The sequence below is a fragment of the Sceloporus undulatus genome, chromosome 2 (genome assembly GCF_019175285.1).
Source record: "Sceloporus undulatus isolate JIND9_A2432 ecotype Alabama chromosome 2, SceUnd_v1.1, whole genome shotgun sequence".
NCBI classification, from domain to species: domain Eukaryota; kingdom Metazoa; phylum Chordata; class Lepidosauria; order Squamata; family Phrynosomatidae; genus Sceloporus; species Sceloporus undulatus.
Window position 1 is genome coordinate 205,554,125 of NC_056523.1, and position 139,274 is coordinate 205,693,398.

The 139,274-nt window shown below is 39.9% G+C and overlaps 2 protein-coding genes across 5 annotated transcripts in view; one reads left to right on the forward strand and one right to left on the reverse strand.

The window, feature by feature from the left end:
- LPAR1 (lysophosphatidic acid receptor 1) overlaps positions 1–28,571 on the forward strand; it is a 44,040-nt gene extending 15,469 nt beyond the window's left edge. Inside the window, exons 2-3 of the mRNA XM_042447542.1 lie at positions 1,006–1,753; positions 27,488–28,571. Of these exons, the coding sequence (XP_042303476.1) occupies positions 1,006–1,753; positions 27,488–27,789 (1,050 nt within the window). The 3' untranslated portion in view covers positions 27,790–28,571. The remainder of the gene's footprint in view (positions 1–1,005; positions 1,754–27,487) is intronic.
- A 32,702-nt stretch (positions 28,572–61,273) lies between these two features.
- MUSK (muscle associated receptor tyrosine kinase) lies at positions 61,274–120,869 on the reverse strand. 4 transcript variants are annotated; one of them, XM_042454661.1, is made up of 18 exons: positions 120,580–120,869; positions 116,686–116,812; positions 114,842–114,993; positions 112,322–112,449; positions 112,047–112,188; positions 106,995–107,024; positions 97,361–97,485; positions 88,278–88,437; positions 86,525–86,531; positions 78,394–78,657; positions 75,967–76,142; positions 75,732–75,755; positions 74,059–74,147; positions 73,519–73,678; positions 72,569–72,752; positions 70,248–70,439; positions 66,176–66,324; positions 61,274–64,368 (listed from the first exon to the last, which is right to left on the reverse strand). In XM_042454661.1, exons 1-18 carry the CDS (start codon positions 120,656–120,658, stop codon positions 63,686–63,688), a joined length of 2,871 nt encoding a protein of 956 aa, XP_042310595.1. In that variant the 5' UTR covers positions 120,659–120,869; the 3' UTR covers positions 61,274–63,685. The 4 variants fall into 4 exon arrangements, with proteins under 4 accessions (XP_042310595.1, XP_042310593.1, XP_042310596.1 ...); XM_042454659.1 differs by having other exon boundaries at positions 78,394–78,660; XM_042454662.1 differs by lacking the exon at positions 106,995–107,024 and having other exon boundaries at positions 78,394–78,660.
- Positions 120,870–139,274: the final 18,405 nt, after the last annotated feature.

A 139,274-nucleotide genomic window follows, 5' to 3' on the forward strand; every position in this document is an offset into this window, starting at 1 on the left:
ACACCATCCTTTCCTCCCCCACCTAATTATGATCCCCCTCTTCCATTGAAAGAACACAAGCTTTAAACTTTAAACAATTCCACACACACACACGCATAAACTGCTTAACGTGTGTTCCGGCTCCCTAGAGAATGTAATTCCCAAAGGGGGGCTAGGGATCATTTAATAGATCATGCTTAGCAATGTTTCATACAATAACCCTCTGCATTGTTCTGGAAAAGGTTAGCATTTAAACTGGAATAAATGTGATCAAAGCAGGCACTCAAGTGAGTTAGACAGAGAGACAGTATTGGATTGACACTGCAATTACTGAATGTTACTTTTCTATGTTGTAATTCAATATATATATAATATATATATATAGTAGACTGCTCAAAAAGCAAAGTAGAATACGAGGTCTTTGTCTTGACATGTGTGTATGTGATCTCACTGGGCATGAGAGGAAGTAGAAGAAATTAATCTCACCTCTTGTGGCACCAATACTACTTCAGACCACTTTGAAAGGAATTGGAGGGAGGAAAGAAGCGGGGATTTTCTCTGGCTCATATTTTAACTGGGTGGACATAGTCATGTTTTCTTGAGAATAAAACATTGTGTGTGTATCTAGGGCTGAAATGAGTTTCACCAGCTTCCCTAATGGTTTCAAATACTTGCTATGGAAATATCTCAGTACCATGTGGAACAAATTTGATAATTTTCAGATGATTACCAGTGACTGCAGATTTGGTATATTCTCTGTGTGTGTGTCAAATGGACCAACTCAGCTTCCTCTAATGTGTCTAGCATGTACCACTGCATGGTCATTTTCCAGAGTTCTTATTTATAACCATACCTTTGATGCAGCTGTAGGATATAATTAGTGAGAGCAATCTCAGGCTTATTCCTTTCAATTTTTGTTTTTCTACTTTGAGCTGCCTTTTCCAAAGAGGGTGGGTTTTTTTTGTCTGCTATTGCAGGACATTCAAATTCTCAATGTTAATTTTTTTTTTCTCTTCTTCTTTTCAGTCCACAGCCATGAGTGAACCCCAGTGTTACTACAATGAGACCATTGCCTTCTTTTATAACAAAAGCGGGAAATACCTAGCCACTGAATGGAACACTGTGAGCAAGCTTGTGATGGGCCTTGGGATTACAGTATGCGTCTTCATCATGCTAGCCAACCTCTTAGTTATGGTGGCTATCTACGTCAACCGGCGTTTTCATTTTCCTATTTATTATCTAATGGCTAATTTAGCTGCTGCTGACTTCTTTGCAGGGCTGGCATATTTTTATCTAATGTTCAACACAGGACCCAACACTAGAAGATTGACTGTAAGCACCTGGCTTCTTCGTCAGGGTCTCATTGATACCAGCCTGACAGCCTCTGTTGCCAACCTGTTGGCCATTGCCATTGAGAGGCATATCACAGTGTTCCGTATGCAGCTACATACACGGATGAGTAATCGCCGAGTAGTAGTGGTAATTGTTGTCATTTGGACTATGGCTATTGTTATGGGTGCTATACCGAGTGTTGGCTGGAATTGCATCTGTGACCTCACTCACTGTTCCAACATGGCACCACTCTACAGTGACTCTTACTTGGTTTTCTGGGCTATTTTCAACCTGGTCACCTTTGTAGTCATGGTGGTCTTGTATGCTCATATCTTTGGATACGTGCGCCAGAGGACTATGAGAATGTCTCGGCATAGTTCTGGACCCCGTAGGAATCGGGACACCATGATGAGTCTTCTGAAGACTGTGGTCATTGTGCTTGGTGAGTACATATGACAATGTTTCACACAGCTGTCCTACTGAAATACCATTAAGACCTCTTTACTCATGCACTATTGTATTTTATGAAAATACTACATGCTGAAAGGATTTTATACTATAAAACATCCATCCAGAGGTATACATTGCCCTGTCCACAGAAATATTTCCCATTTTAGTAGTAATTTCATCTGTCACATCTTAGTATGAAATATTTCAAATCATACTCTGTTCTTTGAGATGAATAACTGAGTTGATATGCTGTTTTTATATCAGTGTCAAGCAAGATTCAGAGTAGAGGGTGGGCTATGCTTCTTACTGCAACCTACTAGGGACAGCACCACACCACTGCCATAGTGATGACAGAAAGAATAACATTAAACCTCTTGTGAGGGGATCTGGTGTTGCACAGTAGATCTCTGGGCCAACAAGAGACACCTGGACTATAAGACATTGACCATCCTGTTTATGTTACCACTTAGTCAAAATTTAACTTTTGCATGCTTTAGAGATATCTCTTCTTTTTTCCCTCTTGCTATATTATCAGCCATACCAGTTACACCCTATTTTATATACTTATACCACTAGATTGATGCTATTTTGGAACCACTTTTTGGTTATTCCTGCAATATCCCATAGAGGAGGAAACTGTTGTAGTGATGCATCTGTGGGCTGGGTACAGACCACCCCTTTTAGCACCAGATCAGGGCTGCGGCAACTACATGCCACAGCTCCAATCTCGCCTTTCCATGGCACAAAAAGGAGTGGCTCTTTTTTGCATTCTGGAAAGAGTGCCATAGCCGCTGGTGCCATGGCTTTTCAGTGCTCCTTTGGCGCTGCATCACATATACACAGTGCCAGAAGAGTGTCGTGACCCTATGTGCTGCATGGTGCAGCGCGCTGATTCATGCTGGCCTGGGGACAGAGGCAGGGCATGCATTGTGCAGATGCCCCACTCTGACTCCACCCCTAGGCTAGCCTTAATGGCCAGTCTGTACACCCCCTAAGTCATATAAGCCCAAATTTCTGTTAGTGCTAGAGAGTATGGAAAGGAGGTGCAATGTACAAACTTCATTCCTGATGGTGTCATACTTTTAGACATAAGATCTGTGTGTGTATATTGTTTCTTCTGTCTTGTTGTACCCAAACAACAGAAGTCCTAATAAATATATAAAAATCTTCTGTGAAAATATTTATTAGGACTTCTGTTGTTTGGGTACAAGACAGAAGAAACAAATTTTGCTTGGTACTTAATGCCTGGCGTGTGTAACTAAGAGTGTCTTGGCAGGTTGGCAGTTATTCAGTAATAATAATAATAATAATTATTATTATTATTATTATTATTATTCTGTTGACTTGGTTTTTTTAAAAAAGCAGCCACAGTTTGTACCCTGACTGTTTTCCAGAGCTTTTCTCAAAATAGGATGAAACATTCTTGGTTGCTTAGTGTTAGTCATATCTAATACCATTGTGAGCCTCACTGGTCAATAGTGGTAGCTTTTACTTTGTTTTGATAGTAGTTGTTAAGCTTGTAATTGGCATGTGGTAATACTTCCTAAATAATTAAACATCATGACTCATTACACAGTCTTTTCTTGATGAATTAAAATGTATATTATAATACTTCTATGCACACTGCTTTCGATTTCAATACATTAAAATATTCCCCCTTTTAAATAACATCATTGGGTTTCTGCAGAATAAAAGGAATTGATTTTGTTCTCTAGTACATAAAGTTCCCTATGACAAGTTGGCTTGGTAAGTTGGATGTGGAGTAGCAGGTGAGCACCCTGGCTAACATATCCAAAATATAATTTGATTAGAATATTCAGCAATCTGCTACATACAGAATATAAACCTAAAACATCATCTCTATAGAATATTATACATTATTATGTCACCAAATTCACTGCATTTTGGTGCATTTTCTGCTGCCTAGATATGAATGATGCCACTTACTTTACACACATGGTCTCTAAGTTCTCTTATATTCAAGTGGAAAACTGGCATGCAATTTTTGGACTTGTTCCGCTTGACTTAGTTAAATGAGCCTTTTGTCAGCAGCACCCATTGCAAGCAACATAGCAACCTGTCAAATTTAAATGCACCAAAACTGTTGAAATAGTTTCTTTGGCACAAGAGGGATGTGAAAACGTCCTTAGGTCCCTTCTTTAGCATATGTTCCAGAAGAAACTTGTTTGCAAGGGGAATGGGGAGAAGGGGAGAAGAAATATCTTCAGAAACAAACCCTACATTGATTTTCCAGCCAAAACCATTCCCATGACATTCCCCTTTTCATGGAACATCTATACACAATTCCCAGCACAAACAGAAACATTTCATTCCTTCCTTCTTGTTGTTTTTAATTCCAAGATATTTCAGCAAAAATATTTTTAAAAAACATGTGTTTGTCCAGCTTCAGTTAAAGAGCATACTTCTTTCTCTTTGCTGGATGGGAGGGCATACTGTTTATGCTAGAAGAACAGTAATATTTTTGGAATATTATACCTTTAAAGAAGGCATGCCCCTCCAAATCTCCAGAGCCAATACTGAGCATAAAACATCTGTGGTTGGCGACTTATCTATAGTGTTATGTTTATTGGCCGAATTGCCTACTGAGCACCCTTCATCCTCCTTTCCCTCCTTGCTGGCTGGAGAGGTCTCCGTAGAATGAAAATACTTTTTCAGTAATAAATGAGGCTTTCTATTGCATGAGATCTCCCTTTTTTGCAGTAGTTTCGGCAGGCCTAAAAAGAGAGAGGATGCAATCATTGTTCACCATCCTTTACTACATGAGTGGTCAGACCACATGCATCCCTTGGATCCACTTCTGTAGCTCTTGAAGCCCTCCAGTAGTCATCCAAGCACACCCATTTTAAAAAATTGTATGATTTTCAGCCAGAATTGACAGAAAAGACCAAAAACATATGAAAACATGCACACACACACACGCACAAATAAACACCAAAACACCCTACCCACACAGCACCCACAGCCTTGCACTACCTACAAATACATGTTTTCATCTGGAATCCCTCTCAAAAAGGTGTCAAGAAGTTAGCCAACATAACTCCTGGTAATCATTTTGAGAGGGGTTCCAGAGGAAAATGGTGGCATTTGGGCATATTGGTGGGGGTCCACAAGAAGTTTGGAGGGAAATTGTCCCTTGCACCTTGCACAGTTGCCTGCCCCTGCTTTATTGCTTATTGGCTATGACACTGAAATATATATAATGCTGTTCACAGCATCTTTGTAAAACAAAGAAAAATACTAAGAAATAAGAGTATTTTTGTTTCATTATTCTGGCTTTTCCCAATCTTGCAAACACACAGTGTTGTGGACTGCATTTACTATCATCCCTCACCATATATGTCTTGATAGTTGGGCTGATTGTAGTCCAACACAATTTGGAAAGGCGGCCTTGATTTATATTTCTGCAAACAATATGGCAAGGACTATTGGAAGTCAGAATTCAATTAATGCTTAAGCAGCTACTATTGCTAGTTGTATTAAAATGACTAATGTAAAACCTGAGGAAATAGCTAAGAGTTTCACCATTTGACATTTGACTGTGAGAGATGACAAATCTGAAGAAGAAACATTGAATATGGAATAAAAAGGCAGGATATAATTTTTTTTTCAAAAATTATTTTGGATAGTTATTAGAGGTCAGCCCTGTTGAGCTTGATGGGAAATTCGTTTGAATAAATATGTTTAGAATGCTAAATGCAATCTTGCAAAAGGAAGGCTGGTTTTTCACATGTGTTAACTGCTTTTAAATAAGAATACCCAAATACAGCAATATTATGTTTTTCTGAAGTCTGTAGCTTTTATTTGGACATACTTGACTTATGACCTCAGACAAATTGTTTCTTTTTGTATCAGAGCAAGGTGGTACGGAATCCATCACTAGATTAGCAAAAGAACGCAAGACATGCTGCACTTTCTTAAAACTAACACCTCCAAACGTGTTATTCTGCTATAGTTTATCAGTCACTTGGGTTCCTCCCAAATGAAACTTTTAATAGGGTTTCCCAAACAGTAGGTTAACCTGCCAATTATCCTTCATACTCAGAGGGTTGCCATGATTAAAAGAGCAAATGAATGGAAAATTCAGTATCCCACAGCTGGCATTGCTTTCTATATAGCACGAATGGCAACATTAGCAGTCTGTCTCTGCCAGAACTGTATTTCCTGGTCTTGGAAAAGCTAAATAGGCCTAATATATGCTCGCAGACATTCGTGTGGAAAAGATTACTGAATGTTTATCCACATGTTGCATGCATTTTTCCAAATCAACTTGGGGCTTTATGCATCGGTAAACCTTGCATACAATTCTCTGTAGAGGAAAAAAGCACAGAGACTGTTGTAGTGGTCTAGCACCAGGTTATTGCATTTGTGAATAAGACAATGAAGTCTCTCACTTTGAACTGGATGGAAAGCAGTAAGAAAATATTTGCATTCTTTTTGCAGTCTACGGTGAGGTCAACATCAAGGCTTGAAGTGCTCTAAATCATCCCTATGGAGAATTAGATTTCAGTAGCACAGGTCATACAGTTACACAGAAGAGTACTGAGTTTAATGTTGAAGATGCCTCATTTGCTAACTAATTGAATGAGGGCCGGTAGAAAAATAAAAGTGTCTCTTGGTTGGTAGTTGATTGATAGTGATAGCTCAGGTCCAGGCTATTTGTCAGACTGTATATTTCTGTTTGAGCCAGTTTGGGCTCTGTGATCATCAGGAGAGATTATCTCTCAGTTCTGACACCATGACACATGGTGGTGGCACAACAGAGCCTTCTCGATTGCTGCCACTAGACTCAGAACTCCCTTGCCAGGGAGGCCAGAATGGCCCCCTCCTTGTTGGCCTTCCGGTAGCAGGCTTTTTATTCAGACAGGCTTTTAAAACATAAATATGATCCGGTACAGATGGGCCTCGTGGCACGTCTTGATGATGTGCTAGGGCTGCCTCAGGGCATCACTTACAGACACCGCGCAACCCAAGCACATCTTCCGTACGTCAAATTGGTGATGCCCTGTATAGATGGGCGCCACCATTTTTATGTGACGGACGCCTAGCGTCCGCACGTCACAGTGCCATAATGACAAAATGCTGATTTTCCATGGTCCTAAAAAGGGGTCCTGAAAAGCGGTTGTCATGACGCCACTTCCTGTGTGCCACGTTTGGGTGCTTGGTAGCGGCACCAGCATCATGGCAGCTCCCATGTGGACAGGAGGCCACCATGATGCCGCCGCTGCCATGAACTAGGGTTAGAGAGCATGTGGATGGTGCACGCTCCCAAACCTAGTATTGCCACCACCATGCCCCATTTTGCCCTTCAGCATCGGGCCAAAGATATAGAACAGGTCGAATGCCATCATTTTTCAAGTACCTCTGAAGCCATTTAAACCCACATCGTAATTCAAGCAACTTCTCTTTTTCTCCATCTCTTTCTAATTTAGTTGGGGTGTGTGTGTGAGAGAGAGGGGGGTCTTTTGAATGAGCGGAATGTATTTTCCTCCCCTCAGCACTTGTACAAGGGCCAAACAAATGAATCTTGTTTATCTGCAGCAGTAAATGAATGACATTGTGTCTCCCATCTCCTTACAGTCTTTCATTGTGTGAATAGGATGGCTTTCCTTTCTCCAAAGGGGGCAGGGGACAGATCTCCTCCTGGTGGCATGGATGATGTGGAATTTGGCCACTTTTCACAAGAGGTTTCATTGTTTTGATTCATGACTAAGATGACTTGAACCTCTGGCTGGAACAGTTGGGAGCTGGCACAGTGCATCATCCCACAAGATTGTTGAATCTTAGGGCAAAACTGAAACAGAAGAGATTTCCCCTCCCCCATTATGCTCTTTCCCCCCTCCCTTGAGTACAATATTTTAAACAGAAGGAAATGATTTCATAGTTTGAGCCCTTTTCTCTTTTTAACAAGGCTGCTTTTGAAATTTCTAAAGTAACAGAAAACATAAAATTCTTTTTCCACCCTGTGCCTCTTTGCTCTGGCATTTACATAGAATTGATTTATATAGCATACATAGGCATGAAAATGGACCTTGGTCAGGCAGTGATTCAAATTATAATAAGAAAGTTTTATACTTGAAATTCTCTTTAGAAAAGAGAACTTGCTGGAACGTGGGTGCCACATACTTGTGCTTCAAGCAGACTGAAATCCTAAGCATAGTTTTCCGGAGCCAAGCCCCTCTAAAATCCCACTAAGTAAATTTGTTCAGGGCTGAGACACTGAAAGTCAGATGTTGCTAGTCTCTTGTATGGAAATTCCCAGACAAATAAAAAAATTGATGTGTATTATCTATGCTGCTTAGGAGCAGCTAACACATGGCTTTGCCACATGCTCCATTGGTTGAGAAGAACCCACTAAGGATACAGGAAAATGGCAATGTAATGAGGCAGGAGGGAGAAAGAATTGAAGGCCATGGAGAGGGTATTTTCTGTGGCATTGCTATGGCAAAAGTAATGGCTGCATTTAAAAGGCTGCATATCTTGATTCTGTACAGTCCTTTTGCACAAGTGAGTGATCAAACCAGGAAGTCATCCATTACATTTCTCATTTCACCCGAAATGGAAAACAGTGACTACTAGCTTCAGAACAAACCAGGATATTAAGCCATGGCTTGTTCTGAAAAGCTGTTAACCAAAATATCCTGGCTCAGATTAAATGGGAAACCATAGATAACTGAATAGCAATATTCAATTCTTATTGAGCTGCTATGTTTATTTCTGTTGCAAAGGGAGGAGCATAAGATGGAGTGGGACAGTAAAAACTTAAGTTATGTCTTGTCTTATCCAGATGAGAGATGGCTGAACTAGCCTTATCTCTTCTTATGCAGAATTAGAAATGATTTCACATCATTCACATAAAAATAAGTTTTTTGAGGACAGATATGAGTACTGCTTCAGTTTTAACCCACACAGATCCATTGGAGTACTGTCAGGTATAAAATAATAAATAAATATACTTGGTATTGTCCAGTCCATGGAGAGAGTACTAAGGACACTGGTGAGATGGTGTAGTTCCTTTGAACTCTACTGAATTTGACTCCTCAGTATGCTGTAATGCACCTAGAGATTTTGAAAGATAGATGGGTTCTGAGTGGTTTTGAATTACCGATAAAGCAGATCATTGTTTGCACAGCTGTAGCTAAAATTCCTCATACAGTGGTTATATCCAAGTACTTTACAGTGTGTTGGGGTGGGGACTGCACAGAAGCAGAGAGAGAAAAAGGGGTAGTTTTGCCCATGTGTAATGGTTTTTCATATTATACCCAAAGCTTCTGATCAAAATCTGTATGCTGGCCTGCTCAGTTTTGTAATCTCTCTTCCCTTATAGTTATCATAATTTCTAGTATTAATAATTATCTTGGTAGTATCCCTGTACCACCAAGGCCTTTTTTTCCCCTGACATCTACACTATAATGTGACTGCCATAGATCATAAAGTCACAAACTGATTCCTCTGTAAAAACAAAGCTTTATTTTTGAAGATCCTGGAGACCAGGGTTCGGATCCCTCCTTGGCCATGGAAACCCACTGGGCAACCTGGGGCAAGTTACAGTCTCTCAGTCCCAGAGGAAGGCAAAAGCAGATTCCTTCTAAACAAACAAGAAAATGCCATGGTAGATTCGCCTTAGGGTCACCATAAGTCAGATGTTACTTGAATGGACACAGTAGCTTCATAGGGATTGATGAAACGAGGGGTAGACAGCTGGCATTTTTTAAACTTATGACTGCAATAAGGTAGCTAGTTGAGGTCATGGAAACCTGTTTTGCAAATTGCTCTGATTAAATGAGTGAAGAAGTTCAAGGACTAGCACTGCAGCAACAGTCAGTGGAAAGTGCTAAAGTAGCATTTACGTTTGCAAGCTTTTCCTATTTTGCCAACCCTACCTGACCCCTGATTAACAGTGATGATGCTTGTATATTGATTCATTGCTAACAGTGAGGAAAAACAAGACTGTAAACTCAGGAGTTGGCTTTACCAATGTGTGCCTATCCATCAAAGACGCTCTGTCCTGACACAAGAGCAGTAGTATTTTAGTCCTTGAAAGTCTTCTTTTTTCCGTGAGTGTATTTTTAAAATGCATAGACTGGGGATTTCAGTCAGTACTCAAGTAAGCATTTCTGCTATCACTGATATTATCCTCTTTAAATTGGTCATATTTTATCATGATTATTAGTAATTTTATAGCAGTTTTATTCAATATAGAGTGGGAATAAACAGCGAATAGTTACGAGGCTATTTTTTTTGTTAGCGGTAAGGTGATATCATTCCAATAACCAGCAGTAAGCATACATACATCATCTGAAGCAAAATGTATCATATTATATATCTCACTCTTGTTTGTGTGTGTGTGTGTATACATACATACATATATACATACATATTTCATGTGCACATATACTGATACGTAATGGATTATCTTATTTTAAGTCCTGATAGGTTGCAGTCCTGACTGGCTGGCCTGTTGTGAGAATCATAAAGCTGCTACTCTTTCCCAGACTGGTTTTTCAAGGTTTAATTTTTAAGTTAAAAAGTCACATAAATATTTAATTAGACAAATTTGCAAGGGACATAGTTGTTGTTTTTAAGTGAAAAACATCTGAATAAATGGTAAGGGAGGAAAGGAAGAAAGAAAATCCATGTTGCAGCCAAGGCAAGTACATGTGCCATTTGTGGACTAGAGGGGAATCAGGCTCTCCCAACATTGGAACAACCCACAGTGACCCGTATTGGCAGGCAAAGAAGTATGCACCCTAAATTCAGTTCAGACTATACCTTTCCCTGGGAGAAAGATCAACATATTAGATAATGAGTTGGATAATGGATTGAATGACACTAGAATTTAGGGACTAATTAGTCTAGAATATCAGTATACAAAGGGATCTTGTAGCACCTTTGAGACTAACTGAATGAAAGATGTTGCAGTACAGTGACCCTTGTTATACGTTGGGGTTTGGTTCCAAGATCCTCCATGGATAACAAAATCCATGTACTATATGCTCAAGTCCCATTAAATATAATGACATAGCAAAATGCTGTCCCTTATTAAAAATGGAAAATCAAGGTTTGATATTTGAAATTTATACTTTTTTTGAACATTTTCAAACCGTGGATGCTTGTGCCAAATTCTTTGCTCATTGTCTGTTTAGGACAGTAGTCCATTTGGGGGGGGGGGGGTATTTCTCAGTCCAAAACAAACACACGCCATAGAACACTGTCATTTCAGAGTGACAATATGCAGAGTCATTGCATATTCAGGATTAATTTTTTCATATTATATATTCTTAGCATCTATGAGGTATGTGTGTATAGAATTGCAGACATACTTCTAGTCATCTCCATACAAACATTCCAATATGAGCATTAGACTGTATGGCTTCTAAATTGATGCTACAAGTTAAAATATAAGGATTAGGGGGCTTTGATGGATTAAGGCATCTGTGGTATTGGAGAGGCCTCTCTATAAGGATTCTGTTCCTCCCTTGCTTTCTGATTCCTTGAACAGTGGAATTCTCAGGGCCCAGTGAACCTAGGAAATATAGTTCTCCAGGGTGCCACTATTGATGATAGCATTCTGGGTGTGCTCATTGAACTCTGGGACATGTAGTGTCCAGGCATCTGAGCAACCATAGTAACAGAATCAGTTAGTCATGAACTAAGTCATGAACTTTTTAAATTCATGCAAGTCTAGTTTTATTTGGGGAGTGGAGATTTTTATGTTTTTAACTTTTGTGTGTCTTAAATTTTAACTTTGATGTTTTTAATTAGGTTATAATTGTTTTTAAATATTTTGTTTTAATGTGCTTTTATATTGTGATCGGCCTTGGGCCCCTTTTTGGGGAGAAAGGTAGTATTAAAATAAAATAAAAGAAGTTTCAGAGGTTTCCTGGCAAAAGAGACATAGGTGTTTCAGTCTCCAAGGCATTTTATTTTAGTATTTGAGGGTTGAGTATGAAGGTCACTTGGGCCTGAAACACACAGGCAAAATGGCGTGGCTTCAGATAGAATCTGCTTCTTCCGGTAGCTTAGTTCAGGTCCATGGCAGTGGCTCAGATTGGGACTGGGCATGTACGGTTGCTGTGGTCCTGGTGCAAACGGCACTGGCGTGACCTCGCACCACTCCACTGAGCCCCATCTGTTTTGTACCATAGAGATTTTTCTGTTCCTGCTGTTGCAACGTAAGTAAGAAGAAAAAGAAGATGACTGTGATAGCCTAGGAAAAACATTGAGCCAATTCTCAAGATCAGTGAGTTTTGGAATTGTTGTTTGTTTGCTTTGCCAAGTTTATGAAGAGATAGAAGTTTGCCTTTACATACCTCAACATTCTGCCTTTTGTGCCATTGTTGCTGTAGGCAGATTTATTCATTGGCACAGGGAGCTGTGTTATACATACTAGACTAGTACTGTGGTACTTTGGCCTTGATTTATGATACACTTGCCTAAGTGGCTGGTCAACACTGCTCTAATCTGCTCTTAGACACAGTTCTTGTATGATGTAGTACAGACCATGTAGAAACAGTGATGAATGCTAGAATAAATTTCACAGATTTTACCAATGCTTTGTTCTTCCCTAGGATATTAAATTGCCTAGTATTAAAAAGTTAGACTTATGGGTGTCTGTGGATATTGGAGGTGTTGTGGTTTAATGCAGATTTTTAGACTCAATAAGTTTTTTCCGCTCCCCAGTTTATACCTCTAGGACACAACAGTAATATGGTTTTTGCAGTCATCCTCATCATGAATGTATGAGTAATATACTCTTCCGGCAAGCCATCCCTGACTGACTGACCTCCCAAAATAATAAGACCACCCTGTCTGCCCATACCTATTTTTGTTGTCTGCCTATCCTTTAACTGTTTTAACTAATTTTAATGAACTTGTAACTTTATTGTTTTTGAATTGTAACTAAATGTTATATTTTATGTTGGTGGTGGGTTGGGAGGATTATTATATTTTATGATATACTATATTATGTATTTTACTATCTTTTACTGTAACCCACCTCAATCTGCAGGGAGAGGCGGGCTAAAAATAAATATTATTATTATATTGTTATTAATATTATTCTCTAGGGTGGGAGACACACCTCATTTTCAAAATTTCTACTTTGGAACCAATGAAAGATTGAAATGCAGATGATGATAATAATTACCTTTATTTTTACCATACCATTTCCCCAAAATTGAGACTCAAGGCAGTGTATGATATCAAACAAGTACAAGACTTGAATAATATTAAAACAACTTAAAGGATAAAATGATAAAACAAAAATTTAAAACAATTAAATTAAAGCAATACAGCACCCTTTAAAGCTCTTTCTTTAAAAAATTTCAGTTCTAAAAGCCTGTTGACAAAATTTCTCAGCAATTGCCAAAATGTTGCCATTCTCTCTTGCACCAAGCTCATCCATCCACTGTGAGGAAATATGTGTCTCTCCCCACCTCAGCTTCTCCAAGTTATAGCCATAGGAACCTTCTTGGGGTAATAGAAGTTGCATACTATTGTCAAGGAACAGGCAAGTAGATGCAGACATAAAACTGATGATATCATCAGAGTTGATATTTTATTTGCAATATATATGCAGTTAATTTTTAATATAGCTGAGTATATACGAGAGAATTCACATTATTTTCAAACACATTTGTCGTACATTTCTCTACATTTAATCCCAAAGTACATTTTGAGCTAAAATGTGGATTTTATTTACAATCTGGAACAATGTATCACAAACTGGAAGATGTGCAGAAACCAAAGATTGACAACATTTATTTCTGTGCATTACCCCAAAAAAAAAAAAAAATCAGATCAGTGCATTTTGAAATGGAGAGCAGACAACATTTTGATCTTAATTTACTTAACATACAAAGGCCAGAATATGACACCTTGTTACTAAGAGAAATGTTCTGCTTTTTATAGAAGAACTAGAGCTGCATGTGGTTCCATGATTTTTTAAATTTAATTTAATTTTTTAATTTAATTTTTGTAGACTCCATCATTTATACAATACAGCTGCTGAGGCCTCAGTTTGAAGTAGAAGACTGACATGGAGGATTAGGTCTTCCTAACACTTTCTCTCATTCTGCGTTCTTGCTTAAAATTCCCTTTCCCAAGTGCCTCCACCCATATTATGCAAATGATATGAGAATGAATATTCTTTTTCAAACTGTCGCCTCAATGGCTTCATTGTATATAGTGACAAGGGGTATCTAAAAAGAACCAAGGACTGAACACAATGTGTACTTCCACCCTTAATTATAGACTCCTTTGAACACAGCGTGGGAATGGACTTTCTTGGGTGAAAAAATGATTGTTTCCCCCTTTAATCTAAGAGCAGTACTGCTGTAAGAGCTACATCTGTGTTTGCCATAACATACTAAAATGCTACTTCTTTTGAAGCTGAGGTAGGTTTTATGATACTATTCCAGGAGACCTTTGCATGTAGAAAAGAACTGGCAGTCTCTGTAATCCCTACTGTAATGTCAAATTTGTAAACTATCCAGGCTGGATTTGATTATGTCCACACTGGAAGGGAATACTGCAGTTCCCCCAAAATTGTTGGACATCAGCTCCCAGCAGTCGTAGCCAGAGATGAAGAATGGGAACAGTTGCAGTAGAGTTGCATGATTCTTACCCTGATCTTCCCAAAAATGAATTTGTAAGCAAATATTTCATTTATCCCACCCTCCATTTGTACAGGTATATGTACAAATCTAGTTATAATCCTTATCATTTGAGTGTTATCCATTTGGTGATCATCATCATCCATCAGGAAGGATGATTTTCAGCTTTCCCTCTGCAGTTCTCTTCCTTATTCTGTTCTGGGGGGGGGGGGGGTGCTCCCAGGATATCCTCTCTGGTTTGCAGATGGATGCATTGCATCAGTGGTGAGACACTACCTGATACCACCCAGTGTATTTTCAGTTATATAACTTGGGATGTTGCCTTTCTTGGAATGTTTTACTGGAACTCCCAAAACAGCTTGTTTTTGCAAGTAAAAAAGTGAAATTGTTTTTTTAGATTTACAGGTTCTCCCCTCCTCTCAGTTGATGGTTACATGCTTTCCTATTGTGCCCTGCCCATATTAGGTTTAACTCTAAATAAGCCCCAGAATAATCACTGTCCCAAATAGCCATGCACCCAGGATTTCTCTCACCTTCCTCTGCTGCAGCCGATCCATTCAACATTTATTAACTAATCCTGAACTCCCGACATTTTTAAAATGTATTGTCTTATTGAAGGGGCAACAACAGAGGAAGTCTCTATCTGAATTGAAACAAGTTGAGGTCTCTCTTACCTCTATTCGGCACTGAACTGTTGGTCCTTATAACTGTTTCTTTTAAACACATACATACTTCAGATATCCTAGAAAGATTGTGTTACAGTGCATGTTTGACGGACAGCTAGTGTACATGTGATACCTGTTATCTGACATTATCTGATACATTGTCAGCTTTTAAAAACAGTGTTAATACTAAGTGCTAATCTCAGCACAGAAAGGCAAGCTGAGTATTCCTTATATGGAAATCCAAAATACTCCAAAATCCAGAATTGTCCACATGGGTGGCTGAGATAGTCACAACTTTGCTTTCTGATGGTTCAGTGTGCACAAAACAAAATATTGTGTATAAAATTACAGTATCTTCAGGCTATGTGTATAAGGTGTATGTGAAACAAATGAATGCCATGTTTAGCTTTTTATCCCATTTGCAAGATATGCATATGCAAATATTCCAAGATCTGAAAAAAATCCAAAATGCAAAACACTTCTGGTCCCTAGCGTTTCAGATAAGGGATCCTCAACCTGTATCTTGCTGTAGTGATGAAGGCTGGGCAGAGTTGACTGCCATTTTTCTTTTTAAAAAACAATTTTAAAATAAGATGTGGTGTAAAGCCCTGCAACAAAATAAAACCGAAAGGTCAACAAAATAATCCTGCAAAATTTGGATGTCCACACCAGCTTATTTTTATATCACCTGTCATTGAAAATGGTGCAAAGAATTGGTGCAGTTGACACCTCAGCTTGTGGTCTGTCACTATTGAGGGTCCCCACATCATTACAAAAGAACAAATCTTGTTGCATTTATCTAGACAAATACCCACAATATTCTCCCTTTTCCTTTCTGGTTATTCTATTTCTCAAGTTCACCATCCCATTATCAACAAAAAACATATAATCACGATATAAATTGATTCACTTCCTGTGCTGATTGTTTTTTGGGGATACTTTCCTTCACCTTCATAATTCCTTCTGAAAGTGTGTGCCATACTCACAGGTCTGGATCTGATTGCTAGTTCCAACTAGAAGATCCATTAAATCAATTGCTGAGTGGGAAGTCAATGTTTATGTAAATCTTGTTCGTTGTGTTTACTGTTGCTGAGACTAGCCAGTTAGATTTGGCCTCACACAAACCTAACACTTACAGAGGAATAAGCAAAAATCTAGAAATCCAGCGCGCAATGAGAGGACATAATTAATATTGAGTTCCAGGATAAGGCAGTACACTTATGCAGAAAAAGTAATATTAACATATAGTCAGAGATCAAACTGAAATGCAGAGGAACTATTGGTACTGGTGATGGTACTGAAAACACTCAAATTAAAATTGTTTCCTTAAATTATGTTGTAATATATGCAATTTCACTTGTTTAATTTTTTTTGACATGAATTAGAGATGTACTAAAATAGTCCTGCATCTGTTTTATTGTTGCTTGTTGTTGTTATTGTGTGCCTTCAAGTCATTTCCAACTTATGGCGAACCTATCACAGGGTTTTCTTGGCAAGATTTATTCAGAATAGGTTTGCCATTGCCTCCTCTGAGACTGAGAGCATGTGAATTCCCCAAGGTCACCCAGGTTTCATGGACAAGCGGGGAATCAAATCCCGGGTCCCAGAGTGATAGCCCAGTTCTCGAACCCAGTTCCAGCCTCATTTGGGGCGTAGCATTTAGATGATGCGGACTCCGAACACAGAGGATAACTGCACTGGACCCAAATCTTCTTCAAAGAACCAAGCTAAAAAGGTGTTTGCCAGCCCAGTTCAAAACCACAGTAGAGACCTGGATTGGGGCTGGGCATGTGCAGTTCTTTTGGACCATCTATTTCTGGTCAAAATTAACAAAAACAAGAGTATCATATTCAGGGGTAGCTGCATCATTGAACTTCTAGTCATAAGCTGCATTTTAAATAGTTAGCAACAAACATTGTAAGGCTTTTTCTGCCTGTGAAGATCAAATGAGAGAAATGACAAAGCCCTTGGATTTCTTAAATATCAGGCATTGTGGTAAATGTGCTATTGTGTTTATCTGCCTCCAGGTCACCTGTTGACCCCATGACTTCATAGGGTTTTTTTTTAGGCAAGGAGTACTCAAAATGGTTTTGCCAATTCCTTCCTCTGAAAAATAGCCTACAGAACCTATCCAAGTGCTGTCCAGAGCTAACTCAGCTTTGCTTCCATGATCAGACAAGATCTGGTGCCTTTAGGGTATTTCGGCCTGTTTTTATGGGACTGTTGTTACTAGTTTTCTCTGCAGGTCTGCTGTTCATTTCATGCCTCAAGAGACCTCTTGTGGTGCAACAAAGAAATTGCAGTAACATGGTTGCATTGCACATTCATGCCTTGCCAGAAAAAATGGCAACATATTTATTTCAATAGTGGTCCTACTTTCAAAATAGCGCTAGGCATTTCCAGATACTCATTCTTAGGGCCTATCTCCCCCCCCCCCCCATTTTCAGTAAAAATGACAGGGTTTTTTTTAAATGTATTTGGTTAAGATCATGAAAGATTGACTTGTGTATGTTTTATGTTCCATGTGGGGAAAAGTTTCCAAAGGATTACTGTGTGGCATTCTCTCAAAATAATAATCCCCTAAATTTAGGGGCTGCTGCCTGCTAATTAAGAGGCATGGACCAGGAGCTATTGGATAACCATTATATTCATGTTTTAACGTGACAAGAGTGAATATATACTCATTTTAATGTGAATAGAGCATGTTCTTTCAACCATTCTTCCCGCCCCCGCTTCAACCTCTTCTGTAAGTTGTGGGGTTCCTTGGTTCCTCTCTCTCACTCGCCTAAATATGCTATGCTCCAGTCATCTGAAGTCTCACTGAGCATGCGCAAGGGTGCCAATTCTCAATTAAGAACCCACCAACGTGATGGCTTACTTTGCACAGAATCTGGGTCGCGTTCAGGGAGGCCATTACAGCGAATTTAAGGTGTGATAAGTAATCACATAATTGCATGAATTTTCGAATTGACCTCGCTATCTTCTCTTTTGAAATTGAGAGCCTCCTGTCCCATTTGATAAACTCCTAGGTTTTAATCCAAACTTTAAAGGCGTTTCTAGGTTTTATTCCAAACTGTAAAGGAGCAATCTAACCTGCTGAGTCTTATTTCCCCACCCCCAGATAGTTCCAGCACCTTGGATGGTCTGTTCACAGTCTGGATTAAACCTTGGAATGGATTTCTTGCCCCCACTGACATAGGAGAAAATGATAAAAAAGCAAGCTCCATGTGCTCTGGGATGGTAAACTGTTTATTTGTTTTAAAAAGCTTGATATGTTTCAGCCTCCATGAGAAAAGGCCTTCTTTATGGGACCTTCAGCAGAATTCACTGGACTTGAGAACACTCTTGAAAGCACAGGACCACTGAGTATAAAAATTGTATTGGGCTTTTTAAACAGTTGACCATGTAAGAGCACATGAAGCTTGTCTCCTATTTTCTTCTTTTAGTGTGCTTTTCGGTACTCTCTTCACTACCACTGACATAGGACCCACTTGTCTTATGGAAGTCAGTGGGATTTGATATTGAGTAACAAAATTGTGCTTCTGCTAATACAAAAATACACAGGTAGAAAAAGATGCTGTGAATCTCCATGCAGAAGTACTGATGTAAACAACAAACATGGATGGGTCAGCTCACAGGAGGATTTCTCAAGCCATGCAACAAGACTCAAATTCTTCCTAAAACCATACAGGAACAGGATACGCTAGGACATTTTTCTTAGTTGTGTTTGCTTATGAAATACCCTTGATGGATCCACACATTTGAAGATCAAACCTATCCTTTCTATCTGGATTTGGGCCTGAAAGACCAAGAAGCAGTGTGAATACAAGCCACGTAAGGCGTAAGCAAGCATGGTTTGTGATACTGTACAACATTCACTACTGAATTCACTTTGAAAAACATTCACCAACCATATTAGCTTTAACTTCCATTGGCTTGGCTTTGGGGAGTAACCTTAATTCCGCTCTTAAATCAGCATGGTCTGGTTTTTATCCCAATAGTTTCAATTAACTATTCCCCAAAGAAGCAGAAAACAATAGTATAATAAGCCTCTTTTGACCCCAGCAGGCAACTCCTAAAGCATAAAATTAAATGCTCCATATGTTGTTCCAGCTTAGTTTTAAGCACCAATGAGGTCCAAATATTCAGCACTGTAGGTCTTATTTTTAAATAGTCTTTGCACTGAACCAGCATAGCAGAGGTATTATATAATTGGTGCAAGATGATAAAAAGCACAAAAACTTCCTGTTTGTGTCAAGCCTCTGGCAATGCTTAGATTCCATAGGGACTGTTTTATATCTTTTGTAGGGGATAAATATTTCAAATTGTCTTGACAACAGCTGGGACTCATTCATAACATTAGTTTCACTTATCTTTCTGGTTTTAAATACCATTGAAAATCCTGACTGTCTCATTTAAAGATGGCCTGTCATCTTTAAAGCTTCTTGTTTATCTAAGCAGTTCAGTTTGTTCACTAAAGAAAGTACACTTAATTTTCTTGAGTCATAGAGAAAATAAGTCCTGAAATATGATGTGAATTAAGTTTTACCCCCACTATGGCAGATGACTGAAGTCCTCATTCAGTCATGAAACATGCCAGATGACATTGGGCCAGCAGTTTGCAATTAGCCTGTCCTATATTGCAAGGATAAAGTTGGGAGAAGATCCATGTATGGCAGCTAGAGCACATTTGAGAAAAGGTGAGGTATAAATGTCAGTAATAAACTGAGATATGAAAATATTCACATATCCTGACCCTTATTACCCCTTGTTCAAAGGACGTGGACTGATGGAGAGAGCAAGAAACTTTTCCTCTGGTTTATAAAAATAATACCAGCTTCGAAACTGGATGGTATAGAACATGCAACAATAACTAGATCTTTTTGTGTATTTCATCTTTTTATTAACGTCCCCTTCCTTTTGCTGTGTTCACCTTTAAATTGTTGTTGTTCTTGTTGTTGTTTTGGCACCCTCCATTCTTTCTTTTCAGCTTTGACTTACTGATTTCTTGTCCAAGAGAAACAAATATTCTCTCTCCCTCTCTCGCTCTCGCTTTCTTTCTCTTTCTTTCTTTCTTTCTTTCTTTCTTTCTTTCAAGTCATGAAAAGTGCTGATCCTCTTTGCGTGTTCCAAAGAATGGGAAGAAATGTTTTGGAACACAAAGTAGTTTAGAATAGTAGACTCCCAGTGGTGGGTGAGTTGGAAGAGGTAGACACATTCCTTTGTCACCAGACAATCTTTTATCCCATAAGCATAATTAGACATGTAATGCTTTGGAGAGGCTTCATTTCTTTGTCGGAGAACTTTACCAATACATAGTTTTTTTGTGGGTTTTTCAGGCTATGTTCTAGAAGAATTTCTTCCTGACGTTTCACCAGCATCTGTGGCTGGCATCTTCAGAGAATGTTTGCCTGGAAAAAGTTGTGTAGATATATATACTGTGTGAGCCTGGGAATGCATGAGTGATTTGCATGTGTATTGTTCTGTTGCTGATGGCAGTCCTCAGGCTGGGAGGCTAATGTAAAAGAGGATTAGTGTCTGCTAATTGGTGATCATGATCTGCTGGGAAAGCCCCTGACTCTGAGTGGTTTCCCGTTTGCATTTGCTGAGTCCTTATTTTGATATTCCTCAGGACTGGTAGCCAAATTTTGTTCATTTTAAGGGTTTCTTCTTTCCCGTTGAAATTGTCCAGGTGTTTGTGGATTTCAATGGCTTCCCTGTGCATCCTGACATGGTAGTGGTTGGCATGGTCCAGAATTTCAATGTTTTCAAACAGTATTTCATGCCCAGGATGGTTTGTGGCATGTTCTGCTACTGCTGATTTTTCTGGCTGGCCCAGTCTGCAGTGCCACTCGTGTTCCTTGATTCTTGTTTGCACACTGCATTTGGTGGTCCCTATGTAGACTTGTCCGCAGCTGCATGGTATGCAGTAAACTCCTGCGGCTGTGAGAGGGTCCCTCTGGTCCTTGGCTGAGTGAAGCATTTGCTGAATTTTCTTCGTTGGTTTGTAAACCATTTGAAGGTTGTGCTTCCTCACCACTTTGCCTATTCTGTCTGTGATTCCTTTGATTTATGGTAAAAATACCTTCCCTTTTGGTGGCTGTTTGTCTTCACTTCTCTGGGTTTTCCTGGGCCTGGCAGGCCTTCCGATGTCTGAGCTGGAATAAGCATTGCCCTGTAGAGCCTGGTCCAGGTGCTTCATTTCATCTTCCAAGAAGTGGGGTTCACTTTACCAATACAGTTTCGTGTGTGTGTGTGTGTGTGTGTGTGTGTGTGAAATGACACTGTGTCTCATATACATGTGCAGATGAGTTAAAACAGCACAGTTATTCACAGAGGTTTTGAGCATTTGGAGTGTGAATTTCTTATCCTTGGAGAACCCTTTCTACATCAGTTTGTCTGCAAAGAAACCTCTGTTCACCTGTTCCATGTGTGTTCTAAGCAGAGCTTGGAATGGGGTTTTATTTTGGTTTTTTGGATTACAGCATGCAGAATCTTCCAGCCAGGATGACCATTGAGACATTTTTTGACTGCAAATCTCCCAGTGGCCTTTCCAAGCTCTGGCTTGTACATTCTAGAAAGTCTGCTACATTCCCCATGTGATTTCACAATCCAGAGGAATATCTGGAATGACTGTCTTTCATGGAACTCCCTTTGCCATTACTGAATTTCTCTTTGTGAAACTGTTCTCACTCTAGGAACTAAAGTAGGGTCTCTCTTTTGAGCCCATTCATCCATCAATTAACCTCAGCAGGTTTATTTCAAAGTGGTGCAAGTTTATTTCAAAGTGGTGTCTGGTCTCAATTTCCCACAATGCTCTGACCCAGCCACCCATCAGTACTTGAAATTCTGGAGGACATTTCTTTTTTTAATGAGGATCAGTTGTTGGTGTCCCTGGTGAACTGTGCTACACTGGGGCCACAGCAGTTGCTGAAGGATGCTGTGACAAGGTACACTCTGAAAATCAGTGGTTTAAGGCATCCATTGAAAACATAAACCATAGTATAGAGCAGGGATGAGGAAAATGTGGTTTTCCAGTAATTGTTGGATTGCTTTAGCCTATCCTGCTTGAGCATTAAGATGTGCCAAGGGGGGGGGGCTCCTTCTCTATCTCACCATTGGGCTATAAATTATAGAGATTATTAGATGGGTGGGGGTAATGACAGGAGAAGGATGGGAGTGAAGGGCGATGCTCCCATCCTCTCATGAAGATTATCAGATAGGGTCATGGTTATCCCGTGATTATCCCATCAATGTTATTTACCTCCATTTCTTAATAATAGGATAATCCGTTAATACTGAAGTTATAGGGCAATTCCTCTTCATTGGCAGGATAATCATGGGGTAAGCTGTCACTGGTGGTAACTTTGGCAAAACAAATGGTCACTTGCCCTTGCACTGTGAACCAGCCATGAAGCCTCTCTCAGTGCTGTTGCTGTGCCCCACCAATTATTTTGTGGTCAAACTACATTTAAATTGCTTTTTAAATTGCCACAGTTCCCTCATCCCTCCCTGTCTTATGCAGTGTTGCCAACAAGCCTCGAAGATATTCCCCGGAATGTTTTACCAAAATTCCTGGAATTCCCCAATATTTGTTATTATTATTCAGTCAAAATCCCCAGAAAGAAATTAATTAAATTCCACGGATTCCGTGGAATTACCTGGAAACTGGCAACACTGGTCTTATGGATTATGATTTTTTTTTTATCATTTTAAGCAGCAAAGAGCAATTTAAAATCTTCCACTGTTCACTTTGGCAGGAAGGGTAAGGGGCGGGTAGCTGTAAAAACAGGTGAGTGCTACATGTGGGTGACCTCCATACTATATAGAGTCATGGGTTTTTTTTCTTCAACTGCCATGCCCTCCTTTTGTCAAAGGCCTTCCCTTTGGAGACCTGACCAATGTCAGTATTAGCCCTGCTTCTGTCTCCAAGTTAAGGCATGGTTGTTCACCAAACATGAAAGACCCAATGATCATGGCTTGATTTTGGCGTATTGAACTGTAGTGTTTCCCTTTAGTTTGCTTGTTTCTTTGTTCTTTTGACTATGCTGAATCAATTTGACTTGTTAAAATAGTAGAAAAGCTATCTTTATTGACTGTACCCACCACTGAGGTCCTCAGATATAGGGTTGAACAGAAATATATAAATAACAGAAATAAATAAATGTGTCTAAGTATCCATCTTAATTGCAAGTGTCTTAATGGGTTAGTAAGAAAACCTGCAGCATATGAAGAGGCTGTGTTGTAAAAATCTACTTAATTATTTGGTAGGGAGGGGACTGAAATTCCCAAGATCAAATTAATCTTCTGAATGGTTAGCAATGTTTAACATACATTTAAAATAAGCAATCAAAAATCATCCAGAAGATTGATTTGATCTTGGGAGCCATTGTGGTATAGTAGTGGTTTGAGCATTGGATTAGGTCTCTGGAGACCAGGGTTTGATTCCCAGCTCAGCCATGAAACCCACTGGGTGACCTTGGATAATAAGTCACAATCTCTCAGCCTCAGAGGAAGGCAATGACAAACCTCCTCTGAACAAATCTTGCCAAGAAAACCCCATGATAGGTTTGCCTTAGGGTTGTCATAAGTCAGAAACAACTTGAAGGCACACAATAGTAACAACAACATAGCAATGTGTTGGGAAGTCATTTTTCCAAAGTGGAATTGTGGAAGGGTTTTTGTCCTTGATGGAGTTATTGATTTCATATGACCACATCTGCACTAGCATCTAAAGAAAAATCTGATTAAAACTAGAGAGGAAGAAGAAATGTACTCTGGTAGTTTTTCTCAGAATTCCCAGGAAATATGAGAGAGCATATTTTCCTTTCCTTTCCTTAAGTTCATTAAATATGCATTCTTTCATTGAATGACTGATGAAGCCTCTTTCCTGCTTGAAGACTTGATGTGTGATGGAAACATAACATGTAGAAATCTGGGACATTTCCTATGCATGCAAGCCTAACTATTAACACATTGTGTCAGATACAATCCTCCTATCCCAGCTCTTTCACACTGTTTATCAAACCATTTCCTGTATTGCTATGTACTATATATGTATTATCCTACTTGAGAGTATGTATTTTCCCTGGAAGAAGATTAACCATCCATTATAAGCCAAGCCCTCCCTCCAGTCCATCTGCCTTGGTCCAGGCCTTGGAGGTAGAGAAGAACTGCTGGACCTCTTACCCTTTCCCTCCATCACTCCCTTCTCCTTTTGTGTCATGTCTTTTAGATTGTAAGCCCGAGGGCAGGGAAAAGTCTAATTAAAAAGATTGTATGTACAGCGCTGTGTAAATTTACAGCGCTTCATAAATAAAGGTTAATAATAATAATAATAATAATAATAATAATAATAATAATAATAATACATATAATATTATGATCCCACTTTAACTGCTGTGGTTTCAGTTTGTGGAATCCTGGGTTTTGCAGTTTAGAGAGCGGTATTCATTGTTCTCAGCCAGAAAGATCTAGTGCTTCCCAAAACTACAAACTCCAGGATCCCATAGGATGCAGCCATCCCAGTTAAACGTGGGATTTTAGTGCTTTAATTGTGTAGTATGAAAGGGCCCCAGAATGCTGTATGGAGCACGGTGGATCTATAGTAGTAAATTATATCATTATATTTTGGGTTTGTCCATCAAGGACATGGCTGTAACCACACAAAAGAGGAGAAAGCTTAGTTCTGCATCTAAAATTTGCCATCAGTTCTATCATTATGAAAAATCATGCTCTAGTTCACCAACTATGGACTGGTTCCAAATAACTTAGTATAAACTCACTGGAATCAATGGAACTCAGTTTAAGTCATGCCTAACTTACATCCCATTGATTTCAAAAGCTTTGTGCTACTGATAAGAATGACTTAAGTGTGGATTCAACCCTATATTTATATGTAAGTTCTTTTATTTTATTTGTGTAAACTCATAATCCATTATTAGTAGAATAAATACAGTTTCATATCAACATTTAACTATACTTGGCAACAATTTGCTGTAAACTGTCCTGACTTCTACGCTGGAAGAAAGGGGGTATGCATTTAATTAATTAATTAAACCTTTTACATGCTATATTTTGAGCAGTACTCAGTGTACAGAAAGAAGAGAAAGTACTCAGAGTACAGAAAGAAGAGAAAAGAATTTTCTTGGTAAATCAAAATGAAACTCTTTTGTCTCTGCTGTATTACTTTTGAGAGCACAATTGCTTACTGCTGAATAAAGTTCAGAGAAGACGGAAATGAAGCTATTGAAATGGCATTTAAAATGCAAAGTCCATGTGTGTCCAAGTATTTTTCAGTTAAACACAGATCTAAAATTGATTTGCACATCCCAAACAAACTATTTTCCTCTAGGGTTATTCTTTCCCACTCCTAATTGTATAAGTCTGAGAGGAAGGGAAAGGCACGTTCCCCTCTCATGAGGTAATAAGCAGAGTGAATCATATTTCTAATGGAATTTGGGGAAAGACCTTAAGTTAGAATGAACATTTCAGTTAAAATACACTTTTTGATATCTAGGGGGTCTTGTTAAATGCTACTTATATCCTTGTCATATTAAATCATGAGTAAGAATCATGTCACTCTCCAGATGTTGTTGGAGGGCAAGTCTCAGCTGTCCCTAACTGGTGCAGACAGTGGTGAAGAATACTGGGAGCTGAAATCCAACAACTTTTAGAGGGCTGTTTGACTTGCACTCCTATATTAAATAATGGGTTTTCTTCACATCTGCATTTCTTGTTCTCAAAGTGGAAATAATTCTGTTTCTGGCCAAGGTATATCCTTACAGCAGAATATTTGTTACTTTAATCGAAGTTTTGCAGTGCTTAATATAAATATGAGTAGTTTAGGAGTACAGGAATACTGAAAACCATCTGACAACAATGCTCCTTTTTACAAAGACTTTTTTATGCCCGCTTTTACTGCAGTGGAACTCTCTCAGAGTGTGATGGAGTCTCCTCCTTTGGAGAGTCTTAAACAGAAGCTGGATGGCCATCTCTTGAGGGTGCTTTGATTGTGGCTTCCTGCATAGCAGGAGGTTGAACTGGGTGATGCTTGAGGTCTCTTTTAACTCTATGATTCTATGATTCTACCTTTAGCCTAGCTTAAAGGTTTTTTAGTAGGATTGGCATTGGGAGGATGGTGAAGGAGTGTTGCAGTTCTACTGTTAGTTTGCAGGAGCTTGTCTGCAGTAAGCCTGAGCTGGGAAAGAACAGGATTCTGCTGTAGCTGATCCAGTTAGAGCCATGCATACCTGACTGCAGCAGGCAAGATAAATAGCAGTTGCCTTCAAAATTTCTCACTGAGCATTTGTTTGTGAACAGCAAAACAGACTGAAAAAGAGGGAGGAGATAAGCCCGCCTCACTAGCTATCCCCAGCAAGTTGAGAAAGCAGAGATCTAGATATTTTAATTATCTTTTTATTAAAAACAAAAGAAGCAAAGATGACATATGACACACACATATATTTTTCTCAAAATTCATAATACATTATGAATATATTAATGGTATACAACCTAGACTCATATTACATTATTTGTGCCCTACATTTTCTAATTTCATTGTAATCTTCCAAAAATCATTTAAACACTTTTCACTTCTCACCTCCTCAGTGTTGATCATTTCTTTTCATTCCAATTTCCCCTTCCTATAGTCTGTTCTTGGCAACAGAGATATAGTTATAGATATTTTTATAGTGATCTGTACATTTGACCACCAACATAGAAATTATAAGAAAGTTGGAGGCTGATGAAAGAAAAGTTGTCCATAGATGCAATTTGGAAGAAGCATTTAAGTGGCCTCTAGATGGTAAAAAATGTTTTGTTTACTTATACAAAGCTTGCCTTACAAGGTTGGTTCATTTCACATGTACATATTGTTCATTTTGGATAAAAAGTTTGCTGAAACATGTAGAACTGCTCTTCTTTTTTTGCGAGGCAGAAACCGATCCGTATTCTTCCCACAATATTGCTCTCTCAGGTACCAAATTTTCTGTTAAATAAGGGAGGCCTAGGAACACATTTACTTTGTTTAACTGAGGTATACCTGTAAATTGCACTTTCAATTGTAAGACTTTATGTCATACCATTCATATTGATAACCAAGTTGTATCTTGTTGCTATATGAATAGAAAATACAGAAGTGGAACTGGAAACTAAGGTGTGGGGACTTTTTATTGTTCATTGAATATGCAGACTTAAGTAGTTGATCTACTAATATTATCTGAGCTCAGCTTTGGACACAGCTGCTGTTTGGATATTTTACTCTTTGACAATTCAGATAGTTTGACAATTCAGATGGTTTCACATAGTTTTTACAAAAATAAAATGGGAGCGAACCTTCATGTGCTCCACTGAGTTCCTTGGAGGAAGTGCAAGATACAAAGGTGATTAGTATATTAAAAATATTTTCCCCTTTATCTTTTTCAGGTGCTTTTATAATTTGCTGGACTCCAGGATTAGTCTTGCTGCTCCTTGATGTTTGCTGCCCACAGTGCAATGTCCTGGCATATGAAAAGTTCTTCTTGTTGCTTGCTGAATTCAATTCTGCCATGAATCCTATCATCTACTCTTATCGGGACAAGGAAATGAGTGCTACCTTCAAACAAATTCTTTGTTGCCAGCGTACCGAGAATGCCAATGGCCCAACAGAAGGTTCTGACCGATCAGCCTCATCGCTCAATCATACCATCTTGACTGGAGTACACAGTAATGATCATTCTGTAGTTTGAAAAGGGAACTGAAAAATTCTAAGAAGAAAACAATTTGTGAATTTAGTGCCAGGTGGAAAACCTGTGATGAAACTGTTGACATAGTTGGAGGTCTTTGAAGCAGAGAAAATAACAAACTGAAAACTTCTTAATCACTAATGGATGATACTTATTCAACCATATCAAGTCCATGAAACTATCCAGACTAAAACACCTCACTCTTGGGTTTTGTTTTTTGTCATCTGTTTTGTAAGAGTAGAAAATGAGCTGCTCATACCAGGAAGCTGACCAACCTTTGGGGAAGCCATTTTAAGCTACTTTTACTAGCTTACGTCAGCTGATACTTTGTGATGGTCATAACTGAAATCATCTCTAATTAATTAAGCTTAATAACTGCTTCACTGCCTTTTCATTTAGACATTGAGGATCGTTCTTCAATGTCATGTTTTGTAATGAATTTCATTTAATAATTATCCCCATTAGCATGCTTTGTGATGGACATTTTCTGGGCAAGGAAAGAACCTGTTATAGCTTTCATTTTTATTTACACTGCCAATAACAATGAAAAACTTTTTTTTTTTTTTACTAGCACCATTACTAGTGTTCAAGAACAAGCATGGTACATATATGCAGTCGGGCCTGATTCTCTCATGGAAATCAATCGGACTTAAAAGTGTTGATGTTTAACATTTCTGAGTAAAGAGCAGAACAAACTATGTCATACTGACTGGAAGTTCCAATTTTCTCATGGCCAAACCTTTAATTTGGGATGTAAAAATATTAAAGAACCACCTTTGAATTTGCTAAGGGGAAAATTCTTTTGTGTTTTAAAACATATTTGTAGTGTTGAGCCTTTTGACTAAAAGGATTTTTGTTTGGAGGGGAAAATGTGTGTTTCTTTTAATTGTCTTGCACCATGTGGGAGATTTCCCCCCATATCTGTTCATTTCAGTGTAAGCTAGCATATGTATGCCCAGTGTCAAGGTTTGGCCCAGTTTGGGGAAGGAGTGCAAGACTCCACCAAAAACTGGAACATGGCTGGGGAGAGATGTGTTTACAATTTGAAATGTGGAAAGGTGGGGTCCCCCCCCCCTTTTTTTTTTTTTTTTTTTTTTTTTTTTGAGCATTTTTAAAAGGCACAACATTTGAAGATGACAACAACAAACCTTCTTTCTCTGCCCCAAAGGTTTATGAAACAAAGGCCATTTCTGTCAGGATACTTTCTCCATCCACTGTATCTTTAGTTTCAAATGTTTCAGGAGGAGTTTGGGGAACCTTGATTCTGTTCTTACCCTCATGGGCAACAACTTAAAAAAAACAAAATACAGAAAAGGAAAGCCCTGTCTGAAACCCACTAAACCTATTCAGCCCCACTTTGAAATAATCAGAAGGGCATCCCAAAATTTTCTACTTAAAAATGCAGTGGCAGATTTGAAGTGCCATTTCCATATCAGCCTTGATTTTTTTTTTTTTGTTAACATCCAAGTGTGTACTCAAAGTACACATTTCTAGGTTGTTGTGATTTAATGTTTTTCTTCGTTTGTTTATTTACAGGCAACCACATAAATCATTGCAGTTGAAATATACTAGTCTTCCATTCCTGCCAAACAATCTGGTACAGTGGTACCCCGGGATACGAATGCGCCGCCTTACGAAATTTCTGGGTTACGAAAAAAATCCATAGAAAAAAACTGTTCCGGGTTACGAAGGTTATTTCGGGTTACGAAAAAATTTTTGGTGCTTTTCGGCGCTATTTCGCACGAAATCGCGGCTTTTCCCCATTAGCGCCTATGGCTTTTTCGGCTTACGAAGGATTTCGGGTTACGAACGCGGCGGCGGAACGAATTATTTTCGTAACCCGGGGTACCACTGTATTGAGAAAAGTGGCTTTAGAATAAAGCCTTTTTCTCCTTAACTGTAAACTCTTTATATTTAAAGATGTGTATACTGATGGCTGAGGATGTTTATTTAGAAAGAAAGAGAGATTGTTGTAATAAATGTAGAGTGTGCTGCTTCCACAAAATCTTTGCAGCAGTCCTCTTCTGTGCTTAGAATCTACCTGTTGTGGAAAGTATCCTTGCTTGGAATTGATTCATCATTCCAGTACTCTGGAATGACAGAGAATAGAAACTGAGACAATACTGATTTTGTGTGGGTAGAGTATGTAGATTTATAAGACCAACGTATAGCAGAAACAAAGAGGTAAAGAGTATGTATAAAGATAGATAATTTAGTGATATATGAAATGCTAAGTTGAAAGTAAGAGGGAAATGTGGCTAATCCCACAGGTTTCCAGAGTCCACCTGCCAGTTGACCTAAAATTCACATAACAGTGAGTATTTCATGAGTTCCTTACTGATATTAAACTCAATGAACCCATTATGCTTTACTCATGTAATAAAAGTCAAGTCAGGCTGTCAGGATTTTTTAATACCCTAAATGGTAAGCCACTAATAAAGTTTTCTCAATGAATACTTAATCTTTGGTGTATGTGTGCCAGTCAACATTAAGGAAATGTTGTTATTGTTGGGTTTCTTTCCCTTTTTTTAAAAAAAAGCTTGTTCAGGTGGTGTACAGACAGCCCCTTTGGGGCGGCCTTCACCTGCCTCTTTCCCCAACAGATCAGGGCCTCAGCTGCCACAGCCCTAAAGCAACCCTAGTAGGCGTGCAGGCCGACACAATGCACCAGTCTGTACGGTGCCTCAGATTCTACCTTGGCTATATAGTCTGCAGTTTTCTGCTCTTGTTGAATTAATAAAAGGATCTCACTTCTGCTACTACATACACTGGTTCAGTTTCATCCCCCCCCCCCCCAAGACAATGATGGTATCTGCATGGATCAGCAGTTCACACTTTCATCCCTCTGTGCCACATACTGCAACTGACACAGATTTGTCCTCTGAAGCTGAAAACAAGGCACCCAACATCAGCTACATGGCTGGGCATCTCATTCTGACCTCAGAGGGAGCAACACACACTGGAGGTGGGTGGTACAGCAGGATGCACTGTAAATAGCTGCCTGGCATTGCTCTGGAGGGCTTCAGATCTTCTGAGAAGATCTGGAGCAAAAAGTGAGTTTTTAAAATCCATTGTAAGAATGGTGTACCACGTGTTCACTGCTGAACTGGCCATACATCATCCAGACAGTTCACATGAGAACCAAGGACTGAGCCCTGCATCATCCAGATTGATCCTTGAGGATGGGGGTGGGAGAGGACATGGGTTTTCAGCCCATGCAGACATATCCAGCAGCAGCAGCAGCCTTATTTATTGCTGTACATTTATCAAACATAGCACTTTTTTGTTTTGTTTACAAATCGGACATATAATCCTTTTAAGTGCAGAGAAAAAGCTTATGTTTCACATGAGAAGGCCCTCATTGACTCCAGAGTGCTTCACCAGTCCCTATGGCTCCTCATAACTTCATGCCTCCTCTCCATCATTTCAATACCTCCAGTCAACACCACCAAATACTGAAAATCATTCAGTGGCAGGGGGTACTGGGGAAAAAATATTTCTCATATTTTCAGTTTTACAATATGTCTTTTCCTTTCCCAAATTGAAATATTCAGAACTTTTTTAAAGAAATAAGAAAGCAAAAAGTATTCCAGCCAATTAAATGTAAGAAATACTGCAGAAGAATAGCATGCCAAAGTTGAAAACAGCACAAAAATAAAGCAAAACAAAAATACCACAATCAAAACAGTAATGTAAAAATCAAAAGTCTTGTTTCCTTTTATTCTCTTTTGTGTAGACTTGTATGGACTTCTTTGAACATTCCCTTCCATAACCTATGTGGCCCAAACTATTCCAGATGAAGCTAATATGCTTATGCAGGAGAAGCTGTGCTGTATTTGTAGCAGAGAAAAGTGTTTTAGTTGTGAATAAATTATTATTAACAACACATTGAGTGTCCCTTATCCAAAATGCTGGGGATTAAATGTGTTTTGAATTTTGGAATTTAAAAAAAAATTACTTTGGAATACCTGTATTTGCATAAGTACATAATCAGGTATCTTGGAAATGAGACCCAAGTCTATACACAAAATTCATTTATCTTTCACATACAACTCATACACATAGCCTTAAAGTACTTGTATACAACATTTTAAATAATTGTGTGTGTGAAACAAAGTTTGTGTACAATGAACCATTGGAAAGCAAAGGTGCCACTATCTCAGCGACCCATAAAAAAGTTTGGGTTTTTGGAGTATTTCAGATTTTAGAATTCCAGATAGAGAAAACTTGATGTGAAAATGGTAGCTTGTGAATGAGGTTCCAAAGTACAATCTTTTTTGACCCCTTAAAAGCTAACAAATTTGTCATCACGTGGGTTTTAGTAGACTGCATTGTTTAGCAGACTAAATTTTAAAATATTTACATAGGAAAATTGAAGTAAGTACACATAACCACAAAATGTTTAACATTGCATATACTGTATCATATAGCTATTCAAACTAGGCAGCTGGAAATAACTATCACTTGTTATAGTAAATCTTTATTTGCTGCTATTAAAAATGTGAAGAAGATTTGAAATGGTCCCACTGGAGTAAAGTGTTCTCATGGTACACAAACATATACTCATAGTGTACTAAAGCATTGTGTACTATGATTTAATTTGAAGTCATGTGCAAATACTTCCCAATGAGTTTAACAGGTTGTTCCTTTTAACGTGCACAAACAATGAAGACTTTGAAATGTGTTAGCATTGACCAAGTTGTGGAAATCAGCTAAGGGATTGCTTTTCTTCAAAATGTACCTCATAAAGGCAGGAGAAAACACAATTACTTCATTTTTTAAAACTGTGGACACTTCCTTTAAAAAAAAGAATGGAATAAAGAAAGGACACATAGTTGTTTGGTCAGCAATTAAAGCTTTATTCATAAGCCAAAACATGCCAAATGTATTATTTTAAAAATGCCACTAGGAAGCTAATTTACCTTGACATAAAAAGTGGCAAGCCAAAATACACAATTACTGATTAAATCACACTTCATGAAAAATGTTTTGTAACTGTTACTGAAACTCCTGGGGTTTCCTTAAAAGTAGAACAGACCTTTTGCTGCTGAAGATCAGTTATTTATATTGCACTGTACTGTATTTAATACCGATCAAGCAATGCTTTCAGTGCTGCGGGGCATATGCTCGGGTGAGCGCTGGACTGTGCAAGGAGATAATAATTTTGGGAGCAAGCAGTTCCCGAAAGCTGATGTGCATTCTAAGTAAGTTCCATCTGTTTTAAGATTAGATCCTAAACTACGGAACAGACATTTGGCTAATCTTTACCATCAAGATAACATCTGGTTATGAAGCAGAGGCCGAAAGCCTTCAAAGAAAAATATTTGCTAGTACATTTTGAGCAAATCTGCAGTACAACATAAGCTAAGGGAACAACATCCTGTGGAGAATGGTTCTTTCCCACTGTATGGTTGGGATCACTGCTGCCAGATAAGTATGATCTGTATATGACACCCTTCTCATTGTAATTATGCTCAGAAGTTTCACACATTCAAAGTATTTCACATAGCAGTGTTGTTGTTATCCTTACAGTAATCCTTTCTTGCAGAAGCAGGCAATTTATGGCCTTCCAGGCATTGCAGTACTGCTGTTCCCATCAGCCCTAGTCAGAACAGAGATGATAGGAGGCACAGCGTAACACCATCTGGAGAGCTACAAGTTCTCCACCTCTGCTTTAAGGTAAGCATGCCATTATGATCTCCATATTTCACCTATTTGTGAGTTTGTGGCAAAGGCACAATTTGCACAAAGGATTTCCTGATTCATAACTTAATCGCTGTGGTTATAAACTTAATTGTGTTCAGTTCAAAGCAGATCCTCCACTGAACAAAGTGGATTTCACTTCTGAGTGAACATAAATAAGGGCCGGAACAGAACAGAAGGTTAATTATGCTCAGAAGTTTCACACATTCAAAGTATTTCACATAGCAGTGTTGTTGCTATGTGAAAGCAGCTTGGGAGCATGGCGTTTACATGCTGCACACTTCCAAGCCACCCAGAAGCTGTCCAGCCAACCACACAGAGGTGGCCTCAGGGCACTCCAGGGATGTGGCATTTACATACTGCATGCCACTGAAGCACCCAGAAGCTGCCCTGGGGTTGCAGCCAGACCACTTAATGTGGCTTTTTACTGGGCTGAATAGGAGCGGATCTTTTCCACTCCTATTTGGGCTGGCCCCAGGGCAGATTGATGTGATGGCATGTGGTTGCTGCAGGCCCCAATCTGCCCTTTTCAGCCAGTCTGTTCCACCCCAAAGATTGCATCACCCTCTGCTCTACAACCCCATCTTTTGCACAGTACCTAGAAAGAAATGGGCTCATGGTGAGATTTGAGAACAGTTACTCACAGGCTGCCAAACCCATGCTCTGAAAGAGCCCAAACTGGAGCTCATTCTCAGTAGCAGCCTTCCCCAAACGGGTGCCCTCCAGATGTCTAAGACCACAAGACCCAAAATACTGGCTGTGAAATTAGGAAAGCAGTAGTGTGCAACACACATGGAGGACATCCAGCTGGGGAAGGCCGCTCAGTGTTACATAGCTAAACCCTGTGAGCAGCATGGAACCAAATAGTTTGTCTAGTGTATCTTTTTCCTTATGATGTAGTAATAAAGGGAACTATATCTATTGACATTTTTCCTTTCAGGTAAGTTTAAAATTTCAGGATCTGGACTCTGCCACATTAAATCCAGGATGTTTGGAATTGTGTGTGTGTGTGTGTGTGAGAGAGAGAGAGAGAGAGAGAGAGAGAGTGTGTGTGTGTGTGTGTGTGAGAGAGAGAGAGAGAGAGAGAGAGATTAAAACCCCTATGCAGTGGTTCTCAAATTTTCAACCCTTGTGATCCCCTTTACATCTACATCCAGATGTTGTGCTCCCCCTCACTTGATGTAATATATGAATGAAACTGTTTTGTTTGTTTGGTGTGCATATTTTCATTTACACTTTCATAAATATTCCATATTTTAACATCTTATAAGGAAAGGCACTCCTCCCTCGGGAAAATGCTTCAAGCACCTTCCTTGCCTTTCTCTTTATAATAATAATAAATTATAAATAATAATAAATTTTATTTATATACCGCCCTGTGACGAAACCAATCTTTCGCTCCAATACAGAAAAGGTTTGGGGAGGAAAAGGCTAAAGAAGAGGAGGAGGAGGAGGAGGGATTAAGGCCTTTAAGTTTCTGGCCCCCTTGGGCAATACTCACACCCCACAGTCTGAGAACCACTGCCCTATGCCTTGACTTGGAATGGGGCAAGGTGTTTTAGAGAGTGTGTTTTTTAAAGTACTATTTTTAATTTTTAATTATTAATATTTATTCACTTACATCCTACCTTCTCTCTCAAACTGGGATTCAACAAGGCAACTTACAATGTTAACATGAAAGAATTAAACTGCATTGTTAAAACCATTTAAAATAAATCCATTAAAATGCAATTGATAAAAAAGAATAGAGCAGCACCCAGTTTAAAGCCCCAACAGTCAATTCTTAAAAGTCTGACAGAAAAGAAAAGCTTTGGTTTGTGAACAGAAGGATATCAAGGAGGTAAAACAGGCACGGTTCCCCACCCCGTCTCTTACTAAGGGATTGAGGGCCCTTGCCTCAGCCAATTCTAGGGTCACTTCTATCAACTTCTGGTCACCCAACTTATGACAGTGGTTAAACTAGACAGGCCAGGTTAACATCAACATTCCACTTCAACATTTTCAAGTCTTAGCGCTCCAGGATATTTACATGAAGATGAACAGATTCTTTTTCTACTATTTTAGTCTATTTATAAATATTCATAGAGATAAGTATACATATACATATTCCCTTCAGGGAGAAACACAGACATAGTAATGTCCTGGCACTTCAGCCTCACTACATTCCATAACACTGTAGGTAAGACATCTTATATTAAGTCATGTAACCATCAAGATGTTCATCAGGACATTTCATCTTAACACGTAACCTCTTATTCAATGTTTTACAGTGCCCAATCACATAGAACTTCAGAAGCAATTCCAAGTTAATGGTGTAATTTTAGGGGAATGAACAACACACATACAAAAGCACATACACTCACACACAAGAGCTAAGAAACAAAGGAGGGAGAGGTGAATAGATTGGGGCTTTGCTAATGGCAATACTTACCAACGATGAAGCTTGCTTCCAGTTGAAGGAACAGAAATGGACTCAATAGCAACCTAGAATCATGAGGTTCTGATGGCTACTGAGGAATCTAGGTGAAAACTGTCAGCATGACCAAACTAGACCAAAGAACTGGGATCTAGTGGCCAATATTTGCATTTGCACAGCTTAAACTTGTGCACCAGCTGTGCCTGTTCCTTGAGACGTCAGATCTGGCTACAGTGACATATGCCTTTAATAGATCCCGTTTGCATTACTGCAATGCATTCTATGTGGGGCTGCCTTTGGAAACTGTCTGGAAATAAAGGAGATTCTGGAAGCTGCACCAAAGCTGCACTTCGGTGCTTAGGAATGGAGTGTGGCTTTGGTGCAACCTCCGGACTCTTAGGACCCATGCATCATTTAAATAGCATACCTCCAAAGAGACCCGAAGCAGCTTTATTTTGGCAGTCTGTAACAGGCCAAAGCCTGGCATAATCACTAAATAAAAGTCCTCTCCCATGTTCCCAACCAAAGTGCCAAGGAAAATGGAGGAACTGAGAGAAGACAGGCTCTTTTACTATTCTATTTTAAACAGGGTTTAAAAAAACATTTTTACTGTTACCCAGTGACACTTCCACCTTTTTTTCCCCACCTTTTCACCAGTGTCTTTTAACAGCAGCTTCAATTATTTTAACCTTACTTTCCTTACATTGGCTCTGTATTTTGTAAAAGAAGATGACAAGTACAAAATGTTCACACTATTGCAGAACAGCCTCACCTGCTGAAATTCCTATTTCAGCACAAAGATTTCATGCTTCGTGGAAATAAACAGGACTAGGGCTGCACCTACAATGTAGAAATAATCCAGTTTGACACCCTTTTACCTGCCATGGCTCAATGCTGTGGAGATCTGGGAACTGTAGTTTTGTAAGACTTTTTGCCTTCTCTGTAAGAGAGCTTTGGTGCTACAACAAACTATAATTTCCAGAATTCCATAGCATGGGGCCATAGCAGTTAAAGGGGTGTCAAACTAGATAATTTCTGCAGTACAGATGCAGGCTAGATTAAGGGATAGGTTAGCCTTGACATTCAAAATACTGATCTGTGCCCAGGGTCGCCTTGTTTTGCATAAGGATGCCATGTTTTATAACCTGCCTTTCAAGTCTTCTAAAAGTTTTGTGAAAGCCAGAAATGCCAACTGTTGTAACAATTCCAGGATACGAAAAAGCAGTTATAGCAAAGCCTTCAGCTGAGCAAATCTGGCTTTCATGAAACCCTTGGAAGCACAGGAGACTGCTGGTGTTAAAGGATGATAAGGGCTCTTTCTCTAAAGGAACAGTTCCCCATCCTGATTTCAGAGTGATGAAATAGCATCTTTTATCATACCTGGATGAAAATATTGGCTTCCTTTTCAACCTTTAGTAGCCAGCTTCTTGGGCTTCTGAAAACAATTATTTTAAGAATATTTCTGTAATGCTTCTCATGCACAACATTCTTTGCTCAAACAAGGTTCCCCCACTTTTTTTTACTTCTTTTTACTTTTTTCATTTTTTGGTTTTATATATACAATGGAGCAATGTGTGTTGTTTTAGGTGTCTTTCATAAAGAGCTTAGGTTTCAAGCTTAATTAAAACCTTTCCTTTACCCTAGTTCTTTCCCTAGGATTCAATCCTCAGAATAAAATGGCACTTGGAATGGCATACAAAAGTTCTTAGAGCTCTCACATTGCTTGCTTTGGGCCTTTCCAAGACCCAAATTACTGGCCACATGCATTCCCTTTTCCACACTTTCTCCCTTCTGCATCTCATCCAGAGAGTTTTCTCTCCTCGGTCCCTATTAATTGAGTTCATCAAACAGGATTCAAGTCCTTTCAGGTGATGTACTGGAGGAAAAAAATAAAATAAAGTGTGAGAAGGAGGAGGAACTGAGATCAGCTGGAATGGAGGGACTGGGAGATCTAATAAATAGGTTGCTCTCGTCTACTGATCTCTCCAAACAAGGGAGCTCACAGTTCGGCAATGTATGCGCTTATGCACATTTGTGACATTTTGTTTGGTACTGACAAAGCTACTTCCAATGAGATTTTTAAAGACATTGGCCCACCATCAGGCTTGAAGACAGATTCATCCACCATTCTAACTCTGATACATTTCTTCAGTGCACTAGTGGACCTACCTTGTTCTTGTTTGGAGCAAAATGTTTGGAGCTGGCCCTGTTCTGGACCCTGGTGCTATGGATCCTGGATGTGAAACTGGTGTGTGTCAGTGGTGTTTCTAGGGTTGGTATCGCCCAATGCAGTCAGTCATGGTGGGGGGCAGAACTTATGGGGGTGGGACTTCTGGCACACACAGGAGTGCATGCACATATGCCCCCAGGGACAGCTGTGCATCCCCCGGGAAGGGCTGGGGAAGAATCCCCAGGACCGAGGTAGGGTGGGAAATGCCCCATGCACCCCCCAAGAAAGGTTGGGGAGGAGCCCCCAAGACCCAGAGAGGGTAGGAAATGCCTCGCGTATCCCTAAGAAAGGCTAGGGAGGAGCCCCCAGGATGCAGGGAGGGCAGGAAATGTCCCACGTCCCCCAGAAAGGCTTGGGAGGAGCCCCCGGGACCTGGGAAGGGTAGGGGACCAATCAGGTATCACCTCCCCCTTCTGGGGTGTCACCCAGTGCAGTCCGCACCACCTACTGGGGGGTGTGTTTCATACCCTCTAACTGTCCTGATATGACAGGGACAACCCTGATTAAGCCACTGTCATCCCACATTTTCAGCTGCTTTTAAAATGTCCCAATTTCTCTCACCTTCTCCCACTTAACTCCTTTGTCCTCAACTTGCTTCAGTTGCTGCAAACTGAGTTCCAAGTGAAAAAGTAGTTTGTACTCACCTCAGCAGGAGTGAGAAGAGGGTAAAAGCATAATTTTGCCCTTCTCAGTAGACTTAGGCAAAAGCAAACTTTTGCATTGTCTTCCAGTTTGTCTGTCCTTCCTCATTAATAATTGTTGTTGTCATCTTGACCCCACTCAGATGTTGTTTGACCACAATTGTTTATTATTTTATTCATTAGTATCTTATATTTTTTTGTCAGACTTGGGACTCAATGCAGCTTACAAAATATTAAAACCAACATAGATCAAAAACATACAAAAATATTGGTTACACACATGCCCACACATGTGATTAAGACGTCTAGCAATGTATAAAATGCTATGTGACAATCCGTATTCTGCCGCATGCTGCGCTATTACAGAAAATACAAACTTTGGTCCCCGTAGGGCTCCATCTCAACATCTGTTTAAGTCAACATGTTTGCTTCTTTAACCTTCATGCGCTAGGATAAACAAATTGCATTAAGTGGGTTGTGGAATATTATTGACCATAATGAGAATTCCAAAGGATTAAGTTCATGATTAGAGTTGTGGTTAAGGTTCCCTTCAGAATATAAGCTATACTTCTTGTATTTCCTGATGCCAATGAGAATTCTGATGTCCCATCACTGGAAGAAATTTGCCTTGGCCCATCCAGAGCACACAGCTTTGGTTTTGCTTTATCATGATTCACTAACAAAATAAACACAAGACATTTTTCATTCTAATTCATTCAAATGGCTGGGACAGAAAAGTACTCCCATGATAAAAACTGATAAATCTGTTGAGACATTTGTCACAATTTTTGTTTTTAATAGAAATTGTATATGTGAGGAGGCTCCAGTTTTGAGACACTGGTTACAACTATATGGGTGACAATGTCATAGAATGTCTCCATTGTAGGTGTAGTTCTGTGTGGATTCTACAACTAAACAAGTAGTTCTGTAAATATGACTCTGGGAGACTAAACTGTCCCATTCTGTTAGAAGGTAGACTGAAAGAAATGCTATACTGTGTTCTCTTTCCTTGCCTTCTTACTTACACATTCTTTACAGTTTTCACTGATGGTCCCTTAGCATTAGATCTTCTTTACCACAAGACAGCTGTCTTTGGGCACATTATGCATGTCACTTGGCACCTGCTTTTCCTTGTACTGTAGTATGAGCTGTAAGATTTTCATAAGAGTTTGGACAGCTGCTAGTAGGTACATTTGCTCACTTCCTCGAGTGCAAAATATCTTTACTCAGAGAACATCAAAACGACTAGTCACATTCCTTGTTTACCTGTATTAAGAGAAATAAGGCATCATCATCAATAAATGGGAATGACTTTGGAATTTTTGTGGGTCCAATTGCAAAGGCAGTCCTATGCGTCAAGACTGAGATAATGTTGTTGATCCATCATGGCCATCAAGGGAGAAGGGCCACCCCTGGCCTGGCTCTTAATTTGATGGAGTGCCTTCTCAGTAGCAGACGTTCAGATTCCAAAGATGCTCTTTGATCTTTCACCCAGCATGACCTCTGAAGAAATAAACGAGATCAAAATAGAAAGGCCAAATACAGCAGGACCTTCAACAAATGGCTTCTCAAATGTCTAGATATAAAACTAGTTGTCTGCACACATCCCGCACTCAAGAATGAATACCACTGGATCCTTTCTTTGTTCTTTCAAATGTTTATATACACATGCACATCTCTCACGTTGCTTAAAATGATAATTTATTAGGACAGGCCTTCACACATTCTTCAGAATGGCAACAGAAATGGGACCATGTCATTACCATAGTGCTAGGTAATATGCTGTATGCTCTCTATTTCACTGTTTTTGCCCACATGATTTAACAGCACATTGTTTTCAGCATGGGTTTTCTTTGGCTGCATAGTCCCACATAACATTATTTAACCAAATCAAATGAAAAGTCAACTGACTGCCTCATAGAACTGTGTTTCAAGCAATCACTTGTAGAATGGCTGCATTCATTAAGCAGGCCTAAAACAGGATGGGTAAATAGTTCTAATAACTTTGTGGTGGGAGAGAGATTGGAAACATTATGTTTTTTGCATTACAAACCACCATGACCACAGCTTGCTGAGGAATTCTGAGAGTAGTTCAACCCACATTTTCAAATATGGCTTCTCTTTTTCTGGAGCTTCTACATGTGTTACCATCATTTTAAATGGCGTGGGTTGCCTTTTTTTCATTGCTTTTAACGCAGATACTGTTAAAATTCCTTTGAACATTTCATTGTTAATAATAATAATATTTATTTATACCCCGCTCTTCAGCCAAGGCTATCAGAGCAGCTTACAGTTTGTTAATTAGACATTTAATTTCTTTGTCCTATGCTTTCCTATTTTATGCAGTCTGTGTTATACTTAAGATTAGTTTTCTAAACGTGGATCAAAGCTGTTATGATCCATTGTTTTGGTTTGTCTTTGTTAAAAATTCCTAAGAACATAAAACTTGAGGAAGGTTTCCTGAGAATGTGTGTTATTTTAAATCACCCAAGGATTTAGTCTAAGCAGATATGAAGAAATGTGTCCACTGCATTTCATAGTAATATTTTACACTGATACTCTCCACAGCGTCTGTTGCAGCATAATTTCTGAGTAGCAAAATCAAGGCTCTCTTGTAATAATAATCTGGCTCTCTGCTGTGGATGCATGGACTCTATAGTTTAAGTGTATGCACTAAGCCAGATATATGCTGCTTTTTCATTTTAAAATGCCAACAAACATATTCCAGAAACCATGCCAAATTTGTGGCTTTTGCACAGACAGGTTCTGAGAATAAGTCTAGAGGGCATATTTATGATCAGTTAGCAATGCCAAGAATGTGGCAGAACATATCAGTGTTACAAGGTGATATTAAAAGATATATTACTGTTTGCTGATTCTGGTCAGCAGCAGCAGCTAGTTTTATGAGAGGGGGTGCTAGGCCAAGCTGCCACTACCAACTTTCCTTCAAAACAGAGTGCCAATAAATCAGATTGTCTCAAAATTAGCCCCCTTACACATTTTTCTTACTCCTGGATTTGCAACTCTGCCAAGAGTGGCTGCTCAATTAAATCTGAAGCAATTTTATGTGGCACTTGGTGGCACTAGCGAAAATATTTTCCACTTTCACAGAAATCAGCTTTCAGGGTTTAATGTTTTGCCTAGTACAGGGCCGAGCCTTCATTTCTTGAAATGAAGAACAAGATAGTACCCTCTTTCCATTCTATCTGGAGACACCAGGTAGACATGTGGCATCTCTAGCTCTGACCTCTGGCACCTTGCCACCATTCCCTACATCCTCGGCATCTCTTGGGATTTTGTTTGTAATATGCAAATGAAAAGAATAATCCAGAGCTCAAAGGCAAACATGCTGTAAACAGGGCAGTTAAGAGTGGGTCAGGCAACAGGATCTTTTTTATGGCCTTGGAAATTCACTTATTCCCTCAAGGTCCCTCACATCTTTGGGGGGGGGGGGGGGGCACAGACACTCTCCTCAACAGCCAACAGCCTTCCCCCTTTAGCCACCTGTACCCTAAAGATGACCCCTCCCTTGTGAGATGCCCCTTGGCCATTTCTAGGGCTTCCATTTCACTGGCACCTTCTTCCAATGCTGCCCATCCTCACGTTTTATTCCCTTCTTCCCAGTCTTGGTATTTCTGTGTCCCTTTGGTCACCCATGACTTTCATTCCCACACTTGGGCTCTAGCCCTGTTTTCTCTGGCTGCTTCTATACTGCAGAATTAATACAGTTTCACGTCACTTTAACTGTCATGGCTTTATGCTATGGAATTCTGCAATTTGAAGTTTTGTGAGATATTTAGCCTTTCCCTGAGAGCTCTGGTGCCACAACAAGCTACAAAGCCCAGGATTCCCAGGAGCCATGACAGTTAAAGCAGTGTCAAACTGCATTAGTTCTGCAATGTGGCAGCAGCCTCTTGTAATCATGGCAGACCAGCAGAAAATTCTGCTTTGGTCAGACCCCACCTGGAATATTGTGTCCAGTTCTGCGCAGCACAACTCAAAAAGGATGCTGAGAAACTGAAGAATGTCCAAAGGAGGGCGACTAAAATTGTGAAAGGTTTGGAAACCACTCCCTGTGAGGAGCGACTTAGGGAGCTGGGGATGTTTAGCCTGGAGAAGAGAAGGTTAAGAGGTGATATGATAGCCCTGTTTAAATACTTGAAAGGAGGTCATATTGAGGAGGGAGCAAACTTGTTTTCTGCTGCTCTAGAGAACAGGACCTAGAACAATGGATGTAAGCTAGGAAGAACTTCCTGACAGTAAAGGCTGCTCGACAGTTGAACACACTCCTTCCTCGGAGTGTAGTGGAGTCTCCTTCCTTGGAGGTCTTTAAGCAGAGGCTAGATGGCCCTCTGTCAGGGATGCTTTGACTGAGAGTTCCTGCATGGCAGGGGATTGGACTGGATGGCTCTTGTGGTCTCTTCCAACTCTATGATTCTAGGATTTTGTAATACATAATGTTGTATATCATTATTGTTTTCTTAGAAATGTACTACTTTTTACAATGAATGTCAAAAACAAATGATAGCACTGTCAAGGAGGAGGAAGAGGAATCTAGTTGGGTCCTCCTGGGTCCCCTTCCAGAATGTTATGCATATGTTTCTTCAAGTCACCATGGTTTTCCCCATTGTTTTGTCTTGTAATACATTCCTCCTGTTAAATTGTACCAGTTTCCCCTCTCCTGTTGGGCCTGCTCTTCATGAAAGAGCAAACTGGGATATCTTCTGTCTTCCCTGGGCCTTCTTAAGATACTTGTGCCCTGAGGCAAAAGCAGAAACAGTCAAGTTTATGCAGCCAAAGAACTCTTAATCCAACTCCTGAAGACACTACAGGTGGCCTGAGGCAGCTCTGATGATTTAATGGTGGTTCTTTTTGTTTTGTTGTCATATTAGAGATCAGTTTGTAAGTAATTTGTTGCAAGTAACTAAAGATCATCTATGTGCATTTAATTCATAACAAAGGTGGAAAGTATAACAAGGATATAGTGCAGCTGTAATTTAATGAGGGATAGCATTACTCATTTTGCAGTGTAACTGTAACTGTAATTTCTAACTGGCAGAAGAGAAATAGCACAGGGTTCAAGCTATGTTTCATGCTATGGTGTGTCCTGCTCCTTCATACTTTGTGGTGGGTGTTGATCAGGTGGATGCCAATAGCTTTAGCATTCACATACTGAAGGGGACTTGTATTTTAAAAGAACCATTTAGTGTGGTTGCTGTTGTTTTTATAATGTCCCTAAGTCATGTCTAACTCATGGCAACTCGAAGGAGTTTTCTCAGCAAGATTTGTTCAGAGGGGATTTATAATAAATAAATGATTTATTTATAGCCCACCCAATCTCAAGGAATCCGGGCAGGTTACAACAATAAAAATACATAGAAAATACAGTAAAGTTAAAAATGAGTCCCTTCCCAACCCCCCATACAGGACGGATAGTACGGAAGAAGGCATTTCCTTAAGTATTCTGGACCCAGGCCATGTAGGATCCATATATTTGCCATGGTCTTCCTCTGAGACTGGTCAGTGGTTTTCCAAGAGCAGATATTTGAACCCCGACTGTTGAGTATATCATTCAAACTACTAAACCATGCTGACTCTAATTATGTAGTTGCTTTAGACATATTGGGATGTTACTTTAAGAAACTGAAACTATAAAGATAACTAACTAGTGGGGGAGACTTTGAACAATTACCATACGTATTTCTTTCTTTTAAAAAAAGCAACCTAATTTTTCAGGATCTGCTTCAGATTACACATCATCTTGAATCCCTTGTTATCTGAAAGAGACCATACAATGCAGCAAACAAAACCAATTTCTCCAGAGAACAACTTTATCAAGAGAACAAAATTCTCCCTTGGAATTTGATTGCCGAGTCCTACCTTATATGACCTGTTCAGCTGACAAGGATGTGATTAATTCACATTGAGATGTAAATATTGTAAGTGAGTATATTTGAATCCTACAACTCAGGGCCAAACTATACTGTACATGTTTTATTTTACTTGGAATTATAAACTCAGTACCCCTGATCAAATGGACTGAGACTGCAGCATAGGTCTAAATCCTCCCCTCCAGCTGTGATTTCTCCACATGGCTGTTATTAGTTTAAAAGTCTCCAGTAGAGTTGATGATGGGGGCTTTCTTTTTCTTTTCTTTTTTGCCCACCTTTGAACTGCTTTGGAGGAGCAATTTTCAGAGGAGAGGTGAGGATTAGTCTTTATGGTAAAATAAAACAAAGAATGCATGCCATGCATTTGATGTAATGTTTACTTTGATTCTAAAATAATACAATTAATAAATCAGGGTAATGTTTTAAACAGAAAGACAGACACATAGCTAAAAAAGCACAAATGAAGGACATAAGAATAAGCTAATGCCTGGTCAGTATAACATGTCATAGAGTGTAAAGTCAAAGGCTTTCATGGCTGGCATCCATAGTTTTTTATGGGTTTTTCGGGGTATGTTTCTAGAAAAACGTAGCCCGAAAAACCCACAAAAAACTATGCTATAAAATCTTACAGCCTTATTTCATTACAAAAAAAAGCCGAGAGGCAATGAGAGAGAAGTGGCTTTTTCCTTGCCTCTCTGTATGCGATCGTAGCACTTCCAGGCTCCTTCCAGAGGGAGGCAATCATAAAAGTGTGCCTTTTGCCAAACAGATATTTCCATCATGACAAAAGACACACTTGTACAATTCTTTACCTCAGAAAGAGAACAGAAGTGCTTTGATGGCATGTGGAGAGGCAAGAAGAAAGCCACTTCTCCCACTGCCTCTTGTCTTTCCTTTTGTTATGTGATAAGGCTTTTAGAGCAGAAAGATTGTGCAGGGGCTATCTAGTGTAACCCTCCATCATGTAAGTATACTGAAAACAACACGTTCCTGACAGATTTCTGTTCAGCCTCTATTTAAAGTGAAGGAGAGTCTCAAGTGAAGGAGAGTCTCTAGAGCAGCAGAAAACAATCTTACTCCATGTTCTACAGACAGTGTCTTTGGGAATTTAAATATGGCTATGATTATTTTCATTTTTCAGTCTTCTCTTCTCCAAGCTAAACCTACCCAGCTTCCTAAACCATTCTTCATAGGGCTTAGTTTCCAGACTTTTATCATCTTGGTTGCCCGTCTCTGCACACATTCAAGTTTATCAATATCCTCCTTGAACTGTGGTGCTCAGAACTGGACACAGAATTCCAGGTAAGGTCTGACCAAAGCAGAAGAAAATAGTAATTCGATTCTGGCCCAGTGTCATGTGAAAATGGCAACTTAGGTGGCATGGGACTTGTTGCCTCTGAGTACATATGTACTGACTTTTGCTATTAGACACTTCTAGTTTGTACTGAGACTAAGGCACGTTACAGACCGCCCAAAACGAGCAGTCTTGCACCGTTGCTGGTTGCTCTGCGAGGGAGCCGCAGCAGCCAAACCATGCGGCTCCCTCGCGGAGCAAAAAGAAGCCTCAAAATGGCACTTCTTTCCGCGGCGCGCATATGACTCTGCGAGGCGGCAATGCCACACTCACAGCATCATATGTGCCATGCGACGTGCGGATGCAGCATGTCCACTATATAAAGATGGCGGCCCCCGTCTGGAACGGGGGCCGCCATTTTGTGCGCGCTCCGCGCGTATTAGGATTAGGACCATCAGAAAGTGACACACCTTTCTAACCCTAGTATGCGCAGAGCACGTACTTTATGCCCGTGTGTAACGGGCCTTAGAGATGCATTATGAAATCTGTTAATCTACAGCTTAACGCCAAGTTCCCATCTTCCACCTGTTTTGTTGTTCTTGTGTACCTGATACCCAAACATTTTTATTTTCTATTCTGAAACCAAATATTCTTCACTCAGGGAAGAACTCTGCTAAGGAGAGGTTACTGGCCTCCAGAAGAGTCTGTTTCATAGTTTTTTGTGGGTTTTTCGGGATATGGGCCATGTTCTAGAAGAGTTTATTCTTGACGTTTCGCAAGCATCTGTGGCTGGCATCTTGACCTGGAATGGAGACCCACAACAAACTATGGATGCTGGCCATGAAAGCCTTCAACTTCACAGAGTCTATTTCACCTTGCAAGATTGAAATGTTGCATATTTGTGTGGTAGGTTGTGGACGTTTAAATAGCATACTATGGACAAGAGTTTTACAATTGTATTGTTAATGTTTTGACTGATGTTCAGCCTTCTGTTGCCTTGGGAGACCTGTCTCTTGAGTGCAATAAAGAAAAGTGTGTGTGGTCTGGAAGGCCACACAAGGATCCTCAGACATCTACTTGTGAAGGGGATCTTTTGAACTCTTGTGTTCTTTAAAATGGAAATCTTTATTTAAAATCTTTTGGAAACGTGAAAGAAAACAATAATGGATATGCTGGGTGGAATGTTTCTTTTAAAGAGAAGGAAAAGATAAATTATTGCCTTTTCTTTTCTTGGAAATCATTGGTGTCTCAGGATGAGGTGACCCCACCCTGAGGTGCTGCTGTGGATCTTGTGTCAGGGAGCAGTTCTTAATTTATTTTCTGTTAACCAAAATTGGAACCAGTCTTCTTGGGGAGAGGGATTATAAAAGATTTTTTGAAAACTGCTGTGAAACTCACATCTTAAAAAGTTGATTTTCAAAACAAATAATTATCTGGGAATCCAAGTACAACTGAGATCCAGTTCAGCCACACAACTACATACCACTTATAACTTCGATTTGTTGTTGTTAACTGCTATAGTCTGAAGCATAAGATAACTTTCTTTTTAAATTATTTGGTGCGCTTCTTTATCCATTATCCTTCTATACTGGATGGATATACTAGTGCTGTGCAAGAGGCCCCTATCCTGTTCCATTCCATTCCATACATTGGGACTTAACTCATTTTGAACCATTTCAGACCTGATCCCATCAAATATATATCCAAACTGAAATTTGAAAATCTGCAATTTCAAGCCTCCAGTTGGCATTCATAACCTTTCTAGTTTTTCACTAGGGTTGCCAAGCAAAATACAAGACAGGACTCGTCTACTTTGAACGGTTGTTGTTGTTATTAACATTAACTGCCCTCAAGTCGACCTCAAGTAATGGGGGCCAGGAGGAAAGTGCCAAGGTAGGCTTGATGTTGAACATTAAGAAAACAAAAATAATGACCACAGAAGATCTACATGAATTCATCCTAGACAACGAGAAAACTGAAATAGTCAAGGAGTTCCCATACCTTTGATCAACCATTAATCAGAGCAAAGACTGCAGTCAAGAAGTTAGAAGAAGGCTAGGGTTGAGAAGGGCAGCTATGAAAAAAATGGACAAGATCCACAAGTGTAAATATATAACTCTGAAAATTAAAGTGAAGATCGTCTATGACATCATAAGTGTTGTTTAGGAGGGAATATACCTCTTCCACATAGTTATTAGACATACAGGAGCTGTGTTTCCCTTTCCGATTAAAGACAGATCAGTCAAGGGCTCTTTGTGCTTTACTAGGTTTAATGTTTTTGAATAGGAGTGCAGATTTTCCATTCTGTGATAACACCTCTGACATAGGTACAGTGTTTGTGAATTAAAACATGCAAAATGTTTATAACTGATACACACACACTACATATAGACAGAAGGGGGAAGGTAAAGAGAGAACAAACACATTAAACAACAAAATTAGCCTCAGTGGCAGCTGATGGATTCCATGTCAGGGATTGTTTATTATTTGTATTATTAAACTTTATTTATATAGCGCTGTAGATTTACATAGCGCTGTACATACAAACAATAAAATTGATAAAAATGAAACCTGATCAAAGGTCAGATAACAATCAGATAAACAAAGGGATGCAGTTACTCACCCCTGGGTTTTATTCCAGACTTTAAAAGAGCAGTCAGCACCTCGGATAGCTCCTTTAAAGTCTAGAATAAGATCCAAAATTAATTTACTGTACTGCACCTTTCCTAAGGAAAGCTATTGGCCTTCCTTGAATTGAGAGCCAGAATAGTAATAGCAAGTACAAGTACATTTCTATACTGCTTATCAGTGCATTTCAGCACCCCCTAAGCAGTTTACAATGTGTAAGTTTATTGCCCCCAACAAGCTGGGTATTCATTTTAGTGACTTCGGAAGAATGCCAGGCTGAGTTGACCCTGAGCTCTTGGCTGGTATCAAGCTCACAACCTTGTGGTGTGTGAGTGAGTGGCTGCAGCACCACCAGGGTTCCTGATTGTGGAGAATGTGGAGGGGGACAAGGGAAGTGCCATTGTCAAATAACACTGTTAATAAAACAACAGTGAAACCAACAAGAGACTCCCTCAAATTAAACAAGATCTGGTTTGGGGAAGAATTGTAGATTGAATACTGGTGGGATGAGGAAGGGGAAAAATCAGTAACAGTACTGTAAACACAAAACTGGTACCAAATGCTTACAAGGCTCTTCCATCAATGTTGCTGCTGTTAAGAGAAAGCTAACACACTTCACTCCTCCCATAACCCCATGATTGAAAGGTATTGATAAGATTCTTGTTCCAGATTGGAAGCTAAATTTGTGAATGAGTAAATCAGGTTTCCTTCAACCTCTTCCTATGCCATTAGGGTTACTGTTTTGCAACACACTGAAGACACACTATTTGGCTTTTACTGTGGCTTGATGTGCAGATTGCCAAATTGATCCAATCTGGACCAGTCTGAACTGGACCAATTTTGTTTGGGATTTGGCTGAAACAGTTTGCAGAACTCTAGAATACTGCGGGCTTTTGGTATCCACAGGAATACCAAAATCTGTGGATGCTCAAGTCCTATTAAATATAGTGGAATAATAAAATGGTCCCCCTTATATAAAACAGCAAAATCCAGGGGGTTTTTTTGGATTTGGGTGTGAGTGTGTGTGGGAGAATATTTTCAAGCTGTGAATGATTGAAACCGTGGGTAAATAATCCATGGCTACAGAGGGCCTACTGTACACATTATCAATGAGTTTATTAGTTTATTCACATGTTTATTGACTGATTTCATCAAGATATAAATAAGCCATGACAGATATCACTTGGGTTGGTTGTGAACTTAGTTCATTCTTTGATAAGAAGTTTCCAAACTTCTGCTTAAAGTTTATGGAAAAAACTAGAGCTCCTCCCCCCTTTTTTTTCTTTAAAGAATTAAATATGGGAGAAAGGTAAACTTGCAAATTTGCCTGAGCAGAAAGCTTTGAAATTGACTTTGGATCCCTGGCTATTCAATTGTATTTGTTATGCTCAATTAAGATCACTACCTCTTTTACTCTCCTTATCTTAACTGCATGGCAAGCAGGGATGAAATAATGTTTTCCAAACTGGGAATAACTGTATGTGCTAAAATTAATCCGTGCATGTAGGTGGCAATTTCATTCAGTCCATTTGATATAAGAACTGCAAAATGTTGAAATTTCTTCATAAATTTGATGGAAAGGAGATTCAAAATAATTTGAATGTGAGAGAAAGCAACCATTCCATCCATCACTGTGTCACAAAATGTATTTAATTATTTACATCACTTCATATCATCTGAAGCAGACTGTGTTTCAGTTGAGTTAATTGACACATTTATCAGAAGTGCATAACCGAATATCTAGCAATTAAGTGATGGGCATTTTTCTGCAAATTAGTAACTGAAAACTGGGCAGCTGAATATATGAGCTGGCTGCATTTAAAGGCACTGCATGTGAAGTGACGCGCAGAGATGTCAAAGTTGTCTGTGATCATACTATATCCATCCACCCATGCAAGTAATCATTGGTTTGTAAGTGAGAAGTATGTGAGTAGGATCTCACTCAGTAATATGGTACAGCATTACCATCTGTAAGGACTGCTTCTCACTTTACTTTTTGTATTAATGTTCACAAATGCAGAATCAACATGTCTGCCAAATTGTGTGGCCATGAAGTAGCTGCCATCATCTCTTAACTTCTCTTTAAAATGGTAAGTGGAGAGGGACACCACTGAAGTGAGGTTCTCTGTTGTTGGTAAAAATATGTCCATTATTCTACAGATAACATCTACTTTCTCATAACACTTTCCACTTAACACTTGAATGGTGCCACCAGGGCAGGACTTTGGAGCAGATGGCTGGGGTTTTGCTCAGCAGAATGAGCTGGGCCTTCAAATGCAGCAGGTTTCACTTACTACATCTTGAAATAAATGAGATGATGCACATTACCATGAAAGGGCCACATAAACCCAGAAACCACCAAGCCCAGAGACTAAAAGTGGATGGGCAACTACTATGCCCTACCATGCCCTCCCTCAATGTATTTAAACTTTGGTTAAGAAAATGGAAAATGCTCTCTCACATCCCTAATGGCCTTCATGGGCAATGTTGACATGTTTTGGTGACCTTACAGGGTATTTTAAAAAAATAAATGGCCTCTCTGAGGCTTAAAATAATATGGGAAAGGGCAAAACTGTTCTCCTATGCATGAAGAATATGCTTGGCCATTTAAAAAAAACTTTGAAAAAAGTTTTGTCGCCCTCAAAAACAGGCCATGGGCTTATCCTAGGAAACAAAGGAAACAAAGTCCTATGGTCTCTTGGGAATTCATGTTGGTTGGAAAGAATGTACATATGGTAAATGTGTACATGTGTTGAAGGTGCTGCTCTTCTATGCATCTGCCAGTGAAAGAATGCAAATCTCAAGGCGCAACATTCTCAAGAAGGAAACTTCAGAGAGTCTGTGTTTCCAGATTGTTGAGAATGAGTGTCCTGAATTGGCCAAATGGTTTGGTTCACAGCATGCTTTTGTAATGAACTGATCTCCTGTCACAGGAGGGTCAGCCACAGGCCACATTTATGTAACTTTAGCGAGAGCATGAAACAATTCATAAATCTGTGTTAGCAGCCATGAACACATGGGAAAAGTTCTCCCTCGACTTGCATTTGAAGACATAAATCTTATTCTTGCAGAACCTCGGCTGTTACTTAAAAAAAGGCATTTGGAGTTCCAGGCAGGACTTTTTACAAAATAATCAGGGCTATTTTTTTCCCCTGTTTCCTTGTTGGAAGACATGAATACAACAGAAAACCTTCAGGGAGAACTGGAATGGAAAACTCAAGTCTTACAACACACAAATAAGGTGTCAGGTAACTATTTCCAGCTTGGAATGTGAAGCAGATGTTACAGGTAAGGTAGCCAAAGTATAATGGTCAAGATTTTCATAATAAAAGGGAACTCTGGAAAAGTGGAGCTATGGTGTATTGAAGCATGGATCGTTCATCATGCTTCACTCAGGAGATGCAGAGGTGCAAGAGCAACATGGATAAAAGCAGTAGGAAGAGAGCAGACTATTTCCTGCAGAGCAGGAGTCAGAATTGTGCAACCCTCAGGATGTTGCCAAAATTCAACTCTTAGAAACCTTAGCCAGTATAGGCAATGTCAAGGGACCATGGGAGCTACAGTTCAGCCAACATTGGGAGGGCTGAACAATTCCCACTTCTGCTGTAGAGGAACCTGTTTGGAAGTGAACCACTCTGAGTGATTAGAAAAGGGATTTTCTACTGAAAAATAGTTTCCATGTCACTGAAAGAAGACTTACTGAAAGAATTGGACCTGGCTCAAGAGTGAAAGATGAGTTAATAATGGAAGTCCTCCATCTTTCTGAAATCAGTACCAAATATCATTCATAGAGAAATTAGAAACTGAGCCAGTTATCTTTCTAAAATATCTGGGAATCAACATGGGCGGAATACTCTTTTGAGAATGATAGAGTGAAGGGCAGTGTGGATGATGGCACACTTGCCCATTCCTCATCCTGTACAATTGCATTGTACTAGGTTCAGTCCAGCTTTTCTTGGAAGCTAAAATGGCTTCCTGTCCAAACAGCTGTCTGTGGATGAATCATGGAGCTAAAAGCTTGCACTTGGTGGGAGATCAGAAAGCCAGGAGCAGGTTCTAGCTACCCCCCCCCCAGACCAAATACTAACATAAATAGTGGTAGAAGGGAGAAAGCACTGCATGTCACAAACTGAGCTAGATTAGTATGGGGTGCATTTTGGTGAGTATGGATGCAGAAACCCAGGATCAGATCTATGCTGTCAGCCTAACTTATGTTGCAAACTTGTTGTGAAGATAAAATGAGATCATGCCATCCTTAAAACTAGCTGGAAATCAGAACTTAGGAAACTCATATGAAAGCAGGATGAGACCAGTGTAGGCAAGCTACACATTCCACAGCCGGTGAGTTTGAGATTGACCCAAATGCAATTTGAGGTTACAAAACATGACACCAGAAATGCATACTCTAAACTTCTCATTTTGACATAACTTTTTCTTGGAACCAAGAATGAGTTGTGCAGTGCTTTTCTTTCCACCCGCACCCCCACCCCCTGCTCTGCATTAGGCTAAGGATCAATACTTCTAAAATTATTGTTGTGTTGCTTTTTAGAACTGATGTCTGCTCTGTTCCTTAGATGTTATACTGTTGTCTAGCTGATTCACAATGGAGTCCCATTTATTCACTCATAGAGAGGTTTAGCCAAGCCAAGCATATTTTACCTGCTGACTGACCCAATAAACTAGATCTTTTATTCATTATATGGGATTCCCTTTTTTGTTGACATGGTGATGCAGAGCACACTAAGTAAAATCTAGTGTTAGGTTTTGGTTTATTATTGATGGCTCTCAGTTGCATGGGTCTTAAATGATTCCATTAGCATTTTTCTTTTCTTTTTTCCCCATTAGTATTTCTTTTTAAGATGCACTAAATTGGACTGAGAATCTTTACTTTTTTAAAAGCACAGCACACCCTTCTGTGACCCCTCTGTCACATGAGTTAAGATCTAAAGGCCTGGCTAAATGAAAAGGTCTTTGCCTGCTGGTGGAAGGAGAGCTGAGATGGGGGCAACCAAACTTCCCATAGGAGAGAGTTCCACAGCAGGACAGCAGCCATCAAGAAGTCCCTCTTCCATATTGTCAACAAACATGCCTGTTACAGAGGTGGGACCTCTCCCATATCCTCCACAAACATGACTGTAAGTTGAGACTTGTTGGAAGGTGGGACTTGTTGGAAGTGAAACTCTCCCATATCCTCAACACATATGCCTGTAACAGAGATAGGACTTGTCGGAAGTGCAACAACACTTAGCACTGAAGAATCAAGAATGCCTCAGGAGAACAGTAGCAATAGGGTTAGAAAGTAAGAGTGATCCAACATGTCCTCCCAGCTTCTCTACCTATCCTGTTCCGTCTATGGGATGACAGTCTTTGGGATGTTTCCATCTCTTCTTCTTCTTCCCAGGGTCTTCTTATCTCTTTCTTAGAATGCAGCTAGATTAGCATCCTGAGTAGCTTTCCTCTCGTTAGAATGGAGTCCCTATAAGGTACCTCTACACTGTAGAAATAATGCAGTTTGACACCACTTTAACTGCCATGGTCCCATCCTACAGACTCCTAGGATTTGTAGTTTTGCGAGGTACTCTTTGGCAGAGAAGGCTAAAGAAATTGTAAGATTACATATCCCATGATTTCATAGGATGGAGCAAGAACACTTACAGTGGTGTAAAAGTACATTATTCATACAGGGTAGATGCACACTAAGGGGGCAGTCACACTACAAAAATAAGCCAGTGTGAAACTGGGTTATTTCCTTGACATTCACACTGACATCAAATGCACTTTCCAAAAACCCACTTAACCCAGGATATTGAATAACAGGTTTTTTTCTGGGTTTTCCCAAAAGATGGCATCACCACCAATGTGAATGTGATATCAAATCAATTTGGAGCGCTAAATGATTCGTCCCAAAAAGGGAGGGGTTTCATAAGGTGAGGTCCTCCTTTTCCAGAATCTGTCCTCCATTTCCACAAATCAGAAACAGGGTGAACAGAAGTGCTCCTTTTCCAGGACATGTCTTCCATTTCAGCCAGGAGGAATTCAAAACTGACCCCCACTTTATGTTGGGGGCTTTGCCACTGCTCTCTCTCTCTCTGTGTATTGTTCACCTACATTTCTGACTTATGGTGACCCTTCAGCCACCCTATCACCCTATCTTGGCAACATTTCTTCAGAAGGGATTTGTCATAGCCATCCTCTGAGGCTGAGACAGTGTGACTCTCTCTCTCTCTCTCTCTCTCTCTCTCTCTCTCTCTCTCACACACACACACTCCCAATTTTTATTTGTTTTATTTCACTGAAAGACCCAGAATAAACAACCTCCACCACCCCATAAAGCCACCTCATAAATTTAAATAAGGACGTAAAAGGCACTGATGACTGATTCCCACAGCTCATGGAGAGAGGGATAGTGCAGATCCGTGCCATTTGATTAACATTAAAAAAAAAACAAAAAAAGTGGCTCCCTTTTAATCTGAAACAATTGTGAGTGTGACCAGCAACAGGGTTCAAATGCTTCGGAGATATTCAGTAACCGAGAACATAATGAGAACACCAATCTGGTATTGCTTCAGAATGGCAAACCAGATCTCTTTGGGACATAAAAGTGAATTTCAATGCCCCCTAAGCTATTGGTGTCTTCCCTCCTTAATCAGGATCTCTAACTGCTGCACGCAGTAGGATCAAGAGGAAGTGAGAGAAAAGATCTTAAAATTTAGGATCTCAAATTGTCATTCTACTGTTATACTACCACTACTTCAATATGGTAGAAGCACAAAACAATAACTGAAAATATGGAAAGAGTTGATAATTGAGGCACATAATCTTATCCATGGACTACAGATCACATCACAGGCATTTTTAAAAATGGCTTCCCTGTCCCAGATTGTTCTTACCAAGAAGGTTAAAAATGTTCCCCTGCTTACTGATGAGGCATACTGATGAAATTTAAATTTACAAGCGCAGTGGCGCAGTGGTTAAATGCCTGTACTGCAGCCATTCACTCAAAACCACAAGGTTGCGAGTTCAAGACCAGCAAAGGGCCCAAGCTCGACTCAGGCTTGCATCCTTCCGAGGTCGCTAAAATGAGTACCCAGACTGTTGGGGGAAAATTAGCTTACTTGCTAATTAGCTTACTTGCTGTTCACCGCTATGATCTTTGGAATAGTGGTATATAAATAAAACAAATTATTATTAATAATTTATCTTAACCTAGCATAAGGAAGAAGTAAAAATCAAAGGTAGTAAAATAGGGTGGGCCTATCTTCCAAAATGATTGGCTGCATTGTGAAAACATTTTAAAACTTCATGCTTCATCAAACTCATTTTAAACATTGTTATCAAATAAGTAAACTGTTGGGTTCATTTGCTCTGGCTTAGAGAAAGGAACTTTGTTTTGAACTGGCTGCTTAATTATATAGTAAGCTTGCCAAGGAAAATATTTGTGCTGCATCGTGCTGAGTCAACATATGGTACAGCATAAACAACATGCTCATTTGTTTGGTGTGATGGTTTGTGTCATGGAGTTGCTAAGAATGCATGATTGTGACCGAAACACGGCTGTCTGTCCTCCTGCAAGCTCCCAAGAGCATGTTTATCGCACTGTGTTTATGATAGCAGAGAGATAATGGCTTTGTCACAGATTTATGGCAATGTTTTTGTTTTGTTTTGAATTCCATGTGCAGCTGAAGAACTTAATCTGTAGATGACGTGACATTGACACCCCTATTATATTTAGTCTTATGGTTTGCCTTCCTTCATGTTAGATTAGGATGAGCAATGTAGGAGAACTGGAGCCTCCCTATCTTGCTAGTGCATTTCCTGGCTGTTCCCTATTGGAGAAAGCATGCTGGGTTGGCTAGACCCTTGATCTGGTTCAGTGGGGCTCTTGCGTGTATGGGCCAGGCTAAAGAAAACAAAAACAATGTCCCCAGAGGAACTACACAGATTCAGCCCAGACAATGGAGATTTTCACATGGAGGAAAGTGATGAGAGCATAGCGGGATGCTCGTGCAATTGTGTTTAAGAAGATTTTCAAACGACGTCACATGACATCACAATAATCCTGTGTCATTATCCTGTGAATAAATCAGAATTCTAGGGCCACTTTCTATTCACAGGAAAGTCCCATGAATAAAAAGGAGTGCTAGAATTCCTCTTTATTCATGGGATAATGACATGATTATCACAACAACATGCAACGTCTGAAAATCTTTGCACAATAGTGACGGGAGCATCCCGCTATGTTCCCATCACTTTTCCCCATGTGAAAATCTCTGATGATGAAATAAAAATAATTAAAGAGCTCCCATACCTTGGATCAAACAATCAGAATGGAGACTGCAATCAAGAAATCAGAAGAAGGCTAGGAATAGGAAGGGCAGCTATGAAAGAACTAGACAAGATCTTAAAGTATAAACATAAACAGCAAAGCACTAAAGTTAGAATCGTACAAGCCATTATATTCTCCATGGATGTGAGAGCTGGACAGTGAAGAAAGGAAGTAAGAGGAATATCAATTCATTCGCAATGTGGTGCTGGAGAAGAGTGCTGAGGATACCATGGACAGCCAAAAAGACAAATAAGTGGGTTCTTGAGCAGATGAAGCCAAAAATTTTCCTGGAAGCTGATCAAATTAAGGCTGCTGTACTTTGGCCACATCATGAAATGGCATGACTAGTGCTAGAAAAGGTGGAAGGCCATAGAAAGAGAGGTAGACCACATGCCAGATGGATAGAGTCAATTAGGGAGATCACAGGCATGAAACAACAAGACTTAAGCAGAGCAGAGCAGGGCAGGATAGGGGGGCTTGGAGATACCTCATCCACAGGATCATAATGAGTCGGGAATGAATCAAGGCGAGTTAAAAAACACACAATTGTTTTATATCCAAACGCTTTTTAAAAAAAACATCCTTGTTTTTCCTCACTCCCCTCCTTTGTGTACTTCCTCCAGACCCTCCCATTGATCATGTGTCACATCTAGATTCAGGCAATATTTCTGAAACTGACTTTCATCAATTTCCATTGAGCCCTTTGGAATTATTATTCAGGCATTATAGTCAAAGTGGCAAAATACTTTTGCAGTTGTACACTAGTTAAGCAACAGGATCATTCTCTTTTATTGTTAGCATTCCTCTTTCTCTGACTTGATCTCTGTTGAATCTCTGTGTTTCTTGGTGGTGGCCATCTTCACTAGTTCCAATATAGCACAAACAGGTAGCCATGAAGAAGTACATTTCATTTCAGGAAATAGTGGGTTAATTTAACCTGACCTGAAGAGTGGGAATGAAATGTCCTTGGTAATGCCAGGAGTTCCCTGGGAAGACTTCAGGATGAGAAAAACATCATATAGATCTCCCAAATAAAACTTGTTTGTACAGGAAGAAAACCTGGGACTTTAAGGGACTTTTTTCTTGACTGGAAAGGCACATAGTTAAAGTCACCGTGCTGTGCATTTCTCTTCCTTCTCAGTGGTGTTACCCACAAAAGTGGGGCTTGAGAAACCCCACTAGCAATGACAGTGTATGTTTGCAAAAGTGTTGGAGAATTTTGCTTAGCTCAAAGAAGCTTGTGAAAGGTGGGTAACATCAATACGTTTCAAGCCAATTTATACCAAGAAAAACTACCAAAGAATGTCAGTTTATTACATCTTCAGTTTTTATTCGGACATCTATAAGATAGTAAGTACACACACTAGAACAAACTTATAGACTCACATTGATGGCTACAGAAAGAGTTTTTGGGGAAATTGGATATAGACAGTGAAAGGGTTAATATGAAAATAATTACTTGTATAACAGAAAGCTGTTCATAGAAAAGCACTGCCTGCTGCTTCAAGCAAGGGGGTGACAATAAAGATCAACCTTGCTGGAAAATGTGAAAAGGGGGAAAAGCCTTCAGCTAGCAGCCAGGTTTCCCAGGAAAAAGTTAACTTAAAACAAAGCCATAGAGACTCAGATTAGTCAAGGATCTCTCGAAGGAAAAGAGGAGGACAGAGAAAAAAGATTGGAAATGCTATTCCCAGAGAAATAACCCAGAAAGTTAACTTTGGAAGGGAAAAAATGAAGAAACTCAGCAATAGCTGAGGAAATACATCCACAACGAAGTGAACAAAGAAGATCATTGCACAGGAAATCTGCGCTGGGATAGATGCAGGTAGTAACCATCTGGAATGGATCTTATCGCATTACCTGGTGCCTGGGCAGTAGGCAGCCCATACCCAACCTGGGCTACTCCAGCACATTTTAAAGAACAGGATTTTCCCATTCCTGAAAAGCTGCTAGAAAAGCCCCGGTTGGATATGGGCTGCCTACTGCCTAAGTTCCCAGCTGTGCAATTGGATCTGTTCCAGATGGTTACAACCCACGTCTATTCTGGCATGGATTTCCTGTGCAATAACTCCAAAGGCATCTCAAACTGGAGATGCACTTATACTCAGAAATCATGTCCCAAAGCATGTCACAAAAGGGGTGAAAAAGGTTTTGGTGGCATCCTAGGAACAGATGCAAACTGACAGCGTTTTAGCACCGAGGTGTTAAGGAACTGATAAAATCTGAAACAACTTCCTTTGATTTGGGAATAGGAAGGGGGAAATGGAAGAGAATTTTAAAAGGTTGGATGGGTTCCTGCTTCTGTCTCTTGACAAATGCTCTCCTTACTTCTCCTCACTCCCCTTCCCATAGTAAATGCAAAATAAGCTGGTGGGAGCAATGTGTCACCTTATGCATTACCATGGCACTTGTCCCCCCTAGGTCAAGCAACCCCAACACTTGGTGCCTTTTAGCTTCTTTGGGTCTTTGTGAGCTCAAAAAACACCTGTTGGGTAATCCTGACTTCCAGTCATGTTCCCCACTAGATATGAATTATGAGTGTGTGTGTGTGTGTGTGTGTGTATATATTCAACATAGCATACATGAGGGTATGCTATGACACATAATAATGGACAATCCTTGAAGAAAGTGTGGGATTGATAAAGAAAGAGAGATTATATATCGTAACTGAGTATGTAAATTATATTTGTGAAGGAAAGAAATGAGACAGAGGAAGAGACTTGGAAATGTGCCCCCTCCTTTCTTTGGGCTAGAATTCTCTGTGGTCCTGCTGGATGGAAGATTCTGGGAGCTATAGTCCAAAATGGGAATGCTTCCATACTCTGAAAAGAAACTTGAGGCTTCAGTCCAGGAGAACTGTCCAAAGCTTCGGCTCAGAAAGGTTACTAATCTTCCTTGTCATGTGTCATGACATTCCTGTTTGTGTCTAGAAGTATTTTGTCCAGGGGCCCAGCTATGACCATTAGTCAATTTAATTGCCACAAGGGTTGTAAGTAAATGCAAAGATTCCATGCTATTCCATAGTTCTGTCGGCTTCTAACCTGGGGTCAAGTGCATTTGGCATTTCCCTCAACAGACTGTCACATGTTTGGATGTTAAGAACTTCCCGTTCCCCTGGTGTTCTTTTCTTGGAGACATGCTGTATCATCCTGCTAATTATCCACAGGATACTGGAGACTTCCAAGTCCTCTTCACTGTAACCCAACTCTGCCTGCCGTGTTCCTTGGCATCTCGTATCGTAAACTAAATCCAACTCCAATTTAAAGCTGGTAAATATAGCTGTCAGTGATATCATTGCCAAGGAGGGTGAATGACGCTCTTTTCATTCACATATCCCCACTGGCTTTGCATGGTATAGTTCTGTTCTTCCCCCACGTTGTTTGTTTACGGAGGATGTTGCTCCCCCACATCCAAGGTTCATGAAAATTCAATGTGTGCTATAACAGGCAGAAATATCCTTGCAAGTCCATTTGCATCCAGTCTGTAAAAAAAGGCGAGCTCTCTGTTGGCCACTAAATAAATTTAGCAGGCTTTATAAGAGATAAATTTGCCATATTTCAACTGTTTTGATTTGATTTACTCCACAAATATAAAATTGTCGGTCGTGGCTATCTTTTGGCAGAACACTGGAACAGTGTGTGCATATTTTCTGTGAGAGAAAAGCTACATTGTTTACACAGGCATTTATTCCCAGGGCAGTAATTAATGTCACACACTCACTCTCACTTTTTAATGGTTGTTGGAACAGTTTAATCCTTTGTTGTGTTTAAATGGCTTGATAGTGCTTTTTATTTTGTTGATGTGTGCCTTCAAGTCATTTCCAATATATGGTGACCATAAGGTAAGTTTCTTCAGCAGGTGTTTGAGGCTGAGAGTGTGTGACTTGCCCAAGGTCACCCAGTGGGTTTACATGGCAGACCTGGAATTTGAACCCTGATGTGCAAAGCCATAGTCCAATTAGTAAAGGTTTGAGTAGACATTTGTAGGAGTAGACTGTTAATCCACTAGCTCCTCTATTGCTCTTAGAAAGGTTTGAACCCTGACATCAAATAATTTTAAACTAGTTTTTTGTGGGTTTTTCGGGCTATGTGGCCATGTTCTAGAAGGGTTTATTCCTGATGCTTCGTCAGCATCATTCTTTGAAGATACCAGCCACAGATGCTGCTGAAACGTCAGGAATAAACTCTTCTAGAACGTTGCCAAATAACCCGAAAAACCCACTAAAACTATGGATGCTGGCCATGAAAGCCTTCGACTTCAAACTTTTAAAATACTTTTGAAATAATAGATTACACCTGTGAGAAACCATAGTGTAACATTACAGACGACAGAGTATAATTCAAAACAAGAACTCAGCAGTGTAAAAGGTGGTTTATTTATGTCACTTTATGAAAAAAATTAAAAATTTAAAAACATTGAATGAATAGGTATGGTATGGGTCCATTTGTTACCAGACTTGCAACTTATATGGCATTTTCTCAGGCAAAACTATTGCTAGGGTTGCATCCTTCCTCTGAAATCCTTCTTCCAAAGCCCCTTGATGCCAGAGGAAAGACACTCACTAACTGCAGATTAGGAATGGGTGTGAATTTCATTCTGTTTTCTTTTTTGATAACAACTTTTCAATGTTCATACATTTCTTTTTTAAATTTGCCAAAATAAACTTGAGATTTTTGTTAAATAATTTTGTGAGAAGTGACACATTCACCAATCCATCTCTTCAGCATTCTTAAAAGTCTGATCACAAATCCTTGTGTATTCACAAAGGAAAGATTATGGAAGGGTACAATCTTAGTACAGCAACCTAGGAACCATGCTAGAACATGACAAGATTTAAGCACCATTACCGATCTTAAACAGTCCATATAGTGCCATTCACCATTACGCTGTGTCAAACAAGGCTTGTTTTTCCCTCTGCAATAATAGCTTAATTATTCTTTAGATGGAAATGACTGCTACTCAAAGACAATGCAGTTTCACTCTGGTTTGCACTAATAATGCAAAGGCTGGAATGCTGGATAACAAAAGGCCATGTTTTCCTCTCAGTTGTACCAATACCTGCCTACTAGAACTAACTGCAGTGAGGGTGACTGCAGTAAGGGTAACGGGAAGACTTTAACAAGAAAAGTGCAATGGAAAAAGTTTTTAACTTTGTGGGACATGAGGCTGGTTGAGTGCTTGACTGGTTTAATGGATATTTCGGAGGGGATCCAGTTTTAGGTACTTTCAACTGGGTCTTTCCCATGTTAGGCCATCTCCCACCCCAAATATTCTAAACAAAGGCTTGGAGAGCACCCTGATCAATAGCCTATGGTGGAGGAACAAGAGGGTGAGATCTCAGAAATGCAGGTGGTGTATTCAACTCCTAAGAAGTGTTTCCATGACATGTTTGGAGACCCCCCTCCCCTTCTTCCAAAGTAACAAACTACCCCATTCATCAAGCCCCTGGCCTGTTATGGTGGCGTGTTACACACTGCCATAAGGGACGTCCTTAGTATGTCCCATTTTGAAAAAGGGGCTTCTCTTCCAGACGCCCCTTACCCTATCACAGACAGAGTCTGTGACAAATGGCAGCGGCCGTTCCACACGGCCACCGCCATATTGACGTAGCGGAGCAGAGCTGTGCAACTGTAGAGAGTACAGGACCCATTTTTCACACCCACACCCCTGGCTGCTTCCCACTGTCTAAGTGGATAAAAGCAAAAGCAAAAATCACATTCGTACTCTGTTTTCAGCAGTGGTGTTTGACCATTTTGAGGTGATTTTAGCTTTTATAATATATGGGGGAGGAGGTGCTGTGGGGTGTGGAGGGGTGTTGGGCGATGGGAGATACAGACAAGCTCCTGTGGGTGCAATTTGTCCACATCTGACCTGTATACATTCCAGATCATAAAAAAATCTTGAACTTCTCTATAATTCTGAAAAAAGGTAAAAATATTTTTCCCCTATCCAAATTGAAACTGGCAGCTTTCAGTGTTATTAACACCAATGGTCTATCTGACATCCTTCCATTTCCATTCCAGCCTATCAGATGTGGCTGACTCCAAGCCACTCTGGAACAATCCCATGTTTGTGCTGGGATTAGAGTTCGCAGGTACTTTGCATGCAGATAGTCTCCCATTCATCACTACCACCTCCCATTCTATTTTAATGATTAAAAAGATATCTAAAAGAAAGGCTGAAGAAAACAAAACTCAGTCCAAAGATCATGATGAGCTGCTTCCTCTTGGAGAAGACTGCACAAGAGTAGAGGCACCACTGCGCTGGCTCAGATCACAAATGGCAATTATATAGAGACATGCAGGTTCCAAATCAACAGTTAAAATCTTCTTTTTCTAGACTGGCAGTTTTATAAACAAACCAGACTTTTGAAGCACCTACTTTTTGTGGTTTGCTGCTTCAATTCATGTTCAATTTTTGGTTCTGTCACTGTCTAAGCTTTTTACAATCTACTTTTTAGTAGTGCCTTTTTATATATTTATTTTTGTTATTTTGAATGGTTTTGGTGGAACAGAAAGTTGGGAAGAAGAAAAAAATAAAATGTGACTTTTGGAGAAATGTGTGTGTGTGCTTGTTTATGTTTTTAAATGCAGCAGTGACCCCATCTGATCTTCAAGCTTCAGTCAAGCAAAAGGGCTCACTTGGTTCATTTTCTCTATTGGGAGCCTTGCCTGTGTCACATCTATAGAGAGCAATGATCACTCAGGTCCACATCCTCTGTTCCATCCCAACTGGTTCATTAAAGGAAGATCATGTGATGCTATTTTGACTCATGCATGTTCAGTAGCCACTGCCCTCTCATACATGCGCTCCAGAATAAGATGAATACTTGCAAAACTTGGCCTATCAGAAGGCTGCTTACTCCAACAAAGGCGCATGAGGTTGTAGAGCTCCAAAGGACAGTTATCTGGGCAAGATAGGATGTTTCCATCCCTCACGTAATAGATGACTTCCTCATGAGCCATCCCATAATATGGCTGCATGCCAAAGGCAAAAATCTCCCACAAGACTACACCATACGCCCAAACATCAGACTCGGTTGTGTAGCGATTGTAGAAGATAGACTCGGGAGGCATCCATCGTATAGGAATGGCATCATTCTCATTTGCTTTGTAATAGTCTGCTGAATACATGTTTCTGGACAGACCAAAATCTGCAATTTTCACCACCATGTTTTCTCCCACCAAACAGTTCCTGGTGGCCAAGTCCCGGTGAACAAACTTGCGCTCCGACAGGTAGGCCATTCCAGCTGCCACCTGTTTGGCAATGTAGAGCTGGTCCGTGCAAGAGAGGGCAAGCAGGTTAGGGCTGGAGGGTCTGATTCTTATGTCAAGGTTATTGTCACTTAGGCTACAGAGATTGCGTGGTGATCGGTTACGCAAGTATTCATTGAGGTCTCCAAACGCCATGTATTCAAACAGTAGGCACATGGGCTTTCCAACAGCACACACTCCTGAAATCAAGAATAGCCATTTAATCAGTCCTGGTGAACAGGCAAGGGAACAGATTTTTATACAATTAAAAATTATATAACACACTACATTACATTTGAATTAAATATGTACAGTGCTTCCCATTAACAGGTGATGTCCCATGATTAACCATTTAAGTAGTCTATACCATGATTACCCAACTATCATCCAGAAGCTGCATTTTCCTAACACTGTTGCTAAGGATTTTGCCCTGTGTCTTTTAGACTGGTACCCCATATTTCCACTGGGAAATCCCCTTAAGAGATCTTGGTGTGCAGCCTTCTTCAGGACTTACTTGAAGGGCCAGCTTACTTCCCTGGGGCTAGGAGTGGGCACATCTCAACAGCCTGTGCCTCAATGTCCTGATATATATTCCCCACACCCTAGGGCAAGGAACCATTAAGGACACTGGGAAAGAAATTATTGGCCAACATTTGGGCTTCCAGATAACAAATATCTGACCTGATGACATGGCAAACATGTAACAATAGCTGATAAAAAGTAATCCTTTGCTGGTAACCAAGTCCACAGACTAAATAGCATCTCTGACTAGGCAGAAGAGGGCACTCAGTAAGAGGCAGACTAGCTGCATACTGCTTGGGTTCACTGACTGTGTAACAGAGGAACAGCACTTCTGCCCAGCCAATTCCACCTACATCCCAGTCTATCGGCACAAATGGGAGACCCCAGTAAGTGGAAACTGGGGCATATCACAATTGTACTACATTGGTTTATATATATTACTGAATCATGTGGTGCCATACAAAATTCCACCTAAATCTCAGGAGGAACTTCCTGATGGTCAGAGCTTTTTCACAGTGGATTATGGTGCCTTGGAGTCTCCTTCTTTGGAGATTTTTAAACAGAGTCTGGATGGCCATCTGTTGGGGATGCTTTGATTAGTGTTCCTGCTGGGGAGGGGGTTGAACTCGATGGGCCCTATGGTTCCTTCCAGCTCTATGAGTCTATGAAAATGGGAGAAAGTCTTTCTACATTTACACCTTTGGCTTTCTTATGAACATTTTCAATCACATTTGGTAGCTTAAGTTGAATTTTTGCTGATGGCCCCAGCTGTTGTCTCTTCAGTTACAAAAAGTAGACAACCGTTCACTTTGTGAAAACATCTGTGTCTGGCTAAAAAGAAAAGTGTGCATGAAAATGATCCTTAGGTCAAGTGATGCTCGACAGTCCCACACCCCCATGACATGAAACTGATGAATCTGCTTGGCCTTTCCTAATTTATCCAACATGGTGATAATAAACAAAGGGATCACTCCAACTGAGTGTTCACTTCCCATTTCCTGTTTCTGCTGCTGTATTCTCTGCTGGCATTTCAGCCTGAAGAAACTACTTTAAACTCCTTGGCCCCCTAGAAATCCCTCTTTAGTTATATTTCCACTGAAATGAATATTGGGTTTGATTAATTAGTAGTACCATTCATATTCACATAGGGAGATTTACACATACACAGTCTAGCAGCCTGTGATATGAGGTGAGAGTGTGGGAAAGGCACATCAAATGATGCATTGTGTTACAATACACCTACGAGGTGGGAAAAACATGGAATGATGACAGTTCTGTGTCTTTTGTAAACATTACAGAGGATTCTGGGTAGGCAGGCAGATATTTTTGAAGCAAGATCAGAACCAAATCTAGGGCTCTACTTCTGGCATGGTAGCTGCCCTGAAGTATACTACCCTAGACAGCTACCTAGTCTGTCTGTGAAGAGGGGAAGACTTTTAAAGCTTATATTAAAAATGAAGATGCCAACAGTGTTGGGTTTGGTACCTAAAAGTTTGACAATGTTAGGATTATCAAATTCTGCCATGAGAGCAGCTTCTCTCTGAAAGTCAGCTTGCATGTCTGCTGAGGCCTCTTCTTTGAGCATCTTCACTGCCACCATTGTGAACGGTTCATAAGGAAGTAGTCCAGGTGCCCTAAGAGAAGAATAGATAGTCAGGGGTTCAAAAGCTGCTGCAGCAGAACTAGCTCAAGACCTTTTTCTACCAAGGGCAGGACTACAAACAGTACCCCAGCCATAACACATTACACAAACCTACCCAAGTTATTTTGGTACTTGAGGCAGAAGAGCCTACAAGCATCTCCCACACCATGCCAATGACACTGCAATAATAACAAATTAAATCACTATCAATTTGCTGCCCTTGCAGGAACAACGCAAACCTACAGCCTGATGCAGTCATCTCACTCTGTCAGGTCAGCCCTGAGTCTGGCAATAAGCAATGGCCCCTTATACTAGATTCCTGTCATGTGCAATGCTCCTTAGGATCAAGATGTAAATAGTTTTGTGGCTTGTAAGAAGGTGAAAAGTTACTAAGATTTATATGTTCATTCAAAAAAAAAAATCTAAAGGTAGATGTTGTATTGTTACCAGAAATGTTTCTGCTGGGCATTATGAATAAAGAGCTGGATAAGAAATAAGGGGAACACCCCCCTTTTTTTTCTTTGTTACCCTTCTTTTTCTCTTTTTCCTCTATTTCCTTATCTTTGATTATATATTATTTTAATTGTAAATTAGACTCCTCATACTAAAAATCTAGTAAAATTTAATCTAAAAAAAGATGTAAATAGGTTTACAAAATCAATATTTGGAACTCCCTTTCTTGGAAAGGATAGACAGCCTTGCTCCTTATTGTCCTTCTTCAGGCAGGTGAAGGCCTTTTCTTTTTTGTAAGCTTTTAGAAACAGGGAGGCGTTACAAACCGCCGCTTTGAGGTGGTCTCCCGGCTCTCCTGTTTGCTCTGTGAGGGAGCCGCCACAGCCAAACTGCGCTGCTCCCTTATGGAGCAAAAAAGAAGCTCCAAAATGAAGCTTCTTCTGGCGGTGCGCTCATGACGCCGCGAGGCGCCAATGGCGTACTCGTGACGTCATTAGCGCCATGCGATGTGCGGACGCACAGCGTCCGTTACGTCAAAATGGTGGCAGCCGTGTGGAGCAGCCGCCAGAGTCCGTAACAGGAATAGGGGCGTCTGGAAGAGACGCCCCTTTTTTAAACTGGGACGTCCTGAGGACGTCCCAAGTGGCAGTTTGTAACCCGCCTGACTCTTTATAAGGAAAAGGCTTTTCAAAATGTGCAGAACAGCTTTTACTTGTTGCCTTTTTATGGCTATATTTTATATTCTTCCTAATTCTATAAACTGTATAATTATATTTTAACCACACTCATTTGTGTATGTCTTTACCTATATGCTTTATTTTTCAGTATCTATTTTAATTCTTGTAAGCTGCTTTGATTTCTAGTTTCAGGGAAAGACAGAGTATCAATGGCAACATTGCTATTTATATGAAGATGAAAACTAGGCACTGGAAATGAAACTGATGTTATACTGAACAAAGATTGAGAAAGAAGCAAAGCACCATGTGCAATTGTACCTCAAGCTTGACATAGCCTGGCTACAATAACTGGCTGTTTATAAACCCAGAAAAAACAATGTTTCATATCAGCATGCCAAGATTAAACCACAGTTTCATTGTCAAATGTAAGAAGAAACTGTGATTTAAACAAATAACAAAACAACGGTTAAAAGGAGCAAGAGGAGAAGTGGAAGATGAGCAAGGAAGGAACATAAAAGCATGATGCTTATTCTTGGCAGAATAAATCATAGTCAAGCATAAGGGAAAACATAGATAAGGTATGGCATCATGGACCAGGTCAGATCAGTTCAAGCTCAGCTTAATAAACTATAAACCACAATGTAAAGTTAGAATGAGCTATTATATTTATTGCTACAGGTTATTTAGCCAAGTTGGCTACATTTGGAGTAGAATTATACTTCCTTTACAATTAATATCATTCATGAGCTTTCTATAGCATTATTCTTGCAAATTTAATCTTGTTACAACAAAATCATACGAATTCCATAAAAAACAATGTTCTTTATCATAAGGTGATATCACTATATCACATCGGTTCAAAGTATAATTCAATTTTATATTTGTTTTATTCTGTATACCTATCACACCCCGGAGGGTTTGTTGTTGTTGTTGTGTTGTGTTTATTGCATTTGAAGTGGCCCACAGGCTTGCCTGTGAATATACTGCCATAACCTACTTGCTGTTGCCTCTGTGTGTGGCAGTATATAGAAGGAGATAGCTGCCTTGAGAATGGAGTGACCACACACACAGCAAACTCTTTCAGCTGTTCCTTAAATGTCAGGCTGCTTTGCTATGCAGTAGCTGGAGGAAGTTCTAGTCTCCAAAGCAAACTTCCAGTTTTCACAATGTCTGCTCCAGACATATGGCAGTGTGACAGGTGCAGTTGGCTACAGTGAATGTCACATCATTGTCAAATACCAGAGAATGGCAAAATGCCCATCTGAAAACAAATCTTCCAGGACAGCAACACAGCTGCAATTCAGGCCCATGTAGCTTTGCAATCAAGGGAAACACAATTCTCCATAAATGCCTCAGCTAAAGTTAAATGCCTTTTTGACCTCTGACTTTTGGGAAACTGTGAACACGTGTGATGGGCAGGAGGAAGCTCTGTTAATGTGCCCACTATCCATTTTGTCATTTGCAAAAGTTTCAGTGTGTGGCTTTAGACATGTTTACCACCTGTAAAAGGCACTTGCACAAAGCAATAAGATCATAGGGAGATTTTGTTTTGTTTTTTAGACCTTTCACTTAACATAGTTTGCTGAGCCATGAGCAAGGAATCAAAATCCGAACTCAAAACACCCTAATTCTGCAGCCACACAACTAATATTCTGCAACTGCGACTCAAATTTAAACTTAGCAGGTTTGGAACTGAATCTGCAACCCAGCTCTGAACTGAACTAGTTTGCACTTGTAATGTGGATGCTTACATGGCATGATTTGTTATCTTTCTTCAGTTTTCAATATTTCTTTTAGTAATTATTTTATACCATGCTCTCCATGTCTACCATATCAATGATTCCTCCTGATCACAAAATTATACCACCCTAAACGCATTTAGTTGAAAAACGAGCAAATAGGAACCCATTATCCATTATGACACACAACTCAATGAGCTAAAAGAGGTTTACACCACACTGCAGAAATTGGCTTCCTATGCATTATCTTTTTCCTTCTTTTTATTTGAGATCACATATAATTCTCTTCTCTGTTTTTTTTAAATAATTCAGATCCTTGCAATTCAAAGTATTATAAGTAACTATTGAATTAGCCACATGAGCATATCACATTGATGAATTAAGGAAGTCAAAATTTAATAATTGCAGAGATTCATTCCACTGTATTTACTATTCAGTATAAGTCCTCCCTTCCAGGTTGGTTGAACTTTTGACTTCATACAGTTCTCTTACAATTTGCAGTGGTAACTGATGACTCCCCTGTCAGAGGGATGGTGAATTCACTTCAGGTTTTGGTCTGACTTCAAATGAGTTACTCAAGGTGCTAAAACATATCTCCAAAACAGACTCAGCATCTTCAATGGCTCCATTAACATTATCCAGAGCTCAGAGCAGATTCACAACCCCACTAGCATTGGAACCACCAGCTGCCACTATACAAATGTTTTCGCTCAGGGTCTTTAAACAGCATGATTTGTTCCTGATCCTGATGTGGATTTTTTTATGACTACTTGAAGAACGTACAATGTCTGTGGGCATAGCAAACAGCTATAAATTTCCCTTTAAAATTATACCAAAGGAAATTTTCATCTTGGTTTTTTTTAAAAAGCCCTACATTATCTAAACATGTTACAGTACTACTTCTCTTTGGAGGATCTGCCAGTTTCGGCTTAATTAATTCAACTCAATATGCTCACTTTATTAATATTCATTTTTCTAACACTAGGGTTTTATTTAAGTTTAAACAACCAGGTAACAGCGATACTCCATGGCTGTGATGTATTCACCTTGCTTGGAAAACCCGTCCAAAAGCTCCTTCTCCAATATCTCTCACATATTCAATGTTGTTTCGTGGATACTCCAGACTGAATAATTTTGGATTCAAGAGTAAAGGCATGCGCTGATACATGGGATTTGGATGCAATCTATCCAATAAGAGCTCAGAAGGAAGTGTTGTCAGAGCCGGTGGCACTGATTCCCTGAAATGAGAGAAACAAATGTGTGGCCTTAATACAAGCCGTGTGTCATATCAACAGGTACTGTAACTTTTAAAAACCCTAACCTGGTAGGATCCTGGTAAGCAGACAGGGGTAACAAATACACAGTAATAATAGCACATGGTAATCAAATTATAAAGCACACAGTATCCACATGATCCACATATGAAATTAATCATATTTCAGAAGTTTATGGCGACAGCATATGCGTTGGAAGAGTTGGAGTAACTCCTTTCCCTCTGATTATTCAATAGCATCTGTACCCCCAAATTTCCACTTGGAGTGACTACATTTGTAAACACTTAAACTGACCTAGATATAAGCTAAGGATGTCAAAGACACATTCCATTTGGGTTTTTTTAAAGCAACTATTTGACCTGCTTGGGTAACATTGTTATAAATAGTCATTATACAGGGGTAGCCACAACAAATACACTTAAAATGCATAGCTCTATTGAAAACTAATCTTGACTGTTTCTTATAGCAGACCTTTAAATCTTTTTGAGGACATCCCCTCCTCTCCACAGAAGCTTTTGTTACCACTTTCTAGGGGCAAGTCTACACAGGTCAAATGTACCAATTTTCCCCACCAATGGAGATTATCAGATGTGGAGGGGGAGGTAAAGAACAAATCTGGGGCACCTTCAGGGCCAGAATACAATACAGCAGCCTGGAATAAGAGTGACCAGATGCCCTCCTTTTCCAGTACATGTCCTACATTTCAGCCTCCTGTCAAGGAGGAATTCAAATCTTCTCCATTCTGAGCATGACTAAGAAGCATGATTTTATATTTATAATAGTGTTTGTAGCTTTTGTTTTGTAATGTCCTACATTTTTCTTGAATGTCCTACATTTTGCAGGGCCTTATACTCCTTTACAGTTCTGACATCTGGTCTCCCTACCTGGAATATTCTGACCAGTGCAGACCCACCCTAAGAGATGATTTCCTGTTATATAGCAACAACATTGTCACAAGTGGCAGCTGATTCCATAGTGGTAACAACAAGCCTGCTACTCACCGTATGTTCTCCTATCCTGTCAACTGTTTAAATCAAAATATAAACTTAGTATTATGTGATATTTTTATGTTTAGAAAGGAAGATGGTTGTGAAGTAGGTGTGCATGCAACCCTAATGTTTTCTCCCTTCTCATATATGGGATGGAATTATTCATTCAAACAGAGCTACTGTCAGTATAATTCTGTACAAAATCAGCATCTTGAGCCTGAAGGACATCTTTTCAACAGATGCCTTCTCCATTAGTATTTCTGAATCCTCAACCTCTAGGCCCAAGTCACTGTGTAGGTCACTACCACCAGGCATGGCTCTACATCAAAGATGGAAACCTGTATATTGTCAACCTATGTGACATGGCCCTGGTTTCAATATGGTTAAGATATTCCGCAATCATTGTGAACCAGCATGAATTCACCAGCGAGAAGAGACACTCAAAGCAACGTAAAGATGCAAATAGGAATTTGGTGACAGTGGTAATCTTTTGTGATCTTTTGATATAATCATCCTGAGTGACAAACAAGTGTTCTGCTTCACTTCTGCACTATTCAAGATGAACTAGAAATCTACGTTGCAATACAGTCCTAAGAACACATACCACAGTGTAACTATTAATAAGGCCTACACTAAAGGCACCAAATCCCAGCTGATCTTGGAAGCTAAGCAGTGTCAGCCCTGGTTAGCACTTGGACAGAGGACCACCAATGAATATTGAGTATATTTCAGAGGAAGGAACTGGCAAATCTACCTCTGAATATCCCTTGCCTAAGAAAATGCTAAGACATTCATGGGGTCTCAATACATTGACAAACAATATGAAGGCACATACTCACAAAAACATGCTTAGGATTGCATTCTTATTGGAATAAGCCAATCTTTTCAACATCTGCAATTCAACACCATAGCAATCTAATTATGAAGAGGTGGTGGGCAATAGTCTTTAAAATCCATTATAAAATATTGCAGGGTCCATTTTATTCCTTCTATAAAAATTAAGTCAACGACAAATGTAGTTCAAAGCCAAAATGAAATGTAAGAACTCCTGCATGAATTAAGTCTCTCCAGATGTGGCTCTGTCCAAGAAAGCCTGGATCTCACCTTGTTTTGTTTTTCCATTGCTTTTGCCTCCGACAACAAACGAGAACAGTAATAATGAGAATAAACAGCATTGCAAAGCTGGAGATGATAGCTACAATGACAGTCATGGAGTATGTTGGGGAGAAAGACGGAGGGTAATGTGGTACAGCTACACTTGGCTTTGTTGTTCCTTGTGACAAAGATTCTGAAAAAAGAAACAAGTAACAGTGACTTAGATTTTTGAGGCATTCACTGCTCAGGTATTTGTAGTATCACTACAACATCAGAGAAATTAATATGAAGTTGCAATGCAAGGACTGTGAACAAACAACACTACTGATGAGTGTGGTGTGGAAATAATAAGATGCCAGCAACAGATGCTTGCGAAATGTCAGGAATAAACTCTTCTAGAACATGGCCACATAGCCTGAAAAAACCACAAGAAATTACTGGGTGGTCTTTGGACTATTTCTCATTAAAACCTATCTAATGGGGTGTTGCAAAGATTATAATGGGGAGATATGGTGTTGTATACGGTCCAGCATCTTTGAAAAAAAAAGGATGGAATAGATATGAAGAAGCTAAATCACATCTTATTTTGTATAAATATATGTTAAAACAAAGCAACATGCTAAATCTAAATCAACTGGTGCTTCATGTGCATATCCCATTTTTTATCCCATTGAAATAGAAGTAGTACAGGCTAACAGTTATTAAACTCTAATATACAGTAGAATGGCACAGAGCTATTGTCACTGCATGCTACTCCATTCTATGATGTGCTTGCAACATCTTTACTCATTTGTATTATTGCCAAGGTATTTAAAATGGGAACATTATCGTGCTCATGCAGAACTGAAATATTCTGAAGCAATGAATCCACAGGTTACTGAGGTAACTGGAGTAGATCAACAGTGTAATAAATATCATGCCAAAACAGCATCTATAAATTATATGCTACAGTACCTTACCATCTCCACAATGAGGAACATTGCAGTATTCCCATTTTATAGATGCGTCCTTTGTGTAACACCATGGTTGTTCATTTATACCTCCTGGATTACGGCAATAGTTAACTGCATTTGAGAGTTCTGGGAAAACCTGAGGGGTTTTTCTGTGTGAATGAGGTACCTGGTGACAGGAATTAATATAACAGTTTCCAGAATGAGTCTCCTATTGCAGCACCTCCACAGCTAAAGTAGAATGCACAGAATATTTCAATACTCCTGCCCTCCAATAATGTTTCTCTCATTTCAGCCCCTTAACAGACAACCCAGTCCCCGTTTCCCTGCTCATTTGACACCAGACAGCTTCCAAGATAAAGGTCTTAATTTTGAGATCTGTAAATAAACCTGAAAGCAACAAGTGCATGGCTCACTCTTCCCACCGTCAAATGTTTCCTTTCCTCCTTGTCTGGAATTGATTCTTAATTACTTGCTTCCAAGTAAATATGGGTTTTAACATCTGTTTTCTACAGGTTCTTTCTTCCACTTTGAAATGTGCTTTCTCACCTGTTCATTCCACTTTTGACAAGGAATGCCAGAGGCTGTGACATTGATAGAACCTTGGTAAGTTAAGCCATTGCCTTTGTAACAAGTTGCTGAAACGAAACAGTAAAACAGCATAGTCAGAGAACCCATCATATTTGGCTGCACAAATCACATTTATTCCAGTGATACTGAAAGGTTAAAGAGCTTCCTTTCAAATGGGGAGGCCACTCAATGATAGGTGAGTCAAACAGGGAGATAGGCAGTGATAGGCTGGCTTTTAGCAGGTCAGGTTCTCCACATAATCTTATTAACAAGGTTGTTGTGGGCTGCTTTTTTTTTTCTGCTCCTTTCTCAATGCCTGCTTACTGAAACACAGGGGGTCAAAAATCATATCATATATCCTACTCCCTTCCCAGGAGAGCAATAGAATGAGTTTCAGCAGTTTAAGAAGATTATCACACAAAGCTTTTAAACTAGAATTAAAATTGGATAATAGTGTCTTTGGTCATACTTATCACATAATATTGTGTCTCTCTCATTGCTGCTTTGGATTTCAAATATTGGTAGAACACACCTTTTCATTGATGGGAAAACCCATCAATGGCTCCCAATACTGCTACTCTCCCATTATGGCCTCAGGTACAATAGATCCTTTCTGCTGCAGTTATGGCAGTTATGTGGTGCCAGTAGGTAAGATTTCCCCTCACTATTCCTAAGCATGCTGTTTTCCTTACCTTTCTATTTATTTTCTTTTTTAAAATTACTTTCCATTGCCATAGTTGTTATTATTACTATATTGCTCAATTGCATTAAAAATAAAAAAATAAACCAAGCACACAGGGTGGAGCATGGGGCAGAAAGGCAAGGTTATGGTGGCCATGCAGAAGAGAGCGCACAGGATCATAGATCACCAAACCAGCAATTTCATGAAATTACAGAGAAGCGTGATAATGAATTGTCCCAAACTGGTATGTTTCTGCTTCTAACACAAACACAATTATGGCCAGACAGAAGGCTGGTGTGATAAAGTCCCATATTATTTTAACTTGTTTTATTTTAAATTCACATGCACACATTAGTTATTTGTTTGTTACATGTATAATTTCCTGCCTTTCCTTCAATGAGTTCAAGGCAACATACATTCTCCTGCCCTCATTCCTCCCTAACAATCTTTACTGGATCCACTATCCTACTGATATCAAAGCCACCATACCATTTGTGTGGTTTGCATGTTAACATTAAACCATGCTACAGTGATAACAGGCAGAAAGTTTGGGATCATGCACTCCTATCTTTCCGCTCCTCCTCCAGCACATTTATAGGGGCGAAACTGAAAACATCTACTTCGACTTTTAACTACTAGAAACCAAGACATGTTGTTAGAGATAATTATAATTTATTGATACAAACCTGGATCATTAGCGATGGATATGAAATTGGCTTGTTTCAACAAACCATAATTGAAACCCCATTGTTTGCCTAGGCATAATTACAAACCTTGTTCAGTTGAACAGAAACAAAGTGCTCTTCTTTGCATTCACACTAGAGGAGAGGGGAGTTCAGTTCATGAACATCACAGTGAACTATGGTTTAGCATTACTTGAGAATGCACGGTCTCCATCTCCACATAGATAAAAACCATATAGCTAAAATGCCAATCTTATATTCTAGGAAATTCTAGAATAACTACTTACTTGTTACATCTTCCTTTTTAAGATCTGAGGATGAAAAAAGATAGAAGCAAAATGTAACCAATGAAAATAGGAATAATTCCAGTATGGAGCTGTTTCAAGATTTCTAGGTTATCAGCTAGCAGCTCTGCAAGGACCACAGTTTTCACTTTCAGTAGAACCCCTACGAAAGGTCACATCATACCCCAAAAACCTATGTTCAGAGTCTCAGGCCCCATCCTCTTAATGGGCCACTTACCTAGATGTGGAATCCATGTGCAGGCCTTGGGGTCTTGATGTATGCTCGGAAGTCTGTTGCATTCTGGCAGGGTAAGTAACATCAGTCCAGGTTTGTAGATTCCTCTGCGGGCATTTTCTTCCATTGAAAGCCATTCCTTAAAGCAGTAGAGATCCTTTACAGCAAGGCAATGCTCTCTACATTGTTTTATAAACAACAATGAAATGCAAGAGTTAGTGATGTGTTAACAACAATGCAGTAAGAATTTATTGTGAACAGTATAGATGAAGGCCTTCAAATATTCAGCATTATTACCTTAATTCTTATCTTTTATACTAGGTGAGGATCTGGTCTATAAACTCACATTATCCTGCTCTTTTTTACTGCATTTCAGTAGGACTTCATTCCATGTGATGTGAAGCATTCATGTGCTGCAGGGTGTTTTGTTTTTAATGTTAAGCTGGAACATCTTACTGATACCACTATACCAACTCTGCAGATCATGTAATGGCAGAATAATTTGCATAGTTCCTTGATTTTCTATGCCTCAAAGTTACAATAAGAAAGAGCTGGCACCTGAATTTGCTCATTGTTTCCACTCACCTGCCCCAGCTGTGTTTAAAATATAAACTACCTTTATATTTTATAAATGCAAATGCTATTAATCTCCTTTATTTGGAAGAATGGCAGTACATCCATGTAGTAAATAACTTAAGATGCTTCTTCCCGAGTTTCTTTTCTGTTTGGATTTAAGAGTATTCAACCTAGTATCTATAGTGCTATCAGTGATAACACTGTTTTTAAAAATACTGGCGCTATACTCCTGTATCTGAAAGCAGGAAAGCCAGTGTGATGTAGTGATTTGACCATTGGACTAGGACTCTGGGGGACCAAGGTTTAGGTTCTCACTTAGCCATGAAAACCCACTAGGTAACCTTGAGCAAGTCACATTTTTTATGAGCCTAAGGAGAAGACAACAACAAACCTTTGCTAAATAAATCGTGCCAAGAAACTGCTAGGATAGAATCACCATACACTGGAGTCAGTTTGAAGACACAACATTGAAAACAGCATATTAGGCAAGTTACTTATAGAAAATAGTCAGATGCAAACCCTATGGCAGTGATGATTTAGGAGGTTCATAAAAGAGAATTGTTTGTGCTTCTTCACTGCATGGTAGCTATTGACTACCTGCTAGTAAACAGCTATGCACTAGCTAATGATTAAGAACTACAGAAGGGAATCTGCTGTGTTCAATTAATAATAAGTATAAACACATTGCTTTCCTATCAAAAATGCAAATGCTATTAATCTCCTTTATTCTGGGACCTCAGAGTCATTTGGAAAGAATGAACTGCAGAATGCTATCTATCTTATCCCCGCACCCTCACCACCACCTCCCAATTACAGGCCACATCTATGAATGACAAGATAAACATTTTAATAAACAAAACACAAATCTATGCTTCTTACTTGTACTAACAGGTGGTGATAGCAGTGACTGGCTGGCCCCAAACAAGCCTTGGCTGGGGTAGGGACTTATTTTGGAATGGATTTGGTAAGGCTTAACATTTTGAAAATGACCTATGAGCCAATGATTCAACTGTGCAATGGGTACCATCTTCCTGAAGACAGAAAAGCCCTCACCTGAACCATACTGAATAGCAACCAGCTTCAGAAACTCAGGGACATACAAAAGCTTGTGATATGGCATCAAAGTTGAGGTGTTTTGCCATACCTAAGAAAATAGTTGTGTGTTTTTGAATCAACCTCTGAGTCCATGAAAGTTTTTGGATATGAACAAAACACAAAGCCACGCTCCTTACTTGAACTAACAGGTGGTGGCAGAAGTGATTGGTTGGCTCCAATTCTTGGCTAGCATGGGAGCTTATTTTGGAATGGATTTGGTATGGCTTAATGCTTTAAAAATTACTTATGAGTCAATGTGGAGGTATGGGATGAAAAGTGCAGGTATTTGCTGGCCCAGATCCAAGGAACTGTGCAGTTGGTTCCAAGTATTCGTAAGCCATAAAAAAAAAAAAACCACACCCAAACCAAATCTACAGCGCTATATAAGTAAATAAATAAATAATGTCAGAACTTCAGTGATACTGCATCAGGATTGGAGGACGGGTTCTTCTGTATCCAGGTAAATGGCTTGTGGGTTGTTTTTTCTAAGCCTTTGGGTGTACTTTTTAAAGGAGCAACTATTACTACTAATTCCATGTATTCTGCCACTTAATATTTGGGATCACAGTGTCATATAATGGAAGTATGACAATATGGAAATATGATACAGAGTTTGACGTTATTCTTGCTGACTCCCCATAATGATTACAGTTTTGGGGAGAATTCATTTTATACCTCATTTATTCTACTTTTTCTTCATGATGCAGGGAAATTATCCAGGGTACATAAAAAAATCAGATCCATTTTCCCATGGGTTACCTGCAAACAGGTTTGGGAGCAGGTCCAATCCTGGAGGGATTGCATTCTTGGAAGATGTAGTGACACAGCAGTGACTCAGCAGCTGGGCGGCACAGAGGACTCACTGTTTTCAGTTCAGTCAATGCTGTGCGTACAAGCAGTTCTTGGGTCTCCTCTGGGTCTCCATAGGAAGCATTGAAGAAAACAAATGCATCCTTTGCCAACAGAGCACTACAGACCTCTCCACGGTATGTGCTACAGTAGCCTGCATCACCCTTGTAAAGTCTGCTGGTGGGAGGGACAAACACACAAGGATTTCTATGCATTGATGAAATATGCTGATATTCAAAGCAAACAAGTACTGTAGTTATTTAGTCATTTTCTGTACAATCTGCTAGTCACTTCGAAAGGCTATGCTCACTGTCTCACCCTAGCATCACTATTCCCATTAGATCTTGAGACCTTTGCATATTGTGCATAAGGCCTGAAGGGAGGACCCACTGCTCCTGCAGAGTCTCCATTTCCCAGTGGGGATACAGGGCACAAGTGTGGAAACCTCACATGAAATCTGGATGTTCCATGTTAAGATTCTGAAGGTTTCCTTAACTGGATAAGCTTCTGAGGATCTTGTTCACTAGATGCAGGAGAGCACATTATAAAATGATTCTAGATCTCAACAGAATGTTTGCTGCAAGTTCAGATCTGAATGGGTCTGGTGACTGCAAGCCTTTTCCTTTTTCTTGCACCCACTAGAGCTGACTTGCAAGTAAGTCTAACAAATGTACAGTCCAACAAGTATTTTTACCAGCCTGCTTATCCTCACATAGGAAGGAAAATAATTTCTGGCACTAAGGAATGAAACAGATGACGAGTAAGGAATGGTTTGCTGCTACTTCTTTGCTCGCCAGCTTGGGGCTGTGGCAACCACACACCATGCCCCCAACCCGACCTTTTCCCGGTGCAAAAAGGAGCAGCAGAAAGCCATTCTTTTTTGCACCAGGGAAAGGGCAACTTTGCCATCACGGCTGTGTTTTTTCAGCATTTCTTCAGTGCAGCAATCCATTGCACGTGCAGTTGGCTGTGCAACTTCCCGGCAGACTGGGGGCATACTGCTGTCTGAATGCCATGCCCCCAGTCCACGGGGAAGCCGGTTCTTTTTGACCGTCTGTTTTGCCCCTTAGTTTAATTCAGAAGAATCATCTCTTTTCCAGTTCACAAGATTTTTCAGCTTGGTCACATGAAGCTACATACACAAACAAGCTTGCCACTCTCTATTCTGAAACCTAATTTGTACTGGCAGGCATCAAGAGCACAGTTCTGGAAGTCCCTGCCTTACTGTATTACATTCAGCTCTGCATAACAAAAATTGCAAGCAGACAACACTAAGCCAAAGCCATCATTGCTGTTCCTTCTTTCACAGTTTATGCAAAGGTCACAGAGTTCAGTTTATATCAGCTCCAAATATTTGGAAATGCCAACAGAGCTATCTGTAACCTTTGTAAAAAAAATAATGGATGTCAGGGGGAAAAGACATTTTTAAAATCCATTTGCCTGAAGGAAAATGAACTGCCTGTCACTGACAAAATTACTCAAAGGTTTTCCCTAACACTCAACATGTAGGAATGCATTCCAGCTATAGGAACACTGTTCTTTCTTTCTTTCTTTCTTTCTTTCTTTCTTTCTTTCTTTCTTTCAGCATTCCATCCCTGGATTACAATTTACATATTTTCTCTGATTTCTTTCCGTATACTAGTGGAGCTGGAAGCTTTTCACTCATGTTCTGAAGAAAAGGAAGCAATTCATCATGACAGGAACATGATAGCATTGTAATGCCCCCAGAGAAACAGTAGGAGAGCCAAAGTGATACTGTTTGTACTAAAGGCTACTGCAATATCATTGTAGAAAGAAGCAGGAAAGAAAGAGGCAGACACAAAGGCTTGGTTGAACTAATGCCACAATTTACTAAATCCAATGAGCATGATCAACATAGGGGAAATGATGTGCAGTGGCAACCTACCAAGTTAAATGCCTAAAGCCTATCAGATTAGGATTAATACTCCCAGACTAGGAAAAGGACTGAAACAACACTTCTCTCCCCCAACTACACCATCTGGTATTGAGGATGGTCTCTCACTGCTTCAGAACTCTGAGCAACTGCTGATGGTTGACCATAAAGATCCAGCTATATCCTGCACACAGGTCCCATAGTCTTACTGTGGCCTGGCCTGTCTCTGAAAAGGAGCCTACCTACTTGCATTGCACTACAGTTCTCATTGCTGTTAGGGGGAAGATGGGCACACTTTGATTTTCTTTGTTTGCTTCAGCACTATATTACTGTTTGGGAGCCCATCTTCCATTTGTCTCATCCTGGCCTGCAGTCATCCTATCCCAAATGTTCTACATGTCCAAAGATAGGAATTTGATTGTTGGCCGAAGGAGTAAGTCTGGTTAGTGTTTGTTGAGGAGGGCAATTTTACCATTGGCTATGAGGGGTGATGGAAGACATTAGTGAATGGGCTGAAATGCTTCTCTGTTCTGTATCACCTGCTGCATCACTTGCCATCAATAAACTTTATGTTACAGCAGTAATGTGTGTCAGTGGTTGGTACTGAAATAACCCTGGTAGAAGTCGATAACTACACCCAGTTCTGGAAGTAGACACAGTGTTGTATGTTAAGTGACACTTGTGTTGAATGGCAATTTTGCACAACCAGTTGCACATTCAAATGTACAAGTGAAGACTGCCATCATTTTCAGCAGGGATAGGTAAACATGCATCATTTGAGAATACATACAGATATAGGATGGGGGGCACCTGCTGAATTAAACTACATGTGAAAGGGATCTAGTTCAAGTAGACCACAAGTTGAACATGAGTCAACAGTGTGATACAGCAGCTAAAAAGGCCAATGCAATTTTAGGCTGCATCAATAAAAGTATAGTGTTTAGATCAAGGGAAGTAATAGTTCCACTCTATTCTGCTCTGGTCAGGCCCCACCTGGAATATTGTGTCCAGTTCTGGGCACCACAATTTAAAAAGGATGTTGAAAAACGAGCATGTCCAAAGGAGGGCAACCAAAATGGTGAAGGGTCTGGAAACCATGTCCTATGAGGAAGGACTTAGGGAGCTGGGGGTGTTTAGCCTGGAGAAGAGAAGGTTAAGAGGTGATATGATGGCCCTGTTTAAATATTTGAAGGGATATCATATTGAGGCAGGAGCAAGCTTGTTTTCTGCTGCTCCAGAGACTAGGACCCGGAGCAATGGATGCAAGCTACAGGAAAAGAGATTCCACCTCAACATTAAGAGGAACTTCCTGACAGTAAGGGTTTTCCGACAGTGGAACAGTCTTCCTCGGAGTGTAGTGGAGTCTCCGTCCTTAGGGGGCTTTAAACAGAGGCTGGATGGCCATCTGTGTATAATTACAGCGCTTTAGAAATAAAGTTTAATAATAATAATTAATAATAATAATAATGCCTTGATTGTGATTTCCTGCATGGCAAGGAGTTGGACCAGATGGCACTTGTGGTCTCTTCCAACTCTATGATTCTATGTGCAGCAGTATGTAACTCTGATTCCACAGCCTTGACCTAAATTCAGACATTGAGTATTAGACAAAAAAAAAGCTGAAGTGCTTCCATAGGGGAACTTATGTGCATGCGATTTTGGCCAAGTCATACTCTCTCTGTCTGAGAGGAACACAATGGCAAATACCCTCTGGAGAAACTTGCCAAGAAAACCCCATGATAGGATTACCTTAGGGTTGCCATAATTTGGAAATGATTTGTAGGCATACAACAATAAAGGCACCAGGCAGATTCTAGCATTAGTGCTTCAAACTGCAAAGCTGAGCAGTCACCACTAGGGATGTAAATATATACTTTTGATTCTCTCTCTCTCTCTCTCTCTCTCTCTCTCTCTCTCTCTCTCTCACACACACACACACAGAGGAATGTGCATTTTTTAGGGTTTTGCCTGGTTGGGTGTTTATAGAAATTTCATATGTGCCAAAAAGAAATATTTTCCATATTTTGTCATAATGGCAATATTTTGTTTTGCAGTTATGCAACATATCTCTACACATAAAGCAAAATTCAGGGGCTGCAAATGATTTTTTTCCCTAAAAACTTTCCTGAGAAAGGTCCAGGAATGTGAAAATTATTTAAAATGTGCCAATCTCTCACAGCACAGCAACCACCACATAGACACAACTTCCTTTAAATGATGGAGAAGCAAGTTGCACATTGCTCATTCCTGTTTTTATATAAAATCTTCACAACCACACCAGGGCTCCTAGAAACAGCAAGTCTTGAGTTTTTCTGGAGGCTGAAATTGGCATATTGCCAGCAGAAGTTGGAATCTTTTCTATTGGATTAAATTATTGGACATGCTCAAAAAGAAACTCCCCAAAGTCTGGTTAATGGAATGAATCCAGCCTAGTTCAACTAATCAAATTACATGGTTCAGAAGATTAGGCACAGGGTTCAGTCTAATGACTTTTGTACTGCTTATTTGAGGGTGGGATAGAGAAATGAGTTTAAGTTAGCTAGCACAAAAACTGAATACACCAAAGGGTGAAAGATCCAGCACAGATTGTCTCTTTTGGCTGACACCAAGACAACTGAATAGTGGTCTTCAGTTGCAGCCTGTTGGGTTTCTGCTGGGGTAGGCGCTGGAAACATGTTCACTCTTTTCAGATTCAGTCCAAGGTCTTGCAGGAAAATACTTTAGGTGATCCTCAGGCAATTTCCCTTCCAGGTACAGATGAAACTGTGCTCTATGTGTATGTGTGTGTGCGCGTGCGTGCGTGCGTGTGTGCATGCACGTACGCACGCACACACACATGCAGTTCACAAAGGAAAGAAAGATGAGTTTTGTCTATAAATATGCTGCACAAATTACGAATGTCTGAACAGGGGAGAACGTTCTTGTCTTCGTTTTGCTGCCACCCTCCAGAAATAAAGCAGTTTTAACTGCGATAACTCAGTGCTAACACATTTGTAGTTTGGTGGGGCACCAGAGCTCTCTGACAGGGAATGCTGAATGTCTCACAAACAACAAATTCCAGAATTCCATAGCATTGAGTCATGGCAGTTAAAGTGGTATCAAACTGCTTCATATCTATATGGTGTCAGCAGCCTCATTTAAGAACAATGAGATTTCACTATTGACTCCATTCCAACCCCTGGTGGCGTCCAGTGGCTTCCATCTCAGTGGGGTGGTTAATCTACTCTGGGTTCAGACTTTACAGGAATTATTCAAAGTGCTGAACCCATTTTGGGAATAAGGTTCAGCACACTGAATAGTTCCTTTAAAGTTCAGGTTAAAACCCAAAATAGATTCACTATCCCACTGATATGAAAGCTACCAGACAGCACCATCATCAAAGTTACTGTCAAACAGATCACACAGCTATGTTTCAGACAGTTGTTTTAATAGAAGAGGACATAGATGACATAAGCCTCTTTTTGTCTCCTCTTCAAGACAGCTCCTTTCCTGTGACCCACCACCACCACCACCACCACACACACACACACCATCTGTCTGGCCTCTTCCACTTTGCAAGCTTGATAATACTTCCCAAAGATGTATTGATTTTGTCACGCATTATTCCCAAGGACTGCTTGTGACTCTGCTGCACAAAGAACTGGGAAGAGTAGCTTTTTAGCTTAAGCAAATCCATTTGACTAGACTCTGGAAGAAATATGTATGGCACTTGGATTCTACAACAAAACATGCTTATTTATATGTATTTATTTGGAGTATTTATACCCTGCTCTTCAGCCACAAAGGCTCTCAGGGTGGCTTGCAGTTTATTAATTTTTTAATTAGACAGTTGAAACTAAACCAAGACTATTCTCCTTGAACGCTGTTGGTTTCAGACACTCAGAAGGACATTGCAAAGATAAACGGTAAGGCAATGGGTGAATATTAAAATATAAAACTCCTTGCAGTGTGAATGGAGCCACTTGGTAAGTTGGGTGTTTTTGTTTTGCTTTTTATTCTGCCAAGTGTTGTCAAGACCCTAGCGCTTTCCCAAATTCCTGAGTCAATTCAGGCATACAGCACAATTTTCCATTGCACTGGTGCTGTTTGCAAAGAAGGTAAAACTCGTACAACATGATGGTACTGCATAGTGCTGACTATACATATTACTAGGGGACAGAAAGCAGAAAGTGACTTAGATGCCAGAGTTAATACAGTGCCAGTGGATGTAACCTTGGCTCCTACTTGTCCACTATTGCTGGATACCTTTCAATTTGTGTAGACTGATGATGTGGACAGGGTCCTTGGAGAGGTGAGAACCACTACATATATACCAGACTTCTGCTCTTCCTGGCTTATTAAACAGGCCAGAGGAGGATTGGTAGAGTGGGTAAGGGAAGTGATTAATGCCTCTTTACAGCAAGGCAGGGTCCCAATACACCTAAAAGAGGCTGTGGTAAGACCTCTTTTGAAAAAACCTTCCCCGGATCCTACTTTACTAGATAATTGTAAGCCAGTCTCCAATCTTCCATTTTTGGGCAAGGTGCTGGAGAGAGTGGTGGCTTCCCAACTCCAGGCGTTCTTGGATGAGATGGATTATCTAAATCCATGTCAGTCTGGTTTTAGGCCTGGTTATGGGACAGAAACAGCTATGGTCACCTTGGTGGATGACCTACGCAGACAACTGGACAGGGGGAGTGTGTCCCTGTTGGTTTTGCTGGACCTTTCAGCAGCTTTCGATACCATCAACCATGGTAACCTTCTGAGCCACCTCTCTGTTCTACAGTGGCTCTGCTCTTTCCTGGAGGGGTGCTCTCAGAAGGTGATGTTGGGGGATATCTGTTCATCTCCTTGACTCTGGCCTGTGGGGTTCCTTACAGCTCAGTGCTATCCCCTATGCTTTTTAACATCTATATGAAACTGCTGGGGAGAGGTCATCTGGAGTTTTGGAGTAAGGTGTCACCTGTATGCTGATGATACCCAGTTCTATCACTTTCCACCTAATTTCAAGGAAGCTGTTTCTGTCCTAAACCAGTGTCTGGCTGCTGTAATGGGCTGGATGAGGGCAAACAAATTGAAGCTTAATCCAGACAGGACAGAGGTGTTCCTGGTCAGTCAAAAGACAGATCCAGGAATGGGGATTCAGCCTGTGTTAGATGGGTTACACTTCCCCTGAAAACCCAGATTCGTAGTTTGGGAGTACTTCGGGATTCAGTGCTGAGCCTGGAAGCCCAGATATCAGTGGTGGCCAGGAGTGCTTTTGTACAGCTAAAACTCATGTGCCTGTTCCTGAAGAAATCAGACCTGGCCACGGTGGTACATGCCTTGGTTACATCCCATTTGGATTACTGCAATGTGTTCTATGTGGGGCTGCCTTTGAAAAGTGCTCAGAAACTTCCAAAGAGCTGCAGCTAGACTGTTACCTGGAGCTGGTTACAGGGAGCATACAACTCCCTTGTTGCAACAGCTCCATTGGCAGCCAGTCTGTTTTCGGGCACAATTCAAAGTGCTGGTTTTGACCTATAAAACCCAATATGGCTTGGGTCCAGGCTATTTGAATGACTGTATCTCCCTGTACGAGCCCCCAAGAATATTGAGGTCATGGGGAGAAGGCCCTGCTCTCTGTCCCACTACCCTCTCAGGTGTGTTTGGTGGGAACAAGAGAAAGGGTCTTTTCAGTGGCTGCTCCCAAGCTCTGGAACTCCCTTCCTAGGTAGGCCAGGATGGCTCCATCCCTGATGTCCTTCTAGCAACAGGTAAAGACGTTTTTATGCCGCTAGACTTTCACTGACATGAATGCTGTTTTGTTTTTGTTTTAAAGAGTTTTAAACTTTAAATTTCAATAATGTAATTTTTTAAATTGTTTGAATTGTTTTTTAAATCTGTATTTTGCGTGTTTTATAGTGTTTTAACTTGGACTGTATAAGATCTGTAAGCCGCCTTGTGTCCCTGTACTGGGAGGAAGGTGGGATATAAATAAACATAATAATAATAATAATAATAATAATAATAATAATAATAATAATGTATTTACCAGCAGCCATAACATGCGATTTCAGCCTTAGCTGAGAAATATACAGAACCAGCTTACCAAATGATTCCGCACAAATTTGTTCTCAAACACAAATTGCACAGTCTCAATAATACCCATTCAAAGATTATTCTTACCTCCATTCTAAGGGCACAGCCACACCATCCATCAAAATAAGTATGGGGAGTGAAGAAGGAAAGAGAGAAGTGAGAACGGTTACTGCTGTTTCTGTGACACTCAAAGCATATTTAATCTTTAGGAATTCAACAAAAGTGTAGGGGATTTATATAGCTTTTCCCCTTTGATGTTTCTGGGGCAAGGGTGAGTGAATGGCACACTATGCTTCCAGTCAAAATAGCGAATCTGCAAAGCTTCTAGGAACACTATCAGCCTAGGAAACAAGGTATACACACTGAGTGGTGATTGATGGTTCCTGTATCAGTGAATCTGCCCTAGCGTTTAGTCCCATCTGTAAAGGGGCTATCCAAAGTGCTGGACCTATTTTCCAGATTGATTTCAGCACCTTAGATTGCTCATTTAAAATTAGCCCTGTAAGTTAGAACTAAAACTCTGAGAATATTTACCATCCAACTGACATGGGGGCCAATAGTTGGCCCCCCCCCCGCCTTTTTAAATTTAAAGCGGAGGAAAGAAATGAGCTTTGTTGTTTCTTCCACAACAGATGATGATGGCCTGTGTAGCTCCTAGTGGACTGGGGGGGATTAGACCTCAAGAAAATCAGTAAGTGGACTGTATTGTCTGCTCTCCAAAGGAGTGGCTGATGAAGAAATCAAATAATACAAAATTAGCTTTCTCTCTTTTGAATGGAATAAGTTATAATAAATGGGATACATTTGTAAAGGGCTTAAAGGTATGACATATGAAAGTACATAATTCAGGAAGATAATTTTTGCATTGCAAAGTGATCTCCCCTAGATTCACATACATACATTCAGTTTACTAAGGGATTTCATTAAAGTACCTTCCTGCCAGTACAGAAAGACTACAAGTCACCACAACCTTTCAGGAAGTTAACACAGCCAGAAAAATCAAAACCAAAGTAATTGTGCAATCATTTTTCCAGTCTCATTGTGTTGTAAATACTGGTCCCAGAGAGTAATAATAGTTTGAAATCTTTGCCCTGGGGGTGGGGAGCCTTTTTCAATGATTTCCACACTTTGGACGTTTTTTTGCAAAAATTCACTAACAGGGTTTCTTTTTGTGCAAAATGCAACATTTGTGGAAAAACAAAACAAAATACCCCCCAAAACAACCAAAACAAAAGAAAAGGAAAAGAACACAAAGCAAAAGGGGCAGGGATTTGGAAAACACTAGCCATTTGTCCATCAGACCAGAACAAAAAGAAATGCACACCAGCTGATAGTTCTTTCAGTGAGATCCTGTCAAAGGCAAGAAAGTTCGTAAATATTTTCACATCCTCACTGGAGAGTACAGGTATATTTTCTGAACCTTTGGCATTCTATATGTGTCCCTTTGAGATCAACGCGCTGCCCCCTCCTTGCTGGTAAGTAATACTCAATATGTGCATGGCTCACTGAACTATTTCCACAGGGCTATTTGGTGATATTAATATAGTGCTCCATCAGAGCCACTTCCTGCTTCTGGGTGAATTTACAGAGTGCTTTTGGGACACTGTAATCAGGATGTCAGAAAATATGTCAGAAATTATAGCTGTGCCAACCTCTGAAGTGTAATAACGTAGGAAGAAATAGCCAGAACAAGGTGCACTCCTAGATCAAATTTATCCCACTGTAAATTACAAGGAAGCCAAACCCTTTGAGAATGTCTCTGCATGAGAGAGGAAGATTCCAGGCTGGAGTTAAAATGTCATTTAATCCTCTACCAGCAACCTCTTTTCCGAACACATACCTGACACGTTGATTGTGGCGGCAGCTTTTGCAGTGCCATAAGTCTCGCTGTGCTTGTTGGTGGCTATGCAAGTGAACAAACCAGGACGCGTGACATACACCTGGAGCCTAGAATCAATTGCTCTGTCTTTTACTGTTTCTACGATGGACCCTGCTGAGACCTAAAAGCAAACCAACAACAGGAATGAACACAGCTTTGAAATATTACTTTTAGAAAGTAATTAGCTGCAGTTCTTGTACCAAGTTGTCAATGAAGTTAGTTGACATTAGAGTGACAATCTTAAAGGTAACTTGTTATTTCCCATTTTCATATATAACAAAAGTCTTACCTTTTATTTACTTTTTGAAAGAGCATGAATGCTGCAAGCTGCTAACCTGTGAAACAAAATTTACTTTCATCCCTTTTATTTCCCATCACCACAAAACATCATTGCAAAACCAGTCCAGACTATCTGAAAGACCATTATCTCCTCATATGAACCTGCCAGAACTTTAAAGTATCAGGGGAAGGCTTCCTCTTGGGACATTATCACACCTGTCTCTTTTATGCTGCAATTCTGAAAGCCAAAATAAACAAGCAAAATGCCAGTTTTGGGACAGTCAAAATAATATGAATAAAACCAGCATGAGGATACAGCATAAGGTGCATCACAAGCCACCATGCCAAGTTATGTCATATTCCTCTTCTATCATTTAATAAGGCTACACCTCTGTAACTGTAAAAATAACTTAAAGATACACCATAAAATAATTAAGGTTATTCTTATTAGTGACAGTTGCAATGTATGTAGTTAAGCCTGCATTGACTAATTAGAAATAACTAGCTCTAATTAATTGCTAAGTAATTAATTGCTTCCAAGCTCTGCAGGTTTAACATCTGACTAAACAGTAAAGGACTAGTCTAAACAGAGAAGTTGAGAACCAGGACCAGTGAAGAAGCCACTTCAGATTTTTGTTGGCATGAAAGGCCAGAAAATAGTTAGTAATTTAATTTATTCATATTGTATTTTTACTATGAGGGATGTGTTTGTAGATTTTTCTCCCTCAAGTGCCAAAATAATTTGATGGCCTTTAGGTACTACGTACCTTACACTTCCTGCTGTATCTCAAGTAGTAAAATATCCTAAAATAGCCATACAAGATTATCCAGAATATCAACTGAGGACAGGGGTTTCTCCGCCAGAGTGCTTAGCAGTTAATAGGCATAACTGATTTGGAGGCCTTAAGCAAACCACTATCTAGACTCCATTTCCTCATACTTAAAATGGAAATATTAAGGACTACTGAAGGGGTTGTTTTGAGACGTGATACAATTAAGTCTTGAAAAATACTTTATACATAAAAAGAGTGTATCAGCGGTTCTTCGGCACTACAGACACACATTTGTTTTTTTAATTCATTAAATTTTATATCCCTTCTTTTCTCTCAAAAAATCTAGGTTACACTCACTTTAGGGGAGTTTTTGATATCCAAATACTCTGCGAGGTAGGTTACTATATCCTACTCATTTTCAGTTTTATTCCAGATTAATTGTGGTATCGTGGTTTAAGTACTGGAATAGGTCTCTGGGAGACTGGAGTTCAAATCCCTGCTTGGCCATGGAAACCCAATGGGTGACCTTGAGAAAGTCAAAATCTCTCAGCCCCAGAGGAAAGCAATGGCAACATCCCTTGCCAAGAAAACCTTGCAACAAGTTCAGTTCAAGATCACAATAAATCAAAAGCAACTTGGAAGCCACACAACATAGGGATGGAAAAGATATTTAAAATTGTTCACAAAATCCTGATGGGAAGAACTCTGGAATCATGTTGTTGTTTTCTGTAGAAAATGGCATTCTATGTGCAGAAAAATGATAATTTTTATTTTAATTGCATTTTCTGTACAAAAATGATGTTGGGGTTTTTTTGTGTGCAAAGGAACCATGTGTGCATTTTGCCTAGAATAAGTTACAAACTGTAAATAGACCTTAGAAGAAGTGCAGTTTTTGAAGGTTTTCTCATAGGAGGAAGAAAATTGCTAAATTACTCATTACATTCTTTGAGAAGGAAACCATTGAAGAATTACATACCCATAAAAACAATAGTTACAAGGTTAACTGTTAACAGTTATGCCCCCCTAGTTAAAGTATCCTGGGAACTGTAGGTTACTGAGCATTTGCTGTTGGACATTTCCCTAAGCCTTTTTATGGAACTATAATTCAGACAGAGCGAGAATGACTGTTAAGCAAGTTTCAGCTTGCACCACTTTGTAGCAATGCAGACTGCCACTTTTTCTACTTAGAAATAGCCAGTCTACTTGAAAATCTCACCATTTTTTAAAACAAGGAGAGGCAATAGAGCCAGTGAGGTTAGACCTAATAATTTAAACTTTACTCAGGATGTTTACCCAGAATGCATATTTTACTGGTATAGTAATATGGGACTCATTCCTTCCACCATGATATGTGAGCTCCAAAATATTTCTATGCATAACATATTGCTAATAATTAACATGAAGGTCTGATTGATAACCAGCACTTTGAGTCCCTTATTCTACTTTAATTGGAAAGGCACAATCCCTACATTAATAAACTTGTCGGTGCTAATGTATAAAACAAACCAGAGGTGGTCACATGAAAAAGTGCTTGTGTCAATTCACAGTGACCAAACTGAGTTTCCCATTACTGTTTAAACATTTCTCTTTGTTCAGAGTAAAGCATTTAATCAAATGGTTTCGTTCTTCAGAAATCACTTCCTTGGATTTAGCATGCAGAAATTATTCTTGCTGGTTTGCAGAAGCAATTTCCTCAGGGCACGAACTCAGATTTCTTTGAGTTCATCCAGGTGCTGCCATGTCTGAGCTAATGCAGCAGATTTAATATAATCTGATGCTTAAACTCCTTTGCTTTATTTTCCATATGACATCTGTAGATTTCTCTGCAGTGACACAAGCTGTGTACTTTCGGCAGAGAAAATGTGTATTTTTTCATCAAAAGATTCCAGATTGTGAAACCACCAACTAAAATTCCTTACTGAAAACAATTTTGGAATATTAAAACATTTGGACCACATTTTCCAGTTCATTCCCACTGAACGGTGATTATAAATGCACTTAGTATAGGTATACTTCAGTTAATAAAGAAGATGTGTTTCTGGGCATTACTTCTTTAATAGGAAATTTGGTATCAGAGATAGAAATAACATGGAAAGAACAGGGATAGGCTTTTGCAGCACAAAAAGTAAAGAACAGTTTAGCATTTTTTTTTCATTTAATGTTAACAGTAGGCACATGTGAAATAAAAAGTCAGGAATGGCTTGCACAAAGGCATTTGAACTTTCTAGAGACCACTTGAAGGCGTCTTTTAAAATGTATGCAGGGACAACTTTTTCTTTCACCAGCTTCACCTTCCTCCAGTCCAGTGCTTCTCAAGTATTTTCTGTCATGCCTTCCCCCCCCCCAGGAAGAAGAAAACATTTCGCGCCCCCCGCGCGACTGTAAATAGTATCATTTGTCTATAAAACTGTTATAAGTACAGCTCTGCATAACAGAGTCTAGCGCCCCCCTTTACGGAGCCTCGCGCCCCCCCCTTGGGGGGCCCGCCCCACTATTTGAGAAACGCTGTTCCAGTCCATTTTCCATCATCTTTCTCCAAGTCCTCCTTATAATCCTCCTTTGCCAACAATATTGAAATGACTTCCCAATGGTTAGAAGATAGAGAGGAAAATGGGTGCCAGGTGAGTGTAAAAAGACTTTGAAAAAAGCAGGAAAAGGCACCTAACAGTATGTAAGGTTTACTAAAAAGTCAAACAAAAGTAAGATTCCCAATCCCAATGATTTTCTTTTTAAAGAAGGTCTATATAGTGGGTATGAGGGATGATTGTGACATGGAGTAGTGATATATTTTCTATCCCTAGGGACTTATCTCAGAAGATTAATTGTAGCTGATAAAAGCTATTACATAGGATTGAGAGAAATGGGTGGGCTTAAAGCTGAGTCTGTGGGGTAAGGTAAATGTGATTAAAATGAATATTATACTCAAAATTGTTTATGTTGTGTGTGGAATGCCACTACTGGTATCTTCAAAGAATTTTCAAAAATTAAATATATTTCTCTGAAGATCCTGGTGAAACGTCCAGAATAAACTCTTCTACAACATGGTCACATAGCCCGAAAAACCCACAAAAAACTATGGTTGCCGGCCATGAAAGCCTTCAACTTCACATTAAATGTATTGTTTAGGAGATTGGGCAGAGAGGTGATCTCCTCCTAGAATTGTAATGAAAAGAATGGAAATAACAATCAAAAAGGGAGGGTATGGCCTTCCAGATCTTTTTATATTCCAATGGGCATATCTGTTATCTTGTATTAATTTTTGGACATATCCGCTTAAAAGTAAGTAATCCGCCATGGTCAGCCTTGGATGCTTAATTTCTGGCATCTCTATTTAAATGGACAGTACTTGGTTCTCTCTCTCTCTTTTTTTATTTAAAGACACTGTTTTGCCAACAATTTCAGCAGTTAGAACTGTGCAGCAAATATTGTCTGTTCAGTTGCAATTTGATCATGTGCTCATCCCAAATTGACTTTATGGGAAAACCTAGATTTGGAAATTGGTAAGGAACCATTTTTATAGAAGGTGTGGGCCAATAATGGAATTGTTGCCTTAAATCAGATACTTGGCGTTGTTTATGAGTTTTTGCCTTTTACAGTTATGCAAGGACAGTTTAAACTACACCTGTCTGCCAAATGTCAGTATCTACAACTGAAACATTTGCTACAATCCAGATTGCAGCTTTAAGTGCATCTGAGGTTCCCTTAGCATTAGAGGCATTAACTGAGGCCAACCAAGTGTCCAAGCCAACAATTCATATATTTTATGAATATAGTTTCTTTGTGGGTTTTTCGGGCTATGTGGCCATGTTCTGGAAGAGTCTATTTCTGACGTTTCGTATATTTATATACAGTATTGACATGCAAGGTTTACGGTAAGAATGAAATAGAGAATTGGATTACCCAGCTCTGACTAATCCCTGGCCATCAGTTTTAACATCTATAACTAATATGACAGTAAATCTCCACCTACACTTAATACAGCAGAAATTGCTCTTTCAAATATAGTGGTCTCCACAATGTCTAGTCAAGAAAGGATTTTCTAAATCAGCAAATGTTGGAGATGTAATGCTTTCTGTTTTGGAGTTGTCCCATAGCAGCTACATTTTGGGAGAAAGTAATCGCATGATTAAATTTGCTAATTGGAAAGTTCCTTGATATTCAGGGATGTGCATGTTCTTTTGAATTTACATGTTTCTTGGAAATTAACAAATGCAACATTTGAAGTAATGGTGTATAGATGAAATTTACAAATGAGCATTTGGTCAGCTTTTATAGAAATTTAGGACTGATGCGGTTATATTTCCTCCTGTTTTATTTTAATTTTCCTGCTTTTATTATACTGGAATATTACTGTATGTAACTGAAAACCCTTTGAACATAAATAAATAAAACATAAATAAAAATATTTTTATTTCTAAAAAAATCTGTAAGGAAAGGGGTATTAAAAGTGAGCAATGCCTTGCCATCTAAATATAAAATGTCCTATTCTGCTGTGCTGCAGCTGCTGAAATTTAGCCAATGTATTTTTCCAGACTACATAAGGACTAGAGACTTGTTTTAATGTTATTGTTTTTAAAAGTCAAACAGAGATTTCCCAGCTCTTTTATATGCCACTTAACTATGTGGAATAAAATACTGTAATAATAATGCAGCTATTCAGATGTTCTGACTCCCCTGGCCTCTAGCAAAGTTGATGTCTTAACCTTCATGTTGCCATGTTCCGGCTGGTTTCCACTCCTCTTGCTGAACTGGAATCTTAAAGGGACTGTATCATCAATGGATTTTGTGTGCAGTGTTCTGCTCTAGCTGAAAATGTTGGAAAGGAAATTGAGAACTTGAAGAGTGAGTCAGACTTGTTCATTCTCAGCCTGGACCACACAGTAAATAATACTTTCCTTGCCACGTTCATGGATAGTGCTCACAGGGACAGGAAAAAAACTAAGGAAGGATTGGAAATAACTTCAGTATACGGGCAATCTTTTGCCAAGACCTCTTAAGGTGAAACAATCCCTTGGTACGGTTAACTTGAAACCAGCTTGAAAGACACTTAAGCATTGCAGTCTGCTGTTTACATTATGGAAAGTAATAGAAAGTTGCTGCCAAAAGCATTGTGAGCATTACAAGTAATTGCATTTTTTAGCCCTGCTAAGCTGACAGTTAGCTTTTCTATGTGAAATGTGAGCCACTGTTAAGTTATTATTTCTTGGACACTCAAATGCTATGACTTGCTGTCAAAGACGTTTTCTTTTTAATGATTAAAAATCCATTTTAGTTTTGTTTTTTTTACCAAGAAAAGACCAAAGATTTATCTAGGCTACAAGTTAATACTAGTTAGATACCACTTTCACTGTCAGAGCTGTCTCAAAACAAGGGTGGGAAATGTACTTACTCGAAGGCAGTTAAAGATTCCCTCTTTATCTTGTGCAAGTTCCTCTGGAACAATACTATTTATGTCTCAGAGCCATCTATGGACTCATATTTCATGATATTGTTTAACCCAGCCTTCCACAATATGTACCTGTCCCGATATTTTGAACTACAATTCCCATCAGCATCAGCTAACATGGCCAATGCCAATGATGATGGCAGGAGTACTCTGAGACACACCCAGCTGGGGGAAGGCTGGTCAAATCCTTTAGAAACCCAACTAATCAGCCAACGTCCTGATTCATTCTTCAAATATTCATCCTTCCTGGTTGAGAAGTAAGACAAGCACTCAGGGAAGAAAATTCTATGTGCCATGATTTGGACTTGGAGAGGTAGCAGCTGATTTTTGCCTTGCAGGCATGAATGCCAAAGAGCTGACAGTCCAAACCAAACATAGCTAAGGTAAAAGGAATGAACTGTGGATATAAAAGCTCTGCAAACAGAAACAGTCCAAATGTAACACACTCCTCTAAGGCCTAAACCAGTCTAGATTTCAAAAAGTAAAGGATATTGACTTTTCATGCTTAATTGCCAAGCTTTGCCCTTCCACGTTATGGATCCTGTCAAGTTCACTGCTGGAAAGCAATTCAGCCCAAAGTTCACTGTATCTCTGGTTGGTTCTACAGCTCCTAAAGAACAATACTGATACTAATGGGGGTCCTGTCTGCACAGGCCAAATAAAATGTCCACCCCACCCTCCCAATTCCCATGGTGACAAGTCTGAACAACACAGGCCCTAATCTCTGGGTCCAATGCAAACTGTCCAGACAACATCTGAACAGCACTGAAGCTGCTCTCTATCCCCCCTTAAAATGTTTTAATTTTGATGTTTTAAAAATCCAGAATACCCCATTGCAATGCCAGGAGGGTACTTACAACATGTCACACTGCGCTACCTGGCACTACCACTTCAACGGTGAGTTGTTTGTTCTGATGTCAGAATGATATGCTCAGCCATGTGATCTATGCATGGGATGTGTGTGCGAACTACCACACAACATCACAATGGAGAGCACCAGATAAAGAGGAGATGTTAGGCCAGCTCCAAAGCCAGAATACTTTGGGCTGTTCTCAGAGTATTCTGGTCCATGGGATCAGAAGGTCAGATGTAGGCTAAAGGCATGAGTAAAGTCACATGGGGTAGGGACAGGGGATGCAGGGTCCTCTCTCTCCCTGCCGCATGCCATGGCATGTGGCAGAGAGTTGGGGGGTGCTCACTGGGTGTCACCCCTTCTGTGGTGTCAGCCCCTGTTACGAGGAGACTCGAATCTAGATCTCCCTCAGACTCTCATCCTGAGTCTCTCTGTTAACCTAAGTGTTTCTGCTATTAGATGTTCTTATTACTTCTGGTCGTGTTCTAATACATACTTGGTTGCGTGTATGATGTTATCTATAAAAACACTTCAGGTCACTTTTTGCTGAATATAAAGCAAAGAACTTGATTTACATTAAATGCTTATTACTGTATCTTTCTTAAAGGATGTAGCTCAAGCTTGTGTTACAGTATATGAATTACTTCAGTAGTTATAAATGGTATTACTTTATGCTTCTTTCCTGTCTTGGTTCACACAGAACCTATGCCCAGCTTCTTTAGCTGTTAACTCTTCAGATTCTTTGTTACACCAACAGAAACTATAGCTTAGCTTCCTCAGCTCAGCTCCCTTTTTATTCATCCACTCCTCAGGCAGCTTAATTCCACAGCCTTCCTAGCTGTAAATCCCACAGGATACTAACACACACTTTAGTGCTGGACTTCTCCTGTCCCTACTAAAGTTCCTCTTCTCATCTTGGAGACTAAGAGGCAGTACAGACGGGAGGCTCCTTACCATCCCTGTAAGCCCCATGTCTGTGCTGCAGCATCCCCATGCTGCAGCATACACATGCCGCAAAAAAAGAGACGCCTAGAGCAGCTTCTTTTTTGCAATGCTAGAAGCAGGAAGGGGTGCCACCATGATGCCAGTTCCTGCCAGCAACATCTGGTTGCTGTAAGGTGGCAGCATCATGGCAGCCCCTGTATGAATGAGAGGCCGCCATGATGCCAGCGCCCGTACGTATTAGGTTTTGGAAGCATGCCGCACACTCTCAAACCCTAATATTGCCACCGCCATGCCATAAAGCGCCTGTGTGTACTGGGCCTGAATTCCAACCAGATTGAACTCCTAAAACTTAACTGCTCCTTGAGACATTTTTAAAACAACCTCTTGCCTCAACAGATATTGACACACTCTCTTCTCACTGGCTGGCTCCTCCTCCTTTAATACCCACTCCTGGGAGCAGCCCTCACCTTTTTCTAGGCTCCCACTGATTGCCCTGAAAGTTCTATTCTGCCTGTCTTTCTCCACACCTCCCTTCAGGGGTGTTACCTGCTGCATTCCATACCCCCTAGTGACGCTACTGTTTCAAGTAATGGGTGTGTATACTATTCCTTGGAACTGTGCCCTCATCCCCCTTTGACCAACCTGAATCAGCCACAATGGGCAGGTTACAGTGCCCAACTGACAGCAGCCCTCATGAACATCAGACATGCTCCTATCACCAGATCATAGAAACTGCAGGAACACTTACAGCTTTTCCATTTTCAAGCCATGTCACAGTTGGAGTTGGAATGCCTGTTGCTGCACACTGCAGCGTCACCACGGAGCCAAAGCTGACATTGTAGGATTCAGGAGCTTTCAGGATTCGAGCAAAAACTGCAGGGAGGAAGACACATAGATTTGTAAAATAATTAATGGTAAAGATAAGCCATTAGTCAAACATCACAATGATTACTTTTGAAAGTCGATTTAACAGATGAACTGGATAGAGCCATGACTGGTAAAGCAGTGTCAGACTACTGCTGCATTAAGACAGTAATAGTTTTAATGATTGAAGGGTTTTAAAAAATTTAAATGCAGTACAAACTTTTTCTATCCGGTGTATCTATATAAAACTTCTGCAATACAATGACTCACTTCTATATACACAGCAAGTCCCCAAAGACAAGTGCATGCAAGGATAAGATGTGTTCAAATTACCTTCCCTAGGAAATGATTAAGGAAGTTCTTTTCATGCCAGTGCTAGACCTTGCCCTATGCACGCAAGGAGTTCTTGCTCACATGTATAAATTTAAAGGTAGGCCACATCAGCTCCTAAGTGCATAGAATGAATTTGATGTATCTGAGGAAATGGACTCTAATCCTTGAAAGCTTGTGCCATAATACATACATTAAGTCTTTAAGGTACCCAAGACTTTTTGCTGTTTTTGTATTTGAAGTAGAGAGCAAAAGTGCTCCTCAAGCAATTGTAGTGAAAGAAACAGTCCCAGAGAACAGCAAGTAAAGACAAATAAACCCTGGCCACTTGCTTTGCAGCCTCATTTGTAAAGATGGCAGTGTTCAAATAAAGTTCCTTCTGTTTAGTTCTCTGTACCGCTTTATTTGTAAAATGTTCTGCAGCAGGTGTTACTGGCCTGAACAAAATTCAAGAAAACATCCTGAATATCTGTAAAGATTCACATTACACACCAACATACTAATCACACTGTAATATTTTCTGATTAATAATATAAAAATAATAATATATTCTACAGATAAGAATAAGATTATTGTTATCATAAAGTAATAATAATAGTTGTAATCCTATGCCAATTTCTATTGGAGTAAATCCCACCAAACTCAGTGAGATCTACATCTAGACACATGACGAGGGTGTCAAAATGGTGGTACCCTGTAAAGACAGGCACTGCCACTATGACATGCCGGACGCATAGCTTCCACACATAACGGTGCCATTACAACGTCGGAGTGCGCCATTGGGGCACTGCAGCGTCGTAATGGTGTCGCAAGAAGAACCCGCTTTTTGTGGGTTCTTTTTGGTTCACGGGGAAGTCCCATGGTCTGAAGGCTGCAGCTTCCCTGCGGACCAAAACTAGATGCTGGGAGACCGTCCTTTTTGGATGGTCTGTTCTGTGCCTTTGGCTAAAAAATCAAACTACAAAATCAAATCAAACTGCTTGACCTGAGATTTGTTTTTCCATGTGTAGAAACACAACACTCCCCCTGTGACACCCACCAGCACCCCGAGATTTGACAACCCTGCCTCTACTCTCTCTAATGATGTATATAGCCTGGAATGTGAGGAATTGGCAAACTTGCCCTCAAAAGCCTTGTGCTTCTGATGGCAATGACACCATTAGAAGTAGATCCACCGGTAGTATGGGATGATACATTTGAGAAACTGTATCTAGAGATTCATACAGACCCAAACCCCTTCATGCACTGTTTCCTGTATAGCTGCTGTTTGCTAAGGTATTCTAGAGAATTGAATTTTTGCTTTCTTGTTGTATCTTCTTTGGGTATCTTCAGAAAAGGAGGACATAGATATTCAACAGAAATGAAGCATATGGATACTGAAAGCATAAACAACCAAAAAAATTTGCAGTTTTAAAAAGTGCAACCAAAAGCAGTAAATGATCCTGTTAAAAGCCTTTTCTTTTAAAAACATCCTGTTCTTGAAAGCCCAACAAAAGGGGCAGAGGGGAAGCCTACCAGCAGGACAACAAGGGGGCAGACCAACATCTGTAGGAAAGGAGCACAAGATTTGGATACTGGCCCCATGGCAGAGAGAGAGAGAGAGAGAGAGAGAGAGAGAGGACGATCCTGCAGATAGAGACCAATAGGAATCTGTCTCAGACCTTTTGTTACCCACAACGCTGGACTGCAGATTAGTCTAAAGAAGACCATTCCACAGGAAATTCAATAAAGGAACAAAGAGAGGCTGGATGGCCATCTGTTGGGAGTGCTTTGATTGTAAGTTCCTGCATGACAGGGGTTGGACTGCATGGCCCTTGTAGTCTTGTTCAACTTATGATTCTATGGCCTCACTCTACCCCAGTGGTTCTCAAACTATGGAGCAGAACCCTCACAGGGGGCTGAAACTTGCTCAAGGGGGGGAAAAGAGTTGGAGGCCCTGATCCCTCCCCCACTACTTCCCAAACATTTTTTGCATACACACACACACACACACACACACATATATACATTAACTCTCTCACACATCCTTGCTATGTCCCTTGGCACATGAGTAACTTTCTCTCACACACTGAGTAATGCTCTTTTTCTGACTCTCTATCCCTCAGATATATTATACTTAAAATTGTCTCTCTCACACACATAATCACCCTCTTCATGTGAAGTCGAAGGCTTTCATGGCCGGCATCCATAGTTTTTTGTGGGTTTTTCGGGCTATGTGGCCATGTACTAGCATCTGTGGCTGGTATCTTCAGAGATTGCTTTGCCTGGAAAAAGTTGGGTGTTTTTTCAGGCAAAGCATTCTCTGAAGATGCCAGCCACAGATGCTGGTGAAATGTCAGGAAGAAAATTTTCTAGAACATGGCCACATAGCCTGAAAAACCCACAAAAAAACACACTCTTCATCTTTTTATTATACTTGCATATGCACTTCTGTATATTTGTTTATACACAAGAGAATTAATACTTCTGTGTGATCGTCTGAGTGAGAGAGTAAGTGAGTATGTGTGTGAGTGAGTGAGTGAGTGAGTGAGTGAAAGAAAGAAAGAAAGAAAGAAAGAATGAAAGAGCATGACATAGCTGTGAGCATTAGTGTATGTGAATGTGACTGGGTGTGAGACAGTATGTGTAAACTTTAAATATTGAATTTATTTCAATAAAATTGTTCTAATTTAAACAATATTATCCCCTAAAATATAAATATGCATGAATGTGCAAATGAAAATAAGTAAACAATTTTTTTATTCATACAGTATATCAAGTGGGGTGGGATGGGGTGGGACGTCCACATATAGATGTAAAAGAGGTCACAAGGGTAAAAGCTGACCATCCATTGGAATATAGAAAAGAACATTCCATATTGATGTTGACAACTAACCAATATTTCTTTTTTAAAAACCCTTTGTATACCAAGCAGCATCCAAACTTAAGAAGTATAACAACTGACTTGGCCCCAGGCAATAACACAAGCCTTTCCTGCTGTTACCACATTCTGTCCAGAACTGTGAGTATTCCCTTCTATTCTTCCAACAAGGTCTTCCAGTAAACAAGCGAATTAACAGTATTAGTTAGCCAAAGGATATAATGTGCATTTTGGTTGGTCCCATAAAGATATTACTGTTTTGTGGATTTTGGATCATATTGTACTTTGCTATTTGGCCAACAAAGCTACCTTGTATATGTTTTAAAATATTAAGACTACTATTGTAGTTGAGCTCTCCTAGAAATAACAAGGGCTGTGTGCCATCTACCCTATACACACTTACTTGGGGGTAAGCTACACTGAACATCAAGTACACATTGTGCTTGTAAGTGTCTTCATATTTAAAAAAAGATTGAATGATAATGAATGGGAGAAGTACTTTGCTCTCCCCTTGTCTACAGGTAATTCTATATCTCAAGCTAGGAAGATAGATATACATGTTCTTGCATATTCTTTTGAGAACAGTAAATGTGAAATAATGTATCTTCTAAGACAGGGACATTCAAAGTGGTCATCCAGAGACCAGTGTCAGTTCACAAGCAATTTGCTACCAGTTTCAGGAAAGTGTCCAAGAAAGAAAGACACTGGCGAAGTACACACCGCCAATAAGCGGCGTACCAGCACCGATACTAGGTTTAGGGACTACGCGGCAACTGCACGGTCCCTAACCCTAGTACGTAGTGGCTGCGTTACAATGGCGTCGCCTCATGTACACGGGCACCACCATTGTGACATAAGCGCCATGCGGTGTCCACATGGCGCCACATGGGGCTTACATTGCGAGTGCACCAATGGCACACTTGTGACTTCACTGCGGCACCACAGAAAGAACCTGGAAATATTGGGTTCTTTTTGCTCCACAGTGATGGCACACCATTTGGGGGCTGCACCATCTCTGTGGAGAAAAAACAGGTGCCGGCAGGCTGCTGTTTCCCGGTGATCTGTCCCCCAGACAATATAGTACCCAGTGAGAAGGATGTGATAGGAAATCTGATACGCAACTTTGCATTCACTTATAAGGTCTTACATATTTTCCCCTTTGCTTGAGATACTGTGTCTTTAATTTACTCAGTTTTGTAATACTATTTAATTTATTATTTCGCCATTGTTTTCATAATAGTTACATTGTTTCCTGCGTCAGTTGGTGGTGGTTGTCATTATTCTAATGCAATGCATTCTGTGAAAATGGCTAGGATGCTGGGCTGGTGCTTTGTGTTCTCAGAGCTTCACACATGCCCCCCTTGAGGGCTAAGAGGCAAGCCTAAGGAGCATGCAGGGGCAATGTTTAGCTTTCAGCACATGCTGGTCACACAGGTACCAGTGTTTGTGCCCATATATAGTATTTTCAACATATGTTTTGTCTTTTGTTCTACACTGGATGGAGTCCAGCAAAGGCCAAATTACAGGTGACATTTGTCATGTCAGTTGGTATTGTGTTGGCTGATTTTTGTTTTAAAAATAGACAAGGGAGGAGAGTTGCTGCATCAAGACTGTGGTGTGAAACACGGGGAACTTTAAACCTTTGCCCTCTGCAACAATCTCATTTGGAATCAGCCCTACCCTTTCATTGTGCGCAAATAGGCGCTCCTCCCAACATGAATTACAGTTGCATAGGACTGTGACAGTGAACACTGGAGAGGGATTCTTTACCTTTAATAGTTGTTATCTGGTTGCATGACAAGCAACACCTGTTTAAAATCCATCTTTTACATAACTATTAAAGGCACAAGAACCCTCTCCAGTTTTTATTCAGGCAGTCCTACGCAAGAGAAAACAATTCCGATTGAGGCCACTGCAGCCATAATGGTTTAAAGCTCCCCTCCTTGCACACCATGGTCCTGACCTGGTACATCACCCCATTGAATCCCTCCCCTTTTAAATCAGCAACTCAATATCATATTACCCTTGTTAAGTCTAGTTCAGCTTTGAGTTTACTGTCATTTCTCCAGATGTTGAAATAGAGTAAGAAACTGATATTCTATATTCTGTTTGGCCACTCAAGTAGCAGCGATGCATTCTCCGAGAGAGTTTCTATCATACCTCAAGGCTGGTCATTTTACATTGTTTATTGGTGGGGAAAGTGTTCACCCAAACTTTTTTACGGATATGATTCATCTGGGATTTACATTGCTGAATGTGATGGCTTTCTGTCACTAGACACATTCCTTTCCAAGAAGATGCTAAATGGGAACATTTTAGTCAGATTTACCCATGGAAATCAATGGGACTAAAGGGCTAAACAGACTTCCCCTTTGGAGCAACCTGCTGCCACCCCTTTCAGTGTTGGATCAAGGCCGTGGCAACTACATGCTGCAGCCCAATCCAGCCTTTCCCCAATGCTAACAGGAACAGCAAAATGCCGGTCCTTTTCATGCCAGGGAAAAGGCACCTTTGCAACTGTGGTGGCAATTTCTGGTGCTCCTTTTGGCACTGTGTTATCTAGATGCAGTGCCAAAGGAGCACCATGACACTGTTTGTCATGTGGTTGGACACACGGCATGATGGCAGCATCAGGGCAGCACTGGGGCATGCATCATGCAGACGCCACACCCCCACCCTGTCCTGAGGCCGGTGTATAATGCTGATTGATACAGCCTATTGTTCATTTTTTTGAGTCTTCACTAAGCATGACTAAGTGTGGATCTAACCTTCTGTTTTTAACACAGTGATGGTTTCAATGTTCTTTTGGCAAAGTATCACTGTTGAAATATAAAACTGCAAATTTTGCTCCATATGTTCATTGGGTTAATGTAGAGGCAATTCAGTCTATCAGAAAGATTCTTCTTTCAGACAGAAAGAAATTAGGCATTCCATACACTATAGAAAATATTAAATGCACACTTAACCATGTGGTTATGACACATTTTTGCTCACACTTTACTCCTGCTGGTGATTCTGCACATTACACCCCACATTTGGACATGGATTTATCACTTTCTCATATAACAGAAATTCATGGTTTAATAGCACAATCTGCAGATTTAATTGCTTTTTTAGATTTGTACTACTCCTTCAAGCAATTTGGAGTCTGTGCTTTTTAAGTCTGTGGATATCTTCCCATGATCCCTGGAAAAGGCAAGCTAAAAATGCAGCTAGATTCCATACAACTTTTAATCATATGCAGCATTTAAGGAAACGGGGGTCCCCTCCCTCTGTGGTCATAACCTATATTTATTTTTCTGTGACCAGTTCACTTTATAAACATGCTGACCAGGATCTAGAACCCTTACCAGACTACAATTCCCAAGATTCTATGGGTAAAATTTTGATACTAAAACTAATATAAACACATATAAGTTTGAATTATAAACATACCATTCTGTTGTTGTCATTCCCTGGTTCTCTATAATAAATGGTCTGCATGTTCAAATGTAGTTAAATCACAAACTTTACATGTAAATGTGGATTTTGTGGGTTTTCCTTCTAAAGTGATTTTTATATTCTGGGCAGGTCAGTATACTGTTCCTAGATTATCTTACCCTTAGAAAATTCCATTGACGTCACTTGGCTTACGTCTGGAATTAATTTAGGTTTGAGAAGAATCCCAGGTTCTATTACAGTCAATGGCACTTCTGCTGTTAACTTTACTGGAGGATAGAAAATTAACAGAATTGGAAGGAGAAGGTCTCAAGTTTGGATTACATGCATTCTTATTGTATGATAAAGAAAAGGCAAATCGTGTTATCAATAACGATTGTATCAGAAAAACACTTTTAAACATTTGGAAAAAAATATAAAAATAGAATTATTATTGCATTTCCAAAATGGACTTCCCTACTAGAAGCACTATATAGAAAAGAGATGTACAGAGAAGAAGAATTGGTTATATATAAGGATTTACTAAAAACTAGAGGGAAGAATCTTGAACGTAAAACTCAGGAGGAACTAAATTCTGAAGGAATGAAATTAAATTGGATTGAGTATTGGCAAATTCAGGAGAGAACATAGTATGACTTAAAGGAATGGGGAACAATAGAAAAGAAATCAGAAATGGAAGAACACAAAAAAGGTATGATGGGGGAAATTACTACTATCCTGGGACACTGAACAAGAAACAGTTAAAGAAGTAATGATACTCTGGGCTAAGGATGTTGGTCACCTGATTAACTTTGATCAATGGGAAAAAATTTGGAAAAAGAACTTAAAACTTACGATGGCACAAAACTTGAAAGAAAATTGGCTTAAAATTGATCTGAGATGGCACTTAACCCCTGTAAAAATAGCTAAGATGTATAAGAAAACTAATAATCTCTGTTGGAAATGTGGGGAAATGCCAGGCTCATATATATTCACCACTGATGGGTATGTGGAAAAGCGGAAAAATACTGGAGACAAGTAATAGAGGTAATAAACATGATACAGTCCACCCTTTTCTTATGCGGGGGATCCGTTCCAGACCCCCCCCCTTCCACGTAAGAGAAAAAAGTGGATGCTCAAGCCCCATTCAAATGAATGAGGCTCGTGCCCATGGCAGTGCGGTGGCATGGTGGTGGTACGGCGACAGCATGTGGGGCGCATGCCACGGGAGCGTGCCCCATTCATGCAAATAGGACGTGCTGCTCCTTGCATCCCGCACGGCTTTGAGCATATGCTCAAAGCAGCGTATAACGCGGACACACTGTATTCGGAATCATGTTAGAAGAAACTTCAGAATGTATATTATTAAGCATGTTAGATGAAAGACTAGATAAAAAATATGCGAGAATTTTGATGTATATGTCATCTGCCGCCAGGATCTTATATGCCAGAAAATGGAAAACAAAAGATATCCCAAAAATTGAAGAATGGATTAACTATCTATATGATTTGTTGCAGCTGGATAAACTATCATGCATGCTGAAACAAAACCCCTGGGATACAATATCAGAAGAATGGGGGAAAGTATTAGAATTTACCAAGAAGATATGGGGAGATATATTGATAACATATTGAAGATTTACTCTGAAATGATATTTACTTTTCTTTACTGTTTACCTCAACCATTATATTATATAGTAATAATATAGTTAAGATTTATATGGAGGGGAATACGGTATAAGACAAAGGAATAGTATTTAAATTATAAGAACAAAAATACTGAAATAGAGTCTTGTAGGTTAAGATCTGATTGAAATAAGAGACTGGGTAGATACAGCAGTTATCTTTATAATTTACCCTTTGAATAACGCATTTTACAGTATATATCTTATCTTGATATTATAGTTTATACAATATAGTGAATGAGTTAGTTATAACTGAGATAGCAAGCTATAAGAGAGTACTTTGCTTTACTTACCAAAAGTGGTGGAAGTATATGTGGTTATGAATGTTGAATGAGTGAGAGAGTAGAAAGTATGGTTAGCTTAGATATGAATAGAAATGGCAAATCATTTTATAGATATAAGATTAGATAGGATAATAAGAGAAGAAGAAGAAGAAGAAGAAGAAGAAGAAGAAGAAGAAGAATCGGAAGAATAAATGAAGACAAACATTTAACATAAAGACAAGGAAGACCAGAGAGCTTAAGAAGAAATTGATGGACATTTATAAATTACAACTGCAAATCTGTAATTTGATTAATTACTGATTTGCCTATATGAAGAAGAAGAATTGTAAGAATCTAAATGAATTTTTTTTTGTTTTTTTGTATTGTATAGAAAATAAATAAATTTTAAAAAAACTTTACTGGAACAACCATTTTCATCTTCAGCTTTTAGAAAAATATTAATTTGATGCTAGCACAAATCACAATGAGATTCTGAAGTTATAGGTACTTCAAATATCTCATCTTGGTAAAGGCCTTTATTGCGGACATGCACTTTGTTAAACCATGCAAAATGCATGCGTAAAGAGGCAGTTCATAAGTGCCAAAGAGATGGCATTTTCCAGTATAGAATATGCCCATTTATTCTGGAGGACTTCCAATTTAAATCATTCAGAAAATTAGAAGTTTGGATAAATGGGGATGCACTGAGCACACAGATTGAGCTTGTTTAACCCATTGTTTAGAATACAATGGTCAACATTGACTAACAGGGTTCTATAACGCATGTAACAGCTTAACCATGTTCCCCAATGTCATTTTGCTCACATGTCCTCTCTGCCTCTGTCACTCCCAATAAACTTTGTTAGTGTCATCAACTAAACCAAGTTGATGGTTTGAAATAATGTCACTGCAAAGATTATTAATACTATAGTCACTAAAACACAGCACACTGTCCAGAGATACCTCCATCAGTTGCATTTGTCTCATTGAAAACTGCACAACAAAAAAACGGAGAAAACATATGAATATTCTCACTTCTAACAAAATGACAATGTGCATATGCCATTGTTGAGGGGGAAATGTTCACTATCATCATGGTATCTCAGCGCAATGCCTAACTTTAAGAATCATCATTAAAAGTGGGGCATACCTTCGCTAGGTTGAAGTGTTGATTCAAATCTTCCAGCCCACTGTAAACATTGATCCAAAAATGCAAAATTCATAGCAGACTGATGAATATATACAAAGGGATTTTGCATTTATACCAAATCATAGAGATCCACTGTGAGGGGGCTAAATAACATTTCTGAGTCATCAGATACTGAAGATCAAATATTAGCAAATCACCCATTAAAACCTTTGAAGTTTCTCCAAAGGATAGCCCTAGCTGCTCAGTTTACTGCATCTTTTTATGCAGCCTTTGAACAGTTTCTATGGAAGTTCAAATGTCTTCATTTTCATAGCCTCACTCAGGGCTAGCCCTGCCATTAAGGATAGTGAATTGGTCTCCTCAGGCAAACCTTACTGAGTGTCATGAAACAGTAGCAAATTGTGACCTCATTTATTACTACTGATAGTTCAGTACTCATTACTCACTCCCAAATAATTTATGAACATGTTTAAAAGCACAAATCTCAATTCATATCCTGAAGGATAGTTTGGTAATTTCAGAACCTGGAGTGAGTGGTCTTCACTGGTGTTGGTGAATCTGAATGTCATGTTTTGAAGGCCTCTATGCCCTTTAGATGATAATGATTTTTTCTTCACTTGAAAATGAAGTAAGCCAGCATTGCTGGGATTAGAAGCCTCCTCCTCATTCTGTTGAATAGTCCCTGGCTGACTGCTGGCCTCAAAGTCCTGCCTTGATGTCAGTGTGCTCAACAAATGCCTGTGAAGAGCTCACAAGCAGGGTAGGAGGGTCACGGCCATCTCATATTGTTTCCTCCTGCCATCTGGTTATTAAAAGTATCCTGGGCCGCATTCCCACTTACAAATAAATCACTTTGCAATCTGAATCGATGGATCAGTTCGGCAGTGGAGTGTAGTTCACACTACATTTGCCCCAATCACATTTCCTTGCTGCAGAATAAAATAAAATAATCCATTTGTGGTTCACATTGATAAATAAATTGATTCAAAATGGACCCATTCCAGCCTGCCAAAAGGCAAATTTAAATCGATTCTCATCTGCATCTGGTTCACACTTGCGCGGAATCAATTTGTCCAAAAAGACAGAAAAAATCGGCATCAAAAAGATGCGGGTTAACTGGGTCTAATGCATGGCCCCCCTCTATGAATTGCTTCAGCGATTCAGTTCAAGTTTGAACCATGGTCATTTAAACTGGTTCAAACTGATTTGCGATCCGGTTTAAAAGGAAGTGGGAATGAGGCCCTGGAGGCCTAAATTCAATAATGAGTTAGACACACTTAAACTCAGATATTTCATTTAGTAGCCATTTAGATGACATTGCTAATAGTCATTGATAGCCCTATCCATGTGGTTGTTATCATATTTGGTAACATAATGTACAGCTTAAGGGTCTGCACAGAAATCAAGTTTTATTTATTTATTTATAAAGTACCCATCTAAGCAACAAAAAATTTAATTATTTGGTTCAATTTTATTCTACTTGCTTTGCAGGTTAATATTATTGCACCACTATTGGCAATACTTCAAGTTACCTTACTATGCATCACCTTACTATGCATCACCTCCCCCTTAAAAAATATGGCTGGTTATGTTATACACACTCCCCCTTCCATTCTCCTCTACCTATGGAGAGCGACAAACATTCTGGTGGAAGCACTGAGGGGCTTGGCTGCTCAATCGTGTGTCCACCCACCCACTTTCTTACATAAGTACCTAACCTAAATACTACCCCTCTAATCTGATCTCTTTTTTTAAAAAAAATACTTGTACACTGGAAACCTCAATGCTAGGGCTAATGCAGTAATATTAAAAGTTGTTAAAGAAATATAAGACAGTTCTCTAAATGAATTCATTCATTCATTCATTAAATTGTTAAACAGCCATTTAAAATGAGTTAAAACAGCCAGTTATGAATTAAAGAATAGAGTAACATTCATCATTACGTGAAAGAACAAACATTGCTCTCTCTCTCACTCTCTCTCTCTGCTTTTAATGATCAAAATAAAAAAATTAAGTTTTTCAGTTGCTTGTGAAAATTTTAATGAGTAATGACTAGCAAATTAATTTTAATGAATTACTTCCAAGCTCTGAATAATGGCCTCATCTTCCCTTGGGGTCTTTAAAGGCGAGGTCAATGGCTAGCATTGTTCTAGCACTGTATTTCCTGTATTAAACAATAAGTATGAATAGACGGATGATAAGGCCCCTTCCAGCTCTTTAAGTCAAAGACACAGCTAATAAAATGTGCTTTTAAAAAAATTTTTTACTGCTTACAGATGTGAAAGATTAAGAGATAAGAACTGAATCACTGGGAGTTCCTAAAACTCTATTTCCTCACAAGTGAGACATAAAAGAGGTGATCAGAACTGTAGCAATGCCACAAATAAACCAAGTCATGCCACATCCCAACCATAAACAACCACAAGGTTCTGCCATTTAATATCTTGCTTTTGTGGAAAGGTGGGGCTCATACAGCTCCACCTCCCAGAGGTTAATTGACTACAAACCCAGAATTCTTCACCTTTGGTTATGTTGACTAGGGATGCTGGACAATAAAATCTGGAGGGCTACATCACTCCCATCCTTGCTTTACTACATGGAGGGACAATTCAAAAGTAATTCACTTTATCTTAATTAATATAAACATTAAGAAACCTGATTCAGCATTAAAACTGCTGACTTGGGGCTAATCCTCACTAGGAGTAAAAGTCCAAATGGATTCCCGCAACCAATCTGGAGCCACCATGCCTACCTTTTTCTCCACTGAGAGATTGGGTAGATTGTCTACATTACCTGAATATCAATAATAATATAATAATAATAACTTTATTACGGCCATTTGGCCAGCACAATTACAAATTTCCAGTTTAAAACACAGCAGATTAGAGAATATAAACAAATTACAGTCTATAAAAAGTAAGGATAAAAAGCAATGATAGGACAGCATGATCAGGCAAACACACAACAATGAGTAGGCTGCCATCACCTCGCAAATAACTCTATCGTATCATGTAAAAGAGGACCACATTCATGACATATTGATTCAAAATTCACAAACATATCCCCTATCCAAGCAAGAGTTAAACTACAAAGTGCCATTAGTCAGATGCAATTGATTACTAATTTACAAATTTTACAGTTAAATCAAGCCCCCTGTACAGATTATATTATATTATAACATATTACATCTGTTTAACAAACTGTTTACGATTTGCAATGGCAGCTGCAAAGAATTGTGCAACTGCTTGCGTTACCTGAATATCTCTGCAGAGCTTCCTGGGTCTGCCCCACTGCTGTTGCCAGAGCCCCCCGTCACTGCCACTGTCGTCACATTTGAATCATTAATGTCAGGGCCAGTTCCAGGCCCAAACCATAAAGTCTTTCCTTCCTCTTCCCTCAGCAGAACCATCTCCACTGGCATGCCCATCACTCTGAGACAAACCAGCACCCAGCATGTGATCTTGACACCTTGTCTAACTTTAAAAGTAAGTGGCTGTGAGCTGCTGGCAGCAGGGGTGCAAGGGAGGAGGGGGGGGAATCTCACTGGCCTGGATGTTAAAATGGCAATGCAAACCCCTGCATTAAGTTAGGATACACCCAGTCTGGGGCTGGTAAGGCCATGCTTTGTGTGGCCTTATCACTGCAGATTTGGTGGTAAGGCTACATGTCTTGTGGCCTTTTTGCCCCAGATTCAGGGGGAGAACAGGTTTTTGAAGGTTTTTAAGCAATGTAGACAAGCAGCATTATGTAAATAGTGTGCTTGCTGCCAACCTTGTGGTTGCTCTCACATTCTGCCCAGTTATAACTAAATCTTTATTTCATATAATTTGTATTGGAATTAGTGCAGTGCAGTGGTCAGAGATCCTGACTAAGGAGCAAAGACACCAATGACTTAGATAACAAATTATTGTAGGAAGTCCATTCTAACATAGGAAAGCTACTGGGGGAGCTATTCTAATACAGCTACATCTCTAAGGAAAGTCTGAGAGAGATCTGGGAGAAGAAGAGGAGTATCACTTTACATCACAGACTGGGGTCAAGATAGGCAGAAAGAAATGTCACATTCTGAGGCATTAACCTTTTCAGTGCACAGTGTTGTTGCAGTTCCAAAAATTTGGATAATAGCACCTAACCCAATAAAGAACGGGTCACTAATCTAATACCATACTTTTCCACATGCTTGGAAGATCAGGCTGTTCCTGAAAGACATGCTGGAGCATTTCTAAAGCTGAAGGTAGCCATGCCACTCTGAGTATCATGAATGTGTCCCCATTCTCCTGCACTTACACAGAAGAGACTATCATATGTTACCATAGAATCATAGAATCGTAGAGTTGGAAGAGACCACAAGGGCCATCCAGTACAACCCCCTGCCATGCAGGAACTCTCAATCAAAGCAGATGGCCATCCAGCCTCTGTTTAAAGACCTCCGAGGAAGAAGACTCCACCACACTCTGAGGGCATGTGTTCCGCTGTCAAACAGCCCTTACTGTCAGGGCATTCCTCCTAATGTTGAGGAGGAATCTCTTTTCCTGTAGCTTGCATCCAAGCATTTACCCCAAAGAAAGTATGACATTGCTTTAACTTATATCCACTGTGAAACAACTGTATGTTCCAAGTTTATGTTCCTGGGGAAGACCCTCTATTCAGAACTTCCTTCTTTTCAACACAACAAACACCAAACTAGTACATCCTTAACAGAATAGGTTTACTGATCAGGTTTTATTTATCTCAGTCATGAAAATAAAACTAGTATCTTGTTTCCATTTCCCCTCTTTTGACCTTCCACATTTGCTCTAATTTGCTCTAAATGGACCACAAGCTGAGTCTACATATGAATATGTTTATAGTTCTGGATTACTCACCTTCCACTTCTAGAATTACGGGTTTCGAGTAGGCAGTCCCAAGGCTGTTCTTTGCAACACATCTGTAGTGACCACCATCTTCTCTTTGAACATTATGAATCCTTAAGCTGCCTGATTCAAGAATAGCAATCCGTACATTTTCCTGCCAAAACAAACAGAACTCTAATTGAGGAGAGGATTTATGTCTGCAGTCTATCCAAATAGGAGCCCACAGTCCACACCTCATGGATACATGACATCCCTGGATTTATAGTGAAATCCAAACACTTACTCACCTTTACAACATTTTCTCCTTTGATCCATGATACTGAAGGCTTGGGATTCCCCATTGTAGTACATGGGAAAACAGCCTTTAATCCTTCTATTATTTTCACATTTGAAGGTGGGCGGGTTATTTTGGGTCCTAAAATGTAAAAGTTTAAAATTACAACCACATATTCAAAAGCAACATACCTCAGAGCAATGGTCCCTCATATTATTTCTGCCCTATATCTTTCCCTTCCAGAGTGGAACTACAATAACAATTTTCAATCACATTTTGCCCCCAAACAAATGTAAACCAGAGGAAAAGAGGAAGACAAAAGGGGAAAAAAGGAATTAAGAATAGGCTGCTGAACCATTTTTCACACACAGCCACATGGCTCAAAAATGAAGAGACATGTTAAAGCAAAATATTTTGCCATGGTCCAAAGATCAATAAGGGCCAATTCAGATTGTACAGTTAAGTTTGAGTTTCACATGTGATTATTGTAGTTGTTGTTGTTGTGTGCCTACAAGCCATTTCCAGCTTAGGGTGACCCTAAGGCAATACAATCATGGGGTTTTCTTGGCAATATTTGTTCAGAGAGGGTTTGTCAGTGCTGTCTCTTGAGGCTGAGAGCATGTGACTTGCCCAAGGTTTCATGATAACCTCTCTAAAAAATGGGGAGGAAATTGTAATAATCAAGGGTACATCAGGCCAGGTACAGTAAGAACTGTGCTGCTGGAAGACCTTACAAACACACAAATGCGCACACAGTCAAGCCACAATGACTTCACCTTTTATAAATATATCAGCTATCCTGAGCTACTAAAACAAAAGGAACTAAAAGAATTTAAAGGGAACTAATCAAGCCTCCAGTTTTTGAAAAACAAACATTTACAGGGAAGGGAATGAGGCATTTTCAAGAGAATTACAAAATTTTAAATAGAAATTTATAGGGTTGTCATAGGCTTTTGCACAGCTTTAAAAACAGTCAGAGTCCTTTCAAAATCTATCCTAGCCTACCCATTCCTATCCTTCACAAACTTGGGGGGGGGGGGTCCCAATTGTTGTTATTTTTATTTAAAATGACCCCTCAATACATGCACAACCCTACTCTTAGAGCCTTGGAGTAAGTTTCCAGTTTACTTCATGGGTAATTTAAAGTCTCTACAGGACCTGTAACTGTGACAGTGTGTTAAAAATGCTTTTGGTAAAACAAAACAAAATGGTTCCCACTTTTCCCTAGCTCCTGGTGTGCTGACCTCTGAGTTGTAATCTTTATCAATATTCCATAACACTTCAAGCTACAGAACCAGAACAATTATTTTAATCAAATAAATCCAATTCTCAAAACCAGCTGTTCTGGACATTTCAAAGACTGCATTTACCACCCCCACCCCCTATTATTTGTCTGATTTCCCTGATGAAGAGAAAGCGGTATGCTTAGACAATAGAGTTTAAGTAAAAAGCAATTTCCTCTATCTCAATATTTATGGAAGTCTGAAATGTTGCTCTGAAGCACTCAGCCTCAGTCACCTTTACTAGGCAGGAGTGATTTTGTTGCAAAGTCTCTCCAAGGACTTCATTAACTGCATAGTGTAACTCTTCTTGTCATATCTAATTTATTTCTAATAGCAAAATACCCACATTGATGACTGAAATGCAGTGATATGGCTTCCAAGTCTGCTAACCATTTTTACAGATGTTAGATGGCCAATATTATCCTTGAACTGTGAAACTGGTAGAACGGTTCACAATACATTGTTTGGGAATTGTATTAGTGGTTGGATTGTGCAATAAGCTGTCAGATCCTAGTGTTCATCTGGGAATTGTCCTACATGAGGATGATGAACCATGCCAATTCTTTTACTCCATCTAAAATATGTGGTAGATCAGCCAAAGCCATGAGACCATATATGTTCCCTTCACTAGGGCCTTGTCTTCACTGGCCAGGATGCCTCAACCTGCTCTCATTACCTAACCCCCCATTCTGATCTGCAGGGCTGTTCACACATGTGTCCAGCTATGCCAACCAGAGCATCCGCCACTGCCACAGTTGTTTGGTTCTTAGGTCAGAACAAGGCACTCAGCAATGATCACATGCTGGGCACCTTGTTCTGATCTCTGAGCAAGCAACTGTTGGCAGTGGCAGATATGTCTGACAGCTAAGCAGGACATGTTTCAAACAGTCACTCAGAATCACAATGAAGGATACTGGCGATGATATTGATTACAGTATTGTCTATTGACTACGGTGTATTTCATTCCTTTTCTCGTTGACTAGAGTCCATTAAGCCATTTGATGTCAAATCTTGGTGACGAACTACAGTGTAATTTTTTTTTTAATGAAAATGCTGGGAAATACTGAAGAGACCCAAAAAATGTGGGGAGGGTTACATTCCACTTATGTTTCAATACCGGTACCCACGATGGTAAGGAAATGAAAACATGTAATAGTATCAACTTCAATGCAAATAAAATGGTTGCTTCCCCCCCCCCTTTTTTCCCACATGAACAGAGCTTTTACTCAGTGCAGTGTTCATACACTTACTCATTTTCACCTGTAAGGCCCCACAATTTTCTGCTGGGACTCCTACACCATTGTTCGCAGTGCAGCAGTATACCCCATCATCACTGTCCTCCACGCTCAAGATTTTTAGGAGCTGCCCATTTTCCCGTATGCTGTAACGTGTGTCAAAAAGCCTGAAGTGCATGAAAATAAGAGTTAAGAAAGGCTGGTTATGATAGATTGTGTTGACACTCCCTTTGTATTAAGTCATCAGAAATGGGAGGACTTGCCCTGAAGTCACATCATTGACCATTACTAATGGGCCTACACACATCGCTTCACAGAAACCTTTTTAATACATAATAATGTTTCTTAATACAACCATGCATATGTACACAGACAAAATAAACTTAAGCTTAAAAGCAAACAATAAAAAAACCCACCCAACTTTTGCATTGATAGAAAACCCACTCCCCTGGAACAATTCAGGCACGCCAAGAGGGCACCACCTTTCCATGGCAATTGGGGAAGTGCTCCTGGCTTTCAGAAACACCGAACTTTATTGCACAGGCCCTGGAATGGGCCTGTCATGTTCTAAAAGGGAACGTTGCGGGGATGGGAGGTGGCAAAGAACACTGTTTACCACACAGCAAGAACACTGCCACCGGCGCCCATCATTCCCACTGCGTTCCTGATGTGTTCCCCAGGGGGCAATTTTCAGAAACGTTTCTCAATTATTGTAAACATTTTAATTTTCAATTTGCTGTTTTTGGAAAACACCTTGGGTCTCATTTGGGGAGAAAGGTGGTATATAAATGGATTATTATTATGTTTATGTTTATGTTTATTTATATCCTGCCTTCCTCCCAGTACAGGGTCCCAAAGCAGCTTACAAATCTAAAACAGTCCAAATTAAAACACTATAAAACATGCAAAATATACGTTTAAAAAACAATTCCAACAATTAAAAGCATTACATTATTAAAAGTTAAAGTTTGAAACTCTTTAAAACAAAAACAAAATAACATCGCTCTCATGGGAAAGCCTGGCGGCATGGAAATGTGCTTACCTGCTGCCAGAAGGACAGCAGGGATGGAGTCATCCTGGCTTCCCTATGGAAGGAGTTCCAGAGCTTGGGAGCAGCCACTGAAAAGGCCCTTTCTCTTGTTCCCACCAAAGGTGCCTCAGAGGGTAGTGGGACAGAGAGAAGGGCTTCTCCCGATGATCTTAAAACATTGGTGGTTTCATACAGGGAGATATGGTCCTTCAAATAGCCAGGACCCATGCCATAGAGTAAACATACAAATGAACAAACAAACCAGTTTTCAAGTATTCACACACACACACATACCAAAGCAAACTTTGGTTTTGACATTCTATATAAGGGATGCTATTTTACTGTGCCATTGTATATAATGGGATTTCAGCATCCATGAATTTTGGTATCCATTGGTAACCTGGAACCCCAGCAGATACTGAGAGCTCACTGTACCTACAGTATGCCTCCCCCCCAGCTGAAAATAAAATATAACTTACCCAATGTATAAAATGGGCAATAAGCAGGAACTGTTAACTCCTTCCCAATCAGTTTATTGGACATATGCTCCAAACTACATACTCACCATGCCTGGCCATTGCTCTACTCTCAAGGTCTTGATTGATGTATTCTAGACCAGAGGTGGGAATCATGTGGCCCTCCCGATGTTGTTGTACTGCAATGTCCAGAAGCCTGAGGTGGCATATCCAATGGTGCAAAATGCATGGACCTGAAGTTCAACAACATCTGGGAGCCACACAATTCTTACCCCTATTCTATGGTCACATATTACTTGCTCATTCCTTGAAGAACCCAGACTATATACCTCTTTTGTGAGCATAATTCCTACCTGATAGGAATGTTATTACGTGTCCAAGTAATCTCTGCCTGAGGGAAGGACTCTACTACACACTCAAAGGTGGCTTCCTCTTCAACTAGGGCATCCACTGTTTCGAGGGGAGTAGTAATAACAGGAGCTGCAAACAGAAAAGGGGAAAAACTGATTTGGGGAAAATTGATAAACTTCAGGATAGGGCCTTGAGTTTAACTAACTGAATTAAATGTACGTCTACCATGTAGCCACAAAACAGACTCTTAAGGCATCTCAGTTGTTTAGAAGCCACAAAAGGTTATCGCCAACTAGGGTTGCTGCCACACTGCAAAATTAATGCAGTTTGACACCAATTTAACTATGGGATCCTGGGATTTGTAACTTGTTGTGGCACCAGAACTCTCTGACTGAGGAGAGTTAATGAATATCTCACAAAACAACAAATCCCAGAATTCCATAGCATTCAGCCATGGCAGTTAAAGCAGTGGGTCAAATCACATTAATTCTGCAGTGTAGATGCAACCTAGAACAAGTTAAATAATTAAAGCCTCATCCAAATGGGGGAAAGCCAATCTGTAACTAGAAACTCTTCATCACTTTCCTAATGGCTTGCAAAATGAGTAACATGCAGGCCAATTTCCCTGAAAGTTCATATAGGGTGTTTGATGTGTGGTTGTTGTTGTTTTTTTAATATCTGAGATTAGTGTTAATTTTTGCTAAAGGAAAAATTTGCTGCCAACTCTAAGAAATATCCTTATTCTACAACGATGTCATAGTATGTACACACACCTAATTCTTTTTCCCCCCTGGAAGCATACAAAGCTTTCTGTTTAATGCAATGACTCACCGTGATCTTGACGAACTGTAAATACTTTATATTGTGTCATAAAATTCTGATTAATGGAGATCAAGAGGGCACCTCCTATTAATTCCTTTCTTTCAGCATGCTTCTCTTGGCACACAAAGTCAGCCTGTAAATAGTTCTTCCAGTTTATGTATGCCAAGGGCATCCAGGGCATCTATCCCATGCTTGGGGGGCTACATATTGTTCACAGCTGTGTGAGGCACTTTGCCTGCAGCATACAACTGGGGATGCTGCAAAAAAAATTGTCTCAGGTTTTGCCTGACCTTCAGAAAATGCTAAAATATTGCCCAGCTCAAAGAAAAAATTAATAAAAGATAGGCAGCATTACAATGAGTGCACAAGGTGAGTTTATATCAAGGATTAAGATGGGAGTGAGAATAATGGAGAAGATTTAAATCAGGGATGGGCAACCAGAAGCACAAGGGCTGGATCTAATTTCTGATTCAATTTTAGTTGGCCCCTGGCAGACCCACTAAATTCCATAGTTTCACAGCTGCAAGATGCTGCAAGCCTTCCACTCTCCACTGAGGTTTAGCTCTCTGACCCTCCTTGCTGGAACTGGCAAGATCCCATTGTAAGGTTGGGGATGAGATGTTACAAGGTGTTGCTGTTACTTTTGGAAAAATCCCTGAGATTTTGTGAGCATACATCTTAAAAGAAAAATGGGATTGCAATGGTGAAACAGACGGACTGACACATTGGGGCATGACATATTGGGCCATTGCTGTAGGGTTATTGTTGTTGTTGTTTTCATTACCTTGGTTGTTTGAATCAGTGTATAAAAATCCATGTATAAGAAGGGCAGACTGTATGTGGGAGAAGGAGAGACCTTTTATTTTTCTGAAGACCTTTGAGAAACAAGTGTCCTCTCACTGAAGTTCTGAATCTCGTTGCTGAGCCAAATATCTTTAAAAGCAATATACAAAACTGTCTTGTTCTCAGTTGTTCATGTCTACACAACCTTGTGTAATACACGGAGAATCACATATATCTGACAATATTTTGTTTTCACAGTTATGAAATGCAGTTTGGGTTTGGGGAACAACCATTTCCCTATGCAAAATGCCAGGAAAAGACAGTGAATGCCATTAATTTCACTTTCATCATTACTTTGCACTTAAGTAGCAAAGAATCTTGTGGCATCAGCTTTTTGTGAGCCTGGAAACTAATTGGAAGCTAATGTTTTGCTTTCAGTTTATTTATCAAGCTGTTGACAGCACTGTAGATTTGAACTATTTACACAATCTTGATGCCAGCATTTTAATTAACTTCATGTAAACACTCAGTTGGAACATTTTTCTAAATCTTCCTTCCACTGCTTTTTTCACATGAAAAGTCATTTATAAATATTCATCTCAACTGATAAAATGATGTTGACAGAACCAATGGTCCTAGTGGCCAGACTGCATGAGACAAGCAATTGCATGTATTATAACAGTGGGGACGAGCGTTAAACTGTAAAGCGATTGGGAGGGGGTACCTTTAGTTAAGCAGAAAAGCTACCTGGAGTAGATACTGCTGAACATTTCCATTTCAGGGGTATATCCACTCAAAATTGCACCTCTCCGTCTTCTTTCCAAGCTATGAGAATGGAGAACTATGTCAGGTCCCCATATTTCTTACCCACGCGTTGGAGAGCAATGTGCCCAGACGCTGGGTGAACAAATGTTTCCTTTTCCCCATACTTCTCCACCAATTCTAATTTCAGCCTCTCAGAGGTAACTGTATGTCTTAAAAAATTAATGGCAGGAGTAAGAATCACAGAACTCCCCAAATGTATAGCTTTGCCTCAAAGGTTACTCGTGCATTGGGATCAATAAACATTTAAAATGTTTGAATTTAGTTGGGTATTGTCCTATATAAATATATTTCCATATGCTTACACTGAAGATTCATTACTGCATCCATTAAGTATTATTATAATATTAGATAGCATTGAATTAATGCACAAATAGATATATCATGCAGGCACAGATCCCATTGGAATGGATAGGATTGTTCCTTTAGGTATTCACACAAATGTAAGCAATATTTATAATAGCAGATATAAGTCATATACTGATATTTTAAAATAACTATACATCTAGAGGTAGATCATTGTGTTTCCCATCTCTGACCCTTTGTCAATTATTCACTAATAGATCATCTTTGTCCCATTTCTGTATTAATATGCAACTTTTCCACATGAACATTCCCAAGTAGAATACATACTGGTGTATTTTGTCTCAAAATAAGTATTTGTTATTTCTCTCAAATGTATCCTAGTCTGTTTTCAGAGCTGAAAACTGCATCAGAGCATTTTGAAAATGCCAGCACTGTTGGATAACTAAGGGTGCTATACTAATTCGCTTAGAAGAAAATCCCAGTGAACTCAGTGAAATTTAATTCTGGGCAGACATATAGAGGATTACATTGTAAAGTACTATACCTATGCATACTTGCCTGGGAGTAAGCAATATTAACATGGTGGAGCTTACTTTTAAATAAATCTACATAACATTGCACCAGACATTCTCATCTCCACATTAGTCCAAAAGATATGGATCACATAAGTTTGTACTGGAATTGACAAAGATCAAATTCTGCCTGCATCCTTATATCTGTGTAGAATAACTTTAAAAACTTGTTTTATGAGCCACACCAAATCTATGTTTACTTGGAGGTCCTACTATGTTCAGTATATCTATCATTCCCAATTAACCACTCAAAGGACTGCAAGCTAAAACTCATTCTACTTCAAGTTCAATTTCCATCTTATCACTTGTGCTTCAGTTGGTATATAAGACAAACAGTCTTCCCACACAAACACATCAGAGAAATTCATTACCCATCAGAGCACAGTTTTCCTATTGAGATTTAAGGGGGATGGTTCTTCCACAGTTTCCTTTCAGAGGCAATCACAGATGCTACTGCAGTGGAAAAAGGAACTCATTCATACCGATCTTTGTGGCTTATATATTTATCCCATTTCCCTGGCTTGCCCCAGACTATAGAGTAAATATATTAGCAGTGGCAGAGCTAAGAAGATGTACATTATTCACACCAACCTTTCGGGAGTCTCTCAGCCAAGCTGAAGGCCACCAGAGTGAAGATATATACAAGTGGAATGTTTAGCAAGTCTTTCATGATTAATCCAAGGATGGGGGAAGAGGGATCCGGCTTCTTTAGTCAAAGACGGGCATATTTCTTCTTGGCTGCTTAATTTTAAAGCATGGTTCATTGCAAAGTTCCTCTGAGCCACTGACTGTGGGTTCTAAGTATAATCAGGAATTCTCCGACTTGGCAGCTGTGATGGACATGGCCAGCTGGTGTGCTTCCACTTCAGCCAGTATCAAAATGTGGGGGCTCATGAAACAAGAGAACGCAAATCCCTTTAGAATTCTTTTTAAGCAAACAGTGAGGAGCACAATGCCTTGATGCCTTTCTAAAATAATAGCATGACCCAGTCCAACAGAAGCTGTTTGGCTGCCACTTCAGCCAAGGATGAAAAAGCTCAGGGTTTTGTTTTTCCCCCAGTACTGCATGTTTTGGAAATCTCCCTCCTGTGCTATGTTAAATCTCTTTAGTTTAGGGGCAGGAACTGTGTGGCCCTCCAGATGTTACTGGAGTCCATTCCCCACCATACCCCACCACTGGCTATGCTAGCTTGGGGTTTGTTAGTAGTTGGGATCCTGCAACGTTTAGAGGACTACACAAAATCTACCCCGATTTAGTCCAGTATGATAGGAAATGCAAAAGAAGGCAACTGCCTCCCTATACAGATATGAACTTACAAATGGTTGCCTACTCAGATTGGTCCTCAATGACTGCATTTCTATAGATGGCCATGGCCAAGAGCAGAAAGCTTTTCCAGATGTCCTAACAGAAATGCTTGTACTGCCCAATCCCAGGAAGAGAACTTCCAGCTTCAGAGTGGCAAAGTAAATGCACCACCATGGACACTAAACCAATAACTCTGCTATTGTTTATCCCCAGGTTCTGGTTCAGAGATTAGGAAAATATGTCCATCCAGATGTCACTGGACTGCAGTTCCCATTAATTCTAGTCAGTGTAACCATTGGTAAGAAATCTTCAGTCATTCCATTCAGCAACATCTGGAGTGTAACACAATCCTTATTCCATTCTGTCATTAAAGTGTGTGTGTTCCCCTGAACACAAAAATTTAATTTAGTTGCCATGGCTAACTTTTCTTTTCTTTTCCTGGGAGGAAAATGCTGTTTTCTGTGCAAAACAACCATGTACAAAATAAGTCCCCAACAAATTAGGTTGGCAGTCCCAGCAACATCATTCTAAATGTTTTTTTAGCAGAGGGAAAAAAATGTAACATTCAAGACCAAATCTGGAGAAATAAAAATATAATCCACAATACTAATATCTTTATGTGAAGGAATTATCTTGTGAAATATCTAAGCAAATACTATTCAAGAAAATCAGGTACAATTAGGCAACGCTTGTGATTATTAATATTAAAAATAGTCAATTAGTTGATACTGGAATTACTTAAATCAAGTTAGGTTGACGGCTCAAACTCTGGTCAAATTATTTGTTAATATTAATGGTGTAAGGAAAATTCTAGATGTTAGGATTAGGCAGGGTTCCAGATTTCAAAGTGCTTGCTATGTTTCCCCTGGTCTCCAGGAAGAGAGCATAATCTCTTCAAGAGTACTGTAGTGCTAGAGGAGGAGGAAGCCTGGGTGTTTGTTGTTGTTGTTGTTGTTATTATTATTATTATTATTATTAAACTTTATTTATATAACGCTGTAGATTTACCCAGGGCTCTATGTACAATTAAAAAATCAATAAAAATGAAACCTGCCAATGGCATACATTCTACAAGATAATAACAATATATATATAAAATAATAGATAATAATACAACATAGCATTAGATAAAATAAGCAAGCAACAAATTAAAAACATTGAACATCGCCTATCAAAGCAAATATCAAATAATCACAAATGTTTGTGTGAGGTTGCTTTAAAGCCTGGGAATTTAAGTTCTCCCTCCTCTCCTCGCAACTGGTCTCAGGACATAAAAGTGTCTGTATATGTACTACAATACTTCTGGGCATCTATATATTGTACACAGTGGCTGGAATTGTGTTTGGGACATAGACAAAGGAATTTGTGAGGCTTGGTTGATGTGGAGGAAAACTGAAACTGAGACTGCTGTGACTCTGGAGATTATCAGACAGGAGCAAAGCAGCTTGCTCTCGTCCTTAAACTGTGCTAATTGTGTGATCAGGCCCCTCAAAGATTATCGCACCCCCATATGTTTATCTCATCCTTCTGCCATCTGTAAAGAGTAATGAAGCCGTCATTTGGCATGAATAGGAACTCCCATTAATACCAAAAGATGGCTCCATTATTCTTTACGGATGGCAGAAGGATGGGATAAGTGTGAGAGGGATATGATAATCTTCCCCCAATTGCGCAATTAGCACTGTTTAAAGACGGAAGCAAGCCACTTGTTTGCTCCTGTCTGATCATCTGGAGGCCCAATCACACGACAAGCATGATTTAAGGAGGGGAGCAAGCCACTTGTTTGCTCCCATATGATAATCTCCTATGCTTGGTTCTCCAGCAAGCATTGTTAAGGCAGACATCTTTTCAGAGGTGGGAGCCTCTTTGTAAAAACTGAATCCAGATAGAATGGATAGAGGAGGAAGACAAGCTACTGTGCATTGGCTTTCAGAAGTTTTTGCAGCAACAGCATGTTTGCTCTAAATAAGAAAATGGAGCACCCGTTGAGTAGACTCTCATGAGATCAGCTTTGGCTAAGTATTGGAGTTACTCACCTATGTGTTTGTTTATGTTTCTTCTATATTTCTGATTGCTGATTGCAAGATGCCTGCCATCCAAATCCAAGGAGGCTGTCCTTTTCCCAAACCAAAGCCTCTGATCAGTAATGGATTGGATGATGGCAAATAATTGAAACTTAATCCAGAAAAGAAAGAGGTGCTGTTAGTCAGTTGGAAGGCAGATCAGGGAAAAAGGACTCCTCCTGAAGACACAGGTTCAAAGTTTGGGAGTACTCCTGGACTCAGCTTTGAACCTGGAGGCCCAGGTTTCTCTGGTGGCCAAGAGTGCTTTTGTACATTTAAAGCTATGTGTCAACTGTTTCCATTCCTTGAGATGACAGATCTGGCCATGGTGGTTAGATGTATCTATATTAGCTGGAGATGGAAAGGTTTTATGATCCAAAGTACTTGTAAATGATTTGATGTTGAGTGAGCATGAGTCAATAGCTTTGCAAGAAACCTGTTCTCAGTGGAGATTAAAATTTGTAGAAAAAAGTCTGTTTTCAAAGAAAAAGAAATGCATACCTCAGCATAACCCACCTACATTTTTGAAGTCTCCTTGTGGTCAGTAGCAAATACAATTGCCGTGATGTAGGCCCATGCTTACAAATTTACCACTGCACCTCAATGCATAAAACCAGTGTCAGGAATACCTGGAATGGTAGAATGTGTTTGAGCCAATACTTTAAGAAATGAACACATAAATCATGTGTTGTGTGAAAAAATAAAGCTGGTCACCAGGTTTTGGACTTTAAAATAACTGAACTGGGAACTTTTTCATTGTGAGAACTGAAAGCAGATTTACCAGGAGACAGATATCAATTGTCACTTTAAGACCTGGAGTAAAATCCAAAAACAGAGTTGTGTCTTGGAAATAGATTCTGAATGGTACAAGTTTATAGACAGAGGAAAACTGATAGCTGTAATGGGAGTTCAGAAATTGCTGTGGACAGGGACAGTGTGTGTTTTATTATCATGCTAGCCACAGTCTTGTGAATTGAAATAACTAATATCTGATATACTCATTATGCAGAATACGTATAAAGATAGTAACATATTTTCTGTTCATGAGAATACAAAAACAGTTTGCTTCATCTAGAGTACCTTCATCAGTTTTCTTTGTTTAATTGAAAATCCAGAATTTTGCAAAACTCTGAGTTAAAATATGTGCGGGTATACTTTACTTTCTTTTTTTAAAGTCCAAAGCAAGCACATCAGGGGATTAATCTAGATGAGGCACACTACACACGGGTGGGTAGGGCCTTAAACCTCTTCCCTCAATTGTTTCTTCCCCTGATGAATGTGTTCCCCTCCCCGCACAAGAGTTAAAGAAAGAAATGTACAGCTAATGCTGTTTGAGCCCCCTCCTCCCCCCCGGCACACATCCTTTTAAAGTCGTCACTTGAGGGAGAAGGTTAGATGAAAAAGCAAACTAGATTGGATTTGCTCTTGCTGCGTGCCTTCCAATTGTTTCTGATGCAACCCTAAGGAGAACCTAGACAGGCAACATAGTGTAGTGGTCTAGTGTTGGACTGTAACTGTGGAGACTGGAGTTCCCTGCCTAGCCCTGGAAATCGACTGGGTAGCCTTAAGAAACTCATCCTCACCCTCAGAGGAAAACCAAGGCGAACCCCCTCTGACAAAACTTGCCAAGAAAACCCCATGGTATGTTTGCCTTAGGATCACTATAAGTTAGAAACAATCTGAAGGCACACAACAACAACAAGGCTCTCCTGGGCTTCAGGCAGGGTTCTTTCCTAGGCCTCCCTGGAGATCCCCGGTATGCCTTTGTGGTCACCCATCCAAGTATTAATCAGCCTCCAAGCTGCTTAGTGTACAAAAATCAGCTGAGATGGGGTGTGTTCAGAATAATATGCTGATTGTTATTGTTGTTGCTGCTGCTGCTGTTATTACTATTGTCGCTAGTTGTTCTTTCTTCATCTCTGTGTTATTGAGGTCCAGTTCAGCAAAGTGCAAAACCCTGTGGGAGTTGCCTGTAATGACTTACACACAAGAATTGTTGATATGCCATTACATCTAAGGTGGAATGTAACAGCTGTTTTAGTGTAAGCAAAAGCAAATCCCTGTCCATACAAGGTCCTGTTCAGTTTTCCATCCTGCAGAAAAGATTTTAAACAACAACTGATCTAACTCCTAGGATTTATTCCAAAGCAACAGACACCCAAGACATTAATTGTCAATTTGTCATTCTCCTTTCTTCTTTACCTGGGTCTTTTTAAAATCTTAGAATGCCCCTCATATTTCCCTAAGTTACAGCTAAATGGAAAATTAAAGGAAGAGCCTGTGCTCTATGACAGATCACATACTTTCCATGCAAAAGGTCTCCACTTCAGTCTTCAGCTGAAGAGTCCTTTGTCAAACCCCAGAGAGCCACTGACAATTGGTTCTGTCACTATTGAGGTAGATGGACAAATACTCTGGCTCCTATGAAATTTATTATTTATTCTGCTCTGTTTGAACATTTGAATATGAACGGAACAGTTTTTTAATAGTCTGTGAGAAAAGGTCTCAATAACTGGGAAATGGGTTGTCCATGCAAGACCTTTCAGCAGAAACCAGGGTCAAATCCATCCCACAGCTGCAAACCAGATGTAAGGAGGTATATTTGAAGGAAGATATGCCCATCAACATGGGATTGACTGTATCATTTCTTTTTTGTGGGGAACTGGTGAAAATCTGGCCCTCCAACCACCACTTCTAGCTTGAAGGGAGTCCTGGTGGTGCAGTGGTTAAATGCCTGTACTGCAGCCACAAGGTTGTGAGTTCGATCCCAGGGTTCCAAGGTCTACTCAGCCGTGCATCCTTTGGTAGGTCACTAAAATGATGACTTATCTTTGGGGGGGGGGATTGGCTTACACATTGGAAACTGCTTAAGGAGTGCTTAGTTCACTGATAAGCAGTATAAAAATCTTAGGGCTAATCTGCACTGCCGAAATAGTGGAGTTTGGCACCACTTTAACTGACATGGCTCAGGGATCCTGCAATTTGTAGTTCTGTGAGATATTTAGCCTTCTCTGTCAGAGAGCTCTGGTGCCACAACAAAGTACAAATCCCAAAATTCCATACCATTGAGCCATGGCAGTTAAAGTGGTGTCAAACTGCATTGATTCTGCAGTGCAGATTAAACCTTAGTTGCCAAACATAGCAAAGGGCCAGCACTTAGGCAGAGTGAAGTAACTGCCTATGGCAGCAGATGTCAAGCGACAGTAGTGACAGTCCTGTGGCTATTCTGTTTGAACTGTCTGGTTTCCCCCTCTGTTGAAAGCAGACTTGTGTGCATCTCACAGCCCAATCTTCACCCTTGAAATTATCCTGTTGCTTTCTATGGGCTGGAGGACATTATCTCTTTACTGAGGTTGAAATAAGACTCAACTCTAATCCAACTTTTTTTTTTTGTACATAAGAAGGGTGGGTGGGAGCCATCTTGTCTATTGCCTCAGGCAGCAAAGCAGCATGAACTAGTCATGAATAAAACAATTCAGACATCTTAATGAAGAATGAAATATTTTTGAAGCACTTCATGTGAAGCTCGCTATAAACAAAAGCAGTGTGGGCGATCATATTTCCAAGTAGCAGGCTGAAAAATCCAAAGTTTACAACTGCAACTTACAGAATGGGCAAATCAAATCTAATGGTGCCAGATTTGACATTTTATGGCCTACTGCAATAATTCCAAGAAATCAGTTGTGGAGAGGAGTCCAATAATCCCACCACCAGATTGAAGGGTGTGTTGTACTGGGCTGAGTTCCCAGCCTTTGATGGGACTTTCTACTCTTTCTGGGTATCAATAAATCATCATTGCTTGAGATGATTAGCACTGCTACATCTCATAAAATATGTAGAAAGAACAAACTGTGAGAACGCTGAGAAACAGATTATGCTGCACCGTCACGTTCTGTTGAAATCCATTCCAGAGGGTGGCACTTATTCCTCACCCGATCTAACCTTGTTTTTATGCAATGGCAGAGCTTGGGTAAAATTCTTTTGGGGGACTAAAATTCCCAGAATCTCTCAGCCATCACTACCCATACTGGCTGGGAGATTTGGGGTGTAACAGGCCCAAAAGCAAAGGCTGGCATCCTGTACTGTAGATATGGATTTGTAATCTAATGTTGTAGAGCTATTACTTCTTATTCAGTAATACCACATATTCACACTCATGGGACTAATATCATGATCGTAATTGACCCCCAAACCTACTTTGCTTGCCAGAATCCACACTGGGCAATGAAGATCTCTTCCAGTTGGGGCTCAAGTGGAGGATGTTTCCAGCCCCTTCCCAACCAGAAGCAGGACCTCTGTCACAATTTTTCATCACAGGGCTTGCTTACACTGACCAGAATATTCCATGGTATTCTGGCCCTGAATTCCCCCCAAATTTGCCCTTTATCTACTCTTTTTGCTGCAGAATTTTAAGTCACACAGCAATCAACAGGATGCTGCCCTCCCACATGATCCTCACCCATGTTATCAATGCTGGCACCTTGTTCTGCCCTCAAAGTGGCTTGCACCCACAGTGGCAACACTGAGCAGCTTAATACTCTGGGGGGTTTGTACAGGGAGATATGGTCCTTTAAATAGCCTGGATACAAGTTCTATGTGGCTTTATAGGCCAAACCAGCACTTGAATTGTGCCCGGAAATGGACTGGCAGCCAGTGGAGCTGTTGCAGCAAGGGAGTTGTATGCTCCCTGTAGCCAGCTCCGGTTAACACCTGGCTGCAGCATGTACCACCATGCCCAGATCTGATTTCTCCAGGAACGGGCACAGTTGGTGCACATGTTTTAGTTGCGCAAAGGTACTCCTGGTCACCACTGACACCTGAGCTTCCAGGCTCAACACTGAATCCAGAAGTATCCCCAAACTATGAACCTGAGGGAGTGTAACCTCATCTAACACAAATCATTGATCTCTGCCAATGAGAGGTGCTCGCAGCACTTGTTCTCCACCTTCAACTCTTTGCTTAAACCTCCCTCTCCTCCTGTCTCTTCATCATTCTCTCCTAATGACTTTGCTAATTATTTCATCTCTAAGATTACCACTATTCGCTCTGAGATAGTCCCTCCCGATTCTTCTTCTGCTCATAATCTTCTATCGCCCTCGCCTAACAAATTTTCTGCATTTCCTCCTGCTTCTTTGGATGAACTCTCTACACTTCTGAACTCTTGCAAACCTGCAACTTGTTCTCTTGATCCAATTCCTACTCCTCTTCTAATCTCTATAGCTCCCTCCTTTCTGCCCTCACTTCTCCATATCTTCAATCTCTCTCTCTCTCTACAGGCTCCTTCCTGTCAGACTTCAAACATGCTCTCATTTCCCCTATTCTGAAAAAAACTTCTCTTGACCCCTCCTCTTTGTCTAGCTATCATCCGATTGCTCTTCTTCCCTTTCTTTCTAAGGTTTTGGAACGGGTTGTTTATTCTCGCTGTCTTGGGTTTCTTGAAGCCAACGCCATTCTCAATCCCTTTCAGTCTGGCTTCCGCCCACGGCATTCTACTGAGACAGCCCTCACCAAGATCTTATTAACCTTTATTTATAAAGCGCTGTAAATTTACACAGCGCTGTACATACAGTCTTTTTAATTAGACGGTTCCCTGCCCTCAGGCTTACAATCTAAAAAGACACCACACAAAAGGAGAAGGGAGTAGTGGTGGGGAAGGGGATGAGGTCCAGCAGGTCCTCTTTACCTCCAAGGCCTGGACCAAGGCAGATGGACTGGAGGGAGAGCTTGGCTTCATAATGGATGGTTAATCTTCATCCAGGGAGGCAAGCGACAATTATGCAAGGCCTGGGAACACTTCTCTGAACAGGACAGTCTTCAACTCCGTTTTGAAGCTGGTTAAAGAAGTGATGGCTCTAAATACTTCCAGGGTCCCTGAGGCCTGTAAAACAGGGGGTTGGGGCATGTAGGCCAAACTTTCCATGCTTTTTATGTATAGCCTGTGCATTACACACTCCCAAGAATATTACCAGCCGTGGTATAATGGAGTCAGGACTGAAGTTTTAGAAGTTTCCCACCAGTAAGAATTCACTCTCTGCCCTTGCTTATTCACTTTATTTATTCTCTTCTGGCAGGGCTATCCAGTTGCTCACTTTACTCACTTATTAGATTTACTCACTCAGCATGTTTTCTTGTTTTAATTATGTGCTCACATTGCTTGCCCAGTGGTTTGCCATGTCACATGTTTTGCTCACAATTTATTTCACCTTTGAATGTACGTCATTGCCTTAGTTCATCTCTTCACCTCATAAACTGGATTGAATCAACAACTGAATGGCACCTGAATTATGTAATATATGAAGCAGTTTAGTCATCTTTACTTCAGATCAATATATTTCTGCAAAGAACTATGTTCAGGCAGACATCTGATCTCTTGAAATAAAATGGCTTTCAAATTGCTTTCCTAAGCATAATGAATATTCCATATATAACCTTCCCAATAACTGGATGCGCTCTCTGAGTTTAAAAGAGCAGTAAAAACCAGTCTCTTCTGGCAGGGCTATCCAGCTGATTTTTAAATTACAAATTTTAAAGTATTTTAAAGTATGTATTGGTTGTTCTCATATGCATTGCTTTTATATGCTATTTTCATTGGCATGTTGATATTCATTGTTGTTGTCCATCTCAATCCATAGGGAGAGAAGGTAAGAAATGATTGTTGCTGTTGGCTGTTATTTCCTCTCTCCCACTGAGAATAGTCCATTTCATGTCTTAATATAACAACAACAACAACAACAACAACAATACTTAACCACCTGTCCCTATGGATTGAGGTGCAGATTAAAATATACATTAAATGTGCATCATTTAGTGGTTAAGACACCAATTCTGATGATTGAAAGTTCAGAAGGTTGGCAGTTCGAGGCCCAAGTTCTGCATGATGGGGTGAGCTCCTCTCACTAGTCCCAGCTTCTGTCAACCTTGCAGTTTGAAAGCATGCAAATGCAAGTAGATATATAGGCACCACTTTTCAGTGGGAAGGTAACAGTGTTGAGTGCAGTCATGCCAGCCACATGACCACAGAGTTTTCTTTGGACAACGCTGGCTCTTCATCTTAGTAACAGAGATTAGCACCACCCTTTACAGTCAGTTACAACTAGACATTCATGTCAAGGGACTACCATTAATTTCATTTTAAAACACACAAATCAGTTAAAAACACATAACAGCTTAAAAGAATATATAAGATAAATACATATTGAAACAATCAGTCCATACTTTAAAATTCATAATTTAAAAAATCAACTCGATAGACATGATGGAAGAAACTGGTCTTTAATGCCGTTTTAAATTTAGACAGCATAGTCAGCTGTTGAACCTCTTCCAACAAGTTGTTCTCTACTGTAGGGGCAGCTGAAGAAAAATGCTCTGATTGATAGTTGTCAGTCTAGTCCTGGCTGACTGGAGTAAATGTCCCTCAGAGGACCTGAGTCTATGGGCAGATTATATGGGAAGAGGCAATCCCGTAGGTATCATGGACCCAAACCATGTAGGGCCTTAAAGGTAACTTTGTACTTTGCCTGGAAACTAATTGACAGCCAGCAAAGAGATTTTAATATTGCTGTGATATGTTCACTTCTAGATGTACCAGTAGCTAATCTGATTGCTATGTTTTGAACTATTTGAAAGTTCTGAACTTGATGCAGAAATAGCACAATGTACAGCGTGTTGCAGAAGTTACTAGTGTTTGGACTACTATATTTAGATTAGGGACTCTGTGGTTATTTTTCAAATAACATTTCAAGGTAATGAGGAATTGGATCATACATCTCCAGTATATTGTTTAATTTGGCATTAAAAAGCCCTTGTCTTTTAGGACTGAGGTGTTAGAAGTGCTACTTAAAGTGAACCATTGGCTGCCAGTCCACAGTGAGTTGTCAGGAAACAGAACTAATATGATAACAATATGGCACAAATAACAGTATATCTGGGATGCAGTGGCTTAGTGGTTAAGATGCTGACTCCAACGATTGCAAGGTCGGCAAATCAGCAGTTCGAGTGCCATGTGACAAAGTGAGTTCCCATCACTAGCCCCAGCTTCTGCCAACTTAGCAGTTCAAAAACACGTAAAAGTGCAAGTAGATAAATAGGTACCAGCATTCTGTGCAGTCATGCTGGCCACATGATCAGGCAATTATCTTTGACAGCACTGACTCCCTCAGCTTAGTAACAGAGTTGAGCATCATCCCCTACAGTCAGACACAACTAGACAAACTTGTCAAAGGGGAAACATTTACCAATTTTTATGGCACAAATATGGTACCAGCCCCTGGCACATTGGGGGGGGGGATTGCTAATTCAGTACATTAGATAGATTGAGTAGCACTGCTGTAGAGAATAGTTTTTTGAAACTGAGGTACAATATTATATACTAAGAAAACATATATATCTTAATGAACATTTCTGTACTCACAATATCTTTCTTCATCTAAAATCTGGAAGGAGACAATGTGCCTCAAACTGTTAATTTTCCCCATTAATATTTTGGTCATGTCATTACAGCACATTCAAGAAAGGTGCCAGTTTGCATTGAACAGACACTGTGCAGCAGCATTGAGTGCAATGAGACTGGACACTAACAAAGTCCACAAACCATCTGCCTACTTTTGAGTTATTACTGAAACCTCTGCCAATTCAAGGCAATGACCTCAAGGAGACACAGGGGTTAATGGCTTTTTAAACACACCTCAAACCTTCTTGAATTGCCCTCTTCCTAAATATCAAATGAAAGTAATGATTTCAGTTAACTTAGCCATGTATTCCTCTGCAAAATTAACATATTGCCTGCATTCCTAAATTACATCATTCCCACAGTTCTGTCTTTACAAAAGGCCCCACCCCCCCCCCCAAAAAAATATGGGACTTGAAGGCATCTTATTCAGTCTGTCTATATATAAGGAAAAGCTTTCTAACCTTCAAATAGGGGTGTCCCTTATAATAAGGGACACGTGCCAGGCCAATAAGATTCAAGTTTTTCAGACCTCAAAGGAGGAACATCCTTTATAATGAGGTACATCTGGCAACCCTAGCTTACACCCCTCAACATCTTTGATCACTTTCCACCTTGGTGAAGCCAGATAGGAAGTGGAGTTCAAATCTCCACACAAGCTTTAGGATCATCTGATGGCATGGAGATACCAAGGACTCAACTTGACATGTTCTCCATGCAGACTATACCTACCACTGAACTGTGTTCCTATACCATCAACTGTCTCCAGCATCTACCATTCAGATGTATGTACTTCCTGGCTGTTAACAAGCATTTTGCCAAGGCCTTTCAAATCCTTGAAACATGAGATCTTTTCAACTAGAGAAACTCCAAAGTGAACCTGGAATCTTCCACCTTTTCCACAACTTATCCTTAGCTGTAATAAAAAGAATTCCTATTAAGACTTCTTCCTTATTCTCTCCCTGTATTTCCAAGTATGCATTGAACATCTTTTTTTTTTTAAACATGCCTACTTTCGTTTTCAGGACTTTTTCCATTCTTGGCATTTTATTGTTCACTTAATGATTAATTCTTTTGGTACGGCTAAATAAATTCCTTACAGGGCTTTGCCCACTCTTGTTGCTGGAATGCCAGCTGTGTATTCTGTGCCAATCCTGCCATCTGCTGGTTGATTTAGTAATCTACAAAGATTCTCATCTCAGACTGCTAATAAAAAGCTGGCCTTCATCAAAGTAACCATTTTCATGATATGTCCCCCAGACAAAGATACCAGTGCAATCTTTAGTTCCACCAGCTTCTATGGTTTTGTAGGCAGGTCCTATAATCATATCAGGAGACATTTGGAAGGATAAATTCAAATTTTCAGGAATAAGCTGCCAAGTAAAGGTTCTGGGTTGTGTTGTGTTTGCACATATGTCTTTAATTAAAAGCAAGTGTTGATTGATATTAACATTGAGACCAGCTGAGTTTTATAATATTTGCTTCCATTTGTTCCATGGTGGTCTACCATGAACCCATGTCATATTTTGATGCACCACCAGTCAACTCGCTTAAGGAGACACACCCAGCCAAGTGGAACTTCACATGATCTGTTTTCCAAATTCCAATTTAAAATCAAGTGTGGGGATTAGCCAGCTACAAATTTTGTGATTCCCTCCTCCCTGCAGCTACTAACTGCCTCTGTTAGGCACCCAGAGAGAGGAGAAGTAACAATTTGCCGCGGGAGAAAACAAAGATACGTGTGGCTATGGTAGATGTATTGAAAAACTGTATGGCTGAAATCGTGCATCTACAGACATGATGATGGTGCTCCATCATTGTAGTTATTATTGTTGTAGTTGACAATGACATCTCACAAAAAATAAAAAATAAAAAATGTTTGTGCCTGGCAATGCCCCAACCAAAGGCTTTCCAAGGCCCTGCAGATCAGAGCAGAACTCTTCAGCACTCTCTCCCAGCCTCAGGGTACATTGAGGACAGGCAGATGGACAGACTGTTTGGGGTCCTGCCACAACTACTTGTCTCAGTGTCTCCCACAAGCAACAAGCAACAGAGTGTTGCAGACGTCAATTCCCAGTGCTTTGATCTGCAGCCATGGAAACCCTTGGTTGAGGCACTGCCAGGCTGAAAAGATTGGTTTGGGGTGTCACACTGACTCATGAACATGAATCCCTAGCATATTGTTAGTCCATTTTACAATCTCTTATAACTACTGAATGTCAGCTGTGCATTTTATGTATCTCCAACAGCCATGTGGGACAGAGATGTTATGATGTTATGAACAAACAGAGCAGCTTAGGCATCAGATGCTTAGGGGAGAGGTGGCAACCTTCCTTCCCTCTGACTCTCCTCCCCTAGGTATGTATGCCATATGGACTCTGATGGAGTCTGTTGTCTCAAGTGTGCATGGAGTGTTATCCCACTGTGTATGTGTCTTCAAGTCACCTGTCAACTTATGGTGACCCCATTAATTTCATAGAGTTTTCTTAGGCAGGGAATACTCAGTGGTGGTTTTGTCAGCTCCTTCCCTTTTGTTTGTGGTGAAATAAAACTGCAGTCTTGGCCAGCTTCTGTAGATGGAGTGAGCAGCGAATCCTATATAGCTCTTTGTTTCAAGCAACAAAAGTGTCTTGAGCCTGCCATGTTGAGGAATACTTGGTTTGAAGCCTGAAAATTAAGGAAAGGTTTTTTAGTACCCGAGTTCCTGTGATACTAGGTCGGGTGAATTTTATCCATAGGTGATCAGTTTTTGTCATCCATAGCCGATAAATAAAACATACATTGTTTTTTGTGGATTTTTCAGGCTGTGTGGCCATGTGGCATTCTCTGAAGATGTCAGCCACAGATGCAGGCAAAACATCAGGAATAAACTCTTCTAGAATATGGCCACATAGCCCCCCAAAAAACCCACAAAATCTATGGATGCCGGCCATGAAAGCCTTGGACTTCACAAAACATCCATTGTTTTTACAAAATGGGTGATGGTAATCTCAGATGAAGAATCCCATTATTTGCCCACAAAGGAGATCAAGCTTCTGTGAGCACTCCAGGCTTTCCAGTGCTTGCCAAGGAGTAAAAGGCTCTTTGCAAAGTGTCTGCCAAGGGCCTTATTCTTGGCTGAAATGATACGCATAGCATCAGTTTCCTTTATGAAATTCAGTGTACCAGGGGCAATTTTCCCACCCTGAAGGGATATTTTCTTAGGGTCTGTGTCATATCCTAGGAATCCAGCAGTAGGACTTTATCACAAGATGCTTGAAAAGTACAATTAAAGCAGGATGGTAGCATCTATGGCCGTACCTTAACACATGACAATGTTTCGGTCACTCTGGCCCTCTTCCCCCACAAAGGTCACACTCTCACACAGCAGTCATACTCTTTCAGCCAGAGGGAAGTGGAGGAATAGGAGGAGGAGAAGGATCATGGTAATCAAAGGGAATGCAAGGGTGATCTAAAAACACATTACACAGCAAGTCACATGCAAATTTAATACAAATTGGCATTACAACAGGACTTGAAACTTCGGTAGTCTACTGAATTTACTCATTTTTGGCATAACTCGCCATTTCATTTGGATCGGCATCGGATTCCCTTTGATCTCATTTGATAAGTTCATGTGAAAAAACGTGAACCCCATGAATGCCTGTGAATGGCATTCAATGTTTGTTTGATAATCTCATGCGAAATAACATTAAATCCCATGATTGCCTCCTCATTGACTCTGTGATAACCTTCTAATTTCCCTCATGGGAAAAAGTCCAATGAGATTAATTATCCTATAATCAAATATATGATAATGAAATGTTCTCTGACCTTATTAAAAATAATAATCATATTCATATAAGAAAAACTTTATAATGTGTTGTTGTTTTTCAATGTATCTTTATATATATATTTTTTTCATTTTTATAGTTCAAGCAATTGCAAAACACCACCACTGGAGTGCAGCAAGAAACCACTATTTTATCCACTTTGCTAGCCACAGATATTAAAAAATTGTGTTAGTCTGGCCTAGTGTCTTTGAATATTTCTTAGAGAGTCTTTAATTTTTGAGTCAGTAAAAATATATAGATTGGATTAACATTTCAAGAATGTGTATTTCATAATGGTTAGATATGCCGATAGTAATGGTAAAAACAGTATCTCAACAAAGAGATAGCATGGTATGGTGGTTTGAGTATTGGACTATGACTATGAAGACCAGGGTTTAAATCCCTACTCAGGCAAGGAAACTTACTGGGTGACCTTGGGCTAGTTACTCTCTCTCAACCTCAAAAGAAGGCAAAGTCACAGTCTCTCTGAACAATAAGCTAGCATGTAAGACCCAAGAAAACCCCACGATAGAGTTGCCTTAAGTTGGAAACAACAACAATGACAAAAATAGTACCACTGCATGATAACTGTACTGCTTATTAAGTGTGTTCATGTTTTTAAATCTGATGGGTCATCTTGAGAAAACAACTAGTGATACAGTTACCAAAGACCGTATTGTTTGTTAAGTACTGCAAATAAAGGGATATTTTCCATACTACTTACACCATGTTTGTAGCAATGATGAAATGAAATAAGGGGAAACAACCTTAGTTCTATGAGAAAAAGATGCTAAGTCCAATGCTGAATGAAATGAATTTAATAGCTATTTATAAACAGCTGTCATGCTCCCTCATGAGACTCCATACAACTTTGAGGAAACTCACTAAACATGTAGGATTTTTCCCCTCCTGTCTTCTGATTTAAAAGAACTCTCAACAGGAAAGTCTATAACAATATGTCAGGAGAGTCTTACGTGTTTGATGTTTGCACTGAGTTGCTCAAGTCTTAACTCATGAAGTAGTATTCCACTCCAGAACTTGCCAGCTATTTGTATTAGTCACAGTTAGATTCATTTCATGTCTGTGGTTTGTCACAGAATCAAATGATTGTTACTGTCCTCCCAACAAATCCACTATTAAACTCCTGTGGCATTTAAAGCCTACATTTGTTATCAAAGAACGCAGTGTGCACGACTTGTGTCTATTTACAGTGGCACTGCAGTCTTAAAGATACTCTTGGGTAATGACATTTTCCCCCCTGGTACAAGACAATGTGCTAGCACATGAAATACTGCTGATTGTTAAAAGCTGTGTCCATTGTTTAGCTTATAATCTCTTGCAGTCAACTAACTTACTACTGCTGTGTCGATAACAGACTAGATGAAATAAAACCAAACCTGATCCCACTTTAATCTGAGATGAAATGTTTTTGGCAAGCTCTTCAGAGACACTGACACTCTCTGTTATGGAGCAGGGGAGGACAATGGTAAATCTGCAGACTCGGTGGCTATGTAAGATTTGTGCTTGCTGCCAACACTAACAGTTGCGCCTTATAATATTAACTGCCACCATCAACCCTGTCCTTCATGATAAAAAAAAGTGCAGTTTATTGAGTTAATCCACATGAATTGCAAGAAGGACATGAGAAGTACAGACTACAATCTGGGATAATAAAAATCATACCAACAGGTTATAGAGGAATAGCTGTATTCAGTCATATTTACAACAAAGAACCTTGTGGCACTTCAAAAGGCTAATCAATTCTATTCAAAGATTGAATGAACTAGAGCCCATATGAAGTGTCAGTCTCAGTGGCCAGATATGTTTTATGTACACATGGATACAAAGCAAGGGTCAGCGGAGAGGCAAAGCGTGGAAAGCTGCTTTTAAGAAGGAGACTGACATGCCAAAGCCGTCCCTGGCTCAATTATGGATGGCTTCAGCATGTCATTGCACTCATTTTTCTTAAAAGTAACTTTGTGAGCTCTGGGGGGAAATGCAAATAGTTGGGTCAAAATACAGTTGCCCAGGTTGGTGTCTGCATTTCTGTGCAAAGCGCAAATGTATAGAGAATTGGAGGAGTGGTCATTCACAACTGCAGTAACAGGTAATAATACAAGATAAAACAAAATCCATATAAGAGTGATACCTTTATTGGCCAAAGAAAATACACAAAACACTTCATGCAAACTTTTAAAGCTCCACTGGCTTGCATGAAATATTTTGTGTTTTCTGCATTTTGGCCATTCAACAATGGTATCGATTTATTGTTTTGTGCACTGTGGTTGACCAGTGAAGATATCTTTCTTTTGTGGATGTTGTATTAACTTGCTGCATGGCCAACACAGCTACTCCTGAATAAGTTTCCAGATAATAATACAATCTTCCTAGCCTTGCCCACATTGCACATACAGTCCTCCTCTATGGAATTGAAGTGGTGAGAGACATCAATCTTTCCGTCAAGATAGATAGATAGGGGATCAAGAAGAAGATATCTCCTCTGAGATCAAAGCTCTTCTTTGTTCTTAAAGGTGAATTTCCATTCTGCTTTACAACTCTTGGACCATGATCCAAGGGACCAAGGCATGGCAATTTAACAGACTTCAGACTAAGCTCTATTTCTAGATGAAATTATGCAATATAGTGCTCTACTTTTCATTCAAACATCTAGCAAACTTGACCTTATAAAACATGACCCCTGAGGTAAATTTTGCTTTGCTGTTCTAGCTAGAGGAGATTAGGAGATGCTGTCAGCAATCTCACCATTGGTCTCCCAGGAACTCCATCTAATATGAGGTAGATTGTGACTAAAACTTTCTTCTGTCCACGAAAGCTCATATAGTATTACATTAATATGAATTTAGTCAGTCATGGAGTTTGGCAAATATGTAGCAGAATAATGCTAGCAGTTCAGCAGCCCTAGGATTTGGAGGGGAATTTTAACTGAGATCACAAGTAAATTACTCTCTTCCTAAGAGTTTTTTATTTAATTTCCTAGTGGCTATGGATTAATCTGTAAAACTGTAATGGTGAATTGACCCTTGCCCTTTATTCACGAGACAACATCTCATCTGGAACTTTTTTTGTAGCAAGCGACTACATAACATCACCATTTCATATTTGTAAACCACATTGAAGACATTACCAGCTAGGTGGAATGTAAACATCTTCAATCAACCATTGCCTTGTTGGAGAACACAAAGACCTATCTAGTCCAAAATGATGAGGGCAGACAACAACCAATTTTTACTGTTTGTTCTTAACCACCTGTGATATGAAGAGGGATGAAGGTTCCACTTAAACACATTGCCAGATAACCACTGGTATGCAGCCAGTCCTACCATTAGCTAGAGTGAGACATTCGTGTTTGGCACCAGATCCCAGCTGTCATGAAAGGGGAGGAAATTGTTATTGTATGTCTTACCACCAGAGAAGGAAAAGCTGTTTGTATGGCTTTCTGCTTTATGCCTCCAAACATCTTGGGACTTTATCACACCAGGATTGAAAAGTGGAATTACACCATGATAGCAATATCTGTGGCCACAACTTATCATAGTCCGGCCAGAGAGAGGAGAAGGAGAGGAGCTGCTTGGCAGCCATTTTGAGACCGTGTGCTCGAGACCGTGTGCTCGTTGCTGAAGGGGCAGAGCTTCTGTGAA

What these genes read in the sequence shown, in the direction of transcription:
- MUSK (XM_042454659.1), bottom strand. Translation starts at nt 120,658, where the DNA reads ATGAAAGACTTGCTAAACATTCCACTTGTATATATCTTCACTCTGGTG. An exon ending in GGCTTGAAAATGGAAAAGCT is followed by an intron (nt 88,438 to 97,360) that starts GTAAGTGTTCCT and finishes GTTTGCTTTTAG; the next exon opens with GTCTCAGCAGGGTCCATCGT. An exon ending in TGTTCCTCATTGTGGAGATG is followed by an intron (nt 72,753 to 73,518) that starts GTAAGGTACTGT and finishes TTCTTTTTTCAG; the next exon opens with AATCTTTGTCACAAGGAACA.